This window comes from Passer domesticus, chromosome 1, assembly GCF_036417665.1.
Source record: "Passer domesticus isolate bPasDom1 chromosome 1, bPasDom1.hap1, whole genome shotgun sequence".
NCBI lineage: Eukaryota > Metazoa > Chordata > Aves > Passeriformes > Passeridae > Passer > Passer domesticus.
In genome coordinates, this window is record NC_087474.1 from 80431808 (window position 1) to 80575986 (window position 144179).

At 39.3% G+C, this 144179-nt stretch overlaps 1 protein-coding gene and 1 long non-coding RNA gene across 6 annotated transcripts; one reads left to right on the forward strand and one right to left on the reverse strand.

Moving 5' to 3' along the window:
* Positions 1–2331: 2331 nt before the first annotated feature.
* LOC135304663 (cadherin-6) lies at positions 2332–105365 on the reverse strand. 5 transcript variants are annotated; one of them, XM_064427321.1, is made up of 12 exons: positions 104930–105365; positions 53184–53539; positions 31508–31802; positions 29972–30091; positions 27847–28014; positions 26147–26334; positions 24448–24701; positions 18573–18709; positions 13969–14090; positions 13050–13167; positions 12707–12958; positions 2332–8927 (listed from the first exon to the last, which is right to left on the reverse strand). In XM_064427321.1, the coding sequence occupies exons 2-12, from the start codon at positions 53409–53411 to the stop codon at positions 8437–8439; spliced, it is 2373 nt and encodes a 790-aa protein (XP_064283391.1). In that variant the 5' UTR covers positions 53412–53539; positions 104930–105365; the 3' UTR covers positions 2332–8436. The 5 variants fall into 5 exon arrangements, with proteins under 5 accessions (XP_064283391.1, XP_064283409.1, XP_064283400.1 ...); XM_064427339.1 differs by lacking the exon at positions 104930–105365 and adding an exon at positions 104558–104759; XM_064427330.1 differs by lacking the exon at positions 104930–105365 and adding an exon at positions 104555–104759.
* Positions 87420–93848, forward strand: LOC135304685 (uncharacterized). The gene is made up of 3 exons (XR_010365963.1): positions 87420–87532; positions 91546–91659; positions 93550–93848. It is a non-coding gene; the product is annotated as an uncharacterized LOC135304685 (long non-coding RNA).
* Positions 105366–144179: the final 38814 nt, after the last annotated feature.

Below are 144179 nucleotides of genomic sequence, written 5' to 3' on the forward strand. Positions count from 1 at the left end.
TCCAGCTTCCTTCAGGTACTGGAAGGCAGCAATTAGGTCATGTCTTCTTTGCTCCAGGCTGAACAATCCCAATTCTCTCAGACTTTCCTCCCAGGAGAGGAAGTTCATCCCTCTGGTCATCTTGATGTCCCTTCTCTGAAGTCACTCCAACAGGTCAATGTCCTTCCTGTGCTGGTGATCCCAGAGCTGGATGCAGCACTCCAGATGGGGTCTCACAAGACTGGAGCAGAGAGGCAGAGGAGGAGGAGGAGACACAGTAAACAAGAACTGTAAAAAAGAAAATGGCTATTGGCTTTAATGACTTGTCTAGCTGACTTATCTCTGGGATGACTTTGATAGTATTAATGAAAGATGAAAATTTCCAGTGGGGTGTGGATGGTGTGCTGCTTGTTGGGGGGAGAGTAATTTTACATAGATAAACCTAGTAAATTAATGTTGGAAAACCAAATATATTTTTTCTGGCCAAAATTCTACCGTTTAGTTGAATTTTCTTTATGACTGAGGAGGTCTTTGATATAGTAAATCAAATAAGAATACAAGAAATATGATAGATTCCTCTATCATGTAAATAAAAGTGGTTCTGCTCTCAGCACATGTGGAGGGTTGCAGAGTCTGGACCACCTTTCAGCAGGTGGACTACCAGAATCTCTTCAGCTGTTACTCCCATTATTTAGGAGATGAAAAGTTCAGTCTGATGTTTTGTGAATCCTGTAGGGTTGCTCTGATGTACAAAGTCACGGAGATGAGAGATGGGTTGCTGCAGCCTCTCTAAGCTTGCACCTGCAAGTGTGTGTGCTCCTGCTGAAGGGAGTGGGTGGGCAGTAGATGCATCCTCCTGTACAGGGCCATGCTCAGTTTCCTTGGCTTGGTGTTCAGATAGGCAAACAAAAACTGAGTAGACTTTTGTATTTATATCCTGTCTCCTGTTGCTTTTAAGAGCTGGGGTTTTCTGGCTGTTTGTACAGAGGTTTTCTTCTGGAGCTTCACCAAAGATTGCAGGTGGATATTTGGGCTAATTTCTCATCAGTTAGAGAACTTAGTCCTTTCATAAACCCTATATGGGTTTTAGTGCTAAACTGTTTGATTTTGTGGTTCACTCTAGTGCTTTTAATGAAATATTACTTTGCTGTGACCTTTCCCACTCCTTCTCTGTCCTTGTCCTTTAAATATGATGGAATTTCTGGAGATATAGACAGCTCTTTTACTAAAGGAGTACTAAAATGAAGAATTTTCTCTGGAGGTTGTTCTTCTTATGTAAAAAGATACTGCAAATGACATTTTGACTCTCCATAACTGCAATGTGACTAAATTTTTTTTTTAATCTCACATGATGAAAGACAAATAAAAACTGAACAGTGCTGTTATAAATTATGTGATCTTTATATGCTTAAATAAAGGCATTTTGCACGCTTTACCTTGACAAAGCTTCTGCTGCCCTCCTGCGAAACCTTGGCTAGTCAAAATTAGGCTTGTGATCACAGACGAATATCCTCCTGGTGAATGATTCCTTCTGGAATTACACCACCCTTGGGAGGCCTTAGTGATCACAAAATCACAATCTTACTGCTTATATGGTGCACACCAGACACTTTAGAATTTAATTTCAAAGACTGAGTCAATTTCGCCCTTTGTCTTAAAGTGATTGGAGAATCTTTTCAAAGGTTTATCTTTATGATAGTGTTGTAAATACATAACATAGATTGAGAGAATTAGGAAAAAAAAACAAGTTAGAAAAAACAATTTATTAAGTAATATCATATAAATAACTTGTTACAAAAATCAATTTGCAAAAAGGCAAATTCACTCTGTCTGTGAGAAATTGTTCAAATTGGTTTCTCATCAAATCCTTAAATTTCATTTTCCCCTGCCCCCCAACCCCCAAAAAAGAAGCCAGTACAGTGAACAGGAAATATAAGGGAGAGAGTGCACACTTTCCATCTGACAAAAACAAAATGCCCATCCACGCTGCAGAAGAGATAATCATTCCAGCATGGGTCCCTCTGCAACACAGGGAAGTTCTAGGTGTAAACCTCTTGGGTGACAAAATTGTCACCCACAAATGTCTCATTGCTCTCTGCTGAGCAATGACAGATCCATTCAATGCTGAGGCTCTCTTGGCACAACCGGGGGATGACATCATGAGAGACTGTGTGGCTGGAGCATGCTAGCAAGTGAATCTTCCCAGGTGGAGGCATCATTTTCAACTTATGCTTGGAAGTATTTTTAATTTCAAAAAAAATCAATACTAAAAGGCATTTATTTTAAAGGGTTTTTAAAAAAATCACATATCGCAATAGGAGTTTGCCAGATTGATTTCGCTCAGTAACACAGTTAAGATGCACATAGCATTTATTATAAGGCCTTTCTTTAAAGTTTAATTTTTTCAAAGCAATGAAAATAATCACAGAATTAAAACAGTACAGTGATTCTGAAGAGTTTATGTGTCAAAATCCAGAACGATTTTGTGTTTGCAGTGTTTTCTTTGTTGTGTTCACCTGAATGCTCAATAGTTCTATAAGTTTGTATCTTTAATAAACACTAAAGTAATAGATCATAGAAAACTAAAAGCTTATAGAAAGTGTCTCCAAGTATATTTACATAAATAGTGCAGTCTCATAGGAAAAGTCAAAAGCCCATGGGAATGGAAAGGATTTCTCTGTATGCTGGACTTATGCCTTATTTGTCAAATCGACTTTGTGGTAGGAAAAATTTAAACATAGCAGCTCCTTTTTATTTTTTTCTTTTTTTTTTCTTTTAAAATTTATTTTTAATGAAAGCCAAAGATACATGAAGATAAAATGATAAGGGCAGCTTCTGTAAAAACTCCTTTGATATCCAATAACTCTAAGCACAAGATTATAGCTTTGTGGCTTTTAAGTGCCATGGGCCTGCTTGCATATGACTGACTACCTCCATGCAATTCACCTCCTGATCTTCTCCCTGAAATACTCAGTTCTCTGACACTTGTACTTCCTACAACCCCAGCCACGGCTCCTGGGTGAATTTTATGAACGGTTCAGGAAACTGTTTTAGTGTATGACAAACACAAGCCTGGTCTCAAAAGTGTAATATTGCAAAATGATGGGCAGGATCAAGATTGTTTCAGCTGGCTTAAATAAAACTGCTGAGGGCAGAGACTGGTATTAAAGCATTGTGTTGGAGTTCTGTGTTTTTCTCCCTTTCTGGAGCAATGCATGAGTCTGTAGATATTAAATATGCTTTTGTTAGTCTTTAACTACAGAAACAATCTCTGAGAAAAGAACTCTTTTCAAAGACTGAACTGAAAGCAAAAAATATTGTGGCTTTAAGATTTATTGGATGAGGCTGCTGTTTCAGAGGTGTAGATGGGTTGGAAAAATCCTGCCTTTCACAGCTTATGACGTTTCATACTCAGTGGAAGCAGCATAATGACTCTTACTTTGTCAGCTCTCATTTGATGAGGCAGCTCAGACTGCAGAGTTAATTGAAATGCAAATGGGCAGGGGACGGCAGCATCCATTTGGGACGGTGGTCTTCTGAAACACTTCAATGCTTCTCATAGCCAAAGGAAACATGGAGAGACCTTTCTAACAGATGGTGGCAGGTCGACTAACACAGTGGTGCTTACAGAGAGTTACCTGCTCAAAACCACTGTCAGGAATCACCCTGCAGAAGACCACCAAGATAGTTCTGCTGCAGAAATTTAGCACCTGCCTTTCTTTCCAAGAGATCTACATGGAAACAGCCTGGATTTAAGTTACTTGGTGTAAAAGAGATGTCTTTCTCCCTATCCACACATATCTCCCTCTGGTGTGTCAGGAAATCTGAAAGTGTTGGAAGTTCACTGGTGGTTCTGCTCAACATGGATAATTCTGGTTTTCAAACTGTACCTGTGTAGACATACCTTTCTAAAGCAATTTCTCTCTGCTGTACTTCTCTGTGGCTGTTCTGGGTTTTATAATACTGCAGATGTTCATTCTCTTGGTTTTGTGGGATTTTTTTTTTTGTTTGTTTTCATAACAGAGAAATGGAAAAGCTGTAACTTGTAATGTAGACTGCTACTTCCTAAAGTGGACTATTTGAAGGTTGCCTCTTCCATTCACATTTAACAGTGAAGAAACACCTGAAGCAAGACCAGACAAATATGTTTCTTAAGAAAAATTTAGAAAACACTTCTGTTGGTACAGGTGACAAATTCTTCTACTACCTATCTTTTCCAGCAGATTTTTAACAGATATAACTGAAAAATACAGACAATTTGGTTTTCTCATGGTTAGACACAACTCCATCTCTGTCAGGTTTGGGAACACATCTGAGTCCTGTGATACTGCTGGTAGAGCCTTGTGCAGAGCTCTCTGCAAGTCTTTGCCTCAGCTCTCTTCCAAGCACTTGTCTGCACAGAGAGATTTCCTGAGACTGCTGCACTGGAGGTGTGGGCTGCTGCGTCTCCCTACACTGGTGCTGTTCTGGGATAGAATTGGGTTTAACCTGAAGTAGTTCTCCTGGGGTAAAAAACACCCCAGCCAACACAAGGCAAAAACAACTCCCCACCAGTTTTCTGGGATAAAGTGAGTCTCTTGGGAGTTGAGATGAAATGGTTACTGTAGAAACCTTATTCCATTTCAAGTGTAGAGATGTTATTTTTCTGCAGTAACATGGCTGGCATAGCCTACCAGGTCCCTGTTTCATGTTGTATCCACTAAATTCCTTGGTGTCTTTTAATATCTTTCCTGTTGTTAGGTCAGATACTTTCCCAAATTAAAATCCAACTGCATTTTTAATCTCTCTGCCTGGCTTAGCTAAACCGCCTAATAATATTTCTTCTTCTGAATTAGGTGTGGTTGTAAAAAAGAGCAGGCTTAAAGCAGCCTTGAAAGCCACTTCATAACCCATAGTCCAACAATTGGTTATCTACAAATGACAATTGTAGCACTGTGTGAAAGCATTGTTAAATACTCATTTCTATCATCTAGCACGCCACCATGCAACAAAGTGCAAAGAAATACTACTGCAAAGGTTTGTATTCACTGCAATATGGCACTTTCAATATTTAGAATGGAGTACTGATTTTATAAATTGCACTTTGTGGTACTGCCAAGCAAGAAGAAAAGAAAGAATTGAGCTCTCCTTGCTGTGTGAGAGATGCTAAATCAGTTTAATTTGCAGGAAAAAAAATAGACCTTAAAACCTAGATGCATAAATAATAACTTGGATGCAAGTTTGCCTCACATTTTCTTAGAAGAATGCATTTGCTATTCAGGCACCATATTTGTGGTGACATAACATAATTTTATATATGTAATATATTTACATAACAGGCACGAGTAGCCACTCTCTATTATTTACTGTGTCACTCAATGGACAAGATAAAACCAGCTTTGAATTAAAAGGAAAAAAAAACCCAAACCAAACCAAAACTTGCACTTGGACTGCTACTAACAATCAGTAAATCACTGTACAAACATAGGAAAATAGTTACAAGGAGTTCACTGATCTGCTGTCTCATTATCCCACCCAAGAAGTGACTAATGCAGGCTGCTGACTTGCAGAGTGGCCCAGCACCTTCAGGGCACCAGGGCTGTCTTCAGCCAAGCGCCACTGACTCCCTCTTCCCAGTGAGCTGGAGGTGGCACGCAGGGCTGAACAGTGTCACAGCCACCTCTGCCATCACCTCCACACACCAGTCTGTTTCCTTGAGGCTTAAGGAAGGGAAGGGACAGTTCACTGGCTCACTTTGGGCATCCAGCTGGATTCTGAGCTTGGAGCCATTTGCTGGAGGCAACTCCAGAGTGAAGGCTGAGAGAGGGATGTGTCAGGAAGCCACGGGGGAGAGCCCCTGGAGGGATGTGCTGGCCCCACTGACACGGTGTGAGGGGAGCAGCCCGAAGTGAGGACCTGTGGCAGGTGGTGCTGAGCATCTGCTGCTCCTCCACATATCTGAAATTCAGATGGGCTCTCCTGTCTGCCAGAGCCAGCTTTTGGACAGATTGCTTCCTAGAAATTCTGATTTCAAGAAAGCCATGAAGAGCTAGGCTTGTAGCAGCTTAAATTAGTTAGGGGCCCTGAAGAGGCTCTAGCCTCTAGACATAGAGGCTCTAGAAATAATAAGGCTCTAGCCATGCCACTGCCATTATGATGGCTGCAACAGCTCAGCACCCCACTAAGTGATGGAATTGGGAGCCACATTCTGTTGGACTTAAACACTCTGAGAGGCTTCCACCAGGGATGCTTAGGGCTCTGGACCCTTGGAAACTCTGGGCCCCTCTGCTCTGAAAACATCCAATCTATACTGCTGGGCATCTGCAAGCCTTTAGCTGCTGTGCCCTACACCTACAGGTGTGCATGCTCAACAAGGTCTTTCCTGCCCAGCCGGGGTCACAGCATGGCTGGCTCATCCTCTTGGCTCTGAGCTGGTCCACAAAATTTAAAATTCTGTTACTGTGGTTGTAAAAGAAGTCTAATACTTGGGTCTCTTACTGCTCTCTTTATCTCACAAGGAGTAATGAATTCCAGGGATTAATTTTTAATTTTCCTTAGTTTTGTGTTTATTACATTTTTTCTCATGTCTCTTTATTTCTGGAGTAAATTGGAGCTGTTTAAATTTCAAAATGATTCACTTAAAATTTGGGGGAGGAGGAAAATAGATCCTGTAATTCTGGTATTAAATACTGTTTCATGAAACAAATTAGAATAGTTACACATGAGGTATTTAAAAAATACTAATTCCTTCTTTCCTTGGCAGAGTGCCATGGGCTGGTTCCCTACTTTGGGACACAGGGCAGCATTTAACTTCTGGAACTGGTTATGCCTCATGGCAGACCCTTAAGATTTTCTCCAGAGAGCCTCTCCTACTTGTCTGGGTTTGAAGAGCAGCCACTGCATGTTTGAAAAACAAACTGAAATACTGAGTGGTGTGCAAGCTGTAAAGAAAACTGTTTTGGCCCAAGATTATGGCAACTTTCCCACTTCACACCTGGACAAAAATTACTCAGCTTGGCAAAGCAGATAAACACACACAGAGAAATTTGTGGTTAAAATTTTACCTTTCATTAAAGTCTTTAACAACCCTGACTGAGTAGTTTATTTTAAAAAATGAGTTATAATTATAAACCCCCCTTTCAGGCCACTGGAATGACCACCGTTTGTTTGTGCAGGGCTTGAGTCTGGAAGAAAAAAAAAGGAAACAACTACCCAAAAGCATGAAAAGTTACTTCCTCTGGCAGAATGCCAGTGTTTTCCATTTCTAAAGCATTTTCCATACGTCTTACATAGTTCTTGCAACATCCTGATGAGGTAGGCATTATTTCCCTATATTACAGATAGCAAAACTGGGCAGAGAGTCAGTCAGGAATCCACCACCAACATCCAGGTAGAGAAGGTCAGGACAAAATAAAACCACTTTTCTCCTCTGCAGTTGCTCTTTTTGCCCCAGAGGGTTGCAGTTACCATGAGGTCACTCCTCCCCACCTGCACATGAGAACAGGCAGGAGTAGGTGGATATGAACAGCCTCACTACAACCTCTCCAGGACAGTGGGCACCACAGAACTCATGTGCAGGTGGAGGCTGACTGAGGAAGTGCAAGCAAAAGCCCAGTTATGATCTGTTCCTTCCTCCAAGTCACGACCTAATCTGGAGCTGGATTTGATGACTTTCCCTGTATCACAAAGCAAGCCTGGGTTAGAATGAGGAAACCATCTAAGAATTGTATATTGGGGCTACTGACCACACACACGTGCACACACACACATCTCTCCAGCAATGCTAGGTCCAAAGAATATATACAGAGCAGTCAATGAACTATATATATGTGTGTGTTAGTATGATTCAGTGCAATGGGGAAATGGTGAGTTCTAGAGAAACACTCAGGTTTAAATGACCATTAAGCCTCTCTACCCTCCTCATGAGTAAAATGCATGTTTGATGTTCTTTTCTCAGCTTACTCTACTTGTATAATAAATCTTCATTCCATCACCACTACTTTTGACTATAATACATAGGGTAAACTAGGGTACCTCATTACATTGGGATGTGCAATACACAATTGACAGAGCAGTCATCTGAGCTGAATAGTCTGAATACAAGTGAAAAGCAAGTGAGCTTAAACAGTAATATACTCCAATTTACAATATAAGCAGAACAAGTAAAAATATTGCTCCCCATCTGATCCTTTTTTTCCCTCCACTACTGCTGTGCCTGTAAGATTGGCTTGGCAAACTGGATGCACTCAAAAAATAAGGATTTTGCCTCTTGGAAGCTCATAAAATGATAATAGAGAAAGTTTTCTGATGGCTAATCCACACAGACTGCAGTCATTAGACAATTGAAATCAGTAGAATAGAGAACCCTTTCAAACAGTTGTGGAGAAACAGAAAGAAATAGCCACTTCACATATCCCAATGCTGTTTCTGGGAATGAGGAACAGAAAAAAAAGGAGAGAGAAAAAAAAATACAACATATTAAGAGTCTTTGTCACTGTCCATTGAGCCATACATATCTGCCAGCTTTTTAAACCGAGGTCCCCAGTCACTGAGGTAATCATAGTCCTGATCTCCGTCCGTAGTCACCGACTCCAGGGAGCTGAGGGACTCGGCCACAGAACCATTACCTTCGTATGCGTAGGTTGCTAATGAGTCATACGGGGGTGCTGTTGGATCTGTATCATTTTCCTTTAACCTTTGGTTAATGAAATCTCTGACATCCGTGTTATCTCGCGCTGTTGCAGTCCGCCGCGGCAGAAAAAGCGTTTCTGGCACAATGTCTCTGCGTAATTTATTATCATCTATGGCTTCGGGATTCCTCAGCGTGCCAATATCAAATGCCTGGGTGTCTTCCTCTCCACCACCTTCATCATTATAACTGACAATGTTGTCTCTGATATCTTCTTTGGAAATTATCAAAGGCTCTTTTTTCCTCTGCCGTCTCAGTGCTGCAAACAGCACCACAGTAACTGCAAACAAAAACAACAGTGAAAGAGAAAGGGAAAGAAGGTTAATCCCCAACTCCACTAAAGCCCAGAAGAAATGTTGCACCTCTGCTTGAGCTTGAAGTTTGAGATGTTTTGAAATACTGAAAATGTGCACATCAGATTTTCAAGCTGCGCTTGCTCTGCCTGTAAGTTCCTTGGGAGATGAAATGGCATGGATGCACAGAAGAAAGGAGATGTCAAGCTTGTAGGAAGCCAAGCAGAGTGTCTTTTTGCTGGTAGGCACTTTGTTACCCAGAGCCATATCCTAATTTTGTCATTTTGAGAACAGAACTAGTTTCATGATAGCTAGGAAGGAAGAAACACTTTCTCCAGAATAAGTAACATCAGAAGTTATTTATGTTGAACCCCTTGGACAATATGCAACTTCTGCTATGGACAAGGATGGTATCTACTGATCTTAGCAAAGCAGAATTTCAAGATAAGTAAATCTATTCTTCTCTGGGAAAAAATCTTGGAATATGGAGCAGATTTTAAGCCAGCACAAAGTCTGAGTTTTATTAACTTCCCTGGAATGTTTTTACAATGTACATCACCTTGAAAATACACAAATTAAATAATGGACTGATGAGATACAATAAAAGTAATTTTTAATCTGACAAAAGCAGATTTCTAGAAGATATTTTATGTCCTTCCTTTGAAAGTGTGTGTTTGCATACACATATTTTTCATTTATTTGGAGGGAAGGAATTCTTTCCATGATCCTGATGCAAATTTTAATATTTTTACTCCATAATGATTTTTGGTAGTGACAGAGAAGTGGACACAAAGCACGCAGAAGGATATGGTCAACACTTTCCCGTGGAAGCCAGTTTCAGATTTCTAAGCTGTATCCTACATTAAGATGTAAATAGCTGAATATTGACAAATTAACAGTAGCAAGGAGCAGGGATGTATTTCTGCTGCCAGCGTTGCTTTGGTAGTGTGAGGCCTGCAGTGCCCAGCATTTCAGCTCTGCTGTGCAAACTCCAAGGAAGGACACATCTTGCTGTCTTTACAGTTTTTTCCATAGCAAAGCAAAGCAGAAATGCCTAAACGCATTGATGTGAGATGATAAGGTGGATCACAATGATCTTTCATGTCAGCTTTGCTTCTAAAATGGCATGTGAGTAAAGCACAGTAACTGTTAAAGAATTTTTTTTTCAGTCCTTTCCTCAGTTGTAACCTTTTAAGGCAAACATCAAGGACTAAGGGTGTCCTCAGCCCAAAACTTTATTCCATTGAACCTTATAATTCTTAGTTTCCTTTGACAGACAAATTCTGGTGGGGTTTTTCTTCTGATCACGGGAAGTGGTTGTTTTTTGGGTTTTTTTTTGCTTTTTGTTTGTTTTTGTTTGTTTTGGTTGGATTTTTGGTAGTTTTTGGGTTTTTTTTTTTGGTTGCTAGGGTTTTTTTTAGTAATGAGTTCCCCTGCAGGATTGCTTAGACCAAAATACTGTCTGTAGGTGTGTCCAAGCATTTTGTCGATTGACTATGGAAGGTCACCATAAAGACAGGATAAAATAGGAAAATGCTGTTTTACCACAAGAATACTGTGAATAAGGAAGAACATCTGTCAATATGAATTGAAAGGAAATGGATGGAGAAGTTGAAGGTTTAGGAGAGGTGGTTCAGATTGCATTAAGACCTCAGCCTAATGATGAGGATTTATTTATGGCATCACAGAAGGGTCCTCCTTTGAGTGATGCTTCTTTGTGCTGCTGTGCAAAAATGCAGTGAGAGAAAACTGTATTCTTAAAAAGCAAAAAGCTGTGGCACTGTGTGGAAGGACTGGTGAAAGGTTTGTATAAAAGAAGAGAGATATCTGGAGAACATTTTGGAGAACTTGAAAAACACAATGTCAGTTTGGAATGGGCTTTTGGAACAGTGACTGGTAGAATGGTCAGAGAAAACACAGAAATGATAAATTTTATATCAAAGAGTTGCTGAAGTATCTAATTAAAAAACAGTTTTACACATGCAAGGATGAGGCTTTGATAAATATGTCACATCTGATACATGGATTTTACTGCTTTGTGCTGAACTTGCAGGAAAAAGACCCCATCATAAGCTACATGTTGAAGTACATCAGCTTTATTTGCATGTCTGCATTCAGCAGTATCTGAAACCTCCTGATAAGATGCTAAACTTACTCAAACTGCATATAAACCTAGCAATTTACAGGCACTTTTTGTTGCTGCTAAACTTTGAGTTGTGGTTCAGGTCTGCCCAGAGTATTGTTTTTCGCTCAGTAGTGGTTGCACATTCAAACCCTGCAACCAACCTGAAAATAGAAAATTATATAGCTGAGTTAATTGAAAATCTGCTTATGGTGCATGGTGGCATGAGCAGTAATTGACATAAAGTGCTGCTTAGCACACAGAATCAATTATTTTCGATTGACATAAAACAGGAAATCGTTTAATGTCAGATTGATATTAATGAGCACAGTTGTACTAATGAGTGCAAGACTACCTGCAGCATTACATTACTTTTTCTGGTAAGGAACTTAATACAAAGTGAGCTCAGCCCTTAGGGGCAATGATACCATGTTTTTGAAAAATGAATTTAATGGTGAATTAAAGATCAGATTGTTATTGTGGGAATCTTTTCTGAAAATGGGATAGAGCTTATTTGAGCAAGCCATGACTTGTTAGTCTGAGAACCACAACCTCATCTTTGGCTCATTACTGGAGAGGGAAATTTTGTTAAAAGAAAAGATCATGACGACTCTGCAGTGGTGAGAAGCTTGTCCAAGAAAGATAGGAGTATGGTAAAATGAAGTAGAATCATGAAGGAAACATTTTTTCCCCTGCCTGACCCTACTGCTACAAAATTAGGCTGACTCCCTCCTTTTCTCCTAAGATCCTAATGACATCTCCCAGAGAACAGGCTATGTTGTATTATACAGTTATCCCCAGATGAACAGGTACAGATACTGGCTGAGTGACCAACTATCTCTGTTTGCAGTACAAGAGGGGTGGAACCTAGCAGGTATGTGAGAGATGTTGCAAACTGTCCTTATGTACATATATATATAAAGTTGACCACCTTAAGTGCCATAGCCAGAGCCCTCTGAACATCCTCCACACTCAGCCTCCTACCTCTTTCTAATGGTGGCTGAAATGGAGGACCCTGCAGCCTTTGAGAGAGTCCCTCAGTATCATTCAACATCCTTTTCCAACAGAAAAAAAAGCACCGAGACTTTTTTCTTCTCAGTTTAGAAATGAAAAGTTAATTCTTCAAAACTAAGTCATCTGCCCTCTTTCTTTGGGCAACAGAAAGGGATGGACATGTGCAGAGGGTTATGAGTAATGTGTCTGGTCCTCCTCATATACCAATAAAGGATGGCTCGGGATGGGATGGGATGGGATGGGATAGGATGGGATGGGATGGGATGGGATGGGATGGGATGGGATGGGATGGGATGGGATGGGATGGGATGGGATGGGATGGGATGGGATGGGATGGGATGGGATGGGAGGGGATGGGATGGGATGAATGTCTCTCTCTACAGATGTCTCTTTCCATTTAACAGTGTGCAGCCCAGCTATCTCGTCTCCCTCATATATTGTTAACTTTTAGATAACTGAGGTTAGATTGATTGTGCCCTACACACCCCATCTGTACCAGCCCTCAGAAGAAGAAATACAATAATACATGTACAGGATAAGACTTTACTTTTCCTTTGTCCGAGTCTTGGAATAATCATTCAGCAATGCAAAATGACCACGAAAGGAACAAAATGTCCCTGAGCTACTTACCAAGTAATATAATGATGCAGAGAAGAATGGCAATAAGAGCCCCAGTGCTAAGACCAGTAGGATGAACCAAGGCTTCTGCATTACAGGACAGCATCTTTCCTCGATGGTCACAGGCACACACTCGAATAGTCACTGTTTCAGTGCTGCTCTGGATGGGGTAATCATTGTCTGATATTACCACTGGCAAGAAGTAGGTACTTGTTTCATGCCGGTTATATCTGGTTTTTCGAGTGAAAATCCCTGCTGTGTTGTCTGGAAACACAAAGCATGCATTAAATCTTTATCTGAAGACTGAAAGCAAGAAAGGATAAGATAATAAAGAAAAGTCTTCCTAGAAATTCACCTCTGTTGTCCTGTAGTGTAAAGTTTGAGCTGCTGGCTGCCTCAGGAGCTAAGGAGAATGAAAACTGATGTCCATTGTAAGAGTCATCTTTATCAACAGCACTTAATGTTTGTATCAGCTGAAACAATAAGAACAAAATTATCCCCTAAGTCAGTGAACTTTATATTTATTTACGTACTCTAAAAAAAACTGTAAAAGCAATCTTTTGTATTAATTTTTTTTCTTCTGCTTCAAGGCAGATGATGTTGCTATGGTGAGTTCAAGAAAAGTCATCCACATGCTGCTGATTCTGTTTGGGGTCACCATACTATTATATCCTATACCATCAGGGAGTGACATAATGAATTTGAAAGCTGGCAGGAAAATCATGTTGATTTCACCAGAAAGTCTGTGTTAATGCCACTGCAGATGGGTAGGAAACCTTTGCATGTGACAAGGCATAGAGATGAAAGGTGAGACAGTCCAAGCTGAATTTATATTTATCTACCCAAATCTCATGTCACAGAAATTGTTTGGCTGAATCTTCCAAATCATTGTCAACTTCAAACTGCTTCACAATAGGAGTGGTAGACTGAGAGCTATCTAGCAGGATATAGTTGTATCACAGACAGGACCTGTAACATTTACAGACATGAAATTGTTTTTGAAGGAGATAGTGGAGGTGCCTGAATAAAGCAAAGGATGAAAGAATGAAAATAAATCAGGGGTAACAAGGTGCAGTACAGAAAATAACATTCAAAAACATACCATCATGTCAGCTGGAAGAATACTGAGTGAAATCAGATACTGTGCAGCCACTGTTTAATTTTGCAATTAAGTTTGATGCAGTGCAAAGTACACTGCTTGATGAGGTAATGCAAGAGTAACAGCAAAACTCATTTAGTTTGGAATATTTCCTTAGTACGAGCAGGCAACACACCTGTTCTGCCTTTGCGTTTTCACAGACGAAGGTCTCATAAAACATGGCAAACTCTGGAGCGTTGTCATTTACATCCAAGACCTTAATGAACACAGGGACACGGCTACTTTGTTTTGGGTTGTCTGAAATGACAAAAACAGAATGGAGATTTTATTTAGCCCAGTTACTGACTCAATGCAGTGGAAGAAAAGGACAGACTTGGTGGCTCAATTCCTCTCACTCAGAGCACTTCATTTACATTCTGTTGATTTCTGGTGAGTGTGTTATGGGATGAACGTAGTATCATTACTCTAATTCTGTGTAAACTATAGAGTTATGATAGAGTAGGAGTCCAGGATCTATAAATTCCTTTAATCATTCCAAGTGTGATTATGAATGTATGTGTGATATATCTAAATATAATACTGGAACTAAATTAAATCTATTTATTAGCCTGACTGATACTGTCTGGTAGCAGTGAAGTATCTAGAACATATTCCCTTCCTTAGCTCTCTAACAGGAAGAGTCATGAGGATGAGATTGAGTGGGTTTTTTCTCCTCCACTTGTTAAATACAATACTCTGTGCCCTACAAATCTTGTGGCACAGTTCCTTAAGCTACCACGATTATCATTATTTGGTAGAAATAGTAACTGCAGGCTGTGATCACAGATGCTTTCTAACCTGCTGTGAATTGTTTTGTCTGATGTTCTAGAGTAAATATTGAAGTGTTTCAGCTGAAAAACATAAACTATATAGAACCTGCAGATGTAACCCTATTTAACCCAGATTAACCCTATGTAAACAATCTTTTTTTAACCTATAAGGACTGCATAGTGCCAAGAGAATGAAACTGACAAAGATATTCTTGAGCACAGAATATTAGTGAAAATACTGTCATCTTTCTGGATAAAAATAAAAACATCTGGAAGCATACCATACTGTATAGACCATTCCTTTTCCTGCTGGGAGGAGACAGGCTTTAGTCAAAATGATATAGAGAATAAGGAAGAAAATCAGTGGCAGTAACCTTGCCTAGAGCCATGCATAGTGAAATAGGCAAAATTCTGAGGCAAAAAGTCACACCCTAACAACCACTGACTCCTAAAATGGACAAGATCTGGTCCCAACGAAATTTGTCATCACTAATTGAAAGAAATCCAAGAGACATTGCCATTGACCTGTCTCCTTTGTGCTGCATATCACACAATATCCACCTAGGATTATGTGGGTATGGAAATGTGGAGAGAGAAATATGAGAAAAAGAGAGTGATTGAGATAATTTCTTTTAAAACAAGTACCTTCCCCTCTCCTACATAAGGGTTCACACCGAGTTTCCTATGTTGATCTCCTACCTATGATAGGTTTATGGTTTATCAGTGCATTTTAACCTATCATTCAAGTGAAAAAAGAGTGCAATAAAATATAGCACATCTAAGACTATATTCTTCTACAAGCTTTCATTATAGTAGCTTGCTGGTTTTATTATTATATTTATTCATTATAGCAGCTTCTATTTATTTGTTATAGTAGCTTGTTGACTTTAATAAAAGTCCTATTAATGTGTTTATCATCCTTTCACAAATGTGACAATGCCTTCTCCAAAATTGGCATTGCTTATTTGTATTACAGAGCTCAGTCATTTGGACAAAATATTGTGCTTTAAGGCTCCACAGTCCCATTGAAGTTAATATGATTCCATTAGGCATAAACCTCTTTCTAATATCAGTCATTGGGCTAAATTCATTCGATGTATAAAATAACAGTTTATGTATAGTATGGAGTGAGCTGAATTCTTTGCTAAAATACATCAATAAAAGAGTTGAATTTTTATAACAGGCAGAAATCAAAGACATTCATTTGAAGTCACAGGACTATTGGCAAGACTATTTTGTAGGGCATACTTTTCAAACAAATACATTCAAATATATTGACAAACATGTTTCTTCTCCTCTAAAGATGGAGAATTGTTTTCTTTCCTGCTTTTTAAACCTAAACCTACATATTTTCATTTTACTTCTAGGTGCTTAAGGTTCTCACAATTTAAAATCATACTATAATAAACAGAAGCTTGATATAGACTCTAGGCTCTATGAACATAGGCTTCTTCTCTGATTTACTGGATATCAATATACATCTTCAAGTCTTTTTTTTTGGATATTTTGTGTCATCATCTTTCAAATTATTTGTGCAAATTAATTCATGTAGGTTCATTTGTTAGCTTTATTCCTTAATTACTGCTGGGCTCTATCTCCATAGACTCAACAAACTGCTCAAATCTATTTCTTTGCATAGGGATATTTTTTCTGCTGAGCCAGCAATAAAACTGTTACAGAGGTGATTTTTTTCCAGAATACAGCCTGATAGTCCTGCCAATGTTTGACTACCCATAAGTGTTAAGTAGCAAATATTTAAAAACACTCTGGGAGTTGTCTTTGGTAAATCAGCTGTAATTCTGCAGCTGTGACTCACTAGCCCTGTGTCCCCTGTTTTAATGCCAGTTTGCTGTCTGGCTGTGGCAGATGTACTGACCCGAGGTTTCAACAACTATTTATGTGCAGCAGTCACAGCGTGATTGATTCTCTGGGCTGCTGAGCAATTGCAGCTCATACTGGTGAAAAAGAAGAACATTTAGAACTGGAGCAATCTACACTTACTGACAATACTAGACAAAGGCAAAACAACTTCTGTATTTTTTTTAACTGTAAAATCAAATCAAGAGCAGTCATCACTGAAAGATGTTTCTCTTTATGACTTTATAATTATTTTTTTCCTATATCAAAGGGAGCACCCACCCATTTGAAGGCATATCCTACCTGTAACCTGACTAGATTTTTTTTAGATTACTTCAGTGAAATATACTTGGAGCTTGATGAAATAATGTCATTGAGAGTAATAAGTGATTCTGTGGAATTTAGTGGAATGGGACTTTAAGTAGCCTTGCTAGAAATTTCTGGGTTTGCCAGGAACAATAAGCAGTGGTACTTTCCAGTCTAGTCTCTTGAGACTAAAATTAGCGATGTGTCCTGGATCAGAAAAGCACATTTCAACAAAAAAAAATTGCCTTTGGAAGACATATACCCTAGTTATTCCAAATTTTGTCTAGGCTTAGTAAAGCACACCCTGGGAAGCAAGTTTGTTGCAGCCTGAAAGAATTCAGACTGAAGAGGAATGGTAATTAAGACAGAAGCCTGTGTCAGACACAAGAGGTTAAGTTGAGAAGGTTTGGTGCAGTAGAAGGTCTGTGCTTAAGAGAGGAAGCAAGAAACCAAATGAGTACTTCCTATAGATGTTAAGCTGGTTTTTGGACAGTTTTCTATACTGCATGTTATTTCAGCCCAGCTGGGGTCAATGCAAGTGTTCTTGCTATTGTCAATGCTAAATGTTCTTGCTATTCTTTGCTTTTCAGGCATTTATTTTTGCCTTCTGCTCTACTCAGGAGCTACCTATAGTGTACAATTTTTGACCCTAGAACCCACCTTCAAGAACTTAACAGAATCACAACCATGTGACTAACATTCAGTGTTTGGTGTGCTGAAATCCCATACCTAGCATTAAAAAGTGCAAACTTTCATGAGAGGGAGAAAGTTATTAATGTCCTGTCATTCCTATAGGTTCGTGCCACTCCTCCTTCATAAAACCCCATTTGCTTGCCTCAGTAACATTGTTTTACATCAGTTATCAGTTTTAAAGAAGATTTACACAATAAAGGTAGTTGAGTCAAGTAATTTTGAGCTTTTTACACTCTTCTCACTGTTAAGCAGGTAATCAATCCATACACACATACAAAAAATGAAAGTAAAGCTTACATTGTCTCAAAAAAATCAAAAACTTTTTGGCCTCTGAGTTGCAGAGAGACATTGTGACAGTCACAGAACTGGTGTTTATATTAAACTTATCCACTTATTCCACAATAAACATAGGCACTGTGACTCTGCAAAAGCAAATAGAATTGCATTCCCTGATATTCGAGCATGTGATGCACTTATAGATAATGTATTAAAACAAAGTGGATTGTTCATTACGGCCATCTCAAACACATGCCCTTATCTTAGATCCCTGGTATTTGGAATTCTAAAATCAGCATGTCTAGTGTTATCACAAGATTACTACTTTGGAACAATCCTAAACCAGGTGACAGACTGATTTGTAGCTGCAGCTTGTAATTTCAAAAGATGCATACAAAGGAAAAACAAAGATGCATAAAACGGACTAATATCAGGGCTCTTAGTCCAGCTCAGCCCAACCACTTTAGCCTTATTTGAAAACATCCAGTCTGAATGAGACTGAATTCAGGCAAGGAATGCAGTTTGGCTTTAAATCACCTGTTTTGCTGCATACCAGTTTCCGAATTCAATGACCACGTTCAAAAATTTAAAGTGGCTATAGCTGATCAGAGAACACAGAACTGCCACCTTTTCTCCCTGCTACATTACCTCCTCATAAACTGTGTCCCTAATAAACACAAAACTGCAGACGACCTCTTGCAGAGTTACTGCTTCTTCATTAGTATTGAGTGGGCTATCCATAAACCTGACATGTGCCCAGCTGCGCTTTTCCACACACTCAGCTAGAAGGCTAAATTCATTACATCAGGGACAGGAGTCATATTTAGGTTTAACTTACTGATCTCTGCTGCTATTACTGTAATGTTGTGCCACAGCAGTGTTTCCCGGTCAAGGGGTTTTGAAGTGAATATCGAACCATTTCCTGAATTGATGTTGAATACTCTGTCCATATCAGTGTGGCGATCTACAGAGTACCTGCAAATACAGAGACAGGGGTTAGAGGAATGCTTTCTTTTTAATGTCTGTTCTGAAACTATTTTCTAAGACTAGACATCAAACAGCTAGTAAATGGGGTTTCCTTTTGTTTTCAGCACAGGCTTCAGAGTCTTTATGTATTCACACAAAGAGCTAGTTCTGAGCTACTGGATAATGACACATTGGAGGTTTGATTTAGAAGGTGGAGTATTGTCACTGAATAAATGAATTGCTGCGGAATTTACATACCTCTGAGAATCATCAAAGCTTTGTTTTTAGTGAAAAATGTGAAGTCTGTGTCCTGAAAGATACGAAGTTTATTTTAAGGCCGAGTTGGATTTTCCTTTATAAAACCCTCTTTTTATGGATTGATATCTCAACTGTTCCGAATAATTTCTGATACAAAATGTGACAGCTGGGGTGCATTTGTACTTTTCTCTTCTCAGCATTTAAAAAGGTTGCCCTCCCAAACCAAGTCAGTACAGAAGAGAGTTTCATTATTCCACATATCACAAAAAGGTTTGTTGTAACTCATTAAAAATAACATTCTCAGCCCTGCTTGATGGTATCTATATGTGAAAAGGAATGTTAACAAGCTCTGGATGAGCTCAGAGTCTAAATACAGATTCAAATTTTCAATCTGATCTTTTGCTTTTTCAGCTGAACTAAATCCAAGTTTAAAAGTAGAACTCTCCAATTCCCAGGAGAGAGTGCTACCACCTTGATCCAAATGCTGTGACTTGGTTTCATCTCTCCTGAAGGGAAAATTCTTGCATAAATTATGGAGGTTTTTGACAGAAATATGTCTCTGATGTTGCCAAAGCAAGAATGCAATTGCATTATTCTGCTCTTGTTTCCAGCCCAACTGTGTGCTCATGTACAATGCAGGACAGATCTTTCGGAAGCCCAGTGTGCTCCCTTGGTCTCCTTGCACACCACAGTCATGGAGACAAGGCAGCCACTGCTGTCCCTTGTGTCCACACAAGGGTAAAGACAGCAGCTGAGCTGGTAAGCAGTCAGATGAAAACTGGGCCAGGAGAATGGCTGGCAGAGTTCACTGCCACCACATAATTCAGGGGATTGCAGAGGCTTAAGAAAAATTTCTCCCCCCTGCTCTGCCCTAGAAGCAGCTGCCAGACATGTCCTCCATTCTGCACAGATTTCCTAGTGCTTGTGCAGTGTCTCTTAAATTCTGAGAAACACCTTGCATGAAAGAAGGAAGGAATAGAAGAAACTAGTTGAAATGTGGTTCTGCCAAAATTTTAAAATCAACTAACTTGTTAATTATCTTGTAACTTTTTTCTTTGCAAATAAAATGTGGGATATAATGCCTATAGCAAATTAGACTTATTAGGCCTTATTCCAAAATAAGAATTTAATTGAAGCCTACCTTTCTAAACAAAACAATGGCAAGTATTAATTATTTGCACTAAACTGTTTTTCTTTATGGTGGTAATTCCTAGGGAAGCATCCAAATGACATTCAAAGGTACTAGCACAAAAAGCTAACATATTTTGGTAGGACTTGCATGGGCAAACTTTGCTAATTCTTCAGGAGTTCAGATTTAGTTTTCATTCATTGCTGTTACTCCACTGACAGTACTGCAATTTTGGCTGCAGGAAGTCAGCTGTGGTGTCACTAACTTAGTTCCTTTATGTAGCATTGTGACAGTACCATCAGCTCGAAAAATGCTGCTTTGTCTAAATCTAAACAGCACGTGTGAAATTGTTGACTTGGCTGAAATGTTTAATAGGAATAAGTTTATACAAACTGGTCTGACTCTTTTATATTTTGACTAAGTATTTGATATGGTAAACATTTCATTTTAACTTTCATTCATTCTGGCTTTTATATGATATTATGTTGGTATCTTGTGAATTCAATTATTTTCAGATATTCTGTAGCTCATTTCCACACCTTTCAGCTGAAATACTTTGGTATTTCCATTTTTCAGTTAAATCTAGATTCTGTATTTTTCTTTGAAATGAAATATCAAGATTTTCCACAGTTTAGCTGTTCCAGATAACTATAATACTATGTTTCAAACTCTTATTCAGCAAGACATTTAAATAAGCAACTAGCTTTAGGCATGAGCTCTCTGTTCATTGGGGGTTTTTGCTTCAAATTTTCTTTCACTCCATCTTCCTTTTTTGAATGCACTTGAAATATCTTACTGTCTTAGCACATTTTAATGTCTTAGTATATTGCAATCATTATCTTTGAAAGATTTCCCAAATTCAATCTGTGGTACAGTATCTGGAGGAAAAAAAATTTCTGGGCTTTTTCTAAGATTATCAGGGCTGTAACACTGAGGGCTTCTTCTTCTTCAAGATATTAAGGATTTTAAAGTAGAAGTATTTATAAAGCCATATGTATATTCAGTCATTTGTAAAGTGGGAACTCAAACTCATAAAAAACCCAGCAGAGACAGTTTCTTAATGGAATGTTAATTTTATTTCTTCATATCCCAAAGAAAATACATACAAGGTCAGTGCATTTAAAGTATATTCCAATTATACCATTAAATCTCCTCTAGAAGGATGATTTTAATAAGCTAGACTGTCACTTCTGTTTCTCAGTTTGCATAATCCAGTCTCTTTTGATCAAGGATTTTTAATTATGTTGAATTGGTGCTGATTCTGACTTCTGGATCACAACCTAGTAAGAATTAAGTAGACAACATCAAACTAATTTTTACATTTATTTAATGAAATTACGGGTGCGTATTTGTCAGACTTCAGTACTTCATCTCTTTCAAGCTCTGAGGAATTGACAAGCTAGGAAGTTAAAAAGTATCCATGTAGACTCCAGTCCCTCCTTGTACATAACAGGAAGAAGGGAAGGGTAAAAGAGAGAATCTAACACATGCAAATATGTTGTCAGTAAAATACACAAACAAAATTTAGCCTTACATTTGTTTGCAGATCATTCTCATCTGGGGTACTTTAGTAAATCAAATCACAGCAGGAAAACTGTTCCAGTGACTGATGAACTTCATTATGCCTCTGAGGAGTTACTATAGCAAAAAAACTCAGCTAACAATTTAAAAAGATCTGATGTACAATACAGCAGTGCCAGTTTCAACATTGGTTTTTGGGTTTTTTTTATCAGTATGCAGAGGTCCATATTATTTATGTGTAGATCAAACACAAGTAGAATGCAAAACTTTTTTTTTATAACACCTCTGGACTGTGGATGCTACTCGGGAGCATCTTAATGTTACTACACTGGGGCACATATTCAAATATAGCCAAACTCGTATTGGTGTATTTTTTGTAATTTATCAATGTCACATCAGGGAAAAACTTATTTAGAAGACTTAGACTGATGCAATTTATCTCTGCCTATACAGAGGTCACAAATGGTTCTGCAGCCTTACAACCAGGGCAGATATCCACTTCATATTTTGCTATTGCTTCATTGTCTTCTGATGCTCAGCAGCTTGCTGTCTAATGCAACCACAAGTCAGGAAGATTTGTGGGTCAGGAAGGAATGTGTGTGTGAATTTTTCATAATGCATTTTCATAATGATATTGTGAAGGTTTCCTTTAATGGAAGATCAAAGGGGCTTTCATCTAACAGAGTTAGGGCTCAGTTTGTTTAAGAAGAGAAATCTTCACTGGAGTAGAGGAGAAAATAGAAGGTTTTCATTGTAATATCAAGTGTCTAAAGATTTTATTTTTAACTGTCAAAAAAAATTGACAAGCAAGTGACAAGTCATATATATACTGTCTAATTGCATCTTCCCCAAAGCTCAGAGTAAAAATCAAATTTAGCATCTCTATTGCATGATAGAAAAAAAAAAAAATTACCCTGTCAAAAAGATGCAGACTCAACCCATGCCCCTAAATTCTAGCAGATACCCAAGATATTAGCACCATAAAATTACATTTATTGCAAGTTAACATCTCTCAGGCTACTCTCTCTGCTGATTTCCTTTCTTTCTTACTGATTTTCATGTTTTTTCTTGCTATATTTATTTCTATTACTCTAATCTCTTTCTGATTTTTATTTTTCTTCTCCTTGCACTTGGCTGTTGCATGCTATCAAAGTAAAAACTAGACAAGCTTCCTGCTGCACTGCATCAGTTTTGACACTTCTGCTAAATTTTGCTCAATAACTATCTGATACTAAAATATGCAAAGTACTTATATGGTATTAAAGAAATGCTTTTTGAAAGTTAGGTAAGTTTTAGCACACACATTCAATTAATAGCAAAGAGCTGGTAGGCAGTGCTCAACAATGAACAGTAAAGTCCCTATCCACTGTAAATCACTTATAATTAGGAGCTGGTGCTGGTGTGAAATGCAAATGGCTGTAGTTATCACCACAGGGAAGGAGGGAAGCACTCCCCTTACTCTCCAGTGCCATTAGATATAAAAAAGCAGGTTACTGTGAAGACTGCAAGGGGCCTGGGTGTCACCCCAACCAATTTTTCATCTTCATGCTAGCATGCCCGTGCCCATGAAAAAGTGCTACAGAAGATGTTCATTCTGTCCTGGGGCTTCACCAAAGTCAGCAAAACATTATGCTGCTCTTTAAGCCACTATGCTCTGCCAGCCCAGAATGCCAGAGAATTGCTGCATGTCATGATAGAAATTTAAGAAAACGTTAATTAAAGTTAGAAGGCTTAGTCTTGAAGAAGAATCATGTAGAAGGCATGCTATGCAAACTGAAGATAGTTTCTGCCAGAAACATTTTAGATTTAGCTTGTTCATCTAGGAAATTAACATTAAAATATTTACTGCTCTCACAAGATGAGCTAAGAGCTTAAAACTTAGTCATTACTGTAAGAAATCTTGATGAAAGATAATTGTTTGCACAAGTGTAAAGTATTGATGGGCTAGATTTTTATTAAACTTGCACTGTTCTATTTTGATCAAAGGCTACTATTGAATTTCCAAAGTGCCCAACTCAGAAACCTGCTGAAAATTGACCTGGATTTAATATTGCTGCACTTTTCAATTCCTCCTTTTGCTACCTTGTCAGTAGAAATGAACTTTAATTAAAGAACACAAATATTTAAAAGTTCTTTAATACTCTATCCAGTATGAGTTAAGTACTCCAGTATTCACTGAAACAATACACAATTCACAGAAAAAAGAAGAGTTAGGTATAGCTACTCCAACCTTAACATTTCCTCCACTTCCTCTAAGAACATTTTATCGATTCATGGCAAGTTTAATTTATGAAGCTCATGAGACTGACTCTTGTCTTACAAGCCTTGCACTGATACAGGTGAGATCAGAGCCTGGGTGTGCACATGAGCTGATTTTGAGGCATTTCTTTTGTGATTTAAAAAAGATGAATGTGGCCTCTGTTAAGCAGGTCTAGACAAAAGACAGAAGAAGAAAAGGCTGCTGAATCACCCCTCTGTCATATAACCAAGAGGATGCACTGCGCTGCACTGGAAAATGTTAAAGGTGGAAGGAAAACACTAAGATTTTCTCAGTGGCCTTTTTGCAGACAATTTTTTCACAGTAAAAATAACCACATACATTAGTTCCTAAAGAGAATTAGGATATAATTCAAGATGCAAAGGCCATGCAAACACATTCACACATACCTAAATATGTTCAAGTGTGAGAGATCATTTACCATGTACAATACTCCATATTCAAGCATGCCCTACAATTCACATTGTTACAAGTGAGGATTTTTTTGTGTGTGCTGACATGATAAAAACAAAATCAAGGCTGTAAAAAATTTACAGGCAAGCTGAAGTAGTATATGCTTACTTGACAGGATTCTTGGCAGCATCTGGATCCTGAGCAGTTACTGTTCCTATTACACTGTTTAATGGAACATCTTCTTTCACTTCCATTATGTATGCTGGTCTGCTGAACATGGGGGGTTCATCTACATCCTCCACCTGAATTCTGACTGTAGCTGAGTCCTTGAATGGCCCCAAGTACAGGAAACGAGGGTCCACATGAGTGTTGGCAGCTTCCACTTTGAGAATATACAAGTTTTTGCTTTCAAAATCCAGTGCCTGGGAAGGAAAAAAAAAAAAAAGTTTAGGAAGTCTGTGGAGATTGCTGGGGTTCTCAGGTTCTCAGCCAGATGAGCAGGATGAATGGTGGGAAGTCATGGAGAGTCCTGTGCTAGATAACAGGAGCCTGAACTGGAATTAAAATGCCAGCAGAAAGGAGAAAAGCCTATATGCCCAGATAATACATTAGAAAGAAAACCACCTTTTTTCAAGGAATCCTATACCTGGAACTCTAAACACCAAGCAGTTTTCTCATACAGCTTTAACTCTTCATGACAGTTATTCTGTAATTTTTGGCATTTGGATGATTTATTATCTATTTCCTCTCCTCAGGCATCACATACTAAAGGAAGGAAGATTTTCTAGGTGTTGCTTGTTTAGATACTGGCATTCCATCACGGAAATGAAACACAGTGGCACCTAGTGTCTGGATCTCCAAGACTACTCACAAAGCCAAACATGATTTTATTATAGGCTAAGACTCTAGCACACACCCTTAAAACTACAAAGAAACAGCATTTAGAGACTCTTTGTTACTAACTGGAGAAATGTGGGGACAGAGTAGTCACCCCATTTTTCCATTACATTGTAGAAAATTCACAGCTTCTGTCAGCAACAGACAGAAATACAAACAGAGTTAGACTGATATCATAATCAGACCCTGGAAGGCATCTCCTAAGAAACAAGTAATGACAGGTGTCGCACTGATATCAACAAGCAAGTGCATATTTGGAAAATCTACACAATGTCTATCTAGTGATGACTGAACTTGAATTGATGAAGGATGATATCTGTAACCTTATCAAGTTTGCCTGATAACCCACTGTAAACAATATTTCTCAAACCTTTTCTGACAACCAATGTGCAACCTAGTAGATGATGTCCACTGTGATCTCGCAAGGCACTGACTTTTTTTTTCTAAAGCAAAAGCATGCTGATAGATATATTACATTTTTACAAAATGTGAGTCAAAATAAATTTGTCTATGTACTTTAATATATTACAGCTGCAGAATCAACACCCTCTTATAAGGAAAAACAGGCAATGTGATGCTAATTATTTCTGTGGTCTTAACAGAGTATCTTCTACTAAGCGAGCAAAACCTGTAAGCATCATATGGAGAAAATCACAGTTGGACGGTGAAGCTTCCTTGAGTGTTTCTGTGAGTATATTCAGGCTGCAGAATTTTTTCTCAGTTGCATCCCACTCTTTAGGAAATTTACTCTCTCAGGTCCTCCAAAGTTTGTGCATTGGTTTAGTAAAGAAGGTATAAGAGAAAGGATACCAATTGCTTGCATAAAACAAACTTTACATACGTAGAGATTCCCAAAAGATAGAATTCAAATTAACAAAACATACATGTTGCGCTAAAAGGAAAAACAAATATGTGCTAGACAAAGGTCTGACTGGTGTTTCAGAGGCTGGGATTGTGTTAAGATGTGTACCTTTTTCACAGTTATAATTCCTTCCTGCGTGTCCTTGTCCGTGGTAATTCCAAACATGTCATATCCATCCCCCTCAGTGATGCTGTATTCAATCTCTGCATTTTCATCCACATCAGCATCATTAGCTTTTATCCTGCCAACTGGGGAGTCGAGCGGTGTCGACTCAGGAGCTCTGAACTGGTATGTGCCTGCAGCAGACAGAGAGGGAAATCTGGTTAGTCAGTCTCAAGGTGTGTGAGCAGGTGAGTTAGGAAGTCACTTGGTCTTCCTGGGCCAAAAGTCTTCAGCTTCTGCCGTACTTTCATGTGGGTAAAAGTTACTTATTTTTCTACCTGTTTTTTTCCTACCTGTTTTCTCGTACAGAGAATGGGCATTTTGCTTTGCTATAAAGATGTAACTTTAGCAACAGCTGTCCCTTTCTGGATACTCTCATGGTCTCTGATGGCTGTATCAGAAGTGTGTATGAAAAATGTCTTGAGGCCAAAGGGCGAAATATTCATTTCCCAATTAAGAATTGTCAGAAGCTAGTGCATCTTAGTAACACTAAAACTGAATCCAGCTCAAATACCTATTAAAAATGTACTACATCGAATTTTTGTCAGAAAAAAACCCCTCTGCTTTTGGAGTGTTGACATTATGAAGCTGTATCTTTGCTTTTTACATTGAAGACACTTATGTCCAAAGATGTATAATTAACTCATTGGGTGCAGAGTGTTATATTTCTTCCTAAGTTGCTCTAATTTAAATGGAAACTCTTTGCCCACAGCTAAGAACAGACTTTGAACCTAAATGACAAGTTGCTTCCAATAACTTTCCCAGTGACTTAACTGCCAAAGCTCACTGATTTTTCTGATAGTATCTGCAATTATTTTCTGTAACAGCTGCTCTTGACTTTGACACACACTGACACTGCGATACACACATCATACACACAGCAGTGGTTAGACAAAATAAAAAAAGGAAAAAAAATAGAGAGAGAAAGAAGGAAGTAAAGAGAGAGAGAAAGGGAAGAGGATGAAAGCTGAATCACTTTGAGTCCCTTACGGCAATGAATGGTCATTAATAGAAATTACTTTCTAAGAGAGCTTGTGCAATTGATTCCCATAAGCATCACAAAGATACCTACTGAATTATTTGAGAGAGGGGAAGTGAATAGGTAGAAACACCTGGTATATTTATGTATGTGCTTTTGGTTCTGTATGCAAAGAATATAGGAAAGTTCATTGTAGCAAATGCTTTCTTGTTATAAATACTCATTTCTATAGAATTGTTCTTGGTATATTTTTGCATACTTAAATAAATTTGTTTCTAAACTTCAATATATTAAATTGCAACAGATACTTTAAAATGCAATCAATCATGAAGTCTGAAAGAAATAGTAGTGAACAAGAAATACAGATTACGTTGATCAGTTATTTAAAAAGTAGGAAAAATAGAAGTTGTTTCTGCACGTTAATTCACCTCTCAGATTGTCAATTGTAACTGGAGTAAAAATATTAAATATTCATTTCCCAGTTATTGCAATTAATCTTGGCATGATGCTATTGCTTAGTTATGTGTTCTCTTTTGCTTTCCTAAAGGAAGTTTGATACTCAGTAAATTCACAATAGAAGAAGCAATATCTAAGGTGAACAAAAAACAAAACAAGAACCATTTTTGCCCATTTTAGTGTTAGAACATAGAATATAAATATTCCATACTCTGGGGGAAGCGAGGTGGATTGTCGTTGACGTCAGTCAGTGTGATGTTCACGGTGGTGGTTCCTGATAGTCCTCCCATCTGGCCTCCCATGTCTTTAGCCTGGATGACCACTTGGTACTGCTCCCTGTTTTCACGATCCATATTCAGTAAAGCTGTTTTAATGATGCCTGTAAACATGAAAATTAAAGACTGGGGAGTTCACAGGTAGTGACTTTGATGGAAATTCTTATTAAAAGAACAAAAAAATCTCTGTGTAGTAAGTAAACTTTGCCCAGTACAAATATTTACTGTTATGGGATAGTTCATTAAATTACAGACTTGTCATGTCACTTCTCAGGCTCCTGCCTATGTGACAGACACAGTATAAGTGGTACCCACAGAAAAATGTTCTACTTATTTGTGAGCCATGTTATTTTTCGTAACTATTTACCCTCTTTCAGTTCCATGCTAAAATCTCTCACTGAACTGGAAAAAGGAGGTTTGTTCATTATTTTGACAGATGTGGTAAATAAAAAGAAAAGCTAACTTCAACAAGACACCATTAAAGAGTGCAGCAACATTAAAAGGAAGAAAAGAAATTAATTAAGAAAATTATGAGCATTAAAACATGCCTGAGTATATATACTTCTATTTATATATTGATTGAAATGATTTGCCAGTTACTTCCTTCTTCAAAGGCACAAATACTAGTTATAAGGCCGAATACTACTAAAATTCAATCATTCAGATTTACCATGAAGCAAAGCGTTTGCATTCTCACTGGGTCTCTCAAGGTAAGAACTGACTCCTTTGTAGGCAAAAGGAGTGAAATTCAAGTACTGAAATCCATGACAAAATTCACAGTGGCTTTGAAAGAGACATGTTTCACTCCAAGAGTTCTGCAATTGATTTCCATGGCAGGAAGATCAAGACTGTGGTTTACTTAGCTTCCCGTCCCCCACACAACCTCTTGAAAGAAGTTTGTTACTGGTGAACTCCCAGCTACTTTATCCTTATTATAACTCTAGAGGAGTACATACTGTACTGTCCATGTCAGAAAGAGTGCATCAGTGCAAAAAATCCTGGCCTCTGTTATCTAATACCTTATGCTTGAAGGGAAGCTCCCTTTGATCTTGGCTCTCCCTCTTCTCAGAATTGTGTGCACCCTTTCAACTCAGGTTTCACTTTGAGACATATAGTCTCTCCTTCCTTTTCCCTTCCTGAGTCTCTAATATTTATCTAAGAAACAATCCTGAACCTGATGAATTGTCTGGGATAACCTATTTCTTTACTGTAAGGATGCTGAGGAGAACCGATTTCCCTAGCTTCCAGCAACATAACACAGTGGATGTTTTTCCACTCCAAGGAGTTTCTTGAGATGGTTTGTTTCTTCTTGGAAAACTTAGTCAAAAAGCTTGGGAAGAGACTATCTATGTAGTCAGGTAGTCAATGGTACACCAGATTCAGTCAGACAGAATATATATGCACAGGTTCCAAAGCTGTCTGTTAGTCAGACCATTAAAAATTCCAGTCACTGTGCATAATTTAAACATCTTCCAAAAACAGAACTCAGAACTTTGGGATTCTATTTGTGATCTTCTACTTTAGTGCAACAGTCAATTTTACCACTTCTATCATTACTCTTAATTAAGATTTCTTTCATAAAATTAGCATTAAAGTGATATGCTGCAGATGCAAGAAATTATAATTACTTTAAACAAGTTTTGAAGAAGCAGAAGGAGAAAGAAAACTCACCTGAACAAACCCTCAGTCTTAATTTAGCTATTATGAAGATCTATGAGGATTAAGCACTTTTTTCCACACCCACCTGTTTCTCTTTTTCATCTAAAAGCCAACCTATTTGGTTTAATTTAAGCATCCACTGCAGTTTCTGTATCCACTGCTTGTTAAAAATGATTGAAAACTGATTCACAACTAGTATTAATTGTATTTATTAAACTTTGCTGGTAAGATTAAAATAATATAGGTGTCATGTTTATAGATGTATCGCTCTATTAAATTTGTCAGATTTTGCACTAAGATGTAATCTCTTCAAAGTTTTTTTAGTAATATATCCTAGCTCAGCTTAGCGTGTCATTTTGAATTACAGACATTGTCACAGAATGACAGATAAGGTCCCCTGACCTGTCTCAGATTCAACGGAGAAATATGGTTGTCCCTGGAGAATGCTGTAGACAACTTTAGCACTGTTCCCATATGTAGGATCATCAGCATCAGTTGCAGTGACTTGCACAACAAAGGTACCTGCAATGAAAAATTAAAGAAAACAAAAATTAATAAGTTTTTTTTTCACGGCCAAGACAGTTTATGATGTAGAGAAGAAAATAATTCATGTTCAGGTCAGACTTGTGGCAGGATGTTAGAAATATTCTTATTTTGTAGAATTTTTTCTGCTCATGAAGGACATAAACTCAAAATGATATCAGTCTTATTCTCAACTCATTCAAACACAGTTATTGATTGGGTATGTGGATCCTTCTGTCCTGAAGGAAACAGTAATGTACCCTTCTCCAGATATTGTAAGCATTCAGAACTTGAATGTAGGTCAAGAATATACTTTTGCAAATCTACACATACTCGTAAAGTATTTGACATAAGAATGCAAATATGGTTCTTCACGTGTTTTCTAGAGGAAAAAATGGTGTTGAATCTTAGGCAAGGTGTTAGGAAACATAAAAAATCAGCTTAGATCTTGGCATTTAAAACCATTTGTGAATAAAGTGTTCACATATTAAAATGTGAATATTAGGTTCTCCCTTCATCAGATGAGTTTTCATCCATGTGACAAGTCCCATGAATGAGGGGAGACCGTATGCCCCAAAGTCTTTATTTTCATATTGCTTGAGCTTTATTTTAATCTCACTCTTTATCATGATTAATTAATGTTTCTCTCCCTGGACATTATCTCAAATTAGAAATGTGCTTCTTGGAATTCAACCATCCATTGCTGTCTGACAAAGAAATCAAAAAGACCTCCCTAAGAATCAAAGAATCAAAACCCGTCAACTTCTCAGGAAAAGACCTCATCTTAAAATAATTTTCAAAGAAGTTTTTTTTCTTGTCTTGATTGATTTTTACAGCTCAATATATTTTAAATCAATAGAAAAATTTCAGTGGACTTCAAGGGACTTTGGAGCTCTTTTCTTTTGCATGGAAAAAACAACAAAGGTCATAGGAAGTTAATGGCATATCTCAGAATGAATGGATGACAGAAATGTGTACAACCCCTTCTGTACCCCCTTTTCCATTTTGCTTACCTTCCTGAACTAAATAAGGTTGTTGAACAGATCTAGGAATGGTATTGACACAGACGACCATGAAATACCATATTATTAACAAGTATTAATGTTAGGTAATTAGGTATCATGTAACAGAGCTCAAATGAATTTCATTAACATTAAACCAGATGATATTAACTTGCATTTTTTTGTGGTACAACAGAGGGAGCATGTTTCATCCAGCTGACACCTCTGATTCCAGCAAACTGTTGCCACTATTTTCCTGGATTTTAAATATTTTTTTTTTTAATGTTTCAGGTATTTTAGTCCAGACTCAAACAGCAGATGTCTTTACTCAATACCTGTAAAGTCTGGGCCCTTCAATAACTCCATGGAAAGAAGCCACACCAGACACTGAAACCAGTTATTAGTTAGCACCTACCAACATCTGACATTTCGGGAATGCTGGCATTGTAAACGTCCTTTGTAAACATTGGCTCATTGTCATTGATATCATGGATCTTAATGATGAACTCAGACTCTGGTTCCACTGGTCTTCCAGTCCTTCTGTTTATAGCCTGGGCACGGAGTATGTATACAGGCTTTTCTTCCCTGTCTAGTCTCTTTGTGGCCTGGATGTCACCAGTGTTTTCATTGATAATGAAGAGGTCTCCTGCTCCATCTCCAGAAAGGATGTATTTAAGTGATCCATCTCCTTTATCCTGGTCTGAATGCAGCTGGTGGTGAAATGGGAATTAAAAAAAAAAAAAGAAAGGAAAATAAATAACTGGGACACAATTCTAGATACTTTAACCGATATCATGATATATAGTTTTCTATCAGTAATACTCAGCCAGAAGGCTGCACACTGCTTTTGGGCAATGAGTTGATACTACAGTAGACGCTGTGAATAGATTGAATTGTGTCTTGATGTCAGAATTGAAATGGTCAGCAATATTATAAGAAGTTGCCTGAGGATAACCATAAACTGAAGGTGCAGACCACTTTCCCAAGCTAAATATACATCAATCAAATCCAAATTCTTGTGACTTAGGTGGAATCCTAGGAATATACAAGGCAGTGATATCCTACAGTGAAAACCCAGTGTGTTTGGGAATTCCAATAAGCAAAGAATTAAAAAATGGCCGGTCAAGCCACTTCTAAAATTTAAACTCTGAGTGCTTGGCTCTTATGCCCCATGGACATTTTGCAATATATCATATAATGCAGAATAAAATAACTACTAAACACATACACAAACAGCAGATAAATACATGCATTCACAGATCTGGCAAACTAAGGCCAGAACCAGGCAGGTGTAACAGACCATTACAGCACTGGAAGTGAAGAGATCAATTGCCTTATCCAAACGAGCATAGATGAAGCTGAAACATGGTGGGGGAAAGGGAAAGAAAAGAATGATGGTAATTAGCACACAAAACATGTGCTGCCTGAACCATCATCTTTTATTTCCCCAGGTGATTTCCACATCTCTTGGAATTTTGTTGAGTGACTCAAAAGGTGTAACTGATTAAATCATATCCTTTTGGGTATTCCTTAAAAAAACCTTACTTATTCCCCTGGCCTTAAAATCCATGCTACTTGACTACAACTTATTTTATTGTTACATTAGCAAAACTAAAAATTAAATAAAATGAAACATTAAAATGGCTTCCAATGTGAGAGCATATGTAATGAAGACAATGGGGAAAAATCCGTTAGGTAGCAGATTCCTGGAAATTGTTTCTTTCATAGAGAAAATCTGTTTATGAGTCAGGAGAGCTGGATTTTCTCAACCATTTCTTTGCTTATCTTTTCCCGAGTAAGATTTAGGGGAAAAAAAAAAAAACAACCCTGGTTGAGTGTTTTGCAAAGCACTTAGCATTGTTGGATAGCATGCAGAGGACAGTAAAATCTGTAGATTTAAAGAATCTTGGCATAGACTCCAGCTGTGCCTGGCTATGCCCCTACCATGCTGGAAGGGCAGCCTACAGCATGACCATATGGTCAATGTTTTGGGCTTCCTCCAAGTTTCTCCTCAAATCAGAAATCCACAGACAACCCACTTGGTGGCACAGTGCTCCACTGTGTGTGCATATGCCAATGATCCATAGAAAAGCATGTTCCATGCAAAAAGTCTCCCTTTAAGGGCAAAACTCTGTCACCACACGTTCCAGGACTGTCCAATAATACAAAATACCATAACTGTGGCATGGTTAATCATTAGCACACATGCTGAAGCACTCTTAATTTTCTCCCTCAGGGAGAAAATGGGCATTCTGTATAATTTTGCACGAGCCCTTTCTCTTGATAATAAGAATAGCAATAAGTAGGTTCTGTGCAGAATTTTTCCTAAACAGTTTTCACATCCTTTCATGAAACCAGTCAATACCCTTTGCTTTGTTTTTTGGATAACAAAGTTTCCCAGAAGGCTAGTCTAGAAATTTGGAATAGAATTGAGGTCTCTTGAGTCCCATTCAGTTGGCCAATTTCCTTGGCCAGGGGGCCTAGAGGAATTATATTATTTACCAGACATAAGTTCAGACTCTAAAAAACATCTATCAGACCAGCTTGTTAAAAAGTCAGACCAGAAGTCTACTGCAGGAAGTAATTTCAATTGGTTATTTGAATAGAACTTTCCTCAAAGGCAACCTGCAACAGAAAAGGCATGAAAATAATTTTAATATTGTGTATTTTTATGATTGTTTCACATCAAAAATTCAACTTCTGTTTGAAAGCCTGTTTAACTTTGTATCAGAATGGGACAAAAACAGCCCTCAGTAACAGACTATCATTAATTCGTATGAGTCATGGAATAGTGCTGTTTTGAGACTTGGTAAAGGCTAAACTCCCAAGCTCATTTTTATCATCATTTTAATTAAACTTGGTTTCAACTAACGAAATTGCAAAAAAAAGTCAAGATAGAAAAGGTGTTGGAACAACTGGGGATAGTTTTCCATAATATTCTTTAACTAGCCCAGACTACTTAAAGAACTGAAAATGGAAACTTCTATGATTAATTCCTATAAATTGTTTACTAAATTTCCACTTTTCCTCCAAAATTAACCCACTTGCATAAGACCCACTGTGACTCTGGATAACAAGACAAAGTACATCTCGGTGCCATCAACAGTGAGAATGAGGTGATCCTCATCCATGGTTCAATCTTTAGATCTCCATTTAAATCATTATCTTTTAAAAAAAAATCTCCCTCAGATAAAATCCTTTCCAATAAGTTTTACAACTTTCCTAAGACATGACAGAACAAACTAAGAGCTCAGCTAGCCAGGCTGAGTGCACATTATTTACAGGGAGAGTCTGACCTGTGGGAGGTCATGTCCTACATGTGTATTACAGAGAGCTGAGACTGGCTGAATACTTTCTCTTCAAACCAACAATGACTGTACAGCATATCATCACGTCTGGCCTCATCAACCTGGTTCACAAAGGGTCTCTGAAATCTATTTGATTTCAGTACAGGAGGATAGGTCTCGCCATAAGGTTTTTGTGGGATAGACCTGTATCACACCAACTGCTTAATTGCTGGGACAATAACTATATTATCAAAATAGTTTGGATATTGTTCCCTTCTAGAAAAAAACCAAAACACCAAAAAACCAAAAAACCAAAAAATGGTTATCTATATTAAAAAATAAAAAAGCCAAGCAAATCTCTGTAAGTCTCCCACAGATGAGAAATTTGCAACATTCCCTTGTGAGGAAAAAAAAGAAATATATATATAAAAGATTTATTATTTTAGATTACTTTATCTGTCCTTGACAGTTTGTTTGGTAGAAAAAATCTGCCCAGGCAAAGACAATATTCTTCTTTATTTTTTTTAAGTGTCAGTTTATCTTGGAAGTAATATTTTGTTTGTGTGACATATATGAAGAGGGAAATTGCTACTACTACCAGGTTAAAAAAATAAATCTGCAAATAACATCAAACAACAAAAAAATGGTGCAAATTGAGTCCTGAAGAAAGGCCTGGAGGTGAGATGTACTTAAAAATACAGTTGATGGGTTTTGTGTGTAAAACTTAACATCATTTTGAGGTTATGAGGATGAAATGAATGGTAATAACAACCCCATTTTCTTTTTAAGTTGAAACTATTTTTCACTACCCGGACTTCTCATTGTGAAGAAAGTTTCCTGCAATGAAATATGTGCATAAATTATACTGCAGATGCTTTTAGCAGGACTGTCACTAGCCACTACATGATATTATAGCTTCATTCTCTTTACTCATTTGTATTGCAAAAAGGTATCCATTATCCTCTGCATAAAGTTAGTCAAATAAAAGGGCCATGGCAGATAGTCATGGGATAGAATAAATGTTTGAGACAGCCCTCATGTAATCTGGGCTGTACCATATAACCATTCCTCAAGACAAAGTTAGTGCAGCCAATTTTTTAAGTACTCCACTTTAGGACAGATTTTTACTTCTGTTGGATCTTAGTGTTACTCACTGGCGTTCATTTCAGTTGGTGGCTGAACTGAGCCATACCCCAAAGGTAAGCAAAATGGTCAAGAGCTAAGTCTATGCAATAAAAAATAAATGCATCAGCAATTGCACTGTATTAATATTATAATAAATTGAATCACTCAGAATCTAATCTGGACACTCTTCTGACATTGTCCATCAATCACTGGATAAGGCTGAGGATGAACGACAAATTAAAGATTTTACTATGCCCTAGGCATACTTTTATTCATTTTACTTTAATACCACACTAAAGTGAACCATCTGGTTTGCTTTTAATGACTTACAGCCAGATAAAAACTCTCCAGTCTCTATCTTTCTTCTGCTCCTCCCAAATGTCCTGGCTCAAACCATTCAAATACATTTGCCTGGACATGGGGAAGGCTGCATTCCTCCTGAAGGAAGAGGTGTTTAAAATGCACTCCGAACTGGAGCAACAGCTTTCTGGATTGGACATTCTGCTTGTTGTCATCTACATAATTATTTTAAAGTGAGAGCTGTTTATTTTCTGGTTCTTTTTTCCCTTAAAATTAGCCATAATCTAAGTAGCCTTGTTCTCCACTGTATCTCTGGCAGAGCCCTCCAAAATCTCCAAGGGTAGTAGCAATGCACTGTCTTTGGCATAACATCAAAGAAAAGGGAAGTGAAATCTCTGCTCAAAGTATTTTTACACAAGCATTTTATTTTTTATTTATTTATGGACTGAATATATTGTGTTCATTTGTGTTCACCTCACATCATATCAACAGATAGCATTGCTTCATTTTGAAGTAATACTCCAGGAAAATTTTACCGGGATTTTAAGAATTAATTTGGATCCATTCTACACACTCAGGAATTCCTTTAGCAAAGCATATGGGAAGAATTTAAAAGCATCTTCCAAGTGCTTTTGCAGTAGGACTATAAACTGCTGTGGTGCAGGGAATAGCATCTCCCCAGCTGGGCAGCCATGGCCTGTCCCACCCTGCCAGACAGGAGCAGGGCAGCAACAGGACAGCCCTGGTGCTGGGTACTGGGAACCTCCTGGGAATGGTGATGGCTGGGCAGGGCTGTCGGAAGCTGGAGACTGGCCCTGCTGTGGTGTTTCTGGGGCAGGGCCATGTGGCTGACCTGGGCTCTGGGCAGGAGGACAGGGACAGTCAGGCCTGGGCAGTGAACTTGGGGCCCCTTTCTCAACATGCTAAATTCACCTTGATATGAAACTTTCTGAAACATCAGAACCAAAACTGAATAATCGACGTGAAATCCCATATGTTTTAATAAGTTAAGACTAACCACTAACTTATTTTGTGTGTTGAAATGGAATGCACCAGAGAGAGGCTGCTTTCTAGCAGGGATATTTGTAACAAGGTTGTACTGAAAATGTACTTTTACAGCTGTAGTAATTAAATTTCAAAAAACTGAAATTGCGGGCCGTGACTATTCTCCAGAGTTAAATAACACCCCTCCTCTACCTCATTCTGTAACACTGATTTAAACAGCATAGTTAATCTCATTTGTGAAGTGGCTTTAGGTTATGAAAGACAGCTGTAAATTGCAGCTTAGCTCCCACTAATGTCATATTGCTGGTTAGGATACCTGGCAATTCTGTGGGTAAAATGGTTTTCTGTTCACCCTACAGACCAAGTTCCTTTCCCTTTTGTGAATATTACATGCCTGTTGCTGAATTTCAGAGCAGTTACTGAATCTCTGCAAAGATCAAAGTCAATTGACCTTGGGATGTATACACTGAACCATCAACCTACAATTATGCACAAATAAGCTGCCTGTTGCATCTTATTATTTGTTTGTGTTTTTAAGAGTGAATAGATATTCTGGGGTTGGTGTGGTCCCATTTTTGTCTCCTAATACATTAATGAAATAGAGACCAACTATTAAAATAGTAAGCAAGCAGTTGGTAGGTAGCTAATGAAGGGAATCACGGTTTTACTCCTGGGAATATTCATAGCACATGATTTTGCTCAAAATTTACTATATCCAAACACCAAAATACAGTTGAGAAACCAACAAATTCATCTAAATGTATTGCTTGAGGTTACACCATGCAATACTGCTTTAGAAAAAAACAAAGCATCCAAGAAGAGACTGCTAATGCTGTAATAGTAAAAGCCGTAACAACCTTGTACTCTTACTTGCCTCTCCTGATGCTCTTTACCCCTACAACACCAACAAAACACCTAAATTACTATAATAACAAACTCCTTTAGTATCATCAAATAATCACCACTAAACTTTTCACTCTATTTAGTGACTCTGTGTTAAAAAGAAATTGTCACTGGCTCTGCATATTAGGTAATAAGTATTTATATGCATTTTGGTGAAGTTTAAGTATACACTTCTTTTTAACTCACAAAAAATAACCCCAAAACACTACATATGGGTTCCATATATCTCCATATACACAAAATATATCATGTATCATCAGGGCATAAATACATAAATAATTTATTTCAAGACATACGGGATGCTTTCTTCCAGAAGATATTCCAGAAGGTCCATGAAGAGATCCAGAACTACCAGAAATGCCAAATTTCCAATGGATGTGTGTGCCATGTTTTTTTGGTCTCAATCATGCTATACTCTGGATCCTTCCATACACCACATAATCTACCTAACTCATCTCTAAGCCAAAGCCTCCTGTTTCCCTCATATCACTCACATCACTGCATGGTTCTGGATACTTTCTGATCTGGCCCTTGTCCTTAAATCCTCTAGATACTGCAAAATGGTGTTACTTCTCATGTTCCTTACATACTTTCTGGATCAACCTACAGTTATGCACAAATCTAGAGAAGAACCACCATGAACCACAGTGGTTGGTGGTTTATTTGTTTATCTATGGAAAAGCCAGCTGACCAGCCAGTTAAGGCTAAAAGTGGGTTTGTTTGCCTGATGTAGCTACTATTCTTCAAAACGAACATGATAATAATCATTTTGGCACCTTTATTCCTCTACAAAATGAAACCCCAATAAATTAATGGACTATAGAGGTATTTAGAGGAGGCCAGTGGGCAGAGATAGAGGCTAGACTGCGGAACCTGATTATTAGATAGCTAGATGCTTAAAAATAATTTTCAAGACAATGGGAGAAAGATGCTACAGTAATTCCAAATCTTCTTGGTGCTTACAGAAACTAGAAGATATGGTTCCTTTTCATTCTTATATAAAGCAATTTGAAGATTATAATAAGATTTGTATTCTATAGCATCAAAAATCAAGAGACAGACTTTGAAGTAAGGTTCAAACACTGCCATTTTCAAAGAATATAAAACAATAAAAAAATTTACAAGATTGGAAAAAAGGGCAAATAGACCTGTGCTGGCAGATCACAGCACCATGATGCCTCATGTACAGCTGTCAGGAACAATGCTTTCACACAGGGGCTGTGTTTAAACCGTTACCACAGGTACTTAAAGAAGTTTCACACTCTTTTGTATCTCCTCACTAACCTGAGATCTGCTGTCCTAAGCCATCATCAGTCTTCATTTTTAATCACTTTCTTGCCCATACAGATGTCACAGTTTATGGAGTAATCACTGAATGGGTTAACTATAGTAAGTGATTGGTTTAGCATGGTAAGCACAGTTCCTATACTATAGCCAATACAGTAAACCTGAATGTGGTTCAGTGTGACTGATTCCTGAGTGTTTCAATTAATGTACTTTTATCTTGCCTGGCTCACACTGTATCTAGCAAAGCAAAAGCTGCAACAGGTTCACAGTTCCTGTTCAAAGAAATAGCTGCTCTGAAGAGTAGCAAAGATCTTGTTTCCCAAACTAGATGTGTTGTTCTTGTGCCAGCATTATGTTTCTTTTTTTAAGAGCCTTCTCCCACATAGATATTCTTCCTCATCCTGCATTTACAGATAATAACTCCATATGTTTTTGGTTTTTTGGTTTGTTTTGTTGCTTCTGTTTTGTTCTGTTTTGTTTTTTTGCTAGACTCCCAGCCTATACTCAGGTTTTGCTTGCAAAATAGGCACTTCTGAATCCTCAGCTGAAAACCTGTTTACAACCTCAGTATCTTGTTTTCAAGTCAAGTGGATTCCAAAAAGAGCCAATGAAGAAAAGGCCAGATATGGAGGGCTGATGTTCCTGGCTGGTTTTCTGTAATTGCTGCATTTCAATTGGCCTTTCTTCTGTACAAATGGACATACATTTTGGAATGTTAATGTTTTCCTACCTGCATTAGAAATGAGTACAAAGATTTGCTATTTTCATTGCTATATCAAACCAGTTCTTCTAGACTAAAACACTCAGGTTTTTTTCCCGTTCTTCTGTTCTTTCTCCTTCCATTTTATGACCATACATTGTCTATTGGATTTTTTAATTAATGACTTCTATTTCATGAACATTGCGTTTTTTCCTGTTTCCATTCCTTCCATTTTTAATAGGTCTCTTTTTCTACGGTAGTATATTCTCATAATAAAGAGGAAGATGAAATCAAGAAACATCGAATTACTGAATATGTTGAGTTGGAAGGAATTTAACAGGATCATCAAGTAGTCCAAATCCTGACTGAAAACATTAAATCTACAAAAAATTAATGAAATATAGCACTGAAGAATTACTGAGGTTATAGGAGGTTCCTGCATTTTAATGTTGGTTTCTTTGGAGTTATTGAAAAGTATACTATACCTATTTGATTGTGCTTACATTTTTAATCCATAAGAGTTAGTATAACAAACCCAAGAATGCCTCAAAAGTATACTATACCTATTTGATTGTGCTTACATTTTTAATCCATAAGAGTTAGTATAACAAACCCAAGAATGCCTCAAAATCTGTCTCATTCAGCTGTGGAATCCTATTAATATAATAATACATAGCAGGTTGTGTTTTTATAGAAAGAACACATCTGCAATATACCTTGTTTATAAAAAGCATATTGGTTTGCATTCAAACAGGCAAATTAGCAGAAAAATTGATATTGACATAATAATAAGAAAAAATGTTAAAGGATACAAGAATTCAATACTTGAAATATTAAACAAAAGTCAGGTCTTTATTAAGATAACAACCTCAGTGCAGAACATGCAAAAGGTAAAACAAAAATATCCTCTAAGGGTAACCTTTAAATTAAGTACTGGCTTTTAAAAAGAAAACAAAAAAAAAAACCAGCTATGAGATTCAAAAACAGCAATAAGAAAGCTAAAATTGCACCCACTGCAAACAGTGAAAAAAGCTACAAGCTTTCTGCAACAGCACTATCATCTGCAAAACATATTGTCCTAATATTAAGAATTTCAGGAGAATTAAAAAAAAAATATCACAGTGATGCTGTCTTTCTGCTTCTTGAGAGTATCAAAATGTCAGTGAACTTTCTCATTCGTTTGCAAAAGTAGCAGTGACAATTTGTCCCCTGTAAATGAATGACATCAAGAAAGGCAAAAATCAGTTTCATAGAGATGAACAAATTTAGAAAACAAATAGATAAAAAGCACTAAGCATATTTTAAGATTCAGAAGCAACCAGGTATTCAAAAGGCAAACTGAGTATAAAAGATGGTGGCATTTGATTTAAAAACAAATACAACACAGAAAAGTCACTATAATAAGAATAGAGGGTGCTGGAGTGGGAAAAATAAAAATAATAAGAAATATAAAGGGCAGAGGAATAAGAATTTGTCATTAGATCAGAGACAAGATGTAAGGTGTTCTCTCACTTTGGAACCTCAGGCTCACACCCTTCAGGCAGGCTGGAAGGTCCAGGCAGGTTGGAAGTCTCTTTCTGTGAAGGCCATATGGGAGGCCACATGGCCTGAGACAGACAGGGACTACAGTTTGGCTGATGTTGGGATCCTTGATTTAAGGAATAGGCTGCCCAAAGCGTAGTTTGGAACCTGTTGTTCTGTTTTAAATGTATGGAGCTAAGAATAAACATCCATACTCTGGTGACTTACACCTTTATTACACACCCTTCAAAATCACAAATGGGTTTTCTAACCTGAAGTGCAAACATACAGCCACAGCTAATCAGCTTTGCAAAAAAATCAACTGGATTATGTCAATCCTTTCAACATTGCCTGGGACCTCTCAAGGCTTCTCCCTCTTGGGTTCCCCAGCTGCTTTTGCTCTTCACTGTGATTAAACAGGGACAGTGGCACAAGAGCTTTTGTCCTGCGCTGCAGTACACCAAACTAGCAAGGTACCTTATTCTGACAGCCCTTGTCTCTAGGGGCAACTGATTATCAGATCTTAATGAATATCTGGCAATGCTGCAAACTAGATAAAGGTATCTTTGTGTTCTCTTGAGCTGAGTGCTGCTAAGCACTTCTGTGGTAATGCACTTTATTTGCTCCTCTTCCTATTATCTCTAAGTCAAATTATAGCAGGAATTTACAAAGTTTGCCCTCAAAAAGACAAAGAGGTCTTTAATTTGTAAGGAACAAGAGACTATGGTGTCAAGTCTCATCTCTATACATATGGGCTCTTGAGTTTCATGTCCTTTTATCAAACTTCTTTGAACTACTGTATAACACCAGAAGGAAGCAGTCTTCCTTTCAAACTATAAGGAACTCAAAACAATTCTGACTCTGAGTAATAACTGACCTCTTAGTTAAAAAAAAAAAAGAAATCCATGGTTATATACTGAATTTTTGCAGTTTTACTTAGAGCAGTTGGGTTTCATTATGCCTTTGAAAGATCAAAGAGCTCTCTTCAGCTAAACAGTAGTGATGGTAACAATAGAGCATTATACAGACTTCTGCAATTACCTTCACAAAAGCGTGAAGATCTTGTTCTTCTCTCAAGGCAGGCCAAAGCAGTTTAAAATCCCTGTTTTATGCTTTTGGTCCATCTATTTAAACATCTGGATTTCTTTGTCAAAGCAAGAATTATTTCTTCTTGCCAGTGTTTTCAAACTGTGGGGTAGTAAAAGGACGTGGCAGACATGAGGATTTGCTTTAGTTGAGACATCGCCATTAACTTCCTAAAAAGTATAAATGGCTTAGCCAACTCCAGACTCCTCACAACCTAGCTCAGGTAGCAGGAAAACTCTCTTGAATAGCTGAGCAGAATAGTAGAATATATTAAAAAATATTTTATCTAGTGTATACAAATCAGTGATCAGGACTGATAATTCAAGCCTCTGAATTCTTGAAAGAGCTGTACAAGTCATTTTAGGAGACAGACATTGCTAGCATTGCAAATCTACCATATTAACTGAATAGTTAGTCATTGGCTTCAAGTTTTAATATGGCTTTTGTCACAGTCTTCCTGTCTGATCTTAGACAGATTGCTATTTGATGCTTCTACATTCTCCCTGCAGTAAAAGTTAACAATGTCCAGTTCTGTATGTAATGATTATAACATGATTTGAGAACCTTGGGTATAATTTGTTTTGTGTTTATGGAAAGACTGGGTATCATTTAACTGAAATCAAGAATAGCAATAGTGTGGCTTTGCCACAGCTTACTGCATTAGAGGGTGGGGCAGATGGCCTCTCCTTAATGCAGCTGCAATGGTAGAAAATCTAATTGTTCTTAGGTTTTTGTTATTATCCCCCAGCTGAAGGTTACCATCACCACAGGTTTGGATGGGTAGGTAGGAGGGTTTCTGAATTCCAAGGTTGACTATATTAGCTAAAGTAGCATTTTGAAGTATCTTAAAAATTCCTTGAAAAGGAATATGTGTGTTCTCATATGAGAGGTTAAAAAAAATTAAGTGCCTGACTTGTAATGACATTCAATGGGAATACAAAGAGTTCATAAAGGACGCATGCCTAAACCCCATTCTTCAATTAGAACTGTGCCTACAATTCAAGAGCAACAAATTTCTTTACAGCTTTTTTTCCAAGTCAGAGGAAATTAAGTCAAATATTCTGATATCCTTCCACTGACTATAATGGGACTTCTGTCCTGTACTGCATTAGTCAATTAGAAAAGGGAATTCATTTAGTAGAAGATGGCAGCAGGTATTCTGTTGAGATTAGTAGAAAATATTTTTTTCAAAAGAGTACATTCAGCAAACATGCACTTCAATAATTATTTCAGTGTACATGCTTTAGTCTTGAAACTATATGATGTGTATAGTTAGTGAAATAGGTCTGTATTATGTATCCAGATTTATTTCTTTTTTATTTCATTGGGAATTTACCCAGGGACAGTTGATTACTCTGTATCTGTGGTCAGAATTATCTGTTTAATCACTGACAAAATATTTTATTTGGAATAATGAACTTTCAAAATGCTTCATAATTAGACTGTAAGCAAATATAGCACCTTAATTAAGGTATATGAGCACACACATTTCTCATTCTGCAAAAACCTCTATTCTCCTGTGGCGGTATGGGAGAATCTATCTGAAAGATGAACAGCAAAACAAAATAAAATAAAAAAAACAAAACAAAACCTTGGCCTAATATCCAGAAATGTTTTTACTGGGATACAGTTGAATAAAACATCAGGCTTCTTCAGCAAGTAACAGCTTCTGACTACTCCCTGATGGATGCACTTGAAAGGAAATGCTCATCCTTTGCTTTCTGACAAAGGTGACCCTTTGATATTCTGAGTGCTTGATGCTGACAATCAAACCCTGAAATGTGTGCATGAATTTTATATACTGTATAAAAGTGTGTGTGTCAGGGAGGAAGAAGCGGGATGGAGAAGGGAGGATACAGACAAACACTAAAACAAATGAGAACCCACTGATTTAAATGAAGACTTAACAAAAAGGATACTAATTCATATCCACAAGTTTAATTGAGTCTTTAATCTGTTTTCATGCTTCTGTCATTTAGTTCTATAGGTCAGAAGCTGGGAAAATGAGAAATACTTCCATTCTGCTATGTTCTCCAACTTTGTTTCTAAACAGAAGTTGGTGTTATATAACCAGATAATAAAGGGTTTGTGAGACAGTAGATGCAATACAAAAGGCGACACATTTATCTCTCAACAGGACCCTTTTGAGGAAGAGTCCTCAACCTAGAAAAATGTTTATGGGAAAAGACAAATCTGGCATTGAGTAGATTCTTCTTTCAAATAAGTATTCCTCAAAGTGCCATAAGTGAGGCTGTGAAGGAAAGCTCAAGTGACCTGAATGCTGCAGCAGAATGTAGATCCTTCCTGCCAGGTCAGGAAGGCAAGGAGGTGGATTAGCAAATAATCAGCACATATAGGTGGAGCTTTGCATTGAAACAGGTGACAAATCAGTCGAGATTTTGAAGATAAGAGGACAAGCCAACACAAGACATTAGGTATCTGCCTCAGACTGTCTGCTCAAAGAGATGAAGCAGATGCAGCCTTCTTTAGACAGATGGAGGAAACCCTGCACTCTTGGGGGATTTTAATCATTCTTATGTTTGCTGGAAGGGCAATATGTCTCTGTGCAAGCAACTCAGTTTTCTGCAGAATGTCCTAAGACAACTTCTTCACTCAGGTGATTAATGAGTTGACCAGAAGGAGTGTTATGCTGGCCCCATTCGTCATGAATAAAGGAGAACTACTCGGGGATATGGAACAGCACTTTGCCCACAGGCCCCAAAGAGCCTTGAGTCAGGCAGAAAATTCTGGTAGAGTGAAGCATTATCCACAGCAGAGAAAAACCAATAAATCAGAAGCCTTTTAAGTAAATTGGACACAGTTCCATAAAAAAAATTGGATGCATCTAAGGACAGTGACAGTGATGAAATGTTCCTATAATGTCTGAAAAGCCATAGTCTTTGGGAAAGGCTCTTAAATTCTGAAAATAGGGAAAGTCACACCAATTCAACATCCAGGACAGCCTATCTAGGAACACATATTAATTTTAACTGGAGAACGTGAAATTCCTTTGGTGAGAATACTTGTGTCTATGCTCTCCTAATTATATAATATCTAGTATTCATGAAAGGAAAGAATTCTCTCTGAAGCACGTATAATTGCTGTGATACTATCAGTCTAAAAATTCTAAAGGAAATTGTTCATAAAATATTTCTGTAGGTAAAATAACAGGTATTTATAAGGTGAATGGTGTACATCCTGACAGGATCTACCTGCAAGTAGCATGAGGGTCAAGCTCACCTGAGTTTACAAATACCATAAATATACATGCAAGAGTTTTCTTCCACAGGCATTAACCCTTTGCCTGCAACCCCCTTGGCAGTTGTTATTCCCAAGATGTGGGAATTTTGTTATTCCCATTCTGCGAGCAATTTTAGCCATTATAAGCAGCATTAACTGTGTTTTAAGCAACTGACCTGAAACAAGTAAAACTACATGAAGTGGAAAGGAACTATGAATGAATGCTCTGACACCTCAGTTCGCATGTCCTTTAAATCCTCTGCTGGTGCCCTGATCAGCTTGATTGCAAGGGCTGTTAGACACAAGGAAGTATGTCAAAGAACCAAAGGGACACATATGTTGTTTGGTTCTGTTTTTTAGGGAGAACCTTCCACTAATGACAACATGATGCTAAACACAAAAATTATACAAATTACTTGACTGAAGTTGATGTCACCTTCCAATAAGAAGATACAGAATGGGCGGAGATGACCAATATGCTAAGGATGACTAAATGATCATTATGTGAGCCTGTACAATGCTTTAAAACCTGCTTTGTTCCAGCAGACATCTAATGTGAAACATCACTTAATGCTTCACAAAGAGACAAGGTATGAAGGCAGAGGGACGATATTATATAGAGATCATTTCAGCTGAGCTCTCCAGCAGCCGTGTCCTCTACTACCTGGCTAAGCAAGCTGGGGATAGAAGGACTGCAATCTTCGTCAGATACGACTCCAAAATAAACATCTCTTTTGAGAAAACAGTGGGAATTAGAATTCTAACATAAAAATTTGCTAATGTCTTCCCCTCATCCGTTAATGTAAATTTTTTAACTTCCAGCTCACTCAGTATTTTATTTATTTACAACCTTTGTTTTTCTATTTTGAGGTCGGTTTTTTTATGAAATTAAAGGAGAGAAAGCACTGACATTTTTTCCTTCTCTTTTCCTTCCAGAGGGCGATTCCTTCATCTGCCACCTCAGACTTTCATGACAACTACAAGCTTCACTGCATCCTGAAGTACTTGCAAGAGCATGCTGAGGTTTCTTTCACCCCATTAATGGTGAAAGCAAGCCACAGTCTGCATTAGTGCATACGGATCAACAGTAGGCATTCACATCACAACACATTTTCAGTTTGTGTTTTGAAATGTTACACTGACTGGCCACAGCTCTCAACCTGCTGCTGTCCTACTGTGAACTGATGTTCACCAGTGAGGGAATAGCAGCAAAGAAATGGGAGGCACAGACAATATATTTAATTTAATAAAGAGATTTCTCTAAGCTTTATGGTTTATTATATTTGGTAAGCCAACTGTAAATAACAAATGGTGGAGTGACAATGGTTGTCTTAGGCCTGCAAGAAGGACTTTATTTTTCAGCTGTCCCTAGCCCTCAAAATTTATATTCATGATGTTGCAGCTTCATAGTGAGAACGCTATTGCGCTATATAAACACATAAGAAAGTAGTAATGCTCCAAATAATAGCAATCTAAATAATCCATAATCAAGCATGAGCTTCACATGTAGTCTCTCCCTATAGAGGAAGATTAATATGTTTAGCTGTTTTTCTATAGCTGGAAGTCTAGGGACACACAATTCAGGACTATGTGCAGAGTGCTAACAAGAGTAGAGCAGGATAATCTGTGAAAAGACGTGACCCAAAATGTAAGCACTGATATGAGTGGGTAATTAGCATGTGGAAAACAAAATTGTTTTGTTTGGGACACAAAAATGAAAAACAAGAATTAACAGAAATATTGCCTTGAGGGTCCCAGGATTTGCTTTTTTCTGTAGGCGGAATGGGAAGAAGGGGAGGAGGTTCTGTATCATTACACTGTAAGTACCATCATGTGCCATAATGTAGGAAATGTGGTTTGTTTGAAACAGATGGTTGTAAGGCTCTTATATTGTGCAATATATTTGGATACAAGGATGATGCCAAGTAGATTCACAATTATGATGATCGTAAACAATAACCATGCTGTATTTCCTGCCTTTTTATTTTCTGAATAATATCCTTGCCCATCCCACCCACTGCTCATTATCTCCTTTCTTAGCCCCCGTGTGATGGTTTAAAACTTGCAAGCTGTTTCTGCATTGTCGTCGTGGGCCTCTAACCTCTCCACTGTCCCTCATTACAGAGTTATCTCTGTTCCGCAGGGACTGACAGCACACAGAACTTCTACCAGCGCCCGTAAATCTTTCAAAGAGGAATACAAGACAAGTGCGTGTATGTGTGTGCAATGCAATACAGAAATGAAGGGCACTTGGGAAAGTCAAGTGCTGGAACATAAAATATGACTGATGGATGAGGAATAATGGAAGTGCAGATGCGCCACAGCATTTGTTCTACATTTTAAGAGAATGACAAGTACTAGGCCTACTGAAGAGGGAGGCAGGTGACCCAATCATAAAAACTGGGGGGGTGGGAAAGTGGCTAAGAACTTTTATTTTTTTTGTTTTTCAATCTCTGCTGTGAAATTTCTGACTTTTAGCTGTGCAGAAGGCCACTTAACCTCCCTGTATATCAGTTTTGTCACATGCAAAAGGCTGGTCTCAATGCTTACAGTTCCTCTGGATGCAGAATGCAAAATCTAGACCCTGAGAGAGCCAATCTAATAATCAAAAATGAATGGAAAATTCCTTTGTGATACTCTCTGAATAAACAGAAGTTACAAAGGTAACTTTTAATGTTAAGCATTGCAAAAATAACAAATAGTCACTGTGTTTGTAACAGGAAACTGAAGGCATCACGTATATATCATAATGCAAGTTACAAGGCAAGGAAAAGAAATACTGAACAAGTGTCTGCCAATAAAGCTGCATAAAGGATGTTAAAAGTGCAGATGGGGGAGTCATTTTAGTTTGACTTTTCACATCTTGCTTTTTCGGAGTACAAAAAATTGTAAAGGTAAGTACAGAACACTAGTGCACTAAAATCTGAGAGAAAGTGAAGATTTCTCTTGCTAGTTATCATGCTATTCAATTAAGATATGATACCTTTTAACCATTGGAGTAATGTTACTCATTACTTACTAACATGCTGAAAAGGCATGGACTGTATTACACGACAGTAATTTTCTTTGTTTAAATAGCCCCTTGTGTGTGCTCACAGCCAGATAATTTTGCCTCAGTATGTTGCTTAGTCCCTCTACTTGCAATGGCTTGGAAGAGATTCTGCCTTTTGTTTCATTTGTTTCTGCTGAAATACACTGCTGTGCTTTGCCTTCAGAATAGTTGTAGCCAGAAGTAAAATCAGACAAAAAAATATAAAAACACTGATGAAACTATACTGTGATAAAATTTAGTTCATCCCCTCCTCAAAAGCAGGGTCAAAAGTACCTTAAATCATTCCTTGACAGAGGGGAATTCATCTTTCCAAGAGGTTCTTTCAACACCAAACAAAAATATTCTGGGTCTGCCTACAGTAACACAGTATCCTTTTTGCTTTGCCAAGCCACATACCAGCAGGAGTTTGACTTTATCTTCCTTGAAAAATGGAGTTGTCAGCAGAGGTTGATTGTTTATGATTGGTTGTACAGGTAGTAACATCAGATAGCTTCCAGGCGAGCATACTGCTTGAATTATATGAACATCAATAAGACACAGCAAAAATGAAAAGTATGTCTGGAAGTTTCCTTTTAGTGCCAGCCAGCCAGAGTGTTACAAAACCATTCCACAGTTGTGCCTTTTGTTACCAGGAAAGCAGGTTGGTCCTTTCCACTGCAGACTGCCAAAAGCTGTTCTTGGGTTAACGAGTAAGATTTAAAACTTGTTCAGGTCTTTCTTTAGTCTTAAAGAAAGTGCAATCCTATCCCTTTATGTAACAATGATTGTATGTTTGCGCTCTAAACTCAGTCATGGATGCCACTACATGGATTTTATGTAGCCAGTGGGACTGCCATGTCAAAGCTGTCAAGTGCATACAAAGAGTAACTATACCTATGAGTACGATCTTGGAACAGGGCAGGTGTTTTTTTGGGTTTTTTTTGGTTGTTTTTTTTTTTACCTCTGGAGTATCTGAGGATCTTTAGGAAACACAGCTTATATTTTTATATATTTAGTTGCACTACCACTTCATTGTTTACCTGTGATTTAAAATTTAAAGCTCCATTCACCTCAGCCCTTTCAAATTGTACTAAGCAGCCATGTGTACAACTAGATCTCTTTTAAAACCCAACTCAGATGTTGCAAATTTTGCTTAGGTTGTACTTCTAGACACGTCTCTACTTTAATGCTCATGTAATACTTTTATTTCATTTTTTGATTGAGTCCCTGCCAAGTGCTACAATTTCTGAACCAGAAGAAAAGATATCTTCAGGTTAAAATGTCACTGTGCCCATCAGTCACACTTCAATGCATAGCCATAGTTCACAAGTTATTCAGCAGTGCAATGAATAAATCCAGTCTAGAACTTTCCTTCAAGTTCCTTGAGGTCTGAGACTAGAGTGACTGGGGGCATGAATTTCATCTCTTTTTAAAAAGACTTTATTTCACAAATATACAGGAATGAAATTCAGAAATAGAAGGATGGGCAATAAAACAATCGATCTGGTGTCAGCACCAAAGCAAACATCAGCTTGTGTTTCTAACACTGCGAGTGTCTCGTTGGCAGGTGCGCACCTTGTCCAGTGAGATACAGCTGCATGTTTGGGCTCACAGTGAAGTGTGAGGCATACAAAAATGGGGAGCACTTCTTAATAGCTGACAGTACCCACAGCTACCAAAAAAAAGGTTCCATACGTGCTTGGACAATGAACTCCTCAAGGATGGAAAACTCTGGGTTCAATTAATAAAGAGTATGCAGGGTATAGACAACAACAGTGCTCTGGTCTGTGACTCAGATGATGCTGCAGCATTGTCTTCAGTACTGCCTTGAGCTCTGTCTTCAGAGATGCTACTTTTCTCTTTTATTAGCCCAAACCTGAATTCATCCCCGTTTACTTTTTTTTTCCTACACTCTACTATGATGCAAATCTGTTTTTTTGTAATTTAAACAGTTACAGGATTTCACAACTGTAATTTGGGCATCTCATACAAATAATGATGTTTTTTAGAATATTTCACAACAGACTTCTTACATCTCAAATTTTGATGTAGATATTTGGATTAAACAGATGTTTAAAAAATGAAGAGGCAAAGTGAAACCAGCATGACTAAAAGATTTTTTTTTTTGGTAGCTCATATAGAATATTTTATTTTTATGGTTGTGTTAATGCCCACCTAGCTTTAACCACTAAACACAAAAACCCCAGAAGACTCCTGTCTGCCTGTTTATGAAGTAAGGCATAAGAACAATTCCCTTTTTTTTTATATATATATATATATATATACAGCTATTGTTTTAAAAGATTTTGCTGTTCACATTTCTTCTTTATACTCCTACCATTTTTAAATCCATATTTATGGTTAACATTTAATCCTCTGAGAAAAAAAAAAAAAGCATCATAAAAATGTTCATAATCCTCATTCGCCCACATCAATCAAGTTTAATTGCTCAGTTAAATTGCCTAGTTACCTCAATTTAGAGACATTTAGATGTTTCTATCATTTCCCCTCACACCAATCCTCAACTTTAATAATAAAAGGCTGCTCTTTCATGCCTCTTGGCTAATTGTTCAGTTAAAAGAGTGTGAGCAGTTCTGGCATTTGAAAGATGTGTGAAAGGCCATTTGCGAATGGCTTAGGAACACAAAATCAATGACATTTATATATTATGTGTTGTTTCTATGCTTTACAACAGAAAGTGTAATAAAGTACAAATAGGTGGAAGAACAACTTTAAAAAATAATGTACATTTTTTATCTTACTGACGCCTGTTGAAACTGTCCAACTAGACCATTTCTGGTCCAACTAGACCATTTTTAACTGTCTCTCAGCAAACTTGTCCTACAGGAATATTCATTTTCCCATCAGTCCCTCTGAAGTCAATAGCTGGTACTCTAATTCTGAAGTAGAAAAATGGGGGGCTTATGAAGTTTAATGTCAAAATTCACAGTGACAATAAGAGACTGTAGGATCACCACAGGACCATATGATTTATCTTGGAACAAAATGATCCCCATTACCCTGACCACCCCAAGCAGACTGTGGAAGAGGACAGTGTGTGGAACACTCCTGTCTTTCAATTTGTTATCTTTTTTTTTTTTTTTGTCCTTTACTTCATGTTTCATACCTGCTGTTATTTTTTCCTTCACTGTCTCATCTTCTGTTTTTGTTTTTGCTCTCTTTAGGTAAATTTTCTCCCAATTCTTATCCTCTACCCCCATTTAATATCATTTCCCCCTCCTTTCCATCTTGATTCCTCTTTGTGAGCTTCCATTCCTTCCATCTCCGTATTTCTAGTTCTCCCTCTTACTCTCTTCTGTTTTGGTATCTTTCCTTACCCTCTTATCTTCCTTCTCTACTTCTCCTCTCTGAGGACTCTCTGCCTTTGGCCTTTTCCTGTAGATTGGGCTCATTGGTACCTTTCATGAATGCTGATTATCTGGCTGGAGTTCTATGAGTGTTACACCAGCTGAGTAGCTCTTCATTTGAATCATGCCTTGCAGCCATTTAGCAGGAAAGGAATGTTGCATCCAACTTTGACTGACAGCTGACTGGCAGGCAAGAGAAGCAGCCACCATCTCTCATGGGGATGCTCAGAAACTTGCAGAGGGAGATAAAATGTCAAACCACTGTGATCTGCAGCCTTTGCTAAGCGGCTTGAGAGATCAAACTAGATCAGATACAACCCCATTTTTGTTTGGAAAACCAAGCTGTATTGTTTCTGCTTTGAATGTCATTATCAGGAGCACAATTTCTGCATTCTGCAAGACATATTCCTATAGACTATGGCACCTTGGGCAGTATAGGATCTCTTTAGGCTCTTAACAGAGGTTCATTAGCTCTACAGCTCACATAAAGTCTGTTACCTACATGGGGGTCTGCTGCTCAGGGAGGCGGATGTTCTCAGAGTTAAGCTGTGACTTTTGTTTTTAAATTTTTTTTTACCCTTTCCCAACTGACATCATGCTCTCAATGCTAGAAATTTTCATCTGCCTATTGCTTCTTAGTGTATATGTACAATATGCTTCAACCATGCTTAGTAGTAACATTGCTGGTGGTGTGAAGATCATGTCACACAGTCCTCAGTGGCACCACAAAACTTCATCAGAAAGTGGCTGTAGCATTGTTGTGTGCAGTGGGTAATAAAAAGGGAAATAATTACCTTTTTCTGGGTAGAGAGATTCCTTACCAAACATATAGGTACTGTGAATGCTAACTTAGCTCTAAAACCTCTCCTGGTTTATAGGTTTATATAGTTTGACTGCAGCAAAATTAGTGAGCGTGAGGGAAAACACGTATCCCAGATTAAAGCTAAAAATCTAGCCTATAATTAAGCTGCATTATTTCCAGACACAAAATAAAATGCAAAATCTTTAATAGAATTGCCAGTGATTTGCCATGGGACTACCTGGTTAAATGAAGACTCGTTGATTACATTTTGAAGCTGAAGTGCACTAGCCTTTCTACTGGATTACTCCTCAGCAGAAACTGAGCACACACAAACACAAACTAAAAGTTGTAGCAGTCATTGCTCTTCCCCACTTGCTACTGCTGGCTTTCCAGTGCTTCTAAAATCAAAACATAGATGCATACGAAAGAAACTTACCTTGCCAACATATTGGTAGTCAGTTCCTGTGTATTCCTCCAATAAAAAGAACTGATTCCACATCCAGCTCCTTTTGGAACGATGGAGGTCTTGCCTGCTGTTTCCAGACAAAACCAAAACCTTTTCCTTGTCCGGAAAGCCACTAGTCCTTTTGGATAACGGAGTTAAGAAACTTTGGTGGGGCTGACCAGCCCAAAACAGCAGCCAGAAGCAATGGTAAGTTCTCATCACGGCAACACAAGTAGGTCTAAATAATGATTTTTTGTCTTGTCCTCAAATTAACCTACTTTACTGCACTAAATCCAATCTCATGCCGTCTTCCTTCTTTAAATAGTCTTTGCAGTCTCAAAGGATCTCTGAAAAGAAAAATAACAACTCTTTTAGCATTTCCAAAGGTACTTAACTGTCATTGCTGCAGCAGACGAGTAATAATAATTGATGAAAATCTGGGCTGTTTCTGATTCAAAATGTTGCAAATTATCTGAGTGGATCCATATCAGGTATGGGGAAGGAGTCATGACGTTTGGGTTCAGGGTGTGTGTGGATCCCCTTTAACCCCATTTGCTTCCCTTCATCAATAAAGGCAAGCCAGATATTTCTCTTTTTATTGCCTGAACTTTGGGATGTAACTGATTACTTTCTGACTGGGGATTTTGATGAGGTTACCATATTACACCAAAGAAGTGCTACCAAACCTGCACACTGCCTTCCCAGGAGACATTCTATTGCTACAGTTATGGACTGAAGAGACTGGACTTCAGGATTTTCCCCTCACATTTAAGGAGTTTTGCCTTTGACTCCATTTAGAAAGGAGTCAACCCAGCTTAACAGATTAGTGAAATAAATGTGTGCATTTATCAATATCTCACACATAACAGACATGCTTGTTATTGCATAGGAAATGAAGTGGACACTTTGGTTTTCTCATTATCTACTGCCAGAGTTTTGAATCTTTAAATACATAGTTATGTATGTAAATGCTTTCACTAATAACTTCTCAAAATAGAAAACAAACTGCAGCTAGTTCTTTGCTACCTGTGGGTTTTTACTAGCTATTGCTTCCTACTCTTACAATATTAAATATCAGTGCACCTACAAAATAATTATGAAAATTATCTCTATCTCTGACTACCACATAATTTTCAACATGCAAAAAACTACAGATACTGTGAGTGCCCAGAGTACTGTGGACAGCTCTTCTGTTTTTGAAAAAGCTGAAAGCTTCTACTCAAAAAGAAGAAAATATACTGTGTCTCAGGTAACCAGTCATACAAAATGCCTAATGAACAGCTTTGGTACATTTTAGAATGTGAAGAAATCAGAATTAGTTGACAGAAACATTCCACAACATATATTTTTGTTGTAAAAACCTCATTGAATTTTTAGTTCAAACAGATCTATAACCTCAGAGAAGGATAATTTGATTAATTTTAATTTTCTTTCTCACTGATGCTCTTTGAAAAAAAAGTTAGGGTATTTTTTTCATTATTCTGATCAAAACCCAATAAATCATTCTGAACCAGCTCAAGATTCAATACAGCAACTCTCAGTATTTGTAAATAAAGTCTGTGGAATGAGAATCAGACTATACAAAATTGAAGAAAAAATTTTTGTTTGTTTCACTCTGCTTTGTGAAACACTACTTGGATCATGTTCTACATCAAAGACAATTTTTTCATCTATAGTATGTTTTTGTCTATTTAAAGGCATACATTAGACAGAACTCAGCTTTTGAGCTATGCTGAAGGAATTACAGCATCTGCAATGCCTTGGATTAGCTACTCTTCTGGCTGTCATTGTTCTTTGTAATAAATTGTATGAAATAACCTCAAGTCTCTTAGAGTTCCTGTTAGTAAATAATTTTATATAAAGAAATAACACTTAGATTTTATATGAATAGTAGGTAATGGAACTGGACTGTTCAAACAATATAATTTTACTGTTTCAAAAGGTAAAATACTGTTAAGAGGTAATTTCTGTGTGAGAAGGAGTAAGATTTTTAGCATTAAGAGGAAGAATGTAAATAGTACAACTAATTCTGACACAGTGTTATTTCTTCTGGGAAGAGGGAAGGGTTGTAGTTAGCTTTCTTACTAGCCAAGGAAAGACAACTGTCCTGCAGGTCATGGGAGCTTGAGAGTTTGTGAGAGAGACAGACCCCTGGGTGTATTCACACATACATGTAACCATAGACACAGAGAGAACAGCAAGAACAGAGCTGCATTCACTACAAGACCTTCCCAGAGGACGAACAGGGAAAGCTGGCATAACTAAGCTTTACAATTGTGTTCAACAATTGCTTTCAGTGCAACTGGTGGAGCAGTGGCAAGCCAGTGTGCAGGATGCTAGAGCTGGACACAGGCAGCAGATTTAGCAGATTCAGGCTCTCTTTCCAGGATAGGGAGAGCTGAGGTGGCTTTAACCCTCTCCATGTCTATACTCTTTTCTCCTCCTTCTGTACCCTTCTGACCCATTAAGGTCTTGTCCTTTACGGCTCCACCAACATCAATTATTACCTTGGCTCCCATTGGACTGTATTCAAGTGGACATCTTCCTTCATGTGGTATGGAAGAGGAAATTGCATCTCACACAACATTTTTGAATTCCATTTTCTTGGCAGGTTGCTCTGGGGGGACACTGGGACCTGCCCATGTGAGTTAAGTACTGTCCCAAGCAGGGGCAGACCTGGTGAGCTGCCATGTATCAGGATGGACTTATCAGGATGATCTGTGTTTGGAGAGCAGATGTAGGAATTATGTAGGGAGTGGAGCACATGAGCAAACCTACTACTTTGCTATTAGGGAGGCCTGCATGGATTTTTGAGGCATAAGAAAGTGAAAATCATCACCTGACAGGCTCCTCTATGGCCAGAACCTGTGGTGGGGCTCTGTACCTCTGCTCTGAACATAAAATTTCCAGAGAAGTGCTGCCTGGACCAGCATTACCTAGATGGGATTTGTGCCAGCATTTTAAAGGATCAGTCCTTCAAACACCAATTGCCAGGAAACAATTATTCCTGTGGGGGAATTTTCTGCACTTGAAGTCAGCTATATTTCACAGCTCTGATGTCATGGGAAAGGTTTTATAGTGGCTCATGCTGAATTATAGCTTACAAGAATGATATCATAGCTGTGAAATACAGCCCTTTACTCTTCCCTGCAGAGATGTGTCCAAAATGCTGAAATAAGGGCATGATCCTGTAATGTCCTTCTTGACTGCACAGCCCTCATGATGCAGCAGAGCAGCTAAGCCCCAGCAGCTTCCCTGTGAGTGGCAAGAGAGGAGACACACCTTTACAGACCCTGGCTTAAGCGTGCAGCTGGGGTAAGTACCAGCTGAATCCAGGGTGTCTCTGCCCTATGGGTGCTAATTACTCTTTTATGGGTCATAGTGGTAAATTTAGGAGAGTGAATAAAAAGGACAGAGCATTACACTCTGAGCTGAGCCTTTAGTAGAGTGAGCTCTTGTGGCTCTTAAATGCCATTTTGTCCTCCAGTCCCAGTGTCTCATGCTCCAGAGAGGTCTCTGCAATGGAATAATTTTTCTTGTGCAATCTCTCTTTATTTTGAAAACAAGTCATTCACCAGGGAGATTTTATTTTCTTTAAGTGTAGATGTGCAAATATAACACATGGGACCTGGGGATGGTGGCTAAATTTTTTTCTTCAAATTGCACAAAGTCAGGTAAAAAGAGGCACTTTAAACATGGCATTTCTCTCAACATCAGCTGGTCAGGTGGCTGGGGAACTTGCTGTGTAATCAACTGTCAAGAGTGAAAAACAATTTTAGTGTGCAACAGCCTCAGACAACTGGCTTAGCTCTGCCAGCTCTAATGTATAGCAAATCTGGGCTTTTTTACGAGAAAAGAAGGAATGTGCACATCCAAGCTTAAAAAATATCCCAGTCTAACTTTAGCTATGATAATAGTTAAGATAAAAGCAATGTCACTTGCAGCCACAGGACTTTCTTCACTGTGACAAGTTGCAAATCTGAAGTTTATGTTCATGCCTCTTTGAAAGATTTAAACCTCAGACAATTGCTTAATCACTACAAGTATCAATTTCAAAATTATTTCCCCCAGGTGATAGTAGTCATAGTCAGCCTTTCAATTCACCCTCTCCAACACTTCATTAATGTAATGTCTTAATCTGAGAACTCAGTGCGAATTTACATCCTCGCAGAGCAATATCCAAGTATTTCAACTATATATCAAAAAGGAAATGCATCCATTGGAGTTACTCCTATGAATCAGGGAGCCCTGCCTTGGAGATGCCTTTCTGGCATAGTGACAGGCATCAGGTACAGATTCCTGACATGAGGAGCCCCAAAGAGTTTCCATTTCTGCTGCTGCTCAGCTCTGTGGGTTGTAATGGTTTTCCCAGCTGGTTGTTAAATAAGCCAGACTAGCAAAGAGCCTTCCCATGAGAGGCATCAGCAAGGAGAGGGAAAACAGCTTTTCCTCATTCCTTTCTGTTCAACCCCACAGTAGTCACTCCATCAGCAAATTCTCAAAGGAATATTCTTTATAAAGCATACTAGAGTCTGTATTTTAGGATAATTTATTTTCTGAACCCATGCATTCAATGATGCTTCTGTATGAATTTATACATCCTGGATGTTATGGGCTGCTGATAATTAGATTTTAAATAGCTAATAAATAGGCTAGCTGCCATCAACATCTCTAAAGTTTCTGATACAACCTTTATTCAAACAGAAGTGCCAGGTTAACAGAGCCTTTATTCCCTGGTCATCGAGGTACAGTTTCACTGTTCGAGGGCCACATACAAAGCTTCACAGGTTTGGATTAAGGTCCATCAGTACATTGGAAAGAACATCAACTCTGTTTTCAAGAACTGGTAATGTAAGGCTATTCTCGCACAGAAACTGAATGAGCAGGTGAAAGTTAATATCCACTTTGGCATTGCATATAGGAAACTGAGTATGGGAAATGTTTTAGGGCTTGAGGCATGTTTATTTATTTATTTATTTATTTATGTGACACAACAAATTGCCTCTATCCTTATGGAGTTTGCTTAATTTCTTAGAGAAAGATGCACAAAGACAGAGAATACACTCTACTCTCTCCATCTAGCAGATTACACGATGAATGCACAAGTTTTATGTACCTTTACTGCCCCCAAATCAGGTCTAATTTGTATCTTTCTAGCAACCACTCTAATTAGAGTGGTTGCTAGAAAGATACAAACTACTCCCTGGCTTCATCATCATATGAAGTGTTTACCACCAGCAGTATCTTTGGAAGAAAAGAAGGGTTCTACCCTGAAAGTTCTAATTTATATTTAATTTTGTAGATGATATGAGAACACATTAAAAATATTCTGACATCATTTTCCAGATGCTTACCCAATCAGGACCAATTAAGTCTGTCAGGCTAACAGAGCCTGCTTAAATCCCAGACAATTCTACAGAGCCAACTGGCAGTGAGAGTACCTGGACTGCAGACTCTGGATTCACAGCTTCCCTACACAGAAGAGTTACTTCCTAGTCCCCCAGCGAGACCCTGCAGTGAGAGGAACTCTCTGTACTCACATAGTTTTGCTGGAAGGACTCTCCCCTGGCTCAAACATCACATGCAAGTGCTAAATCTGTCAGGTCTGCAACAGGGGAAGACATCAACAACTCATTGTCAAAGCCTGAGGAACCAAAGGTGAGGAAAGCATTAATGGGGGAGGAAAAAAATGGTTAAATAGTGACTTCTGCCTTTACTGTGTCAGATGTGAGAGTCTAGGGTGTAGAATGAGGAATTCTAGGTAAGGATCTGGTGATCTGTTGCTTGGATTTTACCTTATTGCAAAGCCAAAGGAGCAATGTCCAAGTCCCTAGGAGAATTTAATGAGTCAGAGAAGCCAGGACCCTAGGGTGTCCTTGGGGTCATCCTATTTAATGTGAAGAATGTGATTCTGCTAGTGTGGAGGCAGACTGCAAGGAAATTATTAAGTCTTTAAGGAAAATCTGCAAAAAACATTACTTTCTCACCACAGAGGGAGATAGGTTAAAGTGACATTAGTTGCTCAGAGAAAAAAAAGTATTCCAGCTAACTTCAAAAAATAGCAGCTTCCAAATTTATCATATTCACTTCTTTTCAGTATCGTAGTAATGTATTTTAATAAATCATATTAATACATTTTCATATATAGCAAAGAATTTCAGTAATATTTTCAGTAATAACTAAGTTTCATGTGCTCAGAAGCTCTAACACTGCAGACTTGTCCATAATTGACTTGGACTTAAAATGCCGTTGTTAAGTTTGAGCTTACTTTACAGTTATGTCTCTCTTATGACCATTTAAATCTGGAAGTCTTAATCTAATAATTTTCTCAAGTGTGAATAAGCTTTTACAGCACTGAAACTCAAATGCTTTTTTTCTTTATTGTCCACAAGGCTTGCCTTTGTAAATATCAGTCATAAATGGAACAAAATGTCACTTTTCCAGTGTAAAGATAGCTGATGAAATTTTAATCCTCTGATAACTTTTTTTTATATCTTTGTTATATAAACCCATATATTCTAGCAATCATTCCTGTAAATACACCACTGAAATAGCAGAACAGAGCCAAGAGAGAATTCAAACTGAAAGATTTGTGGGTTTAAACTAGAGGTACTTTATGAAGACATCAAGTACACAATGTAATTGCAGCCAGCAGCCTTTGATTATAATGTCTTTCAAAGTCATTTTTTTATTCAGTTCTCTCAGCAGGAAAAAAAGGTGCAGAACTATAAAAATAACTAAATGCAGTAGAAATACTAAGATAACTACTACCTCCATCCTGCACTGGGAACTATTAACATGGTGGTTTTGTACAATACAACTGATTTAATCCTAGTGGACTGAGTGAGAGCACCAGGCCTCACAAAAGCACACACTGACAAAAGAGGGGAAGTGAGAAGTGTATCTCCTTCTTAAGTTCATGAATGGCCAAGGCAAAAGATTACTGTATGAGTTTATTCAATAGCTGTTGTGTGAACTGATGATGGTATTTGTCTGTTCTCAGAGATTTTGATTTTCTTTTTCACCTGGCATTTGGAAAGATCCTTAGTGTCATCTTGTTCCAGAGATGCCCACTCTCAGTCTCTGTACTTAGCCACACTGTGAATGTATCTTTTATTCACTGAGCAAAAACAGTCTCAACACACAAGACAGAACAATGGCACAGAAAAGGAAATCTTGTTTTCATTGTATGGCTGCATTAAGTGACATTTCTGTGGTCATTCAAGAATATCTATGGAAGGGCTGGAACCTGGACTTAGATTCTTGAGGCTTACAGCAGTACTGTAATCACCAGGATATTATTCTTCCTTTCTGATGGAAGTCCAAGTCATCCTCTCTGTGCTTTAAGCACCACAAGCAGCTTTGCTGGACATTGGTGTGAGCTGGAGGGTGTATGGACACTGTAGCTGGAGCACCTGGAGCACCTAGAAAAGGATCTGGCATTCCCTGGGTGTGAAAACAAGAGCAGCAACCTGATGCTGGTATCACAGGCTGGTCACCTCCGCAAGGAGTGATGTGGGAGAGGAAGGACAGACACAGCCCTAGCCGATCCTGTCCTCTTTGTGAGCTACCTCTGGGTGGCACTAACACGGAGCAGGAGCTGATCTTGCAAAAGGCTTCCAGCTTCTTCTGCCTTTTGCAGGTGATGTGGGGACAGGCCTCCACAGCATTTCAATGTCCCCCTGCAGCAGGAAGCACCCTGCTAATACTGTGTTTTAATCTAAACCAGGGACAGGTATGTGACTAGCAGATAGTACAGACTAATACTGTGAATTACATTAAGTTGTTCCTTGATAGAAGACTAAAACAGCCAAGCAATCAACTACATTTAGTAGAAGAACAAATGAGTAGTGCTCCTACTGCTATGCATATTTGATATGCATATTTTTTTTCCTGATGAGCACCTTAATGGCAGAGAGTAGCAGACGTGCATGAAACTACAGCCAGAGTTTCCAGCAGTACTCAAAGTAACCCTGAAGTCATGAAAATGCTTCAGAGAAATCTTATTTCTTGTTGCAGTTCTTGATGTAAGTCTGTAGTGTTGCCATCTCGTGCAAGTTACTGTTTTTCTCAGACATGCAGTAGGCTACTATCAAATTATAAGGTTGTGGTTTTCCCTAACCATTTTTATTTTTTTTATTTAGGTATGTTAGAAGAGAGAACTAGCAGGCTCTTCAAAACAAGCGTGTTGTCAAAAAGAAATTCAAATTCAGTCTATACTATGCATTGAAATTTGATGTCTGAAAAGGAGCCTAGCCTTCCTATCCAGATAATAGAAAGATTCTCATGTGACCACCAAGGGCCTAATTTAAAGTTCTTTGTCTCTCACTGAAAAAGCTATATAGTCTGAGTATCTTTTGTTGTATTTCTGTTTAGACACTGGAATTTGGAAATCTCCCAGACATGCTCTTAGAAGTGATCAGTGACATTTTAGGCTTTTCATTAAAAAAAAACAAAAAACAAAAAAATACCAAACAAACAAACAAAAACTATTTTACACTATTTACATAAAAGGTATGGGATGCCACCACTCAAAAATCTCTGGTAAGGAAACTATTAAAAATCTTTGGACACATTAAAGAAGAAATGGTCAGCTTCTCTGTTAAAACTGTTTCTCTCACTCCAGAGGAGATACCCTGTTTTGCTTTATTCCACACACACTCAGCCTACAATTTAGTAGGTATCTACTCTCATGCCATCTGAGGAAAATTATCCACCAACTTCCATAAATAAGACGCAACCACAGACAACAGATCCTTTCTGTGCTGATCAGCAATTACTCAAAGCCAAAGTGTCAGCGATACTCTCCAAACACAGGAGAAAAATCTGGGCTTGCAGATGCTTTAGTGGCATTGCAGTTCTCCCTGAAGTATTATAGTGTGATAATGAAGGCAGAGGCTATACTGCCACATGCATAGCCAGGAATAAAATAAAGGAGGAGGTAAGGCGTCTTTTTCAATAGGCACAGGCATATCTTTTCATCAAAGACTGACTATTTTTGACAGTAGCAATTAGGCAGTTCAATAACAGACACAAGTAAAAGAAAATTCTTTGACAGGGGTGTTTTGGGCAGAGTGTATATTGTTGTGAAATATGATATTAATTGCTAAAATCCTGATTTATTCTCTTCTGAAGAAACCCAGATACTCTGAGAACAGAACCATTTTAGGAAGTGAGGGCAAACAGGTAAGCAGAGTTCCCACAATTCTAATTTAGGCTTTCAGAACTTACGCTCTTTTCCTATGTACAAAAGAGATTATTCTTTTATACTTTTAATTTACAACTGTCTGTAACTTCACATTTCTAGGATAGCCACAATGCCAAATAGGATGGCTTCTGTCTCTTTTTTTTTTTTTTTCTTTTAGTGACCCTAATCTTTTCTGCCTGTGTTTCACAGTTCCTTGCTACAGGGACTGTCCTCACTACCCCTGCTCCCAGTGAGCCCCATTTCATCTGAGGTAGAGCAAAGCAGTTGTCTTTCTTAAGCAGTTTTCTATTCACCAGCTGCTGCTTGCACCTTCCTCTCTGCTAGAGGCTCAGTGCTCAATTCATTTTTTCTGACTTCTTGACAGAAACATATGCTAATTTCCCACTCTGAAGTTAGGTGAAAACAAATGAGGTGGGACATAAGGTACTGGAACCTGGGCATGATAGAAATAGCTAAACTTTGACTTTGCATTTGATTGTCAGGAGCTTTCTTCTCTCTCATACACTTTCATGGCCATTTACCAGTGTGAAATGGGTGCAGAGTGCTACCAAATCAGAAATGCTTGCAATGCTCAGTTCAGCTTTGTGGGCAAGGAAACTCCATCTGTGCAAATATACTCCAATGGGAGAAGTCAACTAGAAAATGCAGAGATGCCCATTAAGACTGATTTCATTATGAATGTGCTATTAAAAGAACTGTAGATTAGGAGGTCATGCCTCTTTTTTGATGAAAAGGTCTGTTATTTCTTTGATCATGATAGTAACTGGCTACACTAAAACACTATAGAATCTATAAAAGCTTCCTAATGTTACCCTTATTAATTACACAGCTTAAGCTGTAGCAAAAGAGAGGAGAGCTAATGAAGATGGGCTGGTCTCCCTTCTTAGATCTTTTGATACTACTTGTGATCTCGTTAAGGATCTAGGAGATCTGATCAAGCAGGGCTAGACTGGATGGCAGAGGGTGGAGACAGCCACGATAGCCCAGGAGGACTAGCATGAGGAAGCAGCTGCAGCAGTGAGAGGGACTGACCATTTCTGAGTGACTTTAGAGTTATCAGGACTGAATAATGAGTATTAAAATGGGAATAAGGCATGCTTGTGGTTCATTCAGGGTGAATAAATACCATGCTATGCTGGCAGGGATGTTCTAGCAATTTGACAAGTAGCACATTCTATTTCCAGAAGGATGATATTTATTCATTGTTCAAGTGCACGGCAGAAGCAGCTACACTCAACCTGTGACTTCAGGTGAGGCAATAAACTTTACCACTTCAGTGTATACTTCCAGCCACGATGACTCATTACTTAAGCGAGGTTTTGTGAACAGTGAGTGATGTTTCTGAAACTCTTGAAGTTTCTTGAATACGAAACATACATACTTGCTTTTCAAATCACTAATCTGAGAGGTGAATTTCTTCTTTGAGAAGGGCCTTTTAATATATTTTTGCTAGTAATTTTATGTTTTTCAGAATATAAAAATGTATAAAAGAATAATGTTACTTGTGACTGAATATCTTCTGAAGTGTTTAATAACACCACTTACATCAATATTTCTTTGAAAAAACTTAATGAGTTGCTTAATTAGAAATACTGAGGAAATTGAATGGCACAATTTTAGTTTTTTTCTCTTGATTCATACAGCTCTATATACTTATATTGTGAAAACCAAATACTATACAGGTGGCTAACACCTTTGCTTATTTTGTTAAAGCATACTTCTCTGGTGAGGAGCTTCCTCTGGGCATTGAGACCAATAAAATATATGCAATCAAATCCCTGTAAAAATGTTTCTTTTTAGGCATGGAAGAAAAGAGAAAAAAGCATCAACAAAAGTCAGGAAAGTCTGCAATCTGACTTAGAATAATTGGTGTTTTCTGATATCGCTAAATTCTTTGCAATTATATGTGGAATCTCTTTGGGATATGGAGAGCTTGGTTTTTTTGCAAGTGGAGTCTATAATGGAATTACTGAAATCTTCCCCTTGTGTAATGGAGACTTGAATATGGTGCTTTATTTTTAAAATCTGTTCCAGACAGACTCTTTTCTATTGTTTTCCATACAAGGGAATTGGAGCCATCCTCCAATTCTTAACTATATTGCTAATGCTAAATAACTATGTGATCATCATATGCAGCAAATTGAGGATTAGAAGCTTCTGGGATAGCTCTGCTTTTATGTTTTAGACAACTGAAGGAGCTAATCCTAAAAATGCAGAACATATTATTCAAGTGGTTGTTCTCAGTCCAGGATTCAGTAGAACATTGCTCTGTGCAAGCCAATAAAGACAGCAAAACTGGCCTTTGCTCACTGGAGTTTTGGTTTTGACTCTGAATTAATTCCATGAAGTTGCCAGGATTGATAGCCAAGATCAAAACCACTGGAAAAGTAGTCTGGGAGGAGCAGAATTAAAATAAATAATTTCTGTATAATTTTAGCTTTTATGCCTATAAACAGATGTCCCTGTTAAAAAAAAAAAAAGGAGATACTAATCTGTACAAGAGAGATTTTTGTTTCAGACAATCCTTTTCATCATGCATTCCCCTGAGCACTTAATGCTCAAGAAAATTATTTCCAGTAAGAAAAGAAACGCGACCACCTGAGGTGCCAGTATAATCTCTGATGTTTCCTTTCATATCAGAGAGGGGTAAATCATCTATTCTTCCATTAATAGAAAGACTCCATGTGTCTCAAGTATTTTCTTGAGCCAAACCTAAACTTCTCTGACACTTGCAGTATAGAAAGCAGTACAGAAAGCAGAACAGGAACAATCAGTCTCAGTCTGGTTGAAACTGTTCAGTAGAGCCAGCAAGTCACTCTGAATTTTTTAAAAATGTTTCTTAATTCTACTATTGTTTCTTTCAATTTTTGTTACTCTTACTGGCAAAATTTCTGTTAGCCTGGTTTTTAAGACAGCTTAAATGACTGGAACTTAAATATGATTTGAAGTGACCAAATGTTTGTTGACTACATCCAGAGAAATCCATGCTTTTGCAATAAAGAATGCAATTAATTAAATCTCAAACATTTCTAAAAATTGGACTTATTTGCACTTGTAACATTTTCCATTTTTGTATCTTAAATATTACATGCTCTTCTAGTGTATTTTGACTGTCATCATCTTGGGCTGCTTCCTTCTGGACAGATAAAAGCCTTTTTCCTGTCAAGGTCACTTAGCTTTGATTCCAAGGTCCTCCCAGTTTCTGCTTTCCTGTTTCCTGCTCACCTCTAGTTATGGGCAAACTGATGTAAGCTGAAAATTGTCAAATTGTCCTGCAAACCATGACTGTTTATTCACCAAAGGTACCCACATAGTCTCTATTACCAAGGAGTTTGATCACTTAGTAATCTTCACTGCATTTATTCTCAGTGTAGTTCTGTAAGAATTGTAAAGCTACCATTTCTGAACATAGGAAGTGAAGGTAAAGACCAGACCTTCAAAGGCATTTAAAAACCTAACTCATACTGAAATCAAGTCAATGGCATTTAAGCCTCTTATACCCTGACATTTTAACCTAATTCAGAAACAGAAGACAATACGGACACCAAAAAAATCTGAGAAATTATTATAAATTGAACGTGGATAAACTCATAAATACATACATGTTTCTTTTTCATTACTCTGTAAGGTTTAATGTTTTTCTACATAAATCTTGACAACTTTACTTTTAATGATCTCTTCTTAAAGAAGCTGTAAGACATTTACAGTTTTATGATGCTTCTTGCCTGCTGGATTGAAGACAAGTTTAAAAAAAAGACTGAGGTTACACCAGCAGTTTATTAGCTCTATCTACACATTATCTATTGAATTGTCTTGTGACAAAATGTTGTTTCTTCAGTTACATAAAAAATCCATTATTTTTCTGTTTTAAACCAGAAATTAGATTCTTTCTCTTATTTAAAACTCTTCCAACTTAGCCACCACACAGGTGTTGGGTACACAGAGGTAATGTGAAGGGAATTCTTCCCAGAATTATGTGCCTCTTCTCCCTTTTCATAATCACTAACCAACACCCCTTTCTTCTGGTTTACTGCAAGCTGTTTTAGTTTGTAGGTGGCAATATGACTATTTTCCAAGTATGGGCACTTGTAAAAGCAGTAGGGATTACCCAATATTCAGTCTGTCTATGGAAAAATAAGATTCAATCTACTTCAGTCTAAGATCTGTGGTTTTAGATGTTTATTCCTTTCTGTTTATCTATGCCTGAAGTTTGTCAGAAATGTGATATCTTGTCACTTAGTACCATATTCCAAGTGTTGAGTTTAAATGTGCATGTATTTAAATATATACATATATATATATACTTAAGCCTGTTCCTGTGTGCTATACACTACTACCTAAACTGATAATGGCTGTTGTAATCCTACTATTTTTAAAAAGGAAATTAACTTTAATTTCAGTGCTGAATAGCTAAAATGATTCCTTGATGTTAGCATCCCAAATAGGATGGAGGTTTAAAACCACAAGCCACTGTTCCTCAAAAGGGAAGTGTGACTCTATCACATGTGAATAGCTTAAATGAAAACCTCAGGTGTTTAGGGGAATAACATGGAACACTTTGACTGAAGTTTATTTGGCTGTAGCTGGAAAAAGAACAGGTAAGAAGAGTTTTACTGACACAAACATTGATGTAATTGGCATGTACAAGACTACATCAGCAGTACCAGTGTGAGCACAGTTTTTGTTTTTTTTTTTAATTTTTTTATAGCACCTTAGGAAACAAGATGTTACCACTACTACTAAAAAAATGCAGATTTTGTTTTACCTTAACACAGGCCATTTCAGTCTTTGCCTGGTCCTGAGCTTACATTAGCTTGTTTTGGCTGAATGAGCAATTGCCCAAGAGATGACTAATATCCAACTTATTTTTTGGTGTTATCTTCACTCTGTAAAAATTCACGGTTTTACCCTAAAGAAATTACAGCATGCATGTTGCTCCAACACCTCTTAAGTGAGTAACTGGTAACTAAAGTCGGGCACCAATTAAAAAAGTAGTATTAACAGACTTCATAAAAAACTCAAGCAGCCGCATGACTAAAGATATTCCTCCCAGTGAAGATTTTAAGGTGCTAATTATTTGCTGTTTCTACTCATAAGAAAGGCAAGTGTGATATACCAAAAGGAGGTAAATGCCAGGAAGTTGATGAGTAACAAATTGGGTTGTACTGTTAATGGGAATTAGCAAAAATTAGATAATATGAACTATAGATATTAGACTTGTAGCTGGACTTGGAATAACTGTTTGATTAATTTTGATTTTACTGTTGAAATAATAATTAGACTAACAATAAGCCCTAGTTGTCTGCTCCGCGTAAGAGGTGTGTCCTCCTGTGCCCATAATGAGATTTTGACTGTAATACTCTTTGTCAGATGGGCAATTTTTATGTAGCAGAAGTGTGGGAAAAGGGAAAATAATAAGTAGCAGCAAGGAGAAAGAGGAGTGGCAGCAAAGAGGCTTCTAGCTTGGCAGCGCTTCAGAGCTGGGACACAGCTGGTTATCCAGCTGTGATCCTGGGATGCAGCCAGACAAGGAAGACTCAGGGCACACCCCTCAGATGTACCTTTTCATGCATTTATATTAATCTCATGCCAGCAGCACTCTGACATGCCAACCATCAACGCAGGGGTTGGGCTCCAGCCCAGCAAGTGATTTGAGTGGGTGTCCCTCCCCTGTGCCATCCTCTCGGAGCAGCATTGAAGGAAGGGCACTGTGTGTGTCATGAGGACTGTGATTGCTCTCTTGGTCACAAGATAATTTTTGCTCTTGAAGCAGCCCCTATTCTCAGCAGTTTTGCACTGCAGGGACAAGCCCCATGCCAAAACAGACAGCGTCAATTCATTAGTCAAGGCTGACTGAAATTCAGAGCCACATCTCAGAGGTGCAGCTTGTATGGATGCCTGAGGGAAATGTGGATGAGGGTGACTTTAGGCAGCCTTGCTTTCTGCCATGCTCTGATGCCTGAAGTGACCTCTGACAAACGCTAGGCAGTCCTAAGGAGTTCTGTAGTCACCACACCAGCCTGAGCTTTGCAAATTAACCTCCACCTCTCCAAATCCAAAACCATCTTTGGACATGCACCCGTGGCTGATAAAGTATGTGAGCAGAGCTGCTGAAATTCAGTTCCTGTGCAACGAAGTCTGAGGGAACGTGTCCTTCCTGATGGTGTCTGGGGCTTCTAAAGTTCCTTCATTTGCTCCTTAAACAGACCCTCTGATAAATACAGGGAATCTGGGAGTGATGGCTGGGTCCCTATTAATATCCAATAGCAGCAAAAGGTATGACAGGCAAGTTGGTTTCCTCAGTCATAAAAAAAAAGAAAAAAATAACACGCCTCACAGCTCTTGAAAGCTAAACAGGGAAAGAGAGCCTTTCAGTTCAGTGGAGTTGCATACCCATTGAAATGACATGGTGGGGAAAGGGCCAGGATGACTGCATCCTGTGGGGACCCCCACTTAAAAGACACTCAAGTCTTGAGTCCTGAATAAGCATATGAAAGAAAATGAGTTGTCTTCAAGGAAAAAATGGCAATGTCTGGCCTGCCTTGCCATTCCTTCTCAAATGGAGGAGTACAATATAACATTCCTTCTTAAACTCTGCATAATCTTTTAAGCCTAACATTTGGATTTATTAATAGAACAACTTCCCTCCTCCATTCCCCCAAGATAAGAATTCAATCTTTTTTTTTTTTTCCCAGAAGCTACATTTTTATGCATACTTATGGGCAGGCAAGGTTTGCAGAAGGTGACTCCCTACAGAAAATGTGTGGCTTCTTAATGTCAATTTGTTTCTGTATTTGCTGGAGGACCCTGTAGTAATCTGGATGAATATTTGCTCTAAATTGATAACAAGATATTATGTCCTAGAAAGTATATGCTAGCATAAAACATGAGGGAAAAAGAATCCTCATTCCATTTTAAATTAGCCAAGTTGTTACAAAATGGAGAGATTTCCCTTTGTGTTCTGAAGTAATTTATAAGGTGGGATTTTTTATTACAGCTGTTTGGTGAGTGAGACGGGAAAGAGACAGATAATGGATGAATGTGCTTTTTCTGACGTGGAGGGATGTAAGCACAGCTTGTGGCTGGGGGTGAAAGGAAGATTAATTGTCAGCTGGTCTATTGTGAAAAATTTTGACAGACTTCTATCTAGCGTAGTATGGAATCTACACTTTTTAAATGTCTTTTTCTTTCCCCAGATATATGTGAACATAATACTTGTAGTGCTAGGTGTAGCAAGAATTATATTTAAATGCAAAACTGCAGGAAGAAAATCAGAAGTAGAACGGGTCACTATCTTGCTTCTGAACATTTCAGAGTCTGGGAGGGATGGGAAAGGAATGACAGACAGCTTTGATTTGGTCAAACAGAATTTCCTTCTGGGTTTGAAAGGGAGTGTGTGCTTTCATTGCATCTCTTTCACCCACTCTGAGGGAACATTACCCCACAAACACTCCAGGTATCTAACCCTATTCCTAATCCGCTTGGTTGGATAAAATCAACCTTGTGGCTGTGGGTCAGTCCTCTTCCGCCTTTTGCCTGCAGCTGCACTTGTCTAGTCATGATTAGCTTTTTATCCTGAATTGCTTCTAATTGCACTTTAAGGCTGTTTTATCCTACTTTATTTTCATCCTAATAGTAGAAGGGAAAAATCCATAAATTCTATTTTAGACAAGGAAAAAAGATCTGAACAAGATTTTAAACTGCTTTTTGTACTTACTGTTATTTACAGGCTTGATCTCCAACCCCATGCCCCAGCTCACCTCTGTTCCAAACCACATTAAGCCTTAACGTGAAAATCTTTAGGGTGAGATCATAACAAATAAATAGCTGTTTACCCATGAGTCCTTTCTATTGTTTCTCCTTTCTATTTTTTGTGTGTGTTATAATATCTCTGTGGTTTAATAGGATCAAAGTAATCTGACTTCTGTATTCTCATAGCTGGTCACAAGCTATATGACCATTTCTCAAATTCAGCCTTCCACCCAGGACATGTACTAGCTCTCAAGGAGGCATAAAGGAAACATCCCAATCCAATGACTGCTGCAGATGTGTTCAATAAAAGCAGAGCTGTAACTACACAAATTACCTTTGCTAAGCTGCAGGGTGCTGCAGAACTGCTGGAATGAGTTTCTCCCTGCCACACTTTTCATTCTCTCTGCTGGTTGCGAATGAATACAAATTAAGAAGAAATCCCTGAAAGAGGTTATAGGCCTACACAAATATCTTACAAGAGAATTGGGCTGCTCATGCAGGTCATTTTTTACACTGCAGAAAGTTTTAGGAAGAAAGGGATGTCACCTTAGAAGCCTGAGTAGGGCAGGAATGCGAGATGATCAGACTAGCAATTTCATTACAAGTCTTGCAGTAATTGTAATTTTAATTAAAGTCCCAGCTTTTGGAGACTGGTTAATGTTGGAGAAATTCCATTTTCTTTTAGGAAAGCATGTTTCTAGTCTGATGTTTGCCAAAAAATATTTGGAAATATAACCTATGTCCTACCCTGCTAGCTGGGCTCAAATGCAATGAAAGCTAATCTGAATGTAAAATGTGTTTTCATTGTCTGAGACAAAACACCTCTCGAATGGAAAGCCAAACTAATACACATTGGGGCTGGGCCCCAGACTTTCAAATGGGGCATGGTTAATTCTGGATGTTTAAATTCAAGACCTGAATTGTGCTGAGATTGAGAATAGCAGATGGAAGAGGCTGTCATGGGAAGGAGGATGTGGTAGGGGTGCAAAATACCTGTTGTGACCAGGAGGAACAGAGCAGTCGTAGCAACTGGATCTGCTAGGTATACATCCAGGACAGAGCAAAAGCACTCTTTCTGCCAGGGAGTGAAACGCTATCAGAGAAAATTGCTCTGTCGCCTTCTACTGCAGAATCCAGTTTCTTGCAGAGACGGATTTACTCGATCTTCTGGCACCAAAATGCCATTAAACAGTGCATTCAAAACGGTATGAAATGAACCAGGCCCTGGTTTCAGTCCATAGCCAAGCTGTATTCTCCCCAGACCTCTGTATCTGGCTGAGGCTCAGGCAAGTTCTTTCACTACTGGCACTCTCAGCTCTGAAGGGTTCTAAGAAACACACCTGCTTCTCCTTCTCTGGCAGTGGCACAGGGAGGAACTGGTTATATTTTGGCTTTGTGGAAGCAGGATTTTTACCATTCTTCCATGCTTACAGGTTTATTTCTCCTAGCAGCTATTTTGTAGAGTCTCTCCTGCTGCAGAAACCCAGGAAATAAGACTAGGAGTTTACCTATATGAGAGAAATATGCTGCCATAGTTTGTTTGTGGGTTTCATTTTTTTCCCCTCTTATGAATTTGCTATGCACAATCAATTTCAAAATGCCATAAAAAGAGCCAACATGAAAGAAATTCAAAACCCTTAGTGGAGTGTTGCATTTAAAAATAACAAGATTTTGGCTTCAGGCCAACCATGCTGAGAACAAATGGAAGAAAAATTCTCTTAAAATATTTAATATTACACAGTGGATTATACTGGATTACAAATAATCAAACATGTCTGTTTATTTTTAAAAAGACATTCATGTCAAGTGCAGTTCTGTGGCTTTCATGTTTGTTTTTTACTACTCAGTAATATTTTAATAAAAACATCTTACTGGCCAGAAAATAATTTTTTTGTTGCTCATTGGATTTTGCCTTTTTCTTATGCCTACTCAAATTCATAGGATTTCTTACATGGACTTCAACAGGAGTAGTATAGAATCCATTTCCGATTAGCAAATTGTACTTTCTTCCTTCCCCACCTCATGAAAGCTGTCACAATCCCATGGATGACGGTCATAAAGTGACCTAGTTTGTTGGATAGAATCATTGGTTGGAACACACTGATTTTACAGTATCTGCCCTGGCATTAGGTAATTTGATGCCTTTTTTTCTCCCAAACATGGCTGACAACAGTCGCCACTTATGTAATTGGCAGAGTTTTAAGAACAAGCTTTAATAATTTCTCCACTTTTAAAAGGATGAGCACCATCAGGAAGAATGGGATAAAGGAATGGAGTAAGAGTGGCTATTATGTGGGATTTTTAATGGATTAGTGACATTCGAGGAAAAAAGAGGGTTCCTCAAAGTGCAAAAGCAACTTTCAGATTATGGAAGTAATATTTGTCCAATCATTGAAATGAAAGAGCCAATATGATCAGTGTTCCTGGACAGAGAATTTGGACCCTGAGGCTCAGTATTTAGAGCCTTTGAACCTCTCCTCAGCTGCCAGCTGACCCTGGTGGTGCCAGAATTCCCCAGGCACTTGTACTTCTGTCATCAAAGCCCTCCAGGTGCGTGCACTTCTGCTATTGAGAAAGGGCAAAATTATGCAAATCTGATGCAGGCAGGCAATGTGGCAGGCAGCTAACACTTGGCATGATTCACAAGCTAGACCCTCATTTTCCTATTTCCCCTCAGGAGCCTCAGCTGGGACATCAAACTGTGTCTACCAAATTGGAATGGCATGCAAGTCCATTTCCCACCTCCAGCCACTGTGATCTCGTGGGGCTGTCAGAAGAAAATCCTTTCCAACCGGGTTGTGCTAAAGCCGAGTACCACACTCTAATATTTATAGCACCCAGGCTGCCCATCTGACTGCATAACCACCACATCTTCTCCAGCCTTTCTTTGGCGTGGTAGCAAAAGGAAAGTTTTGGCTCAAGTTCTGTCTCCTGTTTATTTTCCTTTTCCCTGCTCCTGCCTAAATGGATAGAGCATAAAGAGTGCTGCAGCTCTACCTTACACAACTGAATGGGCTCAGATGGAGGAGCAAAGTCTTGTCCACATGTTCTCTCTCAGCTGCAGCTGTGTTGGCTTAGTTTTTGTCACCAAATGCTCATCTGTACACCCTGCCAGGAAAGGAGGTTGTTAAGCTGCACAATGCCTTAACCAATCTCAGTTGAAATAAACTCATTGTAGCTTGCAGATTTCAAAGCAAACAGCTGACACAAAGGAGGTGGGGAGGGGTCCCAGGAAGGGGTCCATGTGAAGAGTTCTGGGAAGATGGCCTGCAGGTAGAGGAGTGAGGAGGTCTCCTTCATCAGCACAGCATAGCCAGAAGAGGATATATGAGCAAGACTTCAGCAAGATCAAAAAATGGGGGCTAATGCAGCTTCTGAGGAGAACTGATGAAGGGACTGAATTGTGCCTGAACTCCTATGCTTGCTTGTATTTCCTGGCCTAGTCTGCAAGATGCCAATTTAGCTGTTAAGGTCTAATAACAAAATGGAAAGCTTAATTATAAATGATGAAATGTTGCATTAGAGGTTAACAGAATGGTCTGATAAATAAATCTGTTGTTGCATTTCATCTCCCTGTTAACAAATTACTGGTTTGTCAGTTGTCTGCCTCTATCCTTCCCTACTTTCTTCCTGTGTTTTTTATTTGTAATGCAGGTGATTATATATTATCTGTCTTTTCTTTGAAGATAACAAAGTATAACTAAGACTTAGCTACATAGCTTTAGCTAAAATATCTCCTGTTATGTTGTTGCTAAAACCACATCTCCTGCTTAAGTTATGCAGAAATGGATGAAATGGGAATCAGACTTAGGGGATTTAATTGCAGTGCCAAAAGGCAGGGAGAGCCCTGGGGAATCAGCAGCATCTTTCAGCCTTCTGACGTTGACACCTGGGAAATTTGAGATGAATATATTGGATAGAACAGAACTTGCACATCATCTCCACAAAGATCCCCAATGTTTCCAGTTTCACTGAACACTGTACACTTAGGCACTTCTGCCAGAGTTTAAAAGCACTTTGTAGGCACTGAGAAGAGCCTTGCAACACATCTTTATGCTAAGTGCTATCTTTATTTAAAAGATTGAAGGGGAAAGGAGAAAAGGGAAGGGAAGCCAAGAGGGAATAGTGCGGAGAGGGACTTATAAAAATACTTGTGCAACTTAATGGGAATTAGGCACCCATCTGACTTCAGTGTATCCTGTGAAGGAATCTAACTCCTGTGGATGAACTCCCTCAGGGACTTTTTCTAGTCTCTTGAAGTAACATTAAATCTTTGCAAATCTCATACAGACTATGTCAAGTCTGAGTCAACTGTGATTATGGTTGAATGTTTCTACCTCTCACTGCAGTAAATGGGACATGTGGCTGTACACGAGGTCAGCCAATCCAGCTCTAAAGAGATGACAGCAAGCCTGGGTAATTCAGAAGCCTGCCACACTAACTGGCCAAGTGTGCTCAGATATGAAAGGCTCCACATGTTCCTACTCTGTGTTCAGGATCAATATTTACATGGTACTGAGGGTGGTCCTGGGTAGCCTGCAAGAGACAAGTCACCTCTGGGGTGACTTGCACATGCCACTCTGCAATGGAGCAGGAAGTACAATCTAGCTCATTTTACACCAGCAACGAAGCTAGTGCTGCTTCTTGGTGTAAGTAGTGGCAGGGTAGGGAAGGCAATGAGACAGTGAAGACTACAATAAAGCAACATGCTTCCTCTGAAATCTTGAGATACCTGGGAACTTTTTTGTACCTAAGTTCAAAAAAGTTGAATCTTTGTGATGCTAAGTTTTTTTCTTCTCCTGGTCTCTATGATTATACATTACTTAGTGGTTTAGTCTTCAAACCATGTCTTTCAAATTACAGGATATATTTTAGAATTTCATTGTCTCTTCAAAAATCAAGCAACATCTCCTTCCCTCCAAGATCTCAGCAAGACAGCTGGCAAATCCACGCCCACAGGCAAAAAATTACAGAAAACACAAAAAGTACATGGACAACAAAAATAAAGTAGGAATTCAATGCAGCATACTGCACTCCCTGAGCACAACTATAAAGCTAGCTCAGTATAGATGAGACCCTGTCAGAGCTTTTGAGACCTCTTCATACATTTTACAGTGTGCTGCAAAACTAGCAGGCTTGGCCCCAGTGCTTCTCTGATCATGAAGCCAAGAGAAAAGCAATAGCAGAAATGAGAGCTGTGTCTGCTGATACAGTGAATGCTGTAGAACCTGCTGGAGCATTGCTGCTGCATGTACGAGTGTGTCTGTTTGCTCAGGTGTGAATATATGTATTACCTCCCTTTGTTTACATGGAGGCTTTGGTTGCCTGTGTTTATATAAGCTTGTTCTAAAGGCTGGCACATCTCATTTTTGAAGCTGTGAATCCTGCAAATTCCATCCAAGCACACTGCCAGCAATCCACAGCTGTACACAGCAAGAGCAAGTGAATAAACCAAGTGTGACTGGAAGGAAAGCAAAGCTGCTTTGCTCTTGTGTGAGCTTTCTCTTTAGTTCTGTGAAAGACCCAATTTAGCAGAGCACTTTACTTTCAAACTATATGCTTTTACTGAAGGCTGCTAGAGGACCTAAAGATAAAGATGTACCTGAACGCTTTGCTGAATCGGGGCCTAAAAAGGAGAGCATAACAGAGAAAATGTTGATCATTATCTAAGAAATGATGGGCTGGCATCATGCTGATAGAAGTACTTTTTCAGTGCACATAAAAACAGTGGGGATTACAGGTGAGGAATGGATTTCTGCATCTTATCTCTCACTCATTGAAACAAATGGTTTTATGTTTCCAGCAAGTTTTTTTAACTTATTCTTTCCAAACAGTCATTTTGTTTCTGAGTCAGGTAGGAACAAAGGTGAATGAACTCTTCTGAATTTCCTGCAAGTTCAGAGCAGCCTTAGTTTTTCTCCAGTAACACATTTTGTTCTACATGTTGGCAAACCAGGAGCAGGATGCCTGTTTATCCTGTGTGCTGGAGACCAGCACACCATTTGCTAAGTACAGTAGCATTTCTGAAACTAGGAAAAGCAAACAATGTTCTGGGAACATAAATGTCTTCCCTGGTTAACAATTTCCCTTACAGAAAAAGAGAAGGGAGAGGGGAATTTGAATTTGAATGTGCCCCCCTCCACACACACGCTTATACACCTCCTGCCAAAAGATGCATCTGGTTCTATAAAAATCCCAGATCCTCTTGCATGAATGCAATCTGAAGTCATAGGTTTGCATAAGAACCAAATCCTCAGCCAGAGGGCTGTGAAGTATCTGTCAGCTCATCAGCTGGATACATACAGAGAGAGCTATTTAGAGCTGATGTTGCTGCTTGGAAGACAGGGACTTGGTTATCTTTTTACTTCTGTGCACCTGTGGCCTATCTTGCCTATTTCATAATGCTTCTACTCACTGTTGCATCCCCCTGTTTGAGCTAAGGGCAACTTCAAAACAAGTGGCTGATGTCTGGGGGCTCTGACCCTTTACCCAGGGGCAGTGAGGCAGTGGGGTGTGGAGGAGATACCTTGTGCAATGGGGAGGAAAGGCCCGCCATGGAAGGAGAGTACAATGAATGTCTGGGAGAGAGGCAGTCAGCAAAGCCAATGGGAGTGCATTTAACCCATTGCTTTTACAGAGAGGTAGCTGAGGAAAGGTTTGCTTTTATGAAGGAAGCAACTGCAGCACAAAAAGCACCATATGAAATAGTATAAGGCAAGATTCACAAGAACCTCCTACCCTTGTCTCAAGTGATGCATGCTTTGTTTTCATTTCTGCTTCGAACAAACTACAGGCTTTGAACAAAGATTCAGCTAAAACAATGCAGGTAAAGCAAAGAGTCTTCCAGAAATAGTACATCATTGACCACACCATCTTACAAATAACCAGCTTTGCAACAGAGAGCAATAAAAACAATGACTCTCAACCCTTTTAAAAATGAAAGGAAAAAAACATGCTTTTGTTCCATTGTCTCTACATGTCAGCTACAGGTCCCTGCAAACTATCAGGATGTTATTTAGTGGAGACACTACAATGCCTGTAATGCTGGTGCCATCAGAATCTCTTTCCAGATTCAGGTTCTGGACAGCAAATTTGAAATTGCAACCCACTGTGATGTTCTTTTCCTTATTCCACTGAACCAATTGGGTACTAGTTCACTGCTGACTCTTTCTCAAAGTGTGGTGTATGGCAGTGATCTTGGAAACGGGTCTGCAAGACAAGCTCTCCTATTCCTGCTCTGAAGTGCTCGAGCAGATTAAAAACAGTAGGATGGAGAAAGAGAGATTGCTGAGCAGTTAATGGCACTAGAATGGAGAAATTGCATGTTGTGATGAACATTGCCAAAGTTTGTGACCTTGCCTAGTGCATGTGGTGCTGATTATAACAAAGGCTGAAGCAGATGTGAGGGAAAATTGAGTTTCATTTCCTACCAGCTATCCCAGGCCCTCTTTGGTTAAGTGGAGGATTATGATGCTTTAGGAAAATAACATATATATCTCTGTGTGGCTGTAATAATGATGTATGTTTTCCCCCAACCCAAGTAACTGTGATAGATGCAGCTGGTTGCAATCTATGATGAACACTAAGGTTAATTGGAAACAAGGGCACAGCAGTCCCTAAGTAGCATTATTCTGTGGTATATTCACATGCTATCATTAGTTTTCCTATTTGTTTGACTTTACAAAAACACATAGCAACAAAATCTGAAAAGAATAGAAATAAGAGCTCTATTATACCTCTTACAAGGCAGTACTGAGGATGAGGAGGAGCTGAATTAACCAAATGCTTGCTGACATTATGCTTCTGTACAGCCTAACGCCTCCAGGTAACAGGAGAACACACTGTGCAGTGGCATTTGTTACGTCTGTGCTCTTCTGTCTCTTCTACCTGGTTTGTTAAAAGATTGATTATCATAACACTTCCAGGCCATGGCTATTTTATTATAGCAGAGGTCAACCTGAGTTAGAATTTGAACTCCTGAAGCATTGAAAAAAGCTATATGGAACACAGGACTAGAGCTGTGGAGCAGTGTGAGAATGAGCACACGGCAGATGGACTCTGGTGCCTCTTCTCAGAAGGTGGCCAGCATCTGGTGGATGACCTGCATTTAGAAGAATGGTCAAATATCCAAGCAATAGGCTGTTATGGGGATAATCTGCTTTCTACATGGGGAGTCTCATCTGGTAGAGTTACAGACTTCTTTCAGCTTGAAAAATCTGAGGTATTATGGACTTCCCAAAAGTAGTTATGGGGACCCTGAGAAATTCTCATTCCCAGTTTACTGTTTGTCCACACACACCAATTTGGACACTAGCAAAAAGCAAAATTGGGTTTAGCAGGATTATGTATAGCAGCAATTCCTGCAGTACATATTCCTGTTAGATGAGAAAACCCACATTTCCTATACTCTGAATTTATACAGTTAGGGATGGGGCCATAAAGCTGAGAGCAGTGGAAGGTTCTGCAAAGCAGCTGTAAGAATAGAAAACAGCAGGAATTACAACAGCAATGTGAATGAGAACCAATGAAACACAGATACGTGACAAATAATGCTTGTCTCTGCTGATCCCACAGAGTTGCACAAACATGCAAGACAAGCCGAGCCCATACAACATGTGAAACAATATGCACTTGTCAGAACACTCCAAACAAAACCGTATGGCACTACTCACTCTCTGTCCAGCAAACAAAGGAGTAAAAGACCTTTTGCTTTATTATAAAAGTCAACAAACCCATATCTATATGGAAATTATCCATATTCTTATATAAAACTGATTTTTACAAGGTTTTATTCGAGTGAATGGTGACAGCATGTGAGTATATTAGTATGTGTATAAGGAGAACTTTCAGTGTAAAGTATATTCAGATTACAGGAAAAATTAGGTCCCAGTGATCCACCTCAAATGAGACCATAAGTCTAACACCTTTGCAAGATTTCAGGGAAGAAAAAAATGTCAGATGCAAACCCTATTGCCCAATTAACTCCATGAAAATGGCCAAATTATGATGTTTGGCCATCAAAAATAAATACACACACCAAGAAAAGCTACAAGTGTCTCTGCACTGCCTACAAGTAACTCTGTATGTGTTCGTTTTCACACTTGCACCCTTACAACATATTGCAAGCACATGAGGGAGAGAAGGAAATGGAAGCGGGGGCAGAACTCCTGCATGTTACAGATACTGCTAACAGGTTTTTTTTTTTAGTCCTTCCTCAAGACCTTCTGGTTGCTGTATTTCATATAGAAGAAAATTTCAAGATCCTTCCCTTGTTATCACTGATTCTAACAGCTATGTGTGCCCTGATGAGACTATTTTTTGGGCATACTCCTATTAGTGCTCTTAAACATGTCTTTCTATTGCCTCTTTTGGCTCCACTGCAACACAAAGCTGTAGGAATACTGCTAAATGAGGACATAAACTTTTCTAGACTTTTGCAAACAACTAGACTTCTGAAGAAGATAAATTGTTATTGCTTTTGCACTGCTCCTTTCTTGGAAAAATGAAAAATGAAAAAAACACTGCCACTGTGTCAGTATTGCATAGAAGTTTATTGGGTGAGCAATAACATGTCAGTGTCAATCGAACTAATAAGCAGCAGAAAAGTTGGCAAGTAAAATTCAAGCTCCTGAAAATAATTTCTGAATCCATTTCACATTCATATATTTAATTATTCATTAAAAGAAACCAGAATGACTGAAAGGTTCACAATCCTTCTCAGTGGGCCCTAAAAATTAATCAGATATTAACTATGCCTGTGGTGGTTTTTTTTAGTGGAAGTGTAGCAAGGAAGTAGAAAAAGTATAGGTACAGTTTGAGGGAATGCAGTCCTAAGTCATTATTGTCATGTCAAAGATTTTAGAACAATGTATTTCCTGTATTTCAGAAGGTGTTATCTTGACAGGAATGTAAGACTTGGACATACATCACCATGGTAAGGAAGATCTTGCTTTCGGCCAGTATCAAACCAACCTATTTTATCATGCATTTTTCAGCTCACCAGTACGACATTACATGATTCAGCAGAAACCACACAGTTCAAACTCCTACATGGTTGCAAAGAACTCCGGCTTTAAAATGAGTCCCACAGATCTTTTTGTCAATGCCTCGGACTTCTAGAAAGGATAACAAAGTTGACACTGCACAAAAGCAGCATAGGGGAGCCTGACTAATGCTAAATTGTGGCTTGAGAGCAGCTTGGAGAGCAAAGGTAAGGTTAAAGGTGGCTTTACGACATCCTTATATTACTAGTTCTCTGTCAGTTTCTGCCAGGTTATAGCCTTGATCCTTTCCTTTACTGCAATGTTTCTGCCATTTTCAAACTGCTTCTGCCTCTTATACTTCAGGTCTCAGGTGGTTACAGGATGAGGTGAAGGGTGAACTGTGCTCTCCCACAAACTAGATGTGTATGACGTGGAGACTTGTTCTTATGGAAGAGCTGGACTCAGTGTCCCAGATGATTTCTTCTAAAGCTATGGGAACATAGAACATAGCACTAGAAAGTACACTAGAAATTCAGCAATATTTAGCATAGTCTGAAGGCTATTTTAAATTGTGCCAGCTGCTAAACACAGCAGGGATTCAACAGGGTGATAAAGGACATTTTAGATGAAGTCCTGACTTACACTCTCTGCAGGGAGGTAATACAAAAATTGCTAGGAATGCTCTGCTCAGTCTGAGAATTCACCTATTTTGGAATAAGCTTTCCAGGGCTGAGTGAGGGCAGATTTATACTAGATGAATAGTGTAAATCTACAGTAATGCAAACAGGGTCTAAATGTGGAAAGAGAATAACAATAGAAGAATCATTTAAAGCCAAGGATTGATATTTCAGACTTAGTTGGCTGGAGGCTGGGCTTTTTTTGATATTTGATTTTTTATTGATTAAACTGTTAACCCATTTTCAGTCCCTGTGAATGCAACTCAATTGCATCAGTGCTTTAACAAGCTGTTAAAGAAACCATCATATAGAAATGGATAGGAAAAATTGTGTCCATATTACTGCACTTTTACTCTAAACATGGGCATAATGTACTGAGCATGATATAGTGCTCCTTCAATACATACTCTCACTATGGGTAGTAAAAAGTAAAGAAAGGCTGGGATGTTGGAGGGAAAATCTCTAAGCTCTGAGCTTTATGTGTGATTCAAAACGCAGGATTTTGAAATTATGCTAGGCAGCTGTAAATTGAAGCTGTGAGAAGCGGCAGTGCATCCAGGCAAAAGTATGCTGTCTTATTAAATGTACTGAAAAAACAACACTGAAAAACTTGATGAAGGCTTTGATGGTATCAGCTCTTGTGACTAATCGCGTTTGTTAACTTGCTTATTGTTTGCGCTTGACAAAAAAAAAAAAAAAAAAAGTAAAATTCATCTTCCATGACCTGCACATTGCTAATAAAAGGGGTGAAGAAGGGCCAAACCCACCCCCACAGACTGTCCCAACACCCAACACACAGGCTCAGGAGCTTGCCCTGAGGCAAGGGCTGTAGTCAGATGATGGAGGCATCCCTGCTGCAGGGCTCAGACCAGGTCAGGTACAGGACTTCAGATGGAAAAGTCTTTGGCCCTACACTCGAACACAGACAGGTCCGCACAGGACCACAAAGCACACTTCATTTACATGTCAGTGGAGAATACTTTGAGTTTGTCCGGGCACTGAACTTAATACCGTGTTCTATCAATTGCAATTGCTGGTAGCAGCATGATGACATTCAGCTGGTGTCAAAAACCTTTCAAGCCATTTCCACAGTGCTCTGCTGTCCCATGGCTGAGTGCCTCGAACGATGGGGTATTTTCAGGCCCCCACTACCTGCCTGTGCTGTGTTTGCTCCATTAGCTCTCCTTGCATGGATGCTCCTCTTCTGTTAGGAGATGTGACCTTACATTGCCATGGCACTTGACATCCCCTGGATCATGCCTGCGAGCTGTGGTACCCGGGCCCTCTGGGGCTGGAGACGAGGCACAGCCCAAGGGGTGCTCAGGCCTCCCCAGAGTGACTCCACTACACTCTGGATTAGTTCCCCTTCCTCACTGCTCTGGGAGAAAACCTTGCAAAACGAGGCACAGCAGAAATGATGAAAAGAGAAGTTTTTTCGAATTAAAAAAAAAAAAAAAAATTGAAAGCTGTGCTTCGGTGCACCTTTAACTACGCATTTGATGGCAGGGCTGAAATTCGGCGGACTCGTGCAGCATTCCCAGGCGGGAAGTGCGGGGCCCGGCCCCGCTCCCGGCCCCGCTCCGGCCGCGGCCGCCACGCGGGGGAGCTGCAGGCCTTGCCGCGGCCCGGGACTGCACTCGGCCTCGGGCTCGGCCCACCGACACTGCGGGGAAAAAAAGGATTAAACGGGTGCTTTGATGGGATATCGGAAAGTAATTGAAGAGCAAAAGGGAAAGGATCGCCAGTGTTAAAAAAATCCCAAACCCAAAACAAACAAACAACACCCCCTTATCTCCTTCACTGATACACATTTTAAACTACAAACAGCTAATCCTTACACTATTTCCTAGTAAATGATTTAACTGTGACAAAAAGGGTGGGTTGTTGGGGTTTTTTTTTTTGTTTTTTTTTTTTTTTTTTGTTTTTTTTTTACTTTTTAAACAGCTCATCTGGAAGCAGGGAAAATAGCATGAAGTGAAATATTTGTGGGAGCTTAATACATTTAAAATATTGTTATTTTCCCTAAGGCACCAGGGCCAATTAACCATTTCTCATTAAGCAGCCTAAAACAGAATAGCACACAGCAAGAAATAGTGCCCAGTGATGGCCAAACTGTGATGACCAAACTTGGAAGGACGAGAGACTGGCCTTGAACAATAAATTTCTGATACAAAATCATAAAACTATTACAGCATGGAAAGGCAACAACTGGATGAAAGAATGAGAAGGGAAAATTATGCTTAGAACTGACATTAATAAATGCTGTTCTCTCCAAATTCTACCCGTTAAATGTGAAGCTTTTGTTCATCTAGGTGTGCATCATATTGCATCACATAGCTCTGCTACACAAATGTGTAGTGGAATGCATTCCTTTCTACTCATCTGCCAAACTTGAAGCTTCCATCATTTTTGTTGAGATTTCCCTACAAAAGAAAGTTAAATACAATATACAGAAACATTTATTTAGTTTTGTCTTTGACTCAAAAAGTGCCTAATTGGTGTCACCAGACCGTGATTATGTGCCTTTTTATTACTCTGGATTTTTAATAATTGGTTTTTGCAACATGTAAAGTTTTTGTTCTCTTAACAGTTGACACTGGAGTGGGCAGTTTGTATGCCACTGTCTGTACAGGGGAGTTAAAATTTCTCAGAAATGGATGAGGTAATGTTTACACACTCCTAACCAGGCTGTTGCTGGTGCTGTTGTTTGCTCTTCAAGGCTGGGTTAACAGTGCAACTGCCGTGGTGACTCTCTGGAAACGCGGAACAGCACTTTAGCTACTAAAAAAGACTGAAACCTAGTGCTAGTTTACAGTTCTCTTCATAGCTAGGAAAAAAATTTGGAAGAAATCCTGCAACCCCAGAGACTGTCTCTATTTTCACATTGATGATTTATGGTGACAATTTTCTCACGCTTTGAAATGACACCTCAGGTAAACTGTCTTGCTCACAACACAGAGCTTGGCCACAATGGGGAAAAAAGTGCACTGCAGCCTCACATGTAGAACCTGACAAAACCTTAAGATACTCTGATACTTTTGGTGCTAAAAAAGCAACCTCAGAGTGGCTTTCCAAATGACAAATGTTTTCCTTCGAGCCTAGGATGAATATATATATATATATCAGCAGCTATTTTTCAACTGCTATTTTTTCACAGTTCAGACAACTTTGAGTTATTTGTGTTGGAACAATATCTTAAAGAGACATGAAAAGGTGTGGGTTTAAGTTACACTGTCTTCCTGGTGATCACTGCATGTAATGATTAGATTTTCCCTCAATTTCTGAATGATAAGAAACTGGCTATACATGTAAGGGCTTCAGACTGTGTCTCTAAAATTATCTATGTGCATAAATATTTGCAAGATTGGGCTTGTCTAGGCTAACTTGCGGGCACCAGAATTAATTCTCATCTAGCTTAAATTAAATTATTTTTCACTCGTCCAGTACCTTCATAGCTTTGCCTCGCCAGTACAAAAAGAAGCAGAGACTTGAACTGCAAAGCAGTTGGAGAAAAATTCCAAACTCCTGAGATGAGAGAGACTGGCTTTGACCTGGCATGCACACCTCCCAGCCCCAGGAGCTCGCTGTCACGCATTGCTGCTCCGCTGCCAGCCCGGGACCAGGCTGTGCGCAGCCCTCGCTGCCTGCCATCCCGAGGAGCTGTGCTCTTTGTCTGCAGCTCCGTAGGGCTGCGCAGCCAAGGAGAGCCCCCAGCTCTCCCCAGCACCGCCAGCAGCCCCGCCGGAGCAGCACCTCATCCATCCTGCTGATGGGCTGCTGCTGCTGCTGCTGAGGGATCTCTGCCTGGCGCCGGACTTGGCGCTCGCACAGGTACCAGCCAGCGCCGGGACCTGCAGCACTGAGCCCCTCCACAAAGATGGTCTTATCACCCCGTCATCAAAATCAACACTACCGCTGTCAAACACTGCCTGGGAAAGACATCTGCTATTTAAATGTATTCTAGCAGATGAAAGGAATGGAAACATAAAACCCAAACACTTCCCTTTTTTCCTAATGTAATCAGTATTTTTAAGAAGTTTATCTGCTTATTAATAGGAAGGTTTTAAAACATTTTGCTTGAGCTGACATTCTTTAATTATAATATTCACACTGCTGAATATGCAGTCACACCAGCAGAAGCTCTATTGTGAAAGAACACGCAGATTCAATCTGTTTCTTTCTCTGAATTTTTCTGACTTGGTCTAATTTTTCCATTCATCATTATATTTTTGTTTGGTTCTCACATTTCTTTTTAAATGTGTGGGTTTTTTCCTCTTACTCTGTTGTTCCACTTGAAAACACCAGGATTAGCATGCAGATGTTTTTTTTTGATCAGAGACCTTTTTTTTTAATCATTTCCATTTTCCACAGTCTATTTGGGTAGCTGGGGATTTTTTTGTTTGTTTGATTTTTGACCCTGTTTTGTTGGGTTTTTTTTCTTTTTAATGTGTTACCCTTGTCTGAGTGTAAACACCTTCTGTTTGCTATTGTTTTCTTAAATCAGCATTTTAGAAAATTAGCTTCTTCCAGTTAAATAGATCATGAGCTATGCTAGCTCTACCAATAATCTAAGAACTTCCATGTTTTTAGTGCTTAGATAGCCGTGAAAGCTTAGGTCAAATAGATACTGGTTTAGGAAGGTTTTGGGGAAAAAAATAGAAAAAAAAGGATAAGGTTTCAGCATATGTGTTATTTGTGAAAAAATTGTGCTGTAATACCTTCAAAAGTGGCTTTTAGAATTCACCTAAGTTATAGGATTTACTGAACATAGAACACCGTGAAAAGAATTCATACTCCTTGCCAATAAGAAAGGACCAACTTCCTATTTTTTATTTAATTAAAAGGAATAATGACCTCTTTAAATGAGCTCCAGTTAGAATTTTGGCTAGGTCATTATCTGCAGGCTATCATTCACAGGAGTTGAATTACACTTAATTTTTAGAAAGCTGAGAAGAGAAAAAGACATTCAGCATCTTAGCCCAGGGAAACTGCCATCCAATGCTGCTTTAAGAACAAGAAGCAGAAAGAATACAACCCAAGCTGTTACCACCTATGAAACTTGCAACATCCACCTTCATTAAATCTATATTATAAACACTGAAGAGGTTCAGGAATGCCTTATCTCTTGCATTAGAAGGAGTGATCAATGGATTTTACAGGGCTGGTATTTCAAGATCAATTTTTAATGTCAAGAAACTAAAGTTGGGGGTGGGTGTTCTTCCATAGCCCTGAACATTTCCAGTAACTAAGATATCCACCACTGCTGTTTAGTGGGTGTATAATTTTTTAAGAATGTCCATGCCTGAAGCATCCATGGATAGCAAAGCTCATCTCCACACCATCCCTTACAAGGAAAGGCAAAATTGCCTGCAGTGACATGTGCTGGGCAAGCTCAGGAATGCCATGAACATATTATTTGGCGGCATGGCCAAGACAACAGAAACTCCTGTCCATTTCCAAAGTTTATTTAATGCCTTACACTTTTTAGGGTCCCTCTTATCCAAAATGCCTTAGTTCTCTGAGGGGCCACAGCAATTGCATCACTGTGTCCTGGCACCCTCGAGGAGCAGCTCCATGGAAGCTGTACAGAGCCTGGAGTTCAGTACTGAGAAAGCACAACACGCACAATTTAGTTACCTCTTAGAAAGTATGTGCCACCACCTCTCCCATGCAGTGGGCTTAATTCCTGGAAAGGCTTATTGGCTAAAGTTAAAAAAAGATTATATTAGAATGTGATTTATCCCTTGAAGTTTTTTTTTTACAAGTAAGCAAATGCAAAACAAACAAACAAAAAAACCTCAAAAAACAAACACCCCCCCAAAAAAAAATGATGCATTTTACTTTGTTACTAAATACCTTCTTAAAAATGTGTAATTTTTAAGTGTTTAAAAAGCTATTTTTTTCTCACAAAATAAAGCATAAGGTTATCTATTACCTGAAGCTATAATCAAGTTAATATAACAAATCTGTTTTTTCCCTGCAATCCTATTTCTTCTTGTCCAAGTAATCAATTTTTGGTGACATCACATACTTCAAGGAGAAAACACAGGATGACTCTGCTACAGCAGTACAGCAGAGCAGCAAGGAGATTTTTTTTTTGTCTTGCTCTGCAGTATGTAACTGAAAATGCTTTGAGGGTTAGTCAGCTTTCTTTAAAGCCATGGCCATTAAATAATGTTTTCCCAACCCTTTTTCTGTGTCCTTTCACAAATAGACAAAGGGAGAAGTTACTGTAGCCTGCAGCCCCTTTGCACCAAAAAAGCTGAAGCAAAGGCAACACAGGCAAGACACAAACTTCTCCCGAGTAGGTGTTAGTGGGGAAATATGGATGTGTGGCATTTCATGGGAGGGACCTGGGTGCATGAGGTTACAGAGAGATTATCCTAAAGATGATGCCTTCTGTCTTGTAATCTAGTGATTTCCTTTCCCAGCACAGCAGTTTATTTCAAGAAGAGTACAGTTTAATATCTCTTTGAACATACCATTATTAATGAATGTATTGTAATTAGTTCCTGCTTATGAAGCACTTGGACACAGAGGAACATGCAATTGTTAAGTGCTACAGTCATTATCATTCACCTTTACTTAATACATTTCTGTTTTATTTAGCCACTTGTGACTAAGGCATCCACATGTCTTTGGCCAGGCTGCACATGGGTGAACTAGTGAGATCACAGGAATGGAAAAGTGGAGTCTTGAAATATGCCTTGCTCCAGAAAGGTGAGAGATAATAATAATGCTGGTAATGTAATAAGCAACTAGTTAGCAAGAAGTTATAAATGTTTGCAAGTAAATTTACTGTATTGCCAACCCCAAGTCTCCAAATTAATCGTAAGCTGGACTGACTTAAAAAAACCTCGATATTGTTCTTTTATATTTTTTGCTTTCTGTAGACTTCATGTTTTCAAGGCCTTCTTCACATGAAAGAGCTAAGGATTTAACTTTTTTAGTAAAATCCATGTATAACAGCATCCTTGCCTTAACAGGTCAGAGCTTTAAGAAAATCAATGCTAAGAGTGGACAACAAGGAGTGACATACACAATAAATTTTCAGAAGAAACAAACACCACCAAAAGCCTAAAATATGAAATATTCATTAATTCTAGTCACATAAGCTGACAATTTCCTTAAAATCTATGAATTAAAATCTCAACCTTGCAAAATCATAGAAGTCCACTAATGGACTTAATGTCACCAGGATCTCCAATGGAGAGGCAGGACCAATAATTCAATTTAACTAAGAGTGATTGTAGGTCCTGTCATTTGGCCAGGCAATCTAAATGACAGAAAACATGATCATGTCCTTTTATAAATTTCATTGGATTTGGCTTTTCTTTTTCCTTGGAAGAACACTGATGTTCTTGTCTGATTAACTGAAACTTAAGGCTGAGTTATAGATCTGACTTAGATTAAAGTGGAAGAAAAGTATGTCTGTGTGGGATGAACAGATAAATGCATTCTAGGTGCATATACATCTATTTGTGTGAGGGCAAAAATCAGTTCTAATTACAATTACATGCCATACAGTCTTTTTTTTTTTTACATGCCTGTGATTCTGTTGGGGTATACATCTAAAAAGCTTGTGCACTCTGACAATCTTCAAACCCCAGTGTCCAGGTCTGCAAATACCTATTCCAGTGAGTCATCACCAGCTTAACAAAATAATTTTCCATTGTAAACTTGCAAGTGATCTGCTCTGGGGTATAAAGACCTTAAAAGGCAGTGATAAAATGCACTTTAGGAAAAAAAAAATTGAACTCAGCGTGAGATCACTCATGAAAGGAAGGGCACTGACACTCAAACCCTGAGTTATTCAATTCCTTCTTTAATAAGGGGTTTCTAAGGGGTGGTTGTAAAACTGTATCTTTTGTGCTCCTTTCCTGTTCCTCCTCTATCAGAGGCGATATCACAACTCAAAGTTCTACACTCAAATTTAAAAATGTAGCCTAAATGCATCAGGTACATATTTATATACTGCAGGTCTTTCACTGTATGACTAGAATGTGAGACAAGTGAATTCCACCTTGAGATTAGAGACTTCCCTGTAGTTCTCTGCAGATATGAGAAAACACAGGCCACAGGCTCTTTGAGCAACTCAGGGGCCCAAAAGTACAGGACATTTTCCCGTGATAAATCAGCTACCTCAGAATGTGCTTTTTCTTTTTCCCTTTTAAATTTTTTTTATTAGTGCAATGCTCCTGCAGAATATACACTGTCAGCTTCAGAGGCTGAAGGTTTATTTGTCCACAGAACAGATAAGGGATAAACAGCAGCAATGAGAGTTTATTCAGCCCACCTCACCAAGAAGCCTAGAGATCACTTGGCAGTGCCATCCTTCATGCCACTTCTGCTTCTGGTTCATGGGCGAGCGCCACTGAAGTTCTCAACAGATGATGCTATTAGTACAACCCACTACTATTTACCTTTTTTTTTTTTTCTGTATGAAAGGGAATAAAATACTTGTTTTGCTTACACAGTCCTGTGAAGAGCCATTAGGTGGTACTAATGGTGCTTTTGACTGCTGGCATCTGCTCTAAATGGGGTTCTCAAGTAGGGGCCTTGAAGGTAGAGGGCTTTCAAACATTCGTTTGCTTGCCAATCCCCTGAGGAATAACAACTACATCCTGAAACATGTGTCACACCAGCCAGCAAGCCAGGTATCCTCAATGGCAGAGTAACACTTTATTGAAAGAGACAGGCAAGTGAGGGAGAGCTGTGAAATAAAGATGCAGAATTTCTTGTGAGGCCTTTTAAAACACTCTTACTGAACTACCTTGTCCAGGCAGCATGTTTTAAAAACTTTTGGAGAGTATTTTATTCTGTCCAAAAATATCACTCCCCCAGAGTGATTTATCAATCCATCATACTGCAGGAAATATATAAATTCTAGGAGTCCCTCCTTTTCTTTTTGAAGAGACAGAATTTTAGATGTAAAATACAGGCATTTCCTCTCCAAATTCTTATCCTTCCACGTTTCTTGTGTTCACATAGTGTATTTTTTTCCAGTGCCAGCAGCCTGAATAGTAATGGTGTAGGACATGCCAGACAGTCACACAGTACTTGTCCTGAGCAGGAGTCTGGGTAAAATGTTCATTCCTGTATCTGTAAGAACACAAGAAACAAGAAATGCTCATTCCTTTGTCTAGATTCCTGTGTCCACTGGTGTTATAACTTTAATATTTTAATTGTGTTTGGGTCTTTTTTGCCCTGATAGAAGAAAAAAATCCACTAGACAACCAAAATATCCTTTACAGTGTGAGATGGTTCCAGATCATTTTCCCTCTTTGCTTGTGGCTTTTAAAGAGATCATTTCTGCAAGGAGCTAGGATTCAGCATCCTATTTTTGGCACAGTGTCCACGCTTCTGACTTTGCATGGGAAGGGTTAGAGCTGAGAAAGCAAAGCTGAGTATTTATATCACATAGGTATGTGAGCTGTGCCTAGAGCCAAGCAGTACAGAAGACTTGCACTGTATAGGTAAGCACCCCGTTCTGCACAGTGGACAACAACCAGAAGGCTGCCTCTGTGAAAACGTATTCTGTCTTTTTGGCATCCTTTCAGGCAGGCAGAAACAATGCACAGCACAAATGTTCCAAAGCATCCTCTGCAGTCACAGAGGCCTGTTCTCTAGCTGGTAAAGGCAGTGACAGTTCCTTAAAGTTACTAGCTTTAGACATGGATTTACTCCAAATTAAGGACTTGGCCGAGATTTTTTTTTCTTTTTTTTTTTTTTTTAATGCATTAGCAGATAGCAAATATGCACTGAGCACAGAAAAACTACTGGTTTTTGAGGGCAATGGTTGCTTGCAATGCTAATTTGGGGCTTTATGTTTATGCAAGCTAACCTGGAGGGACACATTTCAGAGCTGGGTTGAAGGCACAAGAAGACTCAAGCAGCAAAGTGTAGATACCAGTAACCCATTTAAAGCCGGGTGTGTGAATGCAGGCTTGGGTGTCTGCTCGTTCTGAAGAGATTCAGAAAATAAGGCAGGAGCAGATGTTAAGAGATCACAACTTTATATATTTCCCTCATTCAATCATGTCAAGATGTGACCATTTGCAAAACTTTCAAAATAGGAAGGTACTTGGCTTTATCTTTGGATTCTGGCTAGCTGACGCTCCACTGCAAGCTGATGTCCACATGAGAACATTTTAAAGCACTGTTGTGTAGTGGAAATCAACTAGTAAGGAGCATCCAAAAGCAGATACTGAGAGATGTTTACAAACCAGGTGCTGACAGACTGGTTTTTGACGGGTATACCATATCCATATTTGCAAACTGTGATGACACAGACAACCTTTCCCTCCAAATTCTGTTAACTTTGCTGCAGAAAGTAACCTGGGGTAACCACAAAATAGCTATTGACCAAGGCTGAACAGCTTATATAGTTCCAAGAGTGTAGTCACAGAATAGGAATAAAATTAAAATCAAAGCTCAGAGAAGAGGTCATTTTCCTGGCAACAATCCTACCCACAAATACAGGGGAAAGATGTGTCATTCTCAGAGCAAAATTTATCCTCAAGACAACTGAAGTCACATAGTATGGTCTCCTGTGACTCCCATCAAATATTTTGACCTCACTTTTTATTTCTTACTTCTTTCTGTTGTTTTCTTTAAAGAACTGTGATATTCTGTATTATGCCTGATACCATGCTGTTCCTACACATAAGACATTCTTGTGTCTGTCTTGTGGTCAGACCTCTTTTTTTTTTTCTATTTCTGATTCATTTAAGGGAACCATGAAACCATTTTTGTGAGTGAAAAATCACAGACCTCACCTGCAAATTCTGTGTGCAGAAGACTTTAAAACCATTCCAGTGGCTACAGAATGAATCACAATACTGCAGGTATTCAGCTATCTTTTTAAATAAGTATGCTTTAATTGGACAAAAGTGTAGCTGACATGTTTAACTCACACATCTATTATAAGGTAGAACTCACTTAACCATTCTCTTCTAATATGATTTCCTGTGAAGTTAGCCATATTTTGGTCAAATAATCCTGCAGCTAAGACTGATTTCTCTGAACATATTTGCCAGCTGGGACTCTATTAGGTTAGAGCACTGCTTCCCACAATTAGGACCTGTGGACATTAATGTCATACAAATAAATAGGTGTTGCTGTAGAATATATTTGGTAACTACTTCACCGCACAGATTAAGTATGGACTATCCACTCACACTGTTGATTTCTGTGTCTCTGGCCACAGAAGTCCCATGATATTTCTCCTGCTCTCTAGATACATGGCTGAGGATTTTTTAATAGGAGAGAGAGAAGAGAAAGTGGGGAGACCTGACTGCTCTAAGTTCCTGGGCATGTCCACTGTTGATAATTTATTCATGCATTTTCTTCTGCTTCCTTGGTCTGGTTTTTCAGCTCATATTTATCATTTCAGGTCCTTGGAAGTCAATGGAATAATATTCATTTGTCCTCTTTTGACTGAGAATATGACTAGATAAAATTTTAGTCAGAACTGAAGAATAAGCTAGAAACTTTGAGTGTTGTTAATCCAGCATCTAAGGGGCTTATTCTTCTCAGGTACTGCTCCCTGATTCAGCACAATCTTTTGAGCATTTGTTTAAATCCCTCTGTCAATAATGACCCACAAGCACAGGCCGAAGGCAAGTGTCACAAGAAAATATTCAGACTGCACTTCTTGGAGCAGATTACTGAAATGTGAATGCAGCTCTAAAATTCAGCTCTTAAATTCAGCTTAGCACATCCTGAAAAGCCGGGAAAATGAGAAATCTTTCTCTGAATGTAGTAATGCTTGTTTCTGCTCTGAAGAACCAGCAATTTTCAGATGATGGCTCTCATATTTTAAAACTTAAAAGCCCTTAAGACCAAGACAAAAACCATGCAACTGGTCATAAGAAAAACAATGGACATGCTGAGAGTTCAAGTAATCTAATGAAGATCCTTAAAAATATCAACATTTCTTCAGAACCTTTTTGTGTCTTACTGACTAGAGAAGCTCAGGAAAACTAAAATAATATCTCCCTTGCTGTGAGCCGGTGGAGCTCTTAGTCCCTAGCTGACAATCTTTTCCCTTAGCTCTACACGCTATGACCACCACATCCATCCCTTCGTGACATGAGTGTTAAATTCACTGAAGAGTATCAGAAATGGAAATACACAGGGAAAAAAAAAAGCCACACAATTTTCTAAGGCAGCTGAACTTAGAAAAGACAGTCAATGGGGGAATTAGGACAGTTTGAAAAGAGGTAACAGAACAGGCCATTGTTACTATTTTCTATTTGAACATTAAAACAAAAAATGATTTAAAAAAAATCTTTGCCAGAAGTAGAATAAATTCCACTCCGCTCCACTAAGCTGCATGTCTTTGGCCTGGTTTCTTGTACAGGAGAGTGAACAAAGTTTGGCCAGCACATTTAGGTATCTACTCCTCAACCCATTCCCACCTGGTAGCATGCTTCTTTCTGGGTCCGTAAGAGCAAAGAGCAACAACAGAGCTCCTGCTCTGTTACACCCCAGAACATAGCAGCAGAAACACCCTCTGGTCCTCTCCTAGCAGAGGTGGAACAGAAGCAGCCTCATAAGCGCGACTGGGAGGCTTATAAAAAACTGAGGTACTGGGAAGGAGTTGCACAAAGTGAATGTCAAACAGGAAAATTTCCCTCTGGGAAGGTATGTCAGGCGAGCCTTGGTCCTGTACAACTGGATTTTACTCCCCAAAGTAATGTTAGCCGGACAACATTCAACTCCTGGTCTTGCAGATCTCAGCCTGACTGCCAACTGCAGATCACCCTCTGTCCCAATGGACTTCAGTGAAGAGCAACTGAGCCCAGCATGAGACAAAAACCACGACTTTGCAGGATCAAGCCCATCACAGGATGCAAGAAGCAAGTTGTCCCTCTGACACGTGTATGGGGATGACGTACCAACAGATCAGCACAACAAACTGGCGCTTGGAATATTCACAAAAGCAACATTTCAGAGGCAGTAATAATAATAATAATAAAAATAATAAATAATGAAAATATAAACCTGGGTATGGTTTCTCTTAGATGCAAATCAAGATTTAAATATAAAAATGATAGGCTTCTGTTAATCCTTCTTAGGAAGTCATAAATTGTTAATCAGACCTTAGGCAGTGTTGTTTAATACCAACTTTAATAAAATAGCTGCCTGAAGCAGAAAGACAGTTGGGATCCTGACTCTAAAACTTTGGTAACCTCATCCACTTTTTCGTAGCCTCAGGCTCTTACACTACCATTGATACTAACTCTTTTGAAATATGCTCATTTTTTAGGTTGCTAAATTATTAAACACCTTATTAGTTGAAAGATTAGATGGAAAAAAGTCATCTCTGTATGACGGAAAATGGATTGGAAGAGGAAGAAAAAGTTGAGGGAATATTTACATAAAAGATACAGCTCTGTTGTTGATATACAGAGGTAATCCATAATCCATAATTCATTTAAGAAATGAACCCATCAAATTACATAACTACGCATGACAAATTGCTACTGTTCAGCTATCCTACAATAAATTACAAGGAATCATTCCTGTCAAGAGTGTATTTTGTTTGAGACTAAAAAAAGCAATGTCGCTAGAAGGTTGTTTTCCCTCTTGTTCCATAGGATTTGTCTATCACATACAATCTCTCACACTTCCACCATATAATTTGATTGGGGTAGAAAAAGCTCCTTTATGTGGAGTCACCACAAAGTCTCCAAAATTAAAACTGCTTTGAAAATTGCAAGAAAAGGGGAAAGGACGAAAAGGAAGAATGTTTCTTCCTCATTATTTCTTGGTACTATTTGTCAGTCAGGTGAGCAGATCTTTAGAGTAAAAAAATAAGAAACAGTAATTTCCTGAAGTGTGATGTCTTTTTAGTGTATGTCCAGAGCAGCTTGTTAGCATACTAATTGTTTCATTTAATATGCAATACAGAGCATACTTACTACTTTGAAGTGCTTATTCATGATGTCATGGATATTAGTGTATATTTCTTAATTACAAAACAGAACAATCTTTCCTCTCTCAACCTACACTTTCTGCTGCTCTGATTGGTTTCTCTAACTAGCCAGAATAATCATTTTGCTACACAGAAGCAGAAAAGGGAAAAAAAAAGTAAACAATTTTAAAAGCCATTTTAATTTAATAACAAATTGGAAGCTGTATTCTGTGTTAAATTAGCACTGCAAGCCTCATATCAATTCAAGGCAAGGTTCCCTGTTCGTTACTGCTTAATTAATCAGTCCTGTTTCCATCTAAATGAAAAGTTTTCTCTCCTCCCTATCATCTCTAACATCTCATTTCAGGCAGCATATCAAGTTAATCTTGCTTACATTAGCAACTTATTTCTAATGGCTCAGTTCAATTATTTGGTTGGAGCATGGTGTTAATAATGCCAAGGTTGTGGGTTCAATCCCTGTATGGGCCATTCACTTAAGAGCTGGACTTCAAAATCCTTGTGGATCCCTTCTAGCTCAGAATATTCTGTGATAATTCATGCTATCCCAGTTTGCAGATGAATTCTGCTTAGTCTCTGCTTTGTTTTGGGCAGCTTGGAGTCAATGGTAAAACAGCAATCGCAAGAGCAAGCTCATCCATCCTTGTGATGAACCCACTATGTGACAACAAACACCTACTTCCAACACACTGAAGTCTTTTGAACTTTTGGCTTCCTGGTGTGCCTTGTCCTTCCTGAGGAAACATGTCACTTAGAGACATGGTTTAGTGACAGACTTGACGGTGCTGGGTTCACTCTTGGACTTGGTGGTCTTAGCGGTCTTTTCTAACCTAAAACATTCTATAATTAGAACATGCACAGGGCTGAGCAAAGAACAATTATCTTATAAAACAACAGACGAGTATATAACATTCCCATGGAAGAAGAAAAATCTGTAAGGGAAGGAGAATATGGGAAGTTGGGTGATATCTGAAAGCATGTCCTCATTAACCTTTATGCAACATATCCTGGAAATAAAGCTGCAATAAGCATGAGTCCTGCACTACCATCAGTAGTGTATATAAAGAAGTATCAAACATTCCACCACGTCATCTTTGAAGGAAGTGAAAAATAGGACTTGAACACCATCTGGTTGAATATCCTCTGCTTATGCTGACCTCACCATTCCCAGAGCTGGAAACTGCTGCTGCCATAATTTGGTCCTTTCTACCACCAGCAGCAAAGCACTCTAACTGTGGGACTTAACAAAAGACCTCTGGTATTTTGGATTGCACCAAGCTGGCCCCAGTCAAACACCTACTGCAGTTGCTCATACATGCTCGTCTCTCCATTTGCCTTGCTCAGTTCAGCCTTCTTAAGTAAGTTTTCTGGCTGCTCCTAATGCTGGGATACCTGCCTGTCCATGCCAGGATGCCTGTTGTTAAACTGCAACCACCCCAGGCACCACCATGGCTCCAGCAGCTCCCTCTGTTGAGACCCACAGCCTCTGAGACGTAACAGATACTTGCTCGGGTCAGGGCTCAAAACTAAATCTGAGCTTGGGTGTCTGCAGCTCATGAAGGCTGTTTTTAATGCCAGCTTGACAAATATAAGTACTTCTGCAATAGACACAAAATACATAATATTGTGTGACCGTTCCAAGAGGATGAAACCTGTTTTTCCTGAATAATTCCAGTATTTACTTTTGCTCATCCGGGACTCAGGATGTTATTGCAACAGGGAAGAAGGATGTGCAGCATATTTTAACCTTCTAGATTTGCAGTAACCAGCCTCTGACCTCACATTTACCAGCCTGGTTGAAATTACAACCTGCTGCCAAGGAAAACTCTGTCATACATTAAAGTAACTCCAATATCAAGTAGCTTTAAGATATCTGACAAATGAATTACGGTGGATTAATGAGAAGCTGCTTCAGTAATCCTGCAAAATAGACCCTTACATGTTACAATATGGTAATGCATTTCATTTAAGAGCAATATAAATTATGTGCTGAGAAAAGTGGGAACCTCTTCTTGTGTTGTTTTGTTGTGTTTGTTTTTTTTTTTTTCCAAGAGGAAAAGAAATTCCTCCTATAAATCAGAGTGCACACTTCTGTTTCTGATGGGAAACACCACTCTGAAAAGCACTAAATTTGAAAGCTGCTTGAGATTAGATTGTCTGCAGAATTGTCCTGATGGCTGTAGATATTAATACATATAATACACTGGACCAGGTGTTTTTTCAGATGCTTATGCTCTGCTTCCTCTTAAGTGCAAATGACCTGAAGACACAGGCACCAGGAGGAAGAATCTGAGCTAAGAATTGGTTTTAGAGATGCAGCACACAGTGACACTTGCACAAAGGAGGAATCTTCCCATTACATGCCAGCAGAAACAGCCAGGAAGTGCAAATCTCAGTCCAGTCCTCTCTATCCCCTCTGCAACTGCTGATGGGAGCTGACAGAGACTGCAGAGAATCTTCTCCATGCTGTACAGATGATCAAGGCGATCTGCTGGCATCAGTGGGAAATGATGGTTATTCCTTACACAGGTTTTCTTTCCATCCCCATTTAGTGTAGTCCATTATTTAGGGATACAAATTATATAAACATTTGGCAGTCATGTTGTGGTCACCATGAAAATAATTGCAAAGTTGTAAACGTTTCATTACAAACCCTGACATCTTGATCCAGAACAACACTCAAATATTCAAACAACCTTGTAGGCTTCAGTGTAGTTTATTAGTACTTTTAAAAGCAAACTGTTCTGGGACCAGGTATGATAAGTCAGAGAGAAGAACATGCTTTGTTTATGGCAGAAATAACTTGGTAATTATCAGCAGTGAAAAGGGAAATACCATAGCAGAGCATTCATATTATTTAGACTTAAATGGAGTTTAGATGAAATACAGGGTTTTATAAAACTGGGTGGCACAGCATGAATTGCTTAAAGGGATGTGGCTGGTGGACTTAAGTGTTGCTTCTGCATCTTTTTTCCCTTTCAGCCCTGACAGCTAAATTGAGCACCAATTTCACAAAAGAAATTTGCTCCCTGAAAGAAATTCTACCTCTATATATTCCTGCTCTGTGATCTGCCAGGGCACTCTTCACACTATGAAAGTGAGGAAATAGGTTCTCTTGAATTCTTGTAGAGCTTGATCAGTTTGTCAGGCCAGCTCCAAAAGCATTAGGTCATAGTAGGTGGCACAGAGCTCAGGACCTGATACTGCTTCGATCTAAACTGGCCACATAACTTTTAAATTTAATGCGTCTTTTTTATGTGTCTCTTCCTACTTCTCCCTCTATTTTATTTACACTGAGATCAATACCCGTGTCAGGGGTTTTGGTGTACACCATGTCCTTATTCAAGTAACTTCCCTTTGACTCACCTTCATATCTATGTGCTAGGAATACTACTCCTTAGATATTTACAAAGCAAGGGTGCTTTGAAATGAATTCATGCAGGCATGGACATGAACAAGAGATAGTGTGGATATGACCTCTGGCTGCCCCAAACCACAGGGAGCAGCATGCAGAATAGTCAGCCTTTTATGAGATTTCTTTTTTATCCCCTTCTCTCCCACAGGCATAAGTAGGTGGGAATGTATGAGGCAGGGAATGGTAAAGAAACTTTGTGTCCAGTCCAACTCGGCCAATGCAGAGAGGAAGGTCATTGCCACCTTGCTTGGGGACAGCTCAGATTACTTTCTCCTGGGAATAAGATACTCAAGTCTTGTCTCAGACAGCTCTGGAGCTACCCAGCTCCCCCCCCTTCCCCACCATAAAAAACATGGCTGAACAAACAATCAAAAAACATCCAGAAAATGCTTTGGGGAGAGAGTGTCAATGCAGATGCAAAGAGTCCTTGAGAAAAATAATTGGCTTTCTTTTGGATGAAAAAAAGAGACCCAAATCTGACTTTTTCCCCCCCATCCATTCTTTGATCAGCTGCAACAACTGAAGAGAGCAGGAGAGAGGTAGGCAGGTTGACTGCAAGCTGTACTTGCTATATGAGCCTGGTTCAGCATCCCTGCTGTGTTATGATCTCCTCCTGTAACCTGGGGCAAGTCACTCACCTGCGTGGTGATTTGCTTCCCCTGCTGTAAAACATGGCCAATTATACAGGCCAGCCTCATAGTGGGGCCATGTGGTGAAGATGTGGAATTCTGGAATACTTGAACAGCTTTTGAGTGAACTACACCTTGTCCCTTACTTGAAGTGAGACTCCCAAATGTGCACAGAGTACCTGTGGGTTCTTGGGGAGGGCGGGTTTTGCAGACTACGCTAAGCTATACAATTTTCTTTTTGTCCATAAAGACACTTGTGTCAAATAATGATTGCCAGACTAATGACACCCTAAAATTACAAACCACCAGGCACTCAAAGTGAATCAATTCAGTGAGGAAACAGATTTCACCTGAGTCCTCAGGGCAAAACTAAAAGCAACTGTGCTTTTAATTATTTTTGCTATGGTATTGGATCTAAGAGGATGAGGGAGGAGGAGACCTCTTTCTGAGAGAGAGGGTTTTCCCTGGAGTGAGACTCAGTACGAACGCTGGCCCCAGTGCTGCAGTGTCAGCACCCCAGCTGGGGCCCACGGGCACAAGTGGTTCTCCCACCATTCCACGGTCTCTCATGCAAGTCTGGATCACCATGACCTTCAATGCTAAGTGGAGTTACCATCAGAGGTAAGTATTCTCTTTGAGTTTGGTGTTACCCTCACAACAAAGCAGAGCTACATGGTAATGATCGTGTTGATTAAGCAGCCTTTGTGCTTATAGAAGCTATTAGCTGACAATTGTAATGAGGGAACAGGCAGCTCTGCTTTCCACCAGACAGGCACGAACCTGCAGTACCTGGGGAAACTTGACTAGTGTTTAATTTTTGTGCTAATTTTCAGTTCCTGCTGACCCTTCTCCTAGGTCCTCCTGCTCTGACTCTGCGATTAGATGCAGAAGTGGGAATGCTGGAAAGATACACCACCTATTATCTCAGAGGCTGCTGTAAACATTACAGCATGATAATGAAATTAATTTAGCTGAGAGGAATTACGGTACCCAGTTAGTCCAGGACGGATCTCATTCATAAAGTGCTCTCTTCTGTGCGTTGTGGTGTGTCACCAGGAAAGAGCTAAGGGGTTATGATGGGTATTTATGTTGCAAATGAAATCTAATAGTCACACTCTGGCTAGAATAAAGCATTTTCTGACTGTATATAAATATATATGCATATCCTGACAAGACAGGCTAATTAACCCATAAAATATTTGCCCACAATGCCAGAATAAGGCCATTATTGAACAAGTTACTTAAAACATAGCAAGGCTGGCAGTGTTCTTGAATGAGACCAGATGGAAATGTATATGCACTTTTTGTCTATGTGCCTGGTGAAGAGGAGGGTATGGAGAGGATGTCTTGTGGCTGGGTGTAAAGAAAGATAATGCAGTATCACTTATCTTGGATGTTTCACCATGGTGCTATCAAGTGCTCTGGCACCATCACAATTAAGCAATCACTTCTTTGCTTAAAGATTTTTTTTGGAGATCCAACATCTTAACTCAGGAAGGACACCATGCCAGTTGAGCGTTTTTCATCCTGACAGGGCTCACAGGCTCCCCTCACCCTTCCCCATCAGCATTGATCCTCACTGCTGCTCAGAGGGTTGCAGCTGTGGAGGAAACAATGCTTTCTGGTTTGTTTTGAGAGAGAAAAATACTCAAGGAGCAGGCAGTTCCACAAGACTGGATGTACCAACCAATAACATTAATTCACACCACTCTATAAACGCTCCTGAAATTCAGTTATCCTATTTTCTTCTGGGAATGCTCTTGCTAACAAACAAACAAAAGCATAAACTCAAATATTTACAGTCTTTATTTGGGCCTTTCAGTGCCAAATGCACAATCAGGAAAATACAGTGGAAGACCACAGTGGCAGCGAGCCCCACCTGGAATAAGGAGATGGTCACGGGTACAAAGAGGGATAAGTCTGCCTGAAATGGGATGGGGAAGTAGCTGATGGGTGATCAGGATTAGGAGACACAGCAGTGCCCTAGAGAAGCTTAGGAACCTGAACCTGGATGGACTCCCAACACATATCAGCCAGTCATTTGGGAAGAACTAAAAAGAGACTTAGGCTGAGATTTACAGCATAGAAAGCACAACTGGATAGGAAGAACTCACACTCGAACTTTAAAAATGCTTTTATCCAGCACTTTCCCCACCTAATTTCACTGCAGCAACACTCATAGCACAACCCAGAGGATGACTTTTTCTGCTGATATTTTGTATTAATTATGCATTCTTCAAGGGTGTTTTTAAAACAGGGAGTAATAATCTGCCCTATACCTTTTGTTAAGCAATAAAGACAACTAAAAGCTGCATTTAATACTAAATGTTCACACTACATCTCATGTCTCCCCATCCCAAATGAAACAAGGCAAGATGCCATACCTTTCTCCTCACACAGCATAGTATTTTTCAGACCCCTTGGAAAGGTCTGCTATGACTAAGCATGCAGCATGAGCAAACCAGCTGCTACTGGATTTTTATCTCAACCAGAACACATTTAAACTTGAGAATGGTGTTTATACTGCAAACCGAATCCTGCATCGAGTCAGCAGAAGAGATTCGCTCTGTGTGCGACAGAACTCTTCACTGTGCACAGGATAGGGGACTCACTTAAAGATTTACATTGAAAAGATCCTGAATTTGGCCCCACCGTGGCAGTCAGGATAACCACAACTGAGTTTATCAACCCTGTTTCTAAGAGCATTGAACCCAAGAAATTATACAGGAAAAAGAAACAGAAAAAAAGAAGTAAACCCCAAATGATGCAAAGCCTTTTAAGACACAGGAACAGTTACCGCAACTAACTAGGTCTTCAAGAGGTTAATGAAGAAGTCTCCCTAACACCCAGCTTCCAAGGCACAGCCCTTCCCACATGCTTATGATAATCAAAAGATACTGAAAACCAATTCTACTTCATTCTGGTATAATTGCAGCAGAGCCACTAGAGGAATTGTAACCATTATGTAAGATGAGGCACCATCACAGTGGGGCCTGCTGCTTCAAATGCATTCTACCCACTCTTTTTTATAGATTTCAGCTACCTTTCATTTTAGTAATTAGCCACTATTTCCAAGGAGATCCATAAGTAATTTCCTGCACATCTTGAACCATAATGCTGCAAGATTGCGCTAGAAAGGTAACGTAATTTAAAAATAGTCAACAAAGGGCAGGTGACACAGTGAAAAGTTCAGTTAAGCATGAGACAGCAACCATCATTTCATTTAACAACAGATAAATGTTGCTTGACCACCACACAGCACACAAGCAACCACCAGAAAATCCAACAGTGGTTCCTTCTAAACCCCAAAACGCTGCAGGAGTCTATTAATAAGCGGCATGTCAGCGTGCTGAAAACTTCTTCAGTCAAAGCAAAAATGATGTAGCACACTTGAGGGGACAGTGGACTGGAGGGAGGCTCCTGTGCAGAGGAGCCCAGTATGCCCTTGAGAAGAGGGCTGCTCAGGATCTCAGCTGGTGAGAGCACAGGCACATTCATAACTTCTATCAAGTTCACATTAGTTTTGAGATCTTCTGCAGAGAGCAGGGGAAAAAAACCCCCACATTTCTTAACATGTGTATGTTTTGCTTTGAAGGAAGTCTCTCAACTAAATATTATTGAAACAGCAGATGGCAAAATGCAAACTTTATGAAAGGGAAGGCTGCCTTGAGCGGCAGGTTACTGCTTGCATGAAAGAGCTGTGCAAGGGAAGAAGGGAGGGAGGAAGGGAGGGAGAGGGAGAGAAGAGTCAGAAGTTAAGATGCACATTTCTACCCGAACAGCTTGGTTAGAAAATTATGACCATGTCTATAAATGTAATCTTTAGAGTGCTGGCATGGAGATATGCAAGAGCTGTGAACTGGTGTGAAAATTAAAATACCTAGAGGGATTAATAAATCCCTATGGGGACCCCAGTTACTTAAATGGCTGCAAAGGATAATTGCAGAGAGCTACAACAGGACTGAATCAATGCCATTTTCCCTGGGTTAAAAAAAAAAAAAAAAGTATTGCTGCTGCTCTGATTACGTTATTCTGAAAAGACTGGCTGCCTCCCTCAGCTCAAAAGTCAACTGCAAACCACTAGAAATACGTCCAGAAAGATTATGGTGTAGCTGAAAGCCAGAAGCATGTGAGATTATATATTTACTGGTGCTGTGTCAGATAACATCTGAGAGGAGAGGAAAAAGAGATTCAGCTTTGCAGTCTTTATTAGCATGTTTGGGCTCTTTAGAGGAGCTATCCAATTGTGTCATTGCTGCCAGGCCTTTAAAACTGTATATATCCATGATAAAGGAATCTACTTAATCTTGATCACAAGCCTTGGAGCCCTACCCGACTCTCCTGTGACATGCAAACTTATTGCCTTTAAACAGGAATTAGAAAAAAAAGAAATGAACAGGGATGCACCATTACTCATAGCATTATATTGCTCAGGAACAGATGTTAATCAATTTTATGGAATGTTTTAAGTAACATGCAAGTACTTTTGTAAAGAACTGTCTGCATAGTAGAGATTTCAGCCCAGCAAATACAGGAGATAAGCCTTTATCTTGACTGGGAGAGCTATGTCTATTTTGATTAAAACCAAAGAGGTCTGTACAATCAAGCAATTTTATTCCCTCGGAATTATGTCATTTCCAGAATGCTACTACACACGGTCCTGTGACAAAAGGGAATGGAAATAACCTTGCTCTTGATTGTAATGTTCTCCTTGCACAAATGTTCATGCATGTAGCTCACGAGGTACACATGCAGGATGTACATTCCATCCTCAGAGATTCTTGAATAGACAAGAATGTACTCTTTATTCCAGTTGTGCTAGAAGAACAGTAAATTTGGAGAAAGGACTGACCTTACACTCTGTAAGTAATTTGTGCTACTCAATTTCTCATGCACTGCTAACAGAACTTTAAAATCATAAAACACACACAAGTAAAAGGAAAAAGGTGCCCTATCTTCTCAATTTGTATAAAAGTAGAAACTGTGCTATCATGCTGGGAGTAATTTCGGTCGTTAAACTTCTCCAACCTTGAATGTCATCAGGAGTTACTTAGGTGACCATCCACTTGCACTTAAAAAGTACTGCATTTAACTCTCCGTAAAATATGGATTTTATTGCAGCAGTGACAGGATCCTTTCCACAGCCACTGACCTCTACTGCTATTGCTTATCTCTTGACTCGACCTTCTGCATAAGAATACACAGATGTAGTATGCAAACTCTTTTCCCTGTGCGTGCAGGTAAGTAGGTGTCACATACATATGAATACAAAAATAGTTCAACCTAGCTGACACAGAAAGTATGTTACCAGCTCCTTAGAAACATTTACTACACCACCAAATTCAGTGCTTGCTTTCTGCAATTACCCAACTTCTTTCCTGTAAAAATGCCTATACGCCTACCCTCTTACTTCCACCTCCTCCAGCACTCCTCAACCCGTTCTTTTATCAAATAAAAGACTTCACATTTGTCAATTCCTGTAACGCCCCCCGATCTGCTCGCTCTGCCCCCTTCTTTTCACTGAGGGAGCGCCTCATTTCAACTGTGCTCTACATTCAGTTCTGTACTTTGCCTCGGATTTCGCTCATGATCAGAAAGGCTTTGCCCTGTACTCATTTCAAAGCAACTAGGCAGTATCAAGAAACAGAGACAGACTTTGAAAATTATTATGTTCTAATTATTCATCCTTTTGCTGTTGTTATTACTAATTATTACTGTTATTCCCTTCCAAGCACACACGACCCTTCTCCCGCTCTCACCACCTCTCCTCGCCCGAAGTATCTTGCTGGCGATGACAATCCCAGGAAAACGCCGCATCCCTTCGCCTGACTTACAACGCCAGCAAAACGTGGTCCCCGCACGCCCCTGAGCGTCGGGCAGGGCGCGGAGCTCCGGGGGGGTCACCCCGGCGCGGCGGCGGGGGCAGAGCTCTCCGCAAGGCAGCTGCCAACTTTGCGAAATAAGTGCTGTCCCCCTCCTCCGTCATCACCCCCCCCCCTTAATTAGCATTCCCAATAAGCACGGCAGAAAGAATAAGAAAAAAAAGGAGCAGGGGGTGGGTGGGAAGCAGAAGGCGGCTGGCTGGTGAGAGCTACAACTTGTCCCTCCAGAGGTGCAGAGCCGCATCTCCTTACCGGCGCGCAGGGACGAGGCGGCCGAGCCTCGCCCGGGTCGGCGGCGCGGCAGCGCAGCTCCCCGGCCCCTTCTCCCGCCGCTCAGCCTCCCCGCCTCGCACTAGGGCTCCTGCTCGGCCAGCAGCACTTTTTAACTCCGGCATGCAGGCAGCCCGAGCCGAGGGGGCTCTCTATCTGATTGGTTTCCATTCACTGCTCCTGATTAATAAAAAAAAAAAAAAAAGAAAAAAAAAAAAAAAAGGAGGAGGGGGAGGGAAGAAGAAGAAGAAAAAAAAAAAAATAAAGCCAAACTCCTCCCTCTCGGCTTGGCTCCCTGGCAGGCGCGCACACACACCCGCACATACGCGCACCCGCACCCCTGGCGCCGGCGCTGCGGCTGCCGGGGCTGCCGCACTGGGGCCGGGGGGGCGCGGAGCGGGCGCGGAGCCGATTCCTCCGGGCGGGCAGGGATTTGCAACTGAATGCGGTGGGAGGGCAGAGGAGGAGGGTTGTGCCAGCGAGCCCCCCTTCCCCCCAGAGAGCAGCTCCGTGCCTGCGGTGGAGAGCAGCCAGCTTCTTCCCAATCGTTTGGTAGCGATAGCTAAAGCGGAATAAAATCGGGGGAGGGGGGGGATAAAGAGGAGGCCGACGCACGCTTTTCTCTGTTGTGAACTGTGTGCTTGTGCTGTGCGGCTTCTCATCCTCTGAGCTGGTCTTAAGTCCTTCTCTCGACATCTGAGATGCCCCGCTGGTCTTTTCCCACACTTCCCAGGAAGTTCCTGGACTTGATGAATCAAGATATTTCGGTGAATTATTAATGGAGATGACACTTCGTGGTCGCATGTAGCGGTTTCTATATGAATGGAAAGCAGCGGAGGGGGATTTTCCAGGTGCCTGCCTTTGCTTGGTCCCTCTCTTCCCAGAGGGCTCCCCATTCAGGAGGTTATGACTAATCTTGATGCAGAACGGACTGCAATCTCAGCTTTTGCTTGTGGGACTCATGAAGCCCCTCTGCAGACATGCATTTTGTACAATCTCTCCCCCCCCCACACCCCCCAACCGCCTAAATGCAGCCTGAATTAAGGCTTTACATTTTCTTAATCTATATTTTTAATTACAAGATGGAAATTGCCACCCAGTTTATTATTTACCTGGCAAGAGTCCACTCCAATTCAGCTGCACGGTGTCCTCTTAAGATTCATAGGAAATGTTGCAAGAAGTGAAGCTTTCTGCCATTTACCTCTCCCATCTCCACCATCTAGGTTTGACCTTTACGATTTTTTTCCCCTGCTAGTAAATCTAAAGTCATCTTGTTTTTCTTTCTTTTTCTCTTCCTTTTTTCTTCCCTTGCTCCTATCCACCTTTCACAATTTCTACATGCTATATGTCTTAAGGATGGGTCTGTGCTGGCTCTAAGCCATCTTTGTGTCCTGTTTCTGGACTATTTCAAGGCTTTTAGTTTAATTTAAATGCCCTGAGCTCCAGGAATTCAGGTAGCAATCTTGCTGCTTGTGCTCAGTACTGTAGCACCATGTTCACAGCACAACTGAAACTGGTGCTGGGTTTGTTGTATATGTGGAATATGTAAAATTTTCTTAAGGAAGGATATTATTTAATGTTTGATCTTTGTGTACTCTTAAGACTAGTCAACAAGAAGGGAGATTTAATCCATTAAACACAGCTAACAAGCATGCTCTAAGTAGTGTCCAGGTGTTAGAAAAACAAATTACTTGTTGATAGAATTACCTTGTTAAGGGTTAGGACCTGACATGCTTCAGTGATCTTGGACCTAGGGGAAGGTTACCAGAGCTTGGGAAGAAGGATGTTCCATTAGTGGACACAAAGAATGCAGAATTTGCAGGCCACAAGGACAACTGGCAGAAGTCCCAAGGTAAGGAAGAAACTAATAAAGATAACTCAGCAATTGTGCTGAAATCAGCTCCAACTGGGTAAAAGGTAATCCTGGCAGGGAGAGATCATGACCACCGACTCATGGACCATCGACCCAAGAAACCCAACAACTCAAGAGAAAGACTGAGAATAAAGATTAATAGATTAATTAGCATGAGAAGCAAGAGAATCATTAACCAATAGAAGATAGGCTACTACTAATCGAGAACTATGTAACTTGTCACCAGTGAACACTAACTCCTTTGTTTGCTGAAATGTATAAATAGTAAAAATTTGGTAGCTTGAGGCACACCAGGCTTGTGCAACTGTGAAATAAATAATCAATGTCTCTCTTGAGTGTGTAATTATTGGCTTGTTGCACACTAGGTAACGAATATGATTTTTGTGGACAACAGGCTCCTTAAGAAAGTCTTCAAGCTATTTCCCACAGACACTGTGTTGGCAGAATTAATGCTTTTAAGGACTATGAATGATACTACAATAGGCAAAGCAGTGTAAAGAAGCTGCATTCTGCTTTGCATATATTTGTGAACTCAAGCAAATCACCCTGAAAACCCGTTTAGGTACCACTGCCATTTTCTGGCCATTTTAGTTTTTCCACAGCTGAGATTTTGCAGCCTGGAGATCATTCTGGTTGCTCTTCTTTGAACTTCCCCTAGTTCCCTCATTATTTTCTTTTTTTTCAGCAATGACAGGTCAGGAACTCAGTGAATATTTGCAGAACATTCCCACGGGAGCTTTCTGGACACAGTCTATCTCTCTTTATGACAGACCACATTTGCAGGCTTTCTTGTTCCCTGCCATATTGCATTGTCGATTCACTGCCCACTCTAACCCTGAGGTCTCCTTGGGCATTATTCATTCCTAGATGCGTCACATTCTGATTAGCCTTAGTAAGGCTGCTTTTATTATTTTATTTTATTTTAATTTAATTTAATTTTTATTTTCTCAGACAGAGTGGAATTAATAATATCCAAGAAGGACATCTGTATTTTTGTTAAAAAGGAAAAGTTAGTGCAGGAACTCTTGTGTTCTCCATAACATGTGCATAAGATATTTATCTTCTAATCAATTATATGAATTTGTGGTTCACAATTTGAAGTCCTTAGCTTTGTGAAGAAAACTTCTTTCATTTTTGAGAGATATTTTCAGGATGATGCTTTTCTTCCTCAGCCCTCTTCTATTGACAGCTATAATGATAATAGAATTAGCAGATTAGATCACATCATTAGCCAGTGAAGAGTCCTGTATACCTGATATATTAGCTGAGTGAAAGGCTCAGCTAGGATTGTGAAAACTGATCAAGACTGGCTGAAAACAACTTCCCTGCCATAAGGTGGAGAATATAAGATGGTTCAAAGAAGAACTGAATGTTGAAGAGTCTAAGACTCCAAGAACGGAAAGGAGACAAACATTGTTTGCAGCTCTTGAACCAATCTTGTACTTGGAAATCAGGTTGAGTACTCAAGGTAAAACAACTGTCTCAATGCCTGTCTGTGACTGTTCTCTTAAGCAAGCATTCCTGCCCATGGACTGATAAGAATTAGCCAGAACAAAGATCCCAAGTGGCAACTTCTGCCTCTCCAGTCACTGTGGATTGCCCAAACCCTTCCGACTGTGACCAAAATGTCCATGAGTCTCAGCCACCACCACAAAAACCAAATACAGTGTGAGCTAGGAATATATGGTGATATTCTCTAAGCTTTTTAAGTGAAATACTATCTCCGAACAATGGAAGATGTCTGTGGGATTTAAAGATTTAAACAGCCACTCATGGTTGAATACGAGCTGCAGTACCTACAAAACAATCTGAATGTCTCACTTGGTAACTCCACACTTCAGAGTTTTCCCAGGCTCTTCCAAAAATAAAGAGGGACCTTACTTTGAATTTATAAAGGGGAAACCTCAGTCTAAGAAAATGTTTCTTCCCTCTTTTCTGCTTTTCTTTTTTTTTTTTTTCCTAGGGGTGGGGAACCTTGTTTTCTCAAGCTTGAATGACACATCTTTCAAGTCTTTAAGCCCAGTCCTATAGATCTATATGCAGTGATCAAGGATTAGCCAGGCAATTGTAAGGGTTGAGATAATGTCACATTTTACCATTCTTCGAGAAAGATGTCCTTCTCATGGCACTGAAACAACCCTGGTGTCTTCCTAGTCCTAGTCTGTTGCAAATACCTAAGAAACAGGGTAGCACAAACCACTTTCCCATCTTCTGTCAATTCATCCTGGACTGCTTGGCCACTGGAAGAGTAATGGTTTTCCCAATAGATCCCAGTGATTGCATGCAGCCCTGTGTATCATATTTGTTATCAGTTTCTGAATAGTTCTGTTCTTTGTCAATGTCCTTCTTCCAGAGAGGCCCCCAAAATTGTAGAAAGAGATTATTCCAATAAATCTAAATGCCTTGTTCTAATTTGAGTTTGTTACATGTTTTAACCCCTTCTAGAAGTGATGAAGAAAAGCAGCAGATGGTTTGATTGGTTCCTTCATAAGCCGCATGAGGAAGGAACTACTCCATTTCTGTCTATTCCATAGATATTTTAGGGTGAAAAAGATTCCCACTGCATGATACAAAAGAACAAAGAAGCAAAATGTGAATCAGAGCTTGCTGATTTTGTGGAAACATTATGAAATCTTGCTGTCTGAACCTCTCAGCTGCTTCTCAAGTAGGGAACCTGATACTGCAGATTCTTGCAGTTTTATGGTTTCTTGAGTGTCTGTCTTTCCCCATTTCCGTGGTATAAATCAGGGAATGACAGTAATTAGAAAATAGGAATTAAATTTTTGGTTTATTCTTGAAGTAGTTGTATTTATTCATTAATTGTGCAGTTCCTCTGAACAAATTGGAACTTCGGTCTTTTTTGTCTAGGTTGAAGATGAAAATTTGTTTTCAAAACTCTTCTGGAAATTTGATTTTCCAGTCAACTACCATGGTAGCTATTCCTGTACTTTCTGGGTACATGTAAACTTGTATTTTAGTAAATCTTTGTAAAGATTTTCTTTAAGGAATAGCTTTACTTCTGAGTTGAATAAACCTCACCATCATGGTCCCTCACCATGTTTTTCTTCAGTGTTTAGTCCATGTCTTTTTTGCCTAGGGATACCAAAAACTATTTAATTTTGGATAAAACTCATACTGAAATAGATATTTTCAAAACTGTCATATACCTCTGAATGTCTTAGTTCTCCTAATTCCAGTGGTATTAAAATATCACAAGAACAGCTGTTGTTATGTTGCTTGTGGAATCAGTAATTACAGAATTGTGTTGCGAAAGTAACAAGCTGAAAGGTGGCAGGTAAGTTTCACACACAGATAGTTTAAATAGGTTCAGCCAAACCAAAACTTTGTATTTCAGGGTTCACCCCTCACTCATGGCAAGCAACCAAGAAACTCTGCTGTTAAAAGTAATATAACAGCATCCTTCACCTTTTGCATTCCCAATATGTCGGATTGATCATTCCTGACAGAAGCATAAAAATGTCAGTGTAACAAATAAGATGGGTAAATAGCAGCTAATGCCTGGGGAGTTTCATTGCCTCAACAGGTACATGAAGTTATAATTGCACTAATCAGCATTCCTACAAGCACTTCAACTTGCCATAGAAAAGGCCTGAAAGGACAGAGACTTCTTCCATGCAAAACACCATGGAGATCAGCTAAACCTCAAGCAGTATGGTCTTTAAGAATGAAAGCTTATATCATTAGGATAAATGAGGATCCAGCACCTGTCTGCATGCAAGGGATGACAGCAAATGAAAAATCGGACTCTATCCCTCTAGTTGAATAATCATTATACAATAGAATCAGTTCATGACCAAATTTCACTGTACGTCTGTGGATAGATAAAATGTAAGAGAATAGAGATAGTGGTGAAGGTAATCTGGCCCCTAAGGAGTTACAGCTGTGCCAATTATCAAGCATTAAGAACAAGCCTGCCCTTAATAGGCCACAGCTGGATCAAATTAAGAGGGGTATTGTAAAAGAGCAGGTTGGCTGGTTGACATGTAAGATAGAGTTTGTTGGCTGTGCAGAGGAGAAGGAGTCAGTGCTGTGGCCGTGAGGCACTGCTCATGAAAATCACCAAGAAGGTATGAAACCGTTGCAACAAAATGGCAACATACGTCATACAGCAGCAGTCAGAATCTTGATAGCTTCCCTGGATCTGATACAAAAGGTTATCAGTAATAATCTGATGCTGCTGTTGTAGGAGTTTTTAGTCATGGGCGCTAGTCAGAATCTAGAGATACTGCCCTTGTCCACATGCTATGTTATTGTAGCAAATTAGAAGGCAATGCATTTTTCCACATCAGTCAAAGTTTTTGATGCTTTGGGAATATTTTACAAGATACATATAAACTTTTTTCAAGAAATACTTAATTTTCTGTAAAAAAAAAATCCTTTAATTTATTGTGCAACCTGCAGAACTCTTCTACATGATGGTATTTATTGTCACAATGCCACACTTTGGCCATGAAACCTGTTATTTATTTGTGTGAATCTAACATTCTTACCTGTCCCCTGTCTATTTGTATCCATCACCCTCTCTTCTCTAAAGGCTCAGAGTTCCTGTGTAATTTACCATGGTTTAACCAGTTACTTCTCACTGCCTGAGTCACAGTGACTGTCTGTATGTACTGTCAGATGGTAGAGAACACCATGTAATTTGATTTTGTCAATCCCTTTTCACTGTGGACTGGGCTACAAAGAATTATATTCTATGTTTTCCCAGCTAAGAGTGCCTCTATGAATAGGTACTATGCTTCAGCTGATGTAGGCTACTCACTGTGCAGTAATAACTTGCTTGTGAGTCTGACATGAACATACTTTGTATTTTAATAACCTCTGGAGAAATAACTGTCTTTTCTACCTCTGCTTGCACAGTACCTAGTACAATGAGAGAAAAAGCATTTAAAAAGTCATGCAAATAATTAATATGTCAAAATCACAGTGTATTTTTTCAGTAGTGCACACACACACACACACACACATCCATTTGCAAATTTCCTGGCCCAAAGGATTTGTCACCTAAATAGAGATGAAAGGCAAATGCTAAAAAGGAAAATGAAGAGATGAAGTGAGTTTAGATTCATGCCGAGGATCAGTTTAGATGCGGGGATAAAATTCTAACCTGGCTCCTACTCTGCTCTAGCTCAAAAGAGTATTTTATTATCTTATTCAGAGTGCTTGTCATGGCTGGTCCCTACTGAAGGTTTCAATCCAGGTGTATCTTTCTCATTTCTCAGATAAGTATTGCTGAGAACCACAGGTCACTCTTTTCCCCCAGGCTGATTACTTCCTCCTTCTCAGGATTAGGATTTAGCCCAAGCCTTCATCTTTCCTGATAACAATGTTGACGCATACACTTTTCTGTCTGTTAGGCTAGGTTGTTTGCACAATGAATAGCAGATAATTTTTGAGTAGTTTTCTAAAAAGTTGTGCTTTGCTTTCCCCCATCCCCTCCACTTTTTGATTCATATAGTCCCAAGTATGTTCCTTGTGTGGCTGCAATCACCTGTCGGGTTACACAAGGACTGAATTTTGCAACATACCCACACCCACCCACCCACAAACCTCCCTAACACTTAGGCTACAAATGCACATTGCATTTTTGTTGACAAAGCAGTTTAAGTCATTTCCCCTTCCTCTGCCTGTGGGCTCATCACTCCTGCCTCTGCCCCTGCTCACCTCTCTCCAGTTTTGTCATCAAAACCACCAATGGGCTATGCTGTAACCTGGGCACAGAAATCAATATGGTTACAAATAATTCTTGACAAAGTTAGTTTTTAATTTGGACCATTTGAGACACCTTTGAAGTGGTAAATATGAGAGGATTATGAACTACTGCACATTTGTGTATGTGCAGGACAGGGGTGGTTGAGGGAAATTTCTTAGATGACTGCGTTGCTGGGAAAAAAGTAGTGCCCTATTACACATTAAGAGATACAATCCCTTTTCAGGAGAAGTTGTGTAGCAGCATAGTTATAAAAATAATGAAAAATCCCCGAGACACTTGTGAAAGATTGTTCTCTAGCTATATACAGAATTTGACACAACCTAGAGTTTTGTATTAGCGTTTACTTGAGCTAATCAGTGATCTGCTGCTGCCTTTCTACTTGACAACTGTTATTGTCATCCCAGAAGAAACAAACACCCTTAGCACCACATCATTGTGGGTTCTTTGTATGCTATTTGCTTTATCTAAGAACATAATTTGCTGTTCCTGATGTTTGGCTGAAGGCAGGGGCCTAGAAAATTTATTTTTATGACATTTTGCATGGGCTATTTTATTCTTCCCTACAATAGGTCTTTTTTCTCCCCCTCCTTCTTCTTTTTGGAATTCCTCTTATCTGATTTGTCACAAAAGCCTTCATCAAAAGGCTTTGTGACAAAAAGTGGAAATTGCAGTTCCTTATGCCTTTCTTTGAAGCCACCAGGCAACTATCGTGATTCCAGTTTCTGAAGTCCAGTGACCAGGATATTTTTGTAACTTTTTTTGTCCCCATCTCTTGTGACTGTAACACTTGTTACTGTAGGAGACAGACACTAATCTCAGTCTGCATAGTAAGAAAGCAGGGGTACTTCGAATTTAAGTGGATGTCTGAATGTCAAATGAAAGTGTGATTGCGGCTGAAAGTGTACAAATATCTATGCAATGTCTAGAAATACATATACTTTTCTTAGAAGGCTGCAAAATTTAAAAGATTTCCACTTCATCTACTTCCATGCTGGTAACTTATAACTCCTCCTCCTAATCCTCCAGGGTTACTTACATGGTTGCCCAGACATCCTGTATCCTGCATCCTCAAGCCCTGGGACTTTCAAGGAACTTGTAGAAACCAGAAGCCAAATTCTTAGCAGAAATTTTTATGACTTCCTTCAAATGGAGTTGCACAACTGCCCTATGTATGACATTAGAAGTAAAGTCCCTAAGGATGAGGCAGCTCACTAATGGCTGCTATGAAATGCAAAAGAAATATTGAAACTGCATAATGCAGCTGGCTACTCAGCCTGGTGTTAATATAATTTTGGGCCATTTTTCCTTGAATGAGAAGAAGTATTCTTGCCTCTGTTAAGAATTTCCAGTCAGAAAGAGAAGCAACAGCCTTTTATTTTGCATTTAATGAGAATAGTCCCCACTAGGAAAGAACGTATTGTCAGGACCTTTTTTATTTACTTTCTCAATTAGTAGCAAACTGTGATTGTAATTCACAAGAGAATTAGCAGACTGCCTTCTGCATTTCACTGTCTCCTTTTCCTGCAGCTATTTCAGGAACTGCAATGCTCTGGGACACACCTAGATCCCATTAATAGGTACTCTACTGTAAAGGAAAAAGCTAAACATCCTCTACTAGATCCTCCTTCTAAACTTTTATTCAGCTGGCCTTCTATTAGGGTAGGAAATATTTTAGCAGGAATTAGAGTGATGCTGGTGGACTCTTGTAGGAGAAGACCATCTTGTAGTTGAATGAAAATAGGTATACTAGCAAGGACCCATGATAATGCAGGGGAAGACAGTAGCTGCTTTGGGATTCTTGTTGGAGATCCTAGTTTATTGACCTAGGTTGCGGCTTTGCAATTTAATAGAAACAGACTAAATTTAGGGCACCAAAGTAGTCCACCCAAGTCTGGAGTATTCACCTTACATCTTTGTTGAGTCAGGGCTCAAGGTACTATGGAGATTAGCACTACAGTAAAGCTCCACTATGCAGACTATGAAGAGTTAAAAAATCCTGTTTACATGTTCTCCTTGAATTGGGTGAGGAAATATTTCCTGAACCCACAGGCTTTGTTTCACACTTGAAATACTGTATAGCCTATTTGAATATTTTTGTAGTGCTTAACATTAGCATCTTTCACACAGTTTACATTACTTTGACTTATGGAAGTCCCACTGTGGAGGATTGGGAAAATCTAAAGTTCTGTATTAGTAAACCCATGACAGAAAAAAAAGAGGCAATTATCTCTTGTTTTAAAAGCTCCAAAGTGTGATCCTTGCAGTTAATTCCTGCAAGGTTCAGAGAATCTAGAGTGAATTTGGTGTATGGTAGATATTTACATTCTCTTTGTCAGCTATATGTTATATATAAGAACACTGATTTCAATAACAGTCTTCTACTTAAACTTGCAAATCAAATAGACCCTATGGGCCATCTGACGTAAATTAATGAACTGTTGTTCGAGGTCCAGCTGAGTATCTGATGTATGGATAAAAATAGGTTTCTTGGCGTGTCCTTAAAAAAAAAAATGTTTATAAGGCTTTTTCTTACTAGAATTAATTTTCCCTTCTATTTTCTCCCATATGATTAGTTATATATTAGCTAACCACCATAGCAAGGAAAATGCCCAACAACTCTCTGGAGACATAAAATCAGCCTAATGTAACAGACACCCAGTAGGAACATAACTCATAGGAGCTGTTGGGATGGGGCCTTCGAAAAGAGCCATAATTTATAATTGGCCACTGTTCATCTGACAGAAAAGAGAGAAACTGTGAGTTCAAAAGGGACTTCAAAATGTGAACCTGTCAAAGCCTGTGCATTGTATTTGCTCTGGATGGTGCATTAACATCTCTAGCAAAGCTTATGCTATTTTGAATGATGGAGGTCCTACTGTGTAGGGCTAGGGAAAGAGAAATAAAGTTCTGTATTGGTAAGCATGTGACTAGAAAAAAAGGCAATTATCTCTTTCTTTTAGAGCTACAAAGTACGGTGGTGGTAGCTTCTGAAAAGAGTAAACTAGATGTGCACAGCTTAAAGGCAAACTGAGGACATGCAGATGAAAAGTTCAGCCCTTTCCTCATTCCCCCCTCCTTTCTTTACCCACCCTTGTGATCTCTTTACTACAGCTGGAGAGAAAATCTGGGGCACTTGTTTCTTTCATTTCTTCCAGATTGTTATTTTATCCTCATTTTTGGTAGAGTGGTAATGATATCCAGTGGCTGCTTAGATGAATCACTGATAGATATTCCTTAGGGATATTCCAGAAAAATGCATCCCAGCCAGGACTTATTTCCTAAGTCACAGCATGAATTTGAAACCTATACAGTCTGCCAACAGTAATCAGCTCCTGTCACTGGTCAGGTTTCCATTATTTTTTCCTTGGCTCTCTTCTTCAACCCTTCTATTTTATCCACCTGCACCAGCAATTAAAGGCTGCAATGAATCTCTAATGCACATAAGGAGGCAAGAACACACACAGAATCCTTTCTTACCCTTGCATTTCATCTACAGAATATTATGGTTCTTTCTGTCCTTTTTGCACTTACTAGCTTATGCTGACTTGGGATTTACAAGATACTTCCATTTCTTTTCTTGGGTAGTTTGCGAGAGAAAACCCGGCTCTCTGAAATCTGCAAGGAGTATGGGCATAATCAACAGAAAAAAAAAAAAAAGAAAAAAAAAAAACCCAAAAAAAACCAAACAAAAAAACCAAAACATGAACTATTATAGTGAAAAGACAGGTGAGCTTTATTCAGGGATCCAAATTTTGAAATGAAAAGTGACATGTACAAAGGCTTCGTATCTGTTAAGGAGGTAAATACTGCTCCTAAAAGCGCAAAGTAATCTCACCAAAGTGTAGTTTGTGTCACAAGATTACCAAAGGGCTTTAGAGAGGGTCCCTGTTACTTCTGACCAGTCATCAGAACTTAAGCTGTGCTTGCTACCAGGATTGGTTTGGAACTGGGAGCTGGTTGTCGCAAAGCTGCCCTAGACACATTGCAACATCTCCCTGCAAAATCTCCGAGCTGCGGCATTACCTTTTATGGAAAAGTTCCCCTTCCAGTACAGCTTTTGGAATGGCACATCAGCTCTCCCTCCTCAAGAAGGCCTTTCCAGTTGGCCTTCGCCGACTGTGTCAGCTGCCAGGTAGAAAGCAATCCATCACTGCTTTCACTCCCTTACACAGCGGGCAAATTTTTAAAGGAAAACGCTGTTAGAGCTGGATGAAAATAATTTCCCGAGCTTGCACGACGATGTATCTATTGCCATAGCAGCACTGAGAGCTCCTGTGGCCGAGCTGATGTGATTTCAGGTGAAAGCTGCTGGGCTTTCTTGCGTGGGACCGTCCTGCTGGCACAGAGCTGGGGCAAGCCAGGCGTGAGGCACAGGGTGGGAGTGAGGCTGCCTTCACGCCAGCCTTGCCCAGCCTGTAATTCCACACTCCCAAGCGGTGGATCTGTGGACTAGGTTGCTGCAAAACAGACATCTGGCCTGGATCAAGAACCGGCTCACAGTTGCTTTTTCTTTGGTTGTTGAAAAGAGCATAGATTCACAGTAATGAATGATGATGTGTTGGTACAGTGGCTGCATGCTGGCTATAGGGCAACTGACAGCTGCTGATACAGCCAACTGGTAAAAATTCACCTGTCACCACTGGCAGAGTGAATTAATACATTACATCCACCACCTATGATGAACTCTGAAGCCAAATGTACTATATTGCCTAAGTACAGGCTCATTATTTTTAGGAATTTTGGTAAGAGGCATCCAGGGCTGCAAAGGCTGAGGAGGGTGTAATTACTTGTTACGTTTGGGAAGGATGCTTGGGAAATGCTGAAGACTGCATTGCAGTTCACCATCCCAACTCCTCCAGCTCTGCTGACACAGCTCGATGAGAGCTGAACCACTGAGCTGGGTCACTGAAGTTATTTTGCTGTAACTTCTCTGGGTAACTTTTAACCCCAAGCATTTGAGTGATCTGGTTACAGTGCAGCCAGATAAACAGTTGCTGTGGCTCATCAGGAAGAGCAAGGCTGCAGTGTGAAGTGAGAGGCAGAGCAGGCAACTGCGCTGACCCAACCACTCTGAGCTCTCTGGCAATCCCTCCATGTCAGAGTTGAAGAATATGGTATTTTGCAGCACTGCTCCCAGAGGTATCATAGGAACAGCCACTTCTCACTGTACAGTCTTCATCTTAAAATAGAGCAGGCTAAAAGATGTTTGTTTACACTAAAACAAAAGCTCTAGATGGAGAAAATTAGCCCTGTGGTATTTAATTTGTGATTCAGGCTCATCTATAACTCTTCCAGTTTCTCTTCAATTAAAAGAGCATGTAACTGCACGTAAACATTTAGCCTAGTCAGATTTAGACAACATTAAGACTTGGATGCCAAACTACTTGTACTTTTCAGTGGCATTTGGGTGGTAAACTCTTATTTCTTCCTTTAAAATAATGATATGATTCCAGGCAGTATTTTTCCCCCTTTTATTTTGTGAATGGTTCTTATATTAGAGGGATCAGGTAAATATATGATTCTCCCACTAGTATTGCAATAACAACTCCATAAAATATTGCCACTTTTGTAACAAAAAAAGCCACACACATAAAATTTTTACCAAATCCTAACCAACTAGTATATTTGCAGGGTGCCCTGTCATGATCAAAACCTTATGTTATCATCTCTGTAGGAACATCCCAATGAGGTCACATTACATTACCCCCTGCTGGGGATTTTCTCTGTCATGTATCGTACTTGGGGCTAAAAACATTGTAAAATGGGTGTTCAGTGTCGCACTGAATTAGCCAAAATCCCAGATTAGAAAGCAGCTATTTCTACTTATTTTAATCAACTTTGTACCAGTCTTGTTCATCATCCTTTCAACAAAATAATTGTTTATCCCAATTTTTTTCATTAGATCTCAAATTAATATCTTCCAGGAGAGTCACAGAAACTAATTGTAATAATAAATGTACTCATATTTGCTGATGTGGTTTAGCATACTACAATCCAGATACAGTGCATATGAATAGTACTTAATAAAACTTTGCCTGATGGAACACAGGCTAAAAAGATACCTTTTTTTTCTTTAGATCTGACTGTGGTTATGTGAATTTCTCATGTTATACTTCCCTCTGCCTTTCTAGGCCTTTGTACTGCTGATGAGCAGAAGGCAGAGGAGGTAAGGTCACTCTTCCTTTCCTGTTTCCCTGTCATCATCATCAACTGATGTAGTTGCAACAGAAATGATACTATTCTTGTTTGTTCTCTTCTCTGAGACCACAGAGAAACTCTTCTGAATGATAACAAAAGGCTTGAAGTATCTGTCTGGTATGTAGAGAAAGGCCTCTGTCATCCTGTTTCCTGCTCCTTAGTATTGAAAGTAGCTGCCAGAATCATAAGCCCAGCATGGTGGCAGTTGCCTCACACAGTAACTCAGTTTATTTTGTCTGCATGAAGCTTTGAAGTTGGATCCTCATCGTCCTTTAATCATGAGAAACTCATTGAGTTTTTAGACTTCATTTTCGAACACTGAGTTATCCAAGAAGTCGGATGAAAGATATGGTGTGGAGCAGACAAAAGCTGAAAAACACAAATGTGATGTTTTCTAATTGTTTACTTGGATGACTATAAAGTTGGGAAGTAGACAAACTTTCTTTATCTCTCATTTTCAGTGCTTTGTCCTCTGTTACTATGTGCATGGTAGATACATTGCCACTTCTCCATGCATAATCTATTGTTGTCACCAAGGTGTTCTTGGGCTGCAAGACACTCTTTTTGTGGTTTTGGCTTTGTAATCACAGAAAACAAAAGCTTGTCATAACTACTTTGTAGTGAAGAACAAAATCCTTTTCTGTCTGTCTTTCCATATTACCTTACCACACTCTGTTTGCAGAAATATGTGCATTCTGTGGAATGGACACACTAATAAGGTGCAAATCCATATCCCTGCTAGGTATCCATAAATTCCTACAGATATTGTATAGATGTCTTTAAATATTAAAAAAAATCAAAAAAACCCAAAAAACATACAGACCAAACAAACAAGAAAAGATAACCCAAATCATATCTTGCTTTGTAAATTGTCACCCTCCTTCTTTTATTAGCAATTTTTATTATAGTTTGAAAGATTATCACTTGCATCAGTTATTACCAATCCCATTTCTGACTCTGCCCCGTAATATGCTCATGAGAGTCTACCTGTACAGTGTTTTGCTTTGCTTTTTTTCATCTCCACCTATGAATTAAAATTCAAATGTATCAATGTGGTTTTCTGGTATTGGTAAGAATGAGTGCAAGAGTGACTGAGAGGTCAGGGGGTCATGCTGCCAGCCAGAGGGACTTTTACAGGCTGGAGAAATGGGCTGACAGAAATCTCAGAAAGTTCAACAAGGGGAAGTTTAAAATCCTGGACCTGGGGAGAAACAGCCCCATGCACCAATATACACTGTGTGCCACTTAGCTGGCAGGCAGCTTTGCGGAAAAAGACCTGGAGGTTCTGTTGAAAACCAAGTTGAATGTGATCCAGCAACATGCCCTAGTAGCTAAGAAGGCTAAGGTTATCCTGGGCTACATTCAGCAAAGTATTGCCAGCGTGTAGAGGGATGTGATCCTTCCCCTTTTTTTAGTGCTTGTGAGACCACAACAGGAGTATTGTGGACGTGGCCCTGGACAACTGTCTCCAGGTGATCCTGCTTAAGCAGGAGACTTAGACCAGATGACCTCCAGAGGTCCCTTCCAGCCTCAACCATTCTGTCATTCTGTAATTCTTTGATTTGGTTATTCTCCTGTTTAACCAGACATGAGCAATCTGTCATTATGTAAAGTAACCTATTCCAAAATATTGCCCCTGAAAGATGATCAGCTAAGAGAAGTTTTCATCATTTGCCAGGACAACTCTGTTTTCACTCCTGCCCTGCATTCATATCAAGGGCATTTCAACTCTGCAACAAAGCTTTAACAAACGTCAAGATTTCTCCAGTTCCGTGGGCCCTTACTAGTTCCATTTCAGGCCATTACCAGTAGTCAAGGTGTATGAACAAAGGGTGAAGTTGCACATTTAGACAGTGATATTTATTGTTGAGATTATGCAGTTTTACATACTCCTGCAGAGGGTCCAGGTCCCTTTCCAGCTAACAGTGCAGCTCCACAGTAGGAAAATGTACAAGTAATGCTTCTGTGGCAGGAGTAGCATCTGCCCAAAGAGTGCAATGAAAAGTACTCCAGCAGATGCCATTATCTTTCTGCTTTTGCCTATTCACAGGAAATAGAGAAGCGCTTCCCCTGTTCCCCTGTCCAAGGATCTCCAAGGAATCAGGCTGTAGGCTGCCAGTGAATTATACTGTAGAGTGAGCTGAACAATACAATCTTTTTTTATACAAAGCTCTATAATTTCCAACCATAAATTTAATTGGAAATTTTAAGGATAAGAGACTACTAAAAGTGAAGTGGTTTAAAAGTTATTGACTGAAGTAAAAAAGAATTGTGAGCTAAACAGGGATCTCAATTGCGAAAAAGAAAATTAATTTATCTATTTAATTATTTGCATGGGTAATATCATAATATCTGAGCACTTTAGAGGTATTATGAATTTTCTCAGTTCACTGTAACTTCATCAGAAAAGTTCATGTTCTGCTATGAAGTGGGACTCATTGAAGGTATGCAACACTTCTACCACAGAACTATTTATTTTGGTAATTGTCCCTTGACAGGTTCAAATTTACACAAGATTTCCTGTATGGTAGCTTGTCTTAGTTTATGTTCTAATCAAAATTAGGTTTAAAGTCTACAGAGCATTTGATTTTAGAGGGCGTTCTTCAGTTAAAGATGTAGGTAGAGCACCTTGAAATGTCTTGCTCATATGGACTCTCTCCTCTTTTGTCTCACTAGAGGTATTTAAAACAGACTCTTCCATAACTTTTTTCCATACTATAGTATGGAAAGGGAAAAAAGTATGGAAAAAATAGTATGGAAAAAATGAGAAGAAAAGAAAAAAAGTGAAGGAAATTTCATAGGTGTGATACAAGTTTACAAGCCCTCCTCTAATGAGGGAAACTGATTCCAGATAAACAAGTTCACTGATGACACAAATCTGGGAGGAGTGGCAGATACTCCAGAGGGCTGTGCAGGCCTTTAGAAGGACCTCAGCAGGTTGGAGAGATGGGCAGAGTGCAACCTTCTGAAATTCAACAAAGGCAGGGTCCTACTCCTGGAGGAGAATAACCATGGGCCAGCATGGTCTGACCTGCCGGGGAGCGTCTCTGCAGAGAGTGACCTGAGGGTCCTAGTGGACAAGAAGCTGTTCATGAGCCAGCAGTGTGTCCTTGTGGCTAAGAAGGCCAAAGGTATCCTGGGTACATTGGGAAAAGCATTGTTGCCAGCAGGTTGATCCTGCCCCTCTGCTCAACCCTGGTTTGTCCAGCTCTGCCCTCCTCAGCACAAGAGAGACAAGGTGCTCCTGCTCTGGGTCCAGAGGAGGGTGACAAAGGTGATTTAAGGTCTGGACCCTCTCTCTTACAAAAGAAGGCTGAGAGAGCTGAGCCTGTTCAGTCTTGAGAAGGCAAAACTGAGAAGAAATCTCATCAGTGTCTATCAGTATCTAAGGGAGGGTGTCCAGGCTCTTCTCAGTGGTGATGTGCAACAGGCAATGGGCGGGAATTGATACACAGGAAGTTCCACCTGAACACGGGCAGAACTTTACTGTGCAGGTGACCGTGCACTGAACATATTGCTCAGAGATGTTTTGATGTCTCCCTCATGGGAAATATTCGTGAAACACCTTGACACAATCCTGTGCCATGTGCTCTAGGATGACCCTGCTTGATCAGGGAGGTTGGACCAGATGACCCAGTGTGATCCCTTCTAACTTGACCCATTGTGTGATTCTGTGAAATTATTCTGAGCGAACTGTGCTACTTCTATACCCGTCTGTCAGTTTGCAGTGATTCACAAACCGCTGGACTTTCAGTCAAGGAACTGTTCCTTTCTGGTTTTGTGTTTTTCCATACATTGTGTTCAAGTACTCCAAAACAAGCATGTTTTGGGTACTAAAATATTATGTATTAGAAAAGAGAAAGAGTAAAATGTGTTCACACAGTGCTTGGATTCTCATTGTTCCCAGTGATTTCAAATGCAGAAGCAGTTAGCAATTGAAAGGGAAAGGGAAAAAGAACAGGTGACAGAGATAGAAGGATGCAGTGGATAATCTGGCAGTGACACTGGAGGTTAGAGTGCACATTGGTGTGTCTGAAACAATGCTGCAGGTGTGTGGATTTTGAGTTTTTTCAGATATGTTTAATATAGAGTGTTGCTACCTGAGGTGAACTGGGTATTCCAATCCCAGACAGGTGGGAAGCATGCTTTTCTGAAGCCTTTCTAGGTTAGGCTAGCTCATTTTGTGCACGTTGGCTTATGTGGGGGAATGTGCACTGCAGTTGTGCATCTCAGTATAGCCAAACTCTGGGATTAGTGATAATGGATGAGAGAGAGAGAGAATGAAATCATGTGGGTTTGTATTCAGACTTTTTCAGGATTTCTAGTCTACTGGTTCTGCTGCACTGACTACATCTGAAAAGTTATCATGTAAGGACTAGTGTGGGTTGGAGTCAATTCAGTGTGGGTGAATAACCCACACTGAGCTCTATGTTGCTTTGTTAAGTTTATTGTGCCTGGTACTCACACTGATTGGGTGGAAACTTGATTAAGTATCTCCATGCTCTGCTGAAGCCATGGGTGAAGCTGCAATGTCAAGCCATACCTGGAGATATGCTAATGCCAATGGGAAGGACTTCAGTGGACCAAGTGCTTGCCATGGAGAGAGCAGTGTCAGGACCCAAGACTCACCATAATGTTTGGCATCTACAAAATTCCAAAGCTTTTGCTTTCTAGGATTTTTTTGTTTGTTTTATTAAGAGTAGTTCAGAAGGCTACGCTCTGAACTAGTTAAAAGGCATCATAATGCTACCTCAAATCTGGGAATCTTAGCTACTGCTTCTCAGCTAGTAGGTGCAGTCTCTTTAAAATAGATATATGGACATTTCTGTCTTCTAGAAGGAAGGTAGCCTAAGAGCCTTGGAGGCAAGCCTTCTGTCTTAGAAGTGGGTGATTTGAGGTTGGAGAATTGTATCTTATGGTTAGGTCACAACCTTTCAGTGATCCATTCAGTAGTAAGATCTTCTTACCCTGTCATCTCTTTTCATCAAACTCACAGGAATTTAAGACTGTTACAGCCTCTGCCCTTTTGTTCAGCTTGTCTAAATTTGGCCAATGAGTTCAAAAGCCATGCTAAGAACAAGCTCTTGGAGGGGTGAATATCCACACAAACAGCAGTAGCACTTTGGAAAACAGATTTGAAAATAGTATCACACTATAATAGAAAAAGCTGCTTTGCTTTGTGTGGTTTGTGGAGCATAGTAATGGAGTTGCTTGCATGTGATCTGTCTGGGCAACAATTTTACTGAAACAGGATTTTATGAAATTTTATGGAGATAGACCTCATTTATTTGTGATTGGTATGATAACTGAAGCATTTGTTTTAAATTTCCAGAAATTGTAATTCCTAGATATATAAATTCACCTGGCAGTCAAAACAGCTATTAAAAATCCCACCAATGTCTTTTTGTTTTTAATCCCATATCCAGGCGAGAAGCCAAACTGTTCAACAGTTTGGGCACTGAGCTTTCTAAGCTCAAGAATTGAGTCTATGCTGGGTCCAAATAAGCAGTCTGTTGCTGTTGTCATTTTATATGGTCAGTTTTACCCCTACATTGCACTCTCCAATCCCCACAGCTGCTCATTTTAGTAGTACCAGTGCTGACTCAGCCAGCTGGGATGAAGTGGTCCTGCATTCATAATGAGGCAAGGAAGCACATAGGCAGGAGGAGTGGGTGTGAAGCAGCCTAACACACTCTAATCAACACTGGTCACCAAACTGTAGGCCATTAAGAAATTATGGGAACATCCCAGCCAAATCTAAGGAAAGAATCTAGCAAAAAGGCTCCCAAAGGCTCTTGTGAGTGCTGTGAAATTGTACTTGTTTCAATGAATGGCCTGGGGTGGTCTGTCCAAACCTGACATGAAATGAATCTGACCTGATTTACGTGAATAATTTGAGTCGTAACTCCTTCCAACTGACGACGAAGGCTCTGGCAAGAATGATCACGTCATAATTTATCACAGAAATGGGCTTCCAGCATGCAGAGTCAGCAGGATCGCTTCCTTAGCCTGAGTAACACATAATGTTACCTCTTGCTTGGCCAGAGGTGAGATACTGCTCTTTTGGCCTCATTGAGCTCATCAGAGAGCCTGGGGGTTATTTAGTTACAGTTTAAATAAAACTCCACTGGAAAGCCATTGCTGCTTTGGGACTTGCCATTTTTCTCACAGTTAGGTCTACTTCTGTGAAATGCAGTCATTCTCTCAGGTGTTCTTTCCAGGCTTTTTATATGGATAGTCATGAAGGCTTTAAGTAAAGCTGAACGTACATTTTTGTTTTAGTCTGTGAGTTATCTATCTATAATGATCTTATACTATGTACACTTATACTATCTAAGTTATCTTATACTATGAGTTTATCTATCTGTTTTTCTATGCCTTCTAAATTTTTTGGTTATATCAAAATGAAATGTAATTTATTAATTTTCTAGCATATTTTCTAAGCTATTACCTCATTTGATTTATGGTTTTCTCTTCATACTGTTTTGGCATGATCTTGGTATAAATTTAAATGTTTCACATGCAGATGCCAAATTTTTATTAGCCTTTATGAAGATTTTTTTTTTCCTGGTACTGGAGAGTCTGCTATATTTCTGTCATATAAACATTTGCAATATCTTAGAACACTACAGTTGTCAGGGATGCAAAAGTATTTATTTCAATAGTCCCTCATTCATCAATGCTTAAAGTCACAAAGGCCACAACCATCAGGACCTTAGCTTCCCTGACTTCCTGGGAGAGTCACCTCCCAAATAAGAGATAGTCACAATATTGTTCTTGAAGTCTGGTTTTGAAATTATCTTCATTTCTGCATCATTTGCAATTTCAGCTAACTAGAGATATGCTAGAATCTCTTCTTTCTGAAGAGATTTCCATCTCTTCTCAGACGTTGAAATGAGCCCCCAAAATGAAGAAGTTTTCTTTCTGCTAGTAGAATGCATAAGCTTTCTTCTGTCTACAGGCTTTGCTTGTCAGGACTGACTATGGCTCTATTTGTCTCATATAGACCCATAAATGTTTGAACTAATTTTTGAATTAATTTCTCCCTGACAAAGCAACAATTTGTGACCTGTTGATACCACAGCACCAAAGATGCAGTGATTTGGGTAGTTTCTTTTTACTTTGATCCAGCATAAGAGCTAAAATGAAAATAATGTACAGTTGAGTACTCTTCTTTTCAAAGCTTCTATATGCTGGTGGGAATGACTGATCTCCTTCATATTTTCTAAAGCTCTGATAATTAGGACATGGTGGGAATACTGCTGTTAAGCACCATATAAACCCTAACCACTGGCAGTCTTTAGGACATGCTCAGCAGATGAAAGGAAAACAATGGATGGAAGGAAAACAAATGCAGAGTTACAGGTGGCATTCAGCTATACACTTTTGCAGGACTGTTTTTTCTTGCACTCAGCATACAAAATGCACAACCAGAATAAACACTGTCAGCCACTTCTGACATAAGTAATCGTGCAGGCCACAGGAAATTCCTAATTGACTTATCATCTGAGCTTGTCAGGAAAAAAGACATCCTACCCTTACTCTGAAGCACTTCCAGTGATGGAGATTCCACTCTAATATTTCTAACACTCTGGTAGTTAATTATCCTTACTGTTAAAAAATTCTGCCTTATGGCTAGCTTGAATTTTGTCTGGCTCTGACTTTCAGACTTTGACTTTTCTCCTGCTTCTCCCCTGTTTTTGATCAAATCATACCTGTATCCCCTTGTCACAAGGCTAAGATATGTCACTATAGGGCATGTGATTCAGTGACTATAAACATCCAAACAGCTCTTCTTATAGCCTTTGTCAATTCAGTGTCATCCCCCTGTAATGTGGGCATTTGAACAGGACAGTATTCTGGCTGCAGTCTCACACAATGCAAAACACCTACATCCTATACCTTAATCTCAGCTGGGATCCTCTTGCTTATTTACCCAACAGCAGCACGAAGAATGGATTTTGTTTAGCAGAGGATTTTGACAGAGCTGAATACTGGAAACTGTTAGTGGCTATCACACAGCTTGAAGAGAGTACTTAGGTGTTTCATGAGGCATTTCATGGCTTGTAAAAACATGTGGCTAGTGCCATGAAGAGTGTGTATTTGCTTTTCAACACTCTTGGAATACTTCTGTACAGGATTATGTCTTCTCCTTCTAGTTTGCCATATATTCCAGCTCTTCTGAGCAATTCTTATACAGTCATGCACTTCAGTATGTTAGTTACCTTAGATTAATCACCTTGCAGAAGCTTACAGGTGCTCTCCTTTTTCCCACTCTGTGACATTAAATGCAATGTCTACTTCAAGGGCTTCAAGCTTGAGATGTCTTATGCTTGCTGCTCCTGAGGAGCACCAACAATCCTAACATTATGTGTTCCTCATTTGTTTTAAAACCTTGTCCTAGAAAGTCTCCATTTCTTTGGTTTTTTCCTCTTACCTCTGGAAGTGACACATTAATTCCTCTGACTCAGTAATTTACTATTTAAGTCCAAGTTTCTGCATTTATGTAGAAGAGATTTGGGTCTACAAAAATAGCTCTTATGCATTTAAGCTTTGTTTTTGTCAACAGTCAGTCATCTCATTCCTTCTCTGAGTCTGTTGAGCTCAACGACAAGAAGTGCTTATTTTAAAGCAGAGTGACATCTAAGGGTGACATCTCTGCCCAGGAAACCCCTTTTCTTTGGGAGGAGGATCACAGAAGATGTCTTTTCTCTTGTTGTTGTAGGCCTGAAGGTTTCATGGCTTGTGGACCTGGGATTTTTCTGCATCGAGGGCTCTGCAACACATCTGGGTAGGGGTTGTTAATGTCTTTATGAAGAAAGATTATGGTGAGGGAAGTTAAGGAAGATAATTCAACATGCCAGTAACTTGCCTTTCTTTCTTTTGCTTTCCATTACAAATTTTACAAAATTTCTTTGAACTATCATGGTGCCTTTGGGGAGTTAAAAATTAGTCTGGAAATCTCTATGCCTAATTTTTTTTTTTTTTTTTTGAGAGAGAGAGATTTCTAGGATCTTCTCTTCCAAGTGAGCATAACAGCTTTTGTCTTTTTGTTTTGACATCTTCACTTCTACTCCCAGCTGGAAGTGGGAAATATACTAGCAAATGAAATTGAACAATAACAAGGACAAAAAGGGGAAAAAATAATAAAATAAAAGGAATCACAAAGGGTTCAAATGTTGTGTTGTGTGTCTTCCTCCTGAGGTGGGTCTTGATCCTGCCAACTGTTCCCCTGTAAGAAGGTTTATGCCTGTGGGTACTCCTGCTGAGTTCAAAGTTGCTCACATGAATAATTGATTGCAGGGTCTGGGACATAGTTTGCAATTCCTTTTTCAAGAAAAGTTCATTATCATCAGATTTCATCTTGCTCCAAACATTGCTGGGTAAGGGACAAGTAGGTCAAATGGATACCTGTTGGGGTTTTTTTGTTGTTATTGTTGCAGGAAGACCAAGCAACTGGCAAGCTGAAACAGTGATTTAATAATAAAAATAATGAAAAAAAAAAGTCGCTGTCACTCTGTTGGGGTAGGATTTCGTCAGAGTTGTGAGCTTTGAACAGCTTGTTCAACAAGAGTTCAAGTCTCTGGGGAAGGACAAGAGCTCAGAAAAGCTTTACGTTTTACAAATGTTTAAGTGGTATTATTCATAATATAATACACTACCCTGGTGTGTGCTTCAGAGTTATGCTGTTGCATCTTCTGCCATATACTTTTCCAGAAATCACACATCTCCAAATTTATATTCATGGTAATCAGAGCAACATAGAGAAACTAGATCATAATTGAAGTGGATTTAAACTACTTCAGCACAAAGGGCCTTATTCGGATGTATTTTTAGCAGTTAGTGTAGCACATGGATACAAAACACCAACTCACAGAGGGAGAGAGGGGAAAAAAAGTGTAGAGTTGTAGAGGATGTGAGAAGGAAGAAAAGAACAAAGAACTTCCCTCCAGTTGAATGCAAATGGAAATGACCCTAAAAAGTCAGGGAACAGAGGCTTTCTCCCAACAATGAAGATTTTCATGCAGTGAAATCCATTTTTGAGACTCATTAGCAAATGCTGTGATCTTGCTTATTTTCTGTAGCAATGTTTAGTTGTTTCAGTTTGATTAGGAAACCTCTGATGTGAGAGTGAATCAGGAGCTATTCCAGGTATTTCTGTAATTGGTTATTACACTACATTAATTACAAATGTTTGAGTACAACTAGTTTGCTCTGAATTTGATTTTTCCTGCCTTTCATTTGCTCCTTAGTGTATGCGTTAGGTAAAAAAACAAAAAACAACAACAACAAAAAAGATAAATTAAACTTCCGGAATGCTTTTGTTCTAAAAGAGTTGAAGATTTACAGAATGATGGATTAATTTAAGATGTACTATCAATAATGATTGAAAAACAAAAGAACCAGACTATCTATCTATTGATCACCTATCCATCTCAAGGTCATCTGTCTCTGTCAGTGTTACCAGTCTGTTTTGGGTCTAATTACAGCTCCTTCTGCATGGCAACTACTATTTGCTGCTTACTGGTTAAGGCCTTGGTTGCTGAGAAAGAGGTCCTGGAGCTGTTCTCAGTCATAGTGACAAGCCAGTTTTGAGCTGCTCTGCAGGCTAAACTTCATAGTACAGAAATGAGAAGATGCAGCAACCTACCATTCTTCTGGGAACTTCATGACGAAAAGCCTCTCTCAGGACTGTGGTAGATTGGGGAAAACGCCTGTATTTTGAAGGGAAATGAGACATGTGGAAGAAAGTTGGTGTCATTTGTCATAGGAACCTGGTTTTGGTTTATAAGACTACAGCAGCCATTGACAGCACTCATAAAAAGAGAACAGGCAATAGAGCCTGGATACCAGGACAATAGAGAACACTTATAGTGACACAAAATCGTTGTTTATCACAGGCTAGAGCAAGTTGCTTGATCTAGTTGTTTATATCCCTAATTGGTTGCAATATTCCCATTATCTGGATACAAAGACCCATTTTGGGCTTTTCCTCGTCTAGAGGGGACAGCACGTCAGGGAACTAGCAGTTATGAATTTTCACCCATACCGCTGAAGTTATCTGGTTTGTGATACGATTAATATTCTAAAATAAAGGAAAAAAATATATATATCACTCAGCTCTGTCAAGGGACTAAATTTTGCTAATGAGGAGACTCTACCAAATGTTCCTTCCAAAACTTAGTTCTGTTTTGCTCAGTCATAGCTTTAGGCATCATCACCTGTTCTGCCAAGCAGGGTAGTGCTGTGCCATAGGAGATTTTCTTTCTCATTTCCACAGCACTGTCTGGTAGGCAGGGAAGATCTCTGAAGAATGAATAAGATTTAATGACCCAATAGCACAAGTGTAGTTAACTTAATCCACAATACCTTGCAGCACCTGCATCATTGCAAGCACTTCTGTGTTCTTGGATATCTTCTCATTAAATAAGCCACCTAACCAAACTCTGTATGCTTGAATTGCAATTCATTGCTCAAAATGATCTCTATGGGGCTGTTCTTTGGCAGGGAATGTTCTCCCGCATCTTTTCCTGAAGGCTTCTTCCAAGGGGCCAGACAAATGAAAACCTGATATTATCCTGCTAGGTTGGATCTCTGTTGCTTTTAGTAAGCTCCCAGACCTCATTTTTAGTTACTTATTTTGAGGGAAGATCATACAGGAAGAGTGGCTGAAGTCCAAGCTTGTCCTTTGTCCTGCATCAAGCTCTACTTGTTCTGTGGTGCTGAGACTTTCTGGTGTAACCTCATAGGAAGATGATTGATTTCTAGCAAACTAATCTTGCACATTTACTTGTTTCCCAAGTTTGTAAGAATTCAAATGCCAGCTAAATCTGAGGAGACACTAAATGTTTTTCCATTTGATAGTTGGTATTATAGAAAAGGAACGTGGGATTTCTGAATTAAAGGGGGAAAAGTCTGTTCTAGTTCAGGCAGGGTTTTTTTCATCATTTGTGAGTGTGAAGTAGAGAGAAGAAACTATTTGCTTTTTCTTTTGATATTGATGTAGTCACACCAGCGTTCCTTGGTTAAAGACTAGAAAGAACTGTAAAACTTTTAAAAATCAAAACCTTAATTTAAATCTTAGCTAAATGAAAATTTTCATGCATGCTTTTGAAGAAGAAAAGACAAGCTCTGAAGGGTTTTTCTCTCTGTATGCAACTATCAGTTCTTGCTGTCCAAAGTATTCTCTATCAGCACTTCAGTTAAGCCTCTGTGCTTCTGCTGGCACTAACATTTTTCATTAGATTTCCCAGCGTTTGCACAGCACTGATTCACCTCTCTTGGTGATAACAACAGTTAGAGGGGCTAACTGGGACTAGCTGCTGGCATTTTAATCTTGCTCAGAGCAGGCAAGAGTAAAAATCCTGTCACTGCCTAGCCTGTGCTCATCCTCCCTGTGGTGAAACTCTGCTGTTGGCTGTAGTGCTGCAGAGGTTTTGAGAAACAGCTCATATTGTGAAAGTCTCTTGGCCCTATGACAAAGGAAGAGACCTTCATTTGACAGGTTAAAATGTTTACAAGAGAACACAGGTGTATATATGAGGGAATAAGCAGACCCCGAAGTAGCCTGAACAGGTATGAAGGAGAGTTTCCTTCTGAGAAAGAATGAATCTGCAAAGTCTGAACTTTGATATTTGTTTTGAGAGTTGAATAGATATTTAAATGAGATAATTTCACTCTGTGGATTTACTGGAGCATAAGCTAACCGTTCGTCACCTTTCTTATTAAAAAAAAAAATACAATTTCCATGGAGATAAAAAGAAAAAAAAAATTCAGAAGACTTGCATGAGGATACTTTGCTGAGATTAGTGAAGACTAAAGCACACAATGTGATAAGAATAGAATTGCTGGAGTCTGCTCTCTTCTCAGTGGGTGCCCATTCTCTTCTTTCCTCAATATGCATATCCCCCATAAATGTTAATGGCAGCTATTCACAGGCAAGAAGAGCCCCACAGACTCCAACATATGCAACTCCCATTCACCATAATAAGCAGGGAGGTTTGATTCTCTCTGTGCCAAACTCAGGTCTCTCTGAGAACTTGTGCAAATAAGCTGTGTATTCAGGCACCCAAATAAGTTTCTACAGAGGAAGTGAAGCTGTGAATTTGCAGTGTTTCAGCAGCTCCATGGTAACATTTTTGCACGTATATCCTTGTGCCATGGTAATTGTAAAGTAACCTGAAGTATTTCATCCTTCTGTGAAAGAAGAGAAAGTATAGAACACAATGCATTAATCATAAATTTAAGAATGTGGAGAAAGGAAGTTGATGTACTGCAAATGTATGCTTTAACTTGCCCTGCAAAATTCTGTCTATGGAGTGAGAAGAGACCTGGGCAGACTTAGGTGTGCAACTGAGATGGAAGAAAGATTTGGAAAAGGGGTTGATTATGTGATAGGGAGGCGCATTTTTTGAGGGTGTGAAGTTTCAGCAGCTCATAAATATTGAAATGTGGTTACAGAATGTCTAATGACTGGAAAATAAGTGTACTCTCATCATGAATGCATTAAGAGCGCTCATGTGGATGCTGTGATTTTAGGATTTTGGAGAACTGAGTTTTTCAATTCATCTTGCAGTGAGAGGTGAACTAGGAATCCATGGATGCTGTCCAAAAGGATGCTGACAGATAGAAACCAAGGTGATCATGGAACCCTGGCAGCTGCATGTAGCACATCCTTTGGCTGGCCCTGAATTCTAACACACTTAAGCTGTTGTTGAAAATTAATAGGAGTCAAATGCAGGGATCAGGTGAGATGAGATCCCTCTGCCTGTGTGCGCAGAGTGCTCTGACACTGGGTTTGGTGGATAAGCTCGACACATTAAGCATGGCTTTTCTTAGGAAAGGAGATGTCACTGTAGCTGCAGCAGCAGTTCAAGCAGCAGGGACTGGGATACACTCCTAGCTCTGCCAGGGTTTTGCTCCATTACCTCAGGCAAGTTGCTGAAAACTGTCATTGATTTTGGGTCCCTGGATTTTTGAATGCCCAGCTCAAATAATCTGGGGTCTGACTTTCACAGGTGCTTTAGGACTGCAGTTTTGATTGACCCTGACTGATACCTAAGGGTTGGCACTTATGGCATTTAAGGCTTATCTGGCTCACCTGAAGTATTCTGAGCCCTCTCTAAAAATGTTGTCATGATCTTACTGTGGCTAAGCTCGCTGCACAAAATCGATTGTGATTGTGATATCTGCCAAATACAGGTGTCCCAACATGAAGCATAAATAACATTAAATCCTTGCATTGGAGATGCTATATGTGTAAAGTATTTATTTCTTGTTTCTAAGTATGAATCTATTCTTTACATATTTTAGGCAGATTTTTGCCACAAGTAAGACAGTCTACTAAAATCCAGAATTTCATTTGGTGTTTCAATGATGTTCTGTTGCAGTCATCAATAACATTGCAAATAGCACTGGAGGGAGAAAAGGATGGGAAGCCAAATATCATTAATAATAGCTGCAATATTCTCAATGTTAACAAATTATCAGCTGTATAAATTTTTAATTAATAGGAGTATGAACAGGGATTTGACTGTCAACAGGCATCAGTATTGATGTGTGCGAGTGAAGCATGGCAAGGCAAAGATCATTGGGGGGAGGATAACTCAAACCATGCAGCTGTGAAAGACAGGTCAGCATTTTCTGGACCAAAAATTACCCTCGTGGACAAATCACATCTCAGGGTATAGCCCTCTATAGTGAGAAGGAAAATGAATCTCAGTGAGGTCAAGTAAACATTTTCATTGCAAAAGTGAATACATTTTGTTTGAGATTTTACTGCATTTTGTGCAGAACTCTCTTTTACATAAAACAGTGAAAAGGCATGTAAGAACTTGGGTGGGAATATGGAGAAAGAGGAGTAGATAGGTCACCTTAGGCTAGGGACCCAGCAAGTAAATAGGCTACAGTAGTCAAGTGTTTCTTTCTGTTACTTTCACTAATTGCAGCAGTTTCTGACAAGCTACTTGACAAAAAAAAAAAAAAAAGAAGCCAGTTAATTCAGTGAAAGTCCAGCATAATGATTCAAAGCCTAGAACAATACTACTTTAAATGAAATCCAAATATTGGAAAAAAAATCAATAAAATCTTTGCATATCCCTCTCCTGCACAACTTGTGAAAGTTTTCTTTTCCTATAATTTTCTGAGTGAATCTGATTTTAAAGCTTGGATTTGTTCTCTGAATTACAGTATGCAGCATTTGCTCTCTTTTTTTTTTTGAGAGGAGGAAACATTCTATGTACCACAAAGCACTGCTTTCCTCTTTTCCCAAGCTTTTTCTCAGCTTGGAAACTTTGGAAGCCATTGTTGTTTTCTTTCTGGAATGCATTCTTACCTTACCTGTAGCTAGTAGTAGAATGATTTATTTTTAAGTGTATGGACAATATAAATGCACCAATTATAGATTAAAAATATTAATACTAGAGTAACTTTCCAGTTTAGTAGATTATACTAGTTTTTCTGTTCTACCATTAATAATCTAAAGATTAAAGCTTTTTTTCACTTTTCATTCAAGGAGATCAAAATGCTTTAAAGACATTAGCTAATTCTTACGCTAATCCTGGGAGATTCGACAGTGTTATGATAATCCTTTCACAGATGAATAAATTGAGATAAGAGGGAGTCTAAGTGACTTTTCAAAGTCACAGATATAATCAGTAGCAGAGTTGGATATATAACCTTGAGGTTCTGATTACTGTTTCTATCTTACAGACTATATATTTTTTTTCTTTATGCATTGCTAATAATAAGAGTGAAAAACTATTACCATCAATTATGTTTATAATAATAATGCTTTTATTTATTTAGTGACTCCCTGCCAAGACAGTCAGGGTGCTGCTCCAAAGACAATTAAAATGCAATTACTGTAATAAATAAACAACAATAATTAAACCATCATAAAATAAACAATATCAAAAGCAATCAAAACTACTAAGTAGCCAAAGTTAGTCCAATTAATAATGGATCTGAGTGACTCATTTGTAAGAAATTGCATATTTAGTGCTTTTTTTTTTCTTTTGTGAAAAGATTTTTTTTTTGTTGCAAGATTATAATTTTCCAGCTGCAGTTTTACAACCTACCCTTGAATGGAAGGGGGTTTTTGTCGGGTTTTTTGTTTGTTTTGTTGTTGTTGATGTTTTTAATGTACAGCTATTTGCAGTTTATGATGGTGCTAAATGATGACTGGTCAGCTAAATTACATGAATTACATGAATCACACCAAGTAAATAACTACTGCAGTTCACTGAACGGATCTGCCGTACATAAATGTCTGGACTTCAAGCTCCTTGACCTAGGAAATTCAAAGGGCATTTAAATTAGAAGACTAGTTGCTTGTTTTCCATATTGCCTTCAGTGCAGTTTATCTTACACTTTTCAACTCTATTTGCAGTTGCTTTTAGTGAATGTGTGTTTGATGACATTAGTTGATTTTAGGGTTGACCAACCCCATCCCCTGTCTGTCATTTAGCAATAGTGACTGAACATTGCAACGATTTCTGTTTATTGTCTTTTAACAAGAGACCAAATTTTTGTAGCTTTGAAATGGCTTTGAAGATAAAGGAACTTGCTAGAAACCTTTTGTTTAGACTGTGCTAAAGCAGTTTTAGGAGGCTCAAAGTTTCCAAGTTCTGAAATTCCCTCAGGGTATTTTAGCCTTTGTGTCAGGCATGACATCACCATCTTTATGGCAGGACATTAAAGTCCATTCTTGCTACAAAGGAGTGAGGACTGGGGATAGTGAACAAGACCTGGGCATGTGGGAGGGAGACAAAACTACATGGGTTGGGAGGGGAGGACAGGGATCTGGTGGGGCTGAGGTAAGATGAGACAGAAGGGAGGACAGATCTGAGAGAGTGAAGGAAACAGGTGATTTACAAGATCAAGACAAGGGGGGTACAGTTGGAAGGCCACATGGAGAGCACACGTGGTGAAGGGTGATGAAGAACAGTGAATAGACTGGGAATGGAGAGGCTGGATATGGCATAGGAAGAGCAACAGAAAGGGACTAGAAATTAGAGGCTGTGCATCGAGTGAGATGAAGACTTGGTGGGTAAGCAGGTTGAAGGGGGCATAAGACCCCAGTCAAGTACATAGCTGCCCTAGGAACCAAGAGCAAGGAAGAGGCAAGATCAGGCTTCTGTGGGTTGGTTTAATGAGAAAAAAACCCCAAACTTGTAAGTAGTAGTAGGTGTGTCTGAGCTGCATTGGCACACTCTCTTTCTGAGCCAGGGAGCTCATGAACAGATCTGAGCAGATATCTTGATCCCTGAATGTCACTGCTCTGCCTGGAACCATCTGACACAATGGGGTGTTGCATCCCCCTTCAGCATGTGCCCGCAAGGAGGACAGCAATCTATTAATGCAAGCAGCCACTCCATTAGCTCAATGGCAAAATCTGGGTTCTGGCAGGAAAGCCTTCAACTCTGCTGATGACCTGTATATGTTTCAGGAAGGCTCCAGATAATGAAAGTTATGTCTGTGTATGTTTTATTGTCTTTTCTATTGTTTAGTTATTTTTAGACAAATTTGGGACAATGCATACAAAAAATGATACTTTTAATTTTTTTTTCATTAAACCCACATTTTTCAAACATTAAGAAGTGTCAGGATTTAAACCTTTTCTAGATGGGATAATCATTTATACCAGTTCTATGTTTATAAAATGAACATGGTAATAATATACACAACTAGGTGTCCTTTGTACCACTCACCATAAAGTCCTTCCCCTATTAAATCTTTTCCTGGTCCCTTCCTTCACTTCTGTATCCCCTTGCATTCTGTACTAACTCTGTGTCAGATCTGTCTCCTTTCTCTCCTTTTTCCCACATCTCCTGATAGGGCAGCTATATTCTCCAAGCTGCCTGGATACCAGCAGTAGGGGCACCAACAGCACAGGAAAGACAATCGTGTATATCTGAATCAAAGCAGTCATTACAGAGGGAAACCATACCTGTGACCCTTGGCTTGAACACACTCCCTTGTTCTCTGCTTAGTAGTACAGGCAATGCTTCCTTCAAGCACAGGAGTTGTGAAAATCTCCAGCACATCCTGTGAAAATTCTTTGGGGAATTCAGCTGCTAAAATCAAAGCAGCCTATTGTAGATATGAACGAACACCAGTTATACAAAGGCTTTTAACTTGGCTACATTTGGACTAATTTTCATAAAGGCACAACCCTGATTCATTCCTTTTTCTCCTGAGACAAATTTCTGGTCTTTGCCTGATGCTCAATTTCAGGAGATAATTCCAAGGAAAGGATTGCCATGAAGAGCATAATGTATTTTCTCATTAGCTTTTTTTCTTGGAAATTACTGAAAAGCATCACCTGAAATCTTGCAGGAAAAGATATAAATAACTGCACAGATAATGGCAAGTAAAATTTCTGCCAAACAGGTTAAACTGGGTAAAGTTTGAAGGCAACTGAATTGAGGGAGTCGTAGGAGAATGCGCAACTTGGCAATATTAATGAGTATTGTAAATGGTACCAGCTTGATCACCCATTAGAGAAGGGCAGACATATCTCTATGGATCAGTGGAGCACAATGCAGGCATTTCCAAGCTGGCTCAGAACCAAGCTGGTAATTTCACTGAGCACTATGCAAATGAATCACTTCTGGTGCTGTGTGCACACTGAGGGTGTCAGCTGCAGGTGGTGCCAGCCCAGTTATGCTGTGACATAGAGGTGACACGCATGTGGCACACATATGACACACATGACTTACATGTTACAAACATGAGACCTCAGGGATCTGACTAAAGTCACATGGCAAAGCTGAGAGATGAAAATAGTTTTCCTGAGGCCCGGTTTAGTTCTTTAAATATGGAAGCTGAGTCATCTCCCTCTGGAACAGGGATGGGGGCACTGTGCTTGACATCCTGGCAGGTGAGCATTCTTAGAGCCCAGTCTGGTCCAGCTGATGGGAAATCTTGATGTCCCTGGCATGTACCTCTGCTTCTCTGTGAGGCATCACAAAAGGGTTGTATCAAGGTGGGGAGAATAAAAAGCACCTCATGCACCTTGAACTGCTTCCATATATCTCTCAGCCCACCCAAAAACTGGTTGAGGCAGTCCATGAGGAAAAACTAACAAGGACATGTTGCCAAATACTCTTCTTTTGTATTGCGTCCTGGGAGGCAAGTAAGCCAAGCTCTGCAAGCCGATGCTGTAGGAACCCCAGGCTCTTCCTTTAGTGTTGCCTTAATCTAATTTTCCTTTGTATTTAATAAAATTCTGTGGGTCTTGGGGTTTTTATTCCTTTTTAAGAAGCAACAGAGAAAAGATCTCCTATTTGATCCTGCTGATGTTCACTTTCCGACACCTGCCATCAGCACTGCTTGGACATGTCCCTTTTATTTGCAATTCTCTTTCAAGTGCTGAAGCGACTTTGATATATTTCTGTCTCTGTCTGTAATGGCAACAGGATAGGGTGTTATTCTCAACCTGGACTTGTCATGATGAGCCTTTTATTTCATTAAAGTCACATTCTTTTTCAGAAACTGTTGTCTGAATTGGAGTTATTTCGCTTGGACTAAGGATAAGTGTGTACCAAGGACAGCAGTGTAAAGTACAAGCATCTATAAATGAAGCTTTGATTGGATTTTACCCAACCCCTTTAAAATTCATATATGATAATCAAAATGGTGAGTGGGAAGGGAGCATTCCATCCTCTTCAGTTTACTGCCCTCATGTAAAAGCTCACAATAAGGATTGTAACCAGCAGAATTCCAGCATTTATATTTCATGAGAGAAATGTCCTTGTGTAAATATTGGTTTCTCTAATACATACACTTCCATCCTTTTTAAAAACTCCCAACTCAAAGAGCATCTGACAGCACTACTTGTCTCTTTCTAGGCAGCAGTGAAAATCTGCTGATAATTTGAGCCCTGGGAAGAAGACTGTTCCCCTGTGGATTTTACTAGTCACACTGCTCTGCCATTGTATTAGATCACTGCTGCAGTGCAAGAATAGCAGCTCTTTCCATATTTTAATAGCACCTCTCTCAGATCACATCTTACTGTCAAATAATCACCTATTCCCAAATGGCTGGAAATTAATGATGGCTGAACCCATCAGTGCTAGGCTTCTGCTGGTTACACAGTCCAGATCCTGAAAAGCCTTTTTGCAGGGAATGACTGGATAAACTGCTTGTTTGGTTACTCTGAACTACTCCTTATCTGCTCCATCCCATTGTCACTGGCCACCTGTGGTAGAAAGGATTCTTCCAGTTTACATTAGTCTTTGGAATAAGAACTAAAGATTACAAGGTGTGTGAAATAGCTTTCCTGTAGCATCAGTCATGAGAGGCAAGATTTTTCTTTCTCACCCAGGAGACCCCTCAATCCTTTCCCTTTTTCTCCACATCTTCTGATAAATGCAGAAAAGTTTCCTATCCCAAGCTGTGCCTCTGAAAAAGTGATAGAAACAGCTGCCCAGATATATAGTGTTGCAGGATTTTGACAACCAGGAGTACAACATATGGATATTCTCCTTTTTTTCACTGTCTATTAAGGAATATGAACTTCTGAGTTCAGACTTAGGGAAATTTGAGGCCTGCAGAATTTCTGTACCTCAGCTGAGTCTAGAATTTTTCCACAAAAATGATAGTAAGGAAAATCTCATGACTGGTTTTTGTGTGATCCTACTCATCACTTCCCACAAGTAAAACTTCAGTATCCAAACTCCTGTTTCTCTCCTTCTGGTAGTTCAGTCTTGGGACATGAATTTAGTTAAATTAAAAACACTGATTATTGAATAATTTGCTGATTTTATAGTTATTTGAGTAATTATTCAGATAATTCTTCCCATTCTCTTCCCATGTTTTAGTCATATCTTGTAAAGAATTTTCTATAAGTAGTGTTTCAGGCTTGTTTAAGTGGTAACATATTAAACATAAACTATGATAAAGAAGTGGAGTTGTGGTGCACCAGGTTTTTTTTTTTATGTATTGCAAAACCAAATATTCAGCTTGATCCTCTGCATGTTTCTGGAACCAAATTCTGAACCATAGTTTTGGTATTGTAATTTGTTTTGCTTAGTTTGTTTGAGACATCAATATACCTACTATACATTTAAGGTGATTTCATCACTAATTTATCTATTTGTCCTATGATGCTAATGAATTTTGTGATTGCTGAATGCCTTTATTCCAACTTGGGAAAGATGTAGCATATGGTCAGCTCACAAGGCTTTGGAAATGACTCTCTGGCACCTGTCACAGAGTGATCTCAGATCTGTGTAAATGGTTCCTTCTACTCTGGAGATTAAGTACCAGATGCTGTCCTTTGCATATAAAAACTGACTAACTAGTTAGCTGAACACACTGGCTGATCTTCTGTGTGTTCAAGGGAACCTGAACTATACTGTGCCTCTTTGACACAAATCTCATTGTGTGGACTATTCTGAGATGAAGAAAACACCTAAAAAAGTCTCTTCTGGACTGATTTTCCAAAGCGTAGGTCTGTCTATATCCAAACAAAATATGAGGCTGTACTTAAAAGATTCTTTTCAAAAGAACCTGCAGAGTGTATGTCTGATACTTATTTTTCTCCAGTATAAGAGAATAAAAGTTGAAATTCTGAAAGCTTTCACTGACTAGTAATAAGAAAAAATATTTGGCTGCCAGCAGTAATATTCATACTTTAGGCATCCAAGTCAATGCATGTTCTAGTGGGATCTGTACTAAGACATTATTATGCTTTGACTTGTGAACTGTTATTGCAGAAGCACCATTGTACAGGTGCATTTCAGTCATATGCTATGGAAATATGTTGCATGGTGATCTATGTTAGTGGGAAAACTCATGCTTTCTTCACTGTCCTGTGAACTTGCATGTTGGGACTTCTGTCATCTTGTCATTCTGCCAAACAGAAATTTTATTCAGGTGCAGGGGTGCAAAGTTTCCACAGTGGGTCTGTCACGTAAGTGAGACAGTTTGGAACATGCTAAATGATTCCTAATTTTCATCTTTTGGTTTTGGTGGGGTTTTTTTGGGAGTTGTTTTGCTGGTTTTTTGGTTTTTGTTGGATTTGGTTGGGGTTTTTTTGGTTTTGTTTTGTTTGGGTTTTTTGTTTGTTTGTTTGTTTGGTTTGGTTTTTTGCTGCTATCCATATTCAGTTTTTCTGTGTATGCTTTTCAGAGCAGCTGAAAGTGAGGAAGGCCCAGGCAGGCAGGAAGAAGCATCCAGCCCCTGCTGCCTTGTGTGTTGTAGGTCTTTTTTTTTTTTCTGTCTTGAGCATCAGCAAAAGAGTGCCTCAGTCCTGTGGAGAACAGTTAATGAAGGGTTGATGTTTACTGGCTGTGAATTTTGTGTTTGAGGAAGAAAGCATTACATAAATCAGTAACAACAATATAAACGTGGGAAATTTTGTAAAGGGAAAATGAAGAGAAATGCTGGGGAAAGGGTGATTATAAGAAGGATTTTCAATGCAAGGTGGAACAGGAGAAGTGCAGAGTTAAGTCTCAGGACTGATGGTGAGTCCTGTTTCTTGATGTACTCAGGAGCTCTGCTCTGTTACCGCAGTCAGCACATCTTTCCCCCTTACTTTCCTGCTTAGTAATGTAGGGACAGAGGCTGTTCCTTTTTTAATGCAGGGAAGTGAAGCAGTTCAGATGAAGAATGTTATGTGTCATGTATAATCACTAACATATTACTACTAAAAAAGGAGACAAGTCAGATAAAAAAAAAAAAAAAAAAAAAAAAAAAAAAAAAAAACCAAAAAAAACCCAAGCCTGGTCTGCTCGTTAGCATCCTTGAAAAATGTCATTTGAGTTACACAGAACTTGGGAGCTGTGCCAGAAGATAACCTGCACACTGGTTCCCAGGTGGATTGCCCTGGAGGGTATGGCCAGACTCACACAGGAGGAAGGTGGGCCAAGTACTTATAATGGGGTGGAATATTCACTCCCTCAGGCTATCCAAGACTTGAGGTGCTCCACCATGACCTCTCTTTCCTGCTGCAGCAGAAGCTTTCAGGGTTTGTAAGAACCCCAGTACCAGTCACTGAAGAATTTGCCCTGGCTGGTTTGGGTGGTTTTGAGCTTCTGTCCCCCGAGTTCTAGTTGTGCAGCAGTGGGTCCAGAGCAGTAGCACTGGGGGAGATCATGCAATACGGCCTCCAGTGAGACCATGACTCCCCATTTGCCGATCTGTCTTTTACCAGGAGAACTGCAAATTCCAGAAACCAGGATTGTGAAAAAGTGATTAGCAGTTAAAAGTGATTAGCTGTAAAAAGTGATTAACAGCTTAGCAGTTTTTCCTCTCTCCTCCCTCATTATTCTTATGATAAACATTTTGACTAACTACCACTTTGCCAAGGTGGTAACTTTGGCACCCTGACTTCCCTGAGACTTGTAACAGACTCTCAGACTTTGTTCACCCAGTGCTGTAATTCTCTGTTTTCTACCTCAAGCCAGAGGAAGGAAGGGAAGTTTCAAAGGCTGGATGAAAATTGTGCCTGCAGTGCAGTATACATAACCTTTTGTGCTGTGGTTTTGTACAATGCTGGGTAATAGTCGCTGCAGCATGTCATTGTGTCAAGGAAGGGGAAGGAATGATCACAGACCAGACTTTTGGAGGCAGTCGGTCAGTGGTTGCTAGTTGGGCTGCAGCACTGCAGGTGTGGTGAGAAAGTGTCTCAGCAGGAAACATGTGCCATGTGGCACTGGATTCCTCTCTGCAAAAAACAGATGTATAAACTGGTACTGAGGTGTTGGTGCACTGTGTCAGTCAGGCAGAGCAAACCAGAGCGTGAGGATATAAAAAGATTTTATGTGCATTTTATGCTGCAGCAAAACCCAATACAGGCTATAATTTTCTCCTTGTCATTGTGCCCTGCAGGCAGCAAACATACTTTGCCCAAGTATCTGGATTTATCTATATGTCACACTGATTTCTTGTATGCACAGTTCATGAGGGGCATTCTTTTCCATAGTCCGTAGCTACTGGTAGAACAAGGACACAGAATAAGCTTGGATTTGATAATTAGCTCACTGGATGAGGCAGTGCCCAGTGATTTTCGTTCTTATCATCAAGAGATGGAACATTCTGATTCCATCCTCAGAGTCATCCTGTGAACATTGCAATACATGGAGCTCAACAGAGCTTTTTGACCTATCCTATTCCCCAGCTTGTTCCTAAGGCAGAACTGTGACCTGGCTGCTCAGCAGCACTGCCAAGACAAAACAGGGTTAGAGTAGTGTGCCAAACTTTGGTCCAATACCAAGATTTAAGGTTTCCATCAGGTAGATTAGATCTATCCAGTCTTCTTGGTATGTCTCCATACCCGTTAGGACCAACTGCATTGTGTTGAGACATACCTGAGTTTCCTTTGGAACCAGCTTGTCTTTGTAGCAGTAATGGGCCTTGCAGGGTAGTGGAGAACTCCAGTTTGCTCAGCAGCCAAGCCAGCTGAATGTCTCAGCACTGCCAAGGAGCTCCTTCTTAACCTTTTTCTTCTTTTCTTTAATTTACTCCTTCCCCTGGTGTCCTGTGTCCTCCCTGTGCTGCATTTTCTACCTCAGTTCCCGAGTAACTTACCTAGTAAGTTGAAAAGTATTCCTTCCTTTTTCTTTTTCCTTCCTTTATTATTTTTTTAATTTTTTTTTCTGGGTTAGTTTAGCATGTTCTCTCAGCATGGGGAGGAATGAGAAGGATCGTGCTGAATCATCTGGGAGCAGAGGCTGAGGAGGCAGCCTGAATCTTCCCAGCTGTTAGATCAGCACAGGCACTGTGGCTGCAATCCCCATGCAGTCTGGCCAGGATCCCCACAGAGGTGCCCAGGCAAGAAATGCATGATGAAATCTCTGCTGTAGTGGCTCCAAATCCTCATTGTGCCCCATCTCTGTTCGGTGCCCAGCTCAGGCTTCCATAAAAACACAACCTTGAAGTTGGTTGTAGCTGTGGTAGAGATAGGCTGTAGCATGGGGCTCGGTTTGCTAATTTCACTGGTCTTGAAATTAGGTGTCTAATATAAACATCCCATTTAGGCATGATCTGCAAGTCAGAGGAGTTTGTCTGACAGCTTGTTAGTAAACAAACTTTGATGTCCAAAGTAGATAGGAAGACAGAGAGTCTTACCACCTACTTACCACCTTGGCAAAGTAGATAGGAAGACATGAAGTCAACAGAGAGTTAAGTAACTCCCCTTCTGGAGTTACTTAACTCTCTGTTGACTATAGAGTTAAGCATCTTAGGTTAGTTTCCTGAGCAGCCAAAGTTAGATGGGATTAATCTCACCCTTAGAGATATGCAATTTCATCACTATCAAAGCGTTCTGCATCACACATTTGCTTGTAAAACTTGTCCTTAATATGCACATTGTAACCGCCTCCATGAGCTGGAAATGAATGAGCATATTTACAGCCACTTCCATGCAGAATTGTATCCCCAGAATGTGATTAAAGCAGCAAACAGAAGGCAACAAAAAA

What these genes read in the sequence shown, in the direction of transcription:
- LOC135304663 (XM_064427321.1), bottom strand. Translation starts at nt 53,411, where the DNA reads ATGAGAACTTACCATTGCTTCTGGCTGCTGTTTTGGGCTGGTCAGCCC. An exon ending in GCTGCCAAGAATCCTGTCAA is followed by an intron (nt 18,710 to 24,447) that starts GTAAGCATATAC and finishes CTGTATTTGCAG; the next exon opens with GTACTCTGTAGATCGCCACA. An exon ending in AGTAATAGCAGCAGAGATCA is followed by an intron (nt 14,091 to 18,572) that starts GTAAGTTAAACC and finishes TTGTCATTTCAG; the next exon opens with ACAACCCAAAACAAAGTAGC.